The sequence below is a fragment of the Miniopterus natalensis genome, chromosome 14, assembly GCF_054644295.1.
Source record: "Miniopterus natalensis isolate mMinNat1 chromosome 14, mMinNat1.hap1, whole genome shotgun sequence".
In the NCBI taxonomy this organism is placed as follows: Eukaryota; Metazoa; Chordata; class Mammalia; order Chiroptera; family Miniopteridae; genus Miniopterus; species Miniopterus natalensis.
In genome coordinates this window covers 53,781,186-53,903,081 of record NC_142094.1, presented here as the reverse complement: position 1 = coordinate 53,903,081, position 121,896 = coordinate 53,781,186, and the positions used below count along the sequence as shown (strand labels likewise).

At 42.9% G+C, this 121,896-nt stretch overlaps 4 protein-coding genes and 1 pseudogene across 6 annotated transcripts; 3 read left to right on the top strand and 2 right to left on the bottom strand.

The window, feature by feature from the left end:
* Positions 1 to 313: 313 nt before the first annotated feature.
* On the top strand, positions 314 to 8,838 carry LOC107532069 (scavenger receptor cysteine-rich domain-containing protein SCART1-like). Its single transcript, XM_087824085.1, has 13 exons — positions 314 to 374; positions 757 to 1,080; positions 1,677 to 1,988; positions 2,569 to 2,883; positions 4,609 to 4,914; positions 5,057 to 5,374; positions 5,446 to 5,760; positions 5,835 to 6,149; positions 6,637 to 6,705; positions 6,897 to 7,211; positions 7,714 to 7,860; positions 8,283 to 8,423; positions 8,750 to 8,838. Exons 1-13 carry the CDS (start codon positions 314 to 316, stop codon positions 8,836 to 8,838), a joined length of 3,027 nt encoding a protein of 1,008 aa, XP_087680211.1.
* A 7,391-nt stretch (positions 8,839 to 16,229) lies between these two features.
* On the bottom strand, positions 16,230 to 23,887 carry SYCE1 (synaptonemal complex central element protein 1). The gene is made up of 13 exons (XM_087824186.1): positions 23,818 to 23,887; positions 21,312 to 21,374; positions 20,637 to 20,696; positions 20,200 to 20,274; positions 19,509 to 19,556; positions 19,227 to 19,281; positions 18,193 to 18,282; positions 17,944 to 18,007; positions 17,175 to 17,241; positions 16,972 to 17,095; positions 16,790 to 16,900; positions 16,556 to 16,643; positions 16,230 to 16,307 (listed from the first exon to the last, which is right to left on the bottom strand). The coding sequence occupies exons 1-13, from the start codon at positions 23,885 to 23,887 to the stop codon at positions 16,230 to 16,232; spliced, it is 993 nt and encodes a 330-aa protein (XP_087680312.1).
* A 9,758-nt stretch (positions 23,888 to 33,645) lies between these two features.
* MCMBP (minichromosome maintenance complex binding protein) lies at positions 33,646 to 56,437 on the top strand. 2 transcript variants are annotated; one of them, XM_087823991.1, is made up of 16 exons: positions 33,646 to 33,747; positions 38,823 to 38,908; positions 39,730 to 39,870; positions 39,994 to 40,035; positions 42,166 to 42,267; positions 43,495 to 43,639; positions 44,824 to 44,975; positions 46,335 to 46,435; positions 46,898 to 47,070; positions 47,435 to 47,558; positions 48,781 to 48,898; positions 50,115 to 50,280; positions 51,090 to 51,223; positions 52,128 to 52,292; positions 54,898 to 54,986; positions 55,552 to 56,437. In XM_087823991.1, exons 1-16 carry the CDS (start codon positions 33,690 to 33,692, stop codon positions 55,676 to 55,678), a joined length of 1,923 nt encoding a protein of 640 aa, XP_087680117.1. In that variant the 5' UTR covers positions 33,646 to 33,689; the 3' UTR covers positions 55,679 to 56,437. The 2 variants fall into 2 exon arrangements, with proteins under 2 accessions (XP_087680117.1, XP_087680116.1); XM_087823990.1 differs by having other exon boundaries at positions 46,898 to 47,076.
* Positions 55,973 to 115,184, bottom strand: INPP5F (inositol polyphosphate-5-phosphatase F). Of its 2 annotated transcripts, XM_087823988.1 has the most exons (20): positions 115,035 to 115,184; positions 95,926 to 96,006; positions 85,684 to 85,820; positions 82,538 to 82,666; positions 82,148 to 82,315; positions 81,973 to 82,029; positions 80,793 to 80,991; positions 80,088 to 80,267; positions 79,141 to 79,208; positions 76,119 to 76,243; positions 75,288 to 75,365; positions 74,255 to 74,375; positions 72,619 to 72,747; positions 70,197 to 70,314; positions 68,486 to 68,684; positions 64,144 to 64,215; positions 63,017 to 63,090; positions 62,462 to 62,590; positions 61,816 to 61,903; positions 55,973 to 60,231 (listed from the first exon to the last, which is right to left on the bottom strand). In XM_087823988.1, exons 1-20 carry the CDS (start codon positions 115,129 to 115,131, stop codon positions 59,076 to 59,078), a joined length of 3,405 nt encoding a protein of 1,134 aa, XP_087680114.1. In that variant the 5' UTR covers positions 115,132 to 115,184; the 3' UTR covers positions 55,973 to 59,075. The 2 variants fall into 2 exon arrangements, with proteins under 2 accessions (XP_087680114.1, XP_087680115.1); XM_087823989.1 differs by lacking the exon at positions 61,816 to 61,903 and having other exon boundaries at positions 60,057 to 60,231.
* A 2,867-nt stretch (positions 115,185 to 118,051) lies between these two features.
* On the top strand, positions 118,052 to 118,287 carry LOC107532068 (small nuclear ribonucleoprotein E pseudogene; annotated as a pseudogene).
* Positions 118,288 to 121,896: the final 3,609 nt, after the last annotated feature.

Here is a 121,896-nt window from a genome sequence, read left to right as displayed (position 1 = left end):
CTTCCTACGTGTCTTCCATCAAGAGCTTTTTCTTCTTCTGTTGGACATTAAGCTGCTGTTCTAGGACTCCACCCTCACAGAGAGGTGTTTGTGTCCTTTACTGTCGCTGGTCACAGGACATGCACGTTTCAATGGTTTTGATCTGAGCCTCTGCTCCACATGACAGACGACGACACTGATACACCGGGAGGTGGGTGGGGCCCGCCGGCTTCCTCCTCAGAACAGCTCATCACTGAGCTGGAGTCCACAGCCCGCGCCTGGGCTGAACACAGCCCCCTGTGCCTGGGCCGCACAGCAGCCGAGGAGACCGGGGATGGCATTGTCCCCTCTGAGGCTGTGGCCCCTCCTCCTGGCCTGTTGGACTCTCCCTGCAGGTGAGTGCTGCTGTCCTGAGGCTCTAAGGACGGTCAACCAAGGGAGGGGACAGCAAAACCCAGGGTGTGCATCTTGGGAGTCTCCGCAGAGGCCCCAGAGGGAAGGGCTGTCTCAGCCTTTCGCAGGCAAGTGACTAGGACCCATATATGGGGAGATTCCCCAGAAAACGGTCCTTAGGTATTTATTTTTGTTAACATTTTACTTCATAAATGTCATCAACACCATCAAAATAAGGTGTGAGGAAACTCGAGGAAATGGAAGTTAAGGGTACAAATTCGGATGGAAGGCGAAAATTAGGTTTAGAACTTTTGAAAATTCTGAACAAAAAGTTCTCGAGCACATCTTTGCCCTGAAGGACCTCCTTGTGTTCTTGCCCTGAAGGTCCCACAGCAGAGTCCGTGGCTCTGCTGAGAGGTGGGAACCGCTGCGAGGGCCTGGTGCGGGTTCAGCTCGGCGGGCAGCAGGGCCCTGTGTGCGGGGACCGCTGGGGCCTGCTCGAGGCGGCCGTCATCTGCAGGCAGCTGGGCTGCGGCGGCGCCCATGTTGCGCCCACGTACGTGGTGTGGCCCCAGGAGAGGCAGCAGTCCCTGCTGCAGGGCGTGCGGTGCCGGGGCACAGAGGCTTCGCTCTGGGACTGCGCCCCGGGGGCGTGGGAGCCGCTGCGGGCCTGCGGATGTGAATGCGTCAGCGCCGTCCACTGCACAGGTAGGCGGCCCTTGTGAGGAGGGGGTGTGTCTGAGGCAGCCCCCAGGGTGGAAGCCCATGGCTCCAGGACTGAGACCCTCAGCCCTCATCGCATTGTCATGGCCCCATGTGAGCAGGGATCGGGGTGACACAGGTGAGGAACACCTGTGCTTTCTCAACTGTGGGTTGCACACCCAGGGCAGCCCTTTCTGGGTTCAGCTGACTCCTCCCGTCAATGGTCAAGCCTCGGGTCCAAGCGTGACCACATGACCTTCTGGAGTAAAGGGACCCTGTCTCCCTCTCCCGCTTGGCCCCTCTGCTCTGGCGAGGGCTCCCAGTGCGCCAAAGCCCTAGAACTAGAGTGCTTGGAGCTCATTCCTGCCGTCCACTGTTGGAGGCCTTTGAGGACAGGGCAGCAGGGAGGGGTGCAGCTGCTCCCCCTCCCCTCCTGAGGGATCCTGCGTGGGAAGGAAGGGCCTCTCTGTAGACAGACCTTGGGCTCTGCTCCCTGAAGGCCAAACCCTCTGTCTGGGAGCCACTGTGTGCAGAGTGGGGTGCATGCCCCAGACCAGCAGGGCTCAGGTGAGCAGTAGGATCGGCTCCTGTGCTGTCTGCAGATGGAAGGCTGGCGAAGGTGGGACTCAGCGGAGGAGGCAGTCCCTGCGCGGGGACCTTTGAGATCAGATTGACCGAAAGCTCTGGTGTGAAGTGTGGTTTGGACTTGGAAGAGGCGAGTGTCTTGTGCAAGGGTCTGGGGTGTGGCCCAGCGCTCCAGGCATCCAGACCCCACTTCGTCAAGGGCTCTGAGGACTGGGGACCTAAGATCGTGACCTGCCAGGGAACAGAGTCCAACATCTTCAACTGCAGGTTCAATCTGAACTTTCAGCACCAGTGCAACCTTCTGACAAATGCCCAGGTTGTGTGTTCAGGTAAGAATGCACAGTCTTGGAGAGGGAGGCATCTTCTCATAGCTGTGCTCGGGGGACTGAAGGGGACGCCACTGACCCGAGGAGAGGCAGGGGGGTTTGTCCACCCCCTCCCTGTCCACCAGCCTGCATCCCTGCCCTGGGAGGGACTGCATGTACTGGGTGCGGCTAGGCGCTGGGGTTTGAAACTGACCAGGCTAGTCAAGTGCCAGCCAGACACACAGTCTGAAACTGGGGACAGGGCAATGACACAAATGTGGGAGCTCTGGGTTCTGTGGGTGCATGGCTGAGGGGGCTGTGCTCACTTACCCCCCACCCAGGCTTGGTGGAGCCTCAGGGAGCAGGAAATGAGTGTTCACTGTCAGAATCTGAGTGAGATGCCGAGGGACAGGTGGGCCCTCCCAGCTTGCAGGTCCCCAGGTATCCCAGTGCCCCTCAGGGCTGTGCCAGGCCAGGTGGTTCTGGTCCTCCTGTCCTTCCTCCCCGTGAGACTAGAGGGCTGGCAGGCTGGTCACTTCTCCAGAGGCCTGCAGATCTTCTCCCCTGTCCCTGAGAGGCTGTTCACTCCAGTGTCTGCCCCCAGGACACACTGAGGCCCGGCTGTCAGGCGGTGAGCACCCTTGTGCTGGGCGTCTGGAGGTGAGGCGTGGCTTGACCTGGGGCACCATCTGTGACGAAGACTTGGACCAGGCCACAGCCCACGTGGTGTGTCGGGAGCTGCAGTGCGGCACAGCCTTGTCCATTCTCCGAGGCGCTCACTTTGGCCCGGGCTCTGGGTTCGTGTGGACGGAGGCCTTCCGCTGTGTGGGCAATGAGTCCCTGCTGTTCCACTGCCCTCGGGGGCCCGGGCACCAGTGTGGGCATGGCCAGGATGCTGGGCTCAGGTGCTCAGGGGAAAGTAAGTTTTCATGTGATTGTAAAGGAAATTGTTCTCTTACTTTCCTTTGGGATTGTTTATTGCCAGTATATAGAAGAAATACAACAAATTTTTGTGTATTGATCCTGTACCCTCAACATTTCTGAATTTTTTATTAGCTTTAATAGTTCTATGTGGAGTCTGTAGGATTTTCTATATAGATCATGCCTCTGAATGCAGGTAGGTTTACTTCTTTCTTTGCAACCTGAATGCCTTTTATGTCCTTTCTTGCCTAATTGTTCTGGCTGGAACTTCATGACGATGTGGAACATATGTTGGTACCCTTGCGGTTGGGACACTTGCGGTTGGGACACTTGATGTTGGTACACTTGCGGTTGGTACACTTGAGGTGGTCCCATAGATTTTTGGGATCTATTAATTTTCTTTCTTTCTTTCTTTTTTTTTTCTGTGCCCCAGACCAGATAATCTTAGCTCACTTATTTTCAAGTTCATTGGTTCTTTCTTTTGCTTGTTCAAATCGTCTGTTGACGCATCTAGTGAATTTTTCAGTTCCATTATTGTTCTTTTAAGCTCAAGAAATCCTCTTTAGTTCCTTTTTAAATAATTTATATTTCTTTATTGAAATTCCCTATGTGATATCATTAAACTGGTTTTCTTTAGCTCTTTGAGCATATTTAAGACACTTAAGGTCTTTCTCTAGTTAAGTATAAGGTCTTAGCTTCCTCAGGGACAATTTCTGGTGGTGTTTTTTTATGTGAATGTGTCACACTTTCTTGATACTTTACGTGTATCTTACATTTTGCTGAGAACCAGACATTGTTAAATTGCTGTAATATGGCCACTTTGCAATCAGGTCCTCTCCTCACCCACAGTTGGTTGTTGCTAATTGTTATGGGTCATAGTTATTTGTTTAGTGACTTTTCTAAACTCTTTCTGTAAAGACTACTCTTTCTCGTGTGCGACCCCTGAGGTCTCTTTTTTTGTATCTTAGTGGTGATACAGCAGTTTGACAGAGATTTTCTTAAATGCTTGTAGCCAAAAACAAAGAAATAACACTTAAAACTCTTTTGGTCTTGGCAGATTAGCTTTGTTGGAGGCCACTTTTGAACTCTGCCTTAGCATTCACTTCTTGCCTGCCGGAGCCAAATTTGCCAATTTTTTGCTTCATTAAAGTGTTTCTCAGTTGTAAGTTTTTGATTAGATACTCGAGTTCCCAAAAAGTTGGTTAAGACAGTTTTACAAGCCTAAACATTATTTAGAGGAGAGATGGAGTTTGGGGGCTCCCTCCTCTGCCACGTGCCGGGCTCCCCTTCCCTGTTCCAGGGCGCGGGGTGCACTGAGGCCCATATTGGCTGGGGACTGGCGGGCGGGGCTGCTCCCTAGAGTCGGGGCTGGTCACGGGAAGCAGCAGCTCTGCCAGGGGCCGAGCTCTGCCCTGGGCTCACCCCCCGCAGGCCCGGAGGCCACGCTCCACACCTTCACTTCTCGTCAGGATTCCCGGGTTTGCCAACACTCCAGGTTACTGAAGAAGTTGAATTTGCCCGTTTTTCCCGGCTGAACCATTACTGTAGCGGAGGGGTACATTTTGGTGTTCTCTGTCATTTACAGCGACGTCACTCCTCAAAGCTTTTTACTTGCTCTCAGCTGTCCCTCCCAGGTGTGGGAGTGGGCTGAGTTTAACAAGCTTGCATTAAGGACAGGGTCTACAGGGCCAGGGAGCAGTGCTGACACCCCTTCCCCCCCCAGGGTTCCGGCTGGTCAACGGCAGCAGCAGCTGTGAGGGACGCGTGGAGCTCCAGGTTCAGGGGACCAGGGCACCTCTCTGTGCCCACCACTGGGACTTAACAGATGCCACTGTCCTCTGCCACCAACTCAACTGTGGCAATGCAGTGGCCACACCTCGAGGGGGCCATTTTGGGCACGGGGATGCTCCCATCTGGCCAGACAGGTTTCACTGTGTTGGGACAGAGCCCTATCTGTGGAATTGCCCAGTGAGCACCCTGGGGGCTCCCGCCTGTGCCCCAGGAAACTCGGCCTCCGTGGTCTGCTCAGGTGGGCCAGCAAGAGGGATGGACAGAGGGGCTGAGCGTGGACGGGGCTCCAAGGGAGGTGGTGGTCCCCTTCCCTTTCCAGGCTCAGGGTCCCTTCCCCTGACACCCTGGCAGCCCCTCCCAGGTCCCGCCTCTGCCCCCAGGTCTCCAGGATGCCGTGAGGCTGAGGGACGGACAGAGCCGCTGTGATGGCCGCGTGGAGGTGTCCCTGAATGGCGTGTGGGGCCGTGTCCTGGACGACGAGTGGGACCTGCAGGGAGCCAGTGTTGTGTGCAGGCAGCTGGGGTGTGGAGAGGCAGAGCGAGCCTACGATGCGCCTGGGCCAGAGCGCGGGGCCCGCAGGGTGGGGCTGAGCCGGGTGCGCTGTCTGGGCACCGAGACCCGCCTGACCCACTGCAACGTGTCTGCCTCCCTGCTGGTGGCAGCGGGGGCCTCGCGGGACGTGGGCGTCGTTTGCTCTGGTGAGTGAGGACCCTGGGCCCCAGCCCATCCACCTGGGGGCTCGGGTCTCCGACTCCTGTTTTGTCTGCAGGGAGCCGTCAGGTGCGTCTGGCCGCGGGGCCAGGCCGCTGTGCGGGGCGCGTGGAGGTGCTCCATAGGGGCACGTGGGGCACCGTGTGCGATGATGGCTGGGACCTGCGGGACGCACACGTGGTCTGCCGGCAGCTGGACTGTGGCCAAGCCATCAGTGCCCTGGGGGCCGCGCACTTTGGGGCCGGGGCCGGGCGCATCTGGATGGACGAGCTGGGCTGCGAGGGCAACGAGTCTGCGCTGTGGCAGTGCCCGTCGCAGGGTTGGGGCCAGCATGACTGTGGGCACAAGGAGGACGCCGGAGTCCTGTGCTCAGGTCAGTACCACCTGCCAGCCTGCCGGTCCACTCCGCTGAGAGTTGGTTCTCCCTGACAGCCTCTCCCTCTGCAGGGCTCACCGACCTGAGGCTGCAGGACAGCAGCCAGCCCTGCTCTGGGCGACTGGAAGTTCTGTACAATGGAACCTGGGGTGCCGTCTGCCAGACCCTGAGCCCTGTCTCTCTGGGAGTCCTGTGTGAGCAGCTGGGCTGTGGGTCCCAGGGGCACCTCCAGGCTGAGGCGGTGACCCAGAAGGCCTCTAGGGCCCTCTGGGTGACCTCCATTCAGTGCCGGGACAGGCATGATGCATCCCTGTGGCAGTGCCCATCAGCCCCCTGGGACCAGCATTCTTGCTCCAGTCAGGAGGAAGCCTGGGTGGTGTGTGCAGGTGAGGGGAGCTGTGTTTGTTGGCATCTGTAAGGGTCGTGTCCCAGGGCCGGCATGACACGGATTCACTGCAGAGGTCATGGCTCAGGCTCTTTTCTCTGAGGGATGAAACTGCCACCTTCACTTTACCTTATAATTAATTCTGAGGTGTGCTGGTCCAGCAAGGGGAGAGTCCTTGCCACGAGGGGCTGAGCTGGGGGTGGGGGTCATCTGGAGTCTTCAGAGCCCCCCGACTGCCCCGCAGTGGGGAAAGCAGGACCCCTGGCTCCACAGGCCTCCCGCAGGGAAACACCGGCTTGGAGAAGCCCGGGACAGTGCGTGGAAACCCTCCACCTGCGTGGGTGCCCCTGGCTAAATGGATAGACCTCTCCTCTTTTAGAAGCAGACATTCCTGGTGCTGGGCAGAGAAAAAGGAAAGGAAAAGTATTTCACATAATTTGAAGCTGCCAGCCTTGCTTATATCAGATGGCTTCGCATTTCCTACACAGAAAGGGCAGGAGGAACTTCTCAGGACCCCGGGGAGACCCGCGGCTGCTCGGCCACGCGGACCTGCCCAGGTGCGCGCCCCCTCCCCTCCCCCCTCCCCTCCCCCTCCCCCTCCCCCCTCGCCTCCCCTCCCCTCCCCTCCCCTCCCCCCTCGCCTCCCCTCCCCTCCCCCTCCCCCCTCGCCTCCCCTCCCCTCCCCCGACCCCCCCCCCATCCGCCCGGCTGACCCGCTGACCCGCGCATCTGTTCCGTCTGTTCGCAGAGGAGGGCGCGGTTCGCGTGCGCGGGGGCGAGGACCGCTGCGCGGGGCGCGTGGAGCTGTGGCGCGCCGGCTCCTGGGGCACCGTGTGCGACGATTCCTGGGACCTGGCGGACGCGGAGGTCGTGTGCCGCCAGCTGGGCTGCGGCGGGGCCATCAGCGCCCTGGCCGGGGCCGCCTTCGGGCCGGGCTCGGGGCCCGTGTGGCTGGACGAGGTGGGGTGCCGGGGCAGCGAGGCGACCCTGCGGAGCTGCCCCGCGGCGCCCTGGGGACGCGCCGACTGCGGGCACAAGGAGGACGCGGGCGTGCGCTGCTCGCGTGAGTGCGCCCGGGCGCGGTCCCGTGGCGGCGGGGGTTTCCCCTTGGCGCCGTCAGCCTCCTGGGAATGAGCTGGTTGGCTGTGGTCTCTGCTGAGGGTTTCGGGGCACTCTTGTTTTTTCCCCGCGGCCCATGTTCACCTCGGGTCAAGCCTTGCTGTGCCTGTGGGGGACATCCCAGCTCTGGGGCCTGAGCGCCAGCAGCTCCCTGCGCGCCCCAGGTCGCCTGGGGTGGCGCGCAGGAGCCTGTTTTGGACCCACCATAGTCACTGTTTTACTGAGGGTGGGACTGCCCCATAAAAGCAGAGACCAGCACACACCAGCCGATTGTAGGGTACTTAGCCCAGCAGGACCCAGCAGGTGCCCCCCACCCCACCCCAGTACTTCCGAAGTCACATGGTGGCCATGAGGGTGAGGGTGTGGGCCTTGGGGGCTGCCTTCTCCCGCTGGGGCTCGCTGAGGGCTCACCCTCCATGAACCGCTCATGGCATCTCCCTCGGCAGAGCCTGGCCCCGGCCCCCCGCCGAATCCAGAGCCCTGCCTGATGCTCAGGGCCGTCAGCACAGCCCTGGGAGCACTTCTTGGTCTTCTCCTCGTGGGCCTCCTGGGCCTCCTGATCCTGCTGCGAATCACACAAGCCAAGCAGAGAGGTCGGTACACCCACCAGGGTCCCCACGGCCAGCGTGGTAGAAACCAGTGGAAACTCAAAACTGGTGTTGGGGCCCCTGACACGGGGTTTCACTTTGAGTGGCCTTTTATTGGCCAAACACAGTGACTTAGAAATTACTCAGCCTCAGGCCCCTGGGACTCTGAGCTGCACCCTCGAGAGTCCCACCTAGAAACCACATTGAGACTCACTGGGCAGCAGCATCAGGCTCTGCGGATGACGGGATGGCGGCCAGGGTTGGGAGGGCACTGAGGGGCCTTGTCTCTGATCACTACAGCCTCCCAGGTCCTTCCTGCCCAGAGCATTCCGCCTTTCCTCTGCCCAAATGTCCCCACCTGGAAGCTCCCCCCCATGGACAGGCCCATACTGGGGGTCTGTGTGTGACCCTGCTCCACTCTGCCTCAGGTCTGGGAAGTTCTGAGGTGTCTCCTGGAGAGCCCACCTATGACGTCATCGGGGAACTGCCTGTCACGGTGCTGTACGAGGAAGTTGGGGAGGAGCCCCAGGGTGAGGAGCCCCAGGGTGTGGTCAGGGTGGCCCTGGCAGGTGTGTCTGTGCTCTCAGCTCAGGAGGCCAGGGGGGGTGGTCCCCCAGGTGGGAGCCTTGGTGGGGGGTGGGGCGTACTTGTGCTTCTGCTGGGCTGAAGCTCCACCCCTCACTGTCCTCACCTGGAGGTGAGCATGACTGAACCAGCCCTGTGCTGGGACAGAATGATTGAGGAGCCCCAGTATCCGGATGCTCTGAGACCCGTCCAGTGTGACATTGCTGTGCTTTCCCACCAAGAGGGATATCATCAGGCCAGGCCACTTGTGATGAGTCAGATACGGCCTCTGGGCCATACGGTGACATGGTGTCCCGGGTGCCTGTTTCAGAAGGGGCATCGAGTCTCACAGATGGACAGTCTGTGCCCGAGGAGGGTTACGACGAGGTCGCATTTCCTCTGGCGGAGATGACGCTGTAAAGACCCCGGAGACGATACACCGCCTGCCAGTGTTGCAAACACAGTCCTTCGTTCCCTTTGCAGTTGTGTTGAATTCAGAACACAGGAGCATTTCGGTGCCTGTCCTCAAGCCGCCAGGTGAAATCCACGTCTCGGCCCCGTCCCCTCATCCCCATAGCCTCTGGGAGACGCCCCTGCAGGCTTCCCATGCACCCATGACAAGCACAAATGCGTGTAGAAATCCATAGTGATGTTTCCCGTTCCTTTAAAAGCATATTCGGCGAGCCCTGGCCGTGTTTCCCACTGGTTAGAGCGTCGGGCCCACCCTGGGTTGCAGCCTCGATCCCGCCCGGTGGGGCGCACGCGGCAGGCAGCCCGTCGGTGTCTCTCTCACATCGGCGCTTCTCTCTCTCCCTCTCTCTAAAAAAAGAAAAATCAATGGAAAAATATCCTCAGGTGGTATTTTTGGCAACACCTTCACGAGTAACCTTGCGTCTGTGAGTAATGTCAGACTTACCCTTTCCTTTCCACCTTTAATCTCTTTTTTTGCACGTGCGCCTTTTTTCATGGGCCAGGCCTCCTGTCCCGTGGTGAGTGTGGCAACACAGTGACCGCGTGTCTCATGACCTTGGAGACGGAGCTCCTGGTTTCTTTTCACCATGAAATACAGTATTTTATTTTTGTAAATGCCGTTTATCAGATTAAGGGAAATCAGCCTGTTGCTCGTTTTCTAAGGGTTTTGGTTGTTTTCATGAAGTGTTGAGTTTAATCAAATGCTTCTTCAGCATCTGTTAAGACTGTACATGATTTCCTCCCCTTTGTGGTCCATGTGGTGAGCTGCATTGGTTGATTTTTCAAATGTTAAAGCAGCCTTGGGTTAAACAAACTAAACTTTGTCACAACATATTTATTATTCTTTTCATATATCACAAGAATCAGTTTTGCAATATGTGAGATCGATATTTAGAAGGGAGTCTGACGTGTAATTTTCCTGTTGCCTTTTTTGTAAAAGCTTCTGTTTCATTGGTTGGGATGAAGATTACTTAGGTCTCGTAAAAATGAGATTTCCGTCTTTTAAGAAATAATTGCAAAATTTTATGCAGCACTGGTTTTATTTCTTCCTTAAATGTTTGGAAGAATTTGACAGCGAAGCCATCTGGGCCTGCAGTTTTCTTTTTTGGGAATTTTGCTTTATCAGATTTAATTTTTTAAATTGTAGATAACTGAATTATTCAGGTTTTCTGTTTCTTCTTAGAAGTTGTTTGTTAAGTTCTTTGTTATCAATGAATTGACAATGTTATCTAAATTTCAAATTTATTGACATAAAGTTGATAATATCTTTATACTATTTTTTGATGTCTACAACATCTGTACTTAGGTGCATTTTTCAGCCCTGATACTGGTAATTTGTGACTGCTCTCTCTTATTCTTGATCAGTGTTGCTAGAGGCTTAATGATCAGCGTTGCTAGAGGCTTAATGATCAGCGTTGCTAGAGGCTTAATGATCAGCGTTGCTAGAGGCTTAATCATTTCATCAGCATTTTCAAGGGCATATGGAACATGTGCCTTTGACTTTCTTCATTTTTTAAATTGAATATCTGATTTCTATTTCACTTATTTCTGCTCTGATCTGTATAATCTTTTTCTTCTTACTTATTGTATCTTCTTGATAAGGATATTTAGGCCACTTATTTTCAGCATTTCTTCTTTTTAATGTATACATGTAAATTTATAACCTTTTCTTGTAGCATCACTTTAGTTACATACCAAGAGTTATAGGCTGTATTTTTTATTTACTTTTAACAGCTTTATCGAGGTTAAATTAGCATACAACAAACTTTAGGTATTTACAGTATGCATGGCAATGTCTTGACATATGTATACATGCAGGAAATAGTCACAGCAACCTTAAGAGTGGACTTGTCCATCACTCCCCAAAGACTTTTCATGTCCCTTTGTATGTCACAGCTAATCATTGTTCAACTTTTTGTCACTGTCAAGTAGTTTGCACTTTTGGAAACTTATATAAGGGGAATTATACAGTATGTACTCTGGGGTTGGGGAAGCAGCTGGCTTTTGTTCACTTAGCATAATTATTTTGTTTAGAAAATCTGCTTAGAAAATTTTGTTAATAAAGTTTGCAGCTAAATGTAGGAGAGGTACTGGTATTAAGTTGTCTCTTTATGTCTTTCTCTGGTTTAAAACAAGGTAACACTGACCTCACAGAATTGAGTTGGGCAGTACTCTTTCTTGTTGAATTTTATGGAAGAGTTCGTGTAGAATTGGTTCTATTTCTTTTTTAAATTTTGGGTAGATTTTACCAGTGAAGTCATGTAGGCCTGGAGTTTTGTTTGCAGGAATGTTTTTAAGTATAATTTCAATTTTTAGTGGATATAAGACTATTCATGTAATCTGTTTCTTTTTGCATGAGCTTCATTAGATTGTATCTGTCAAGGAATTTGTCCATTTTGTGTATGTTTTTGAGTTTCCTGGAAAAGCTGAGAAACTGCTGGCCAACAGGACCCTAAATGTCATGTGTCCTAGATGGAATCCTGAGGCAGAAAACGACTTTGGGTAAATCTAAAGCCATCTGAATAAACTATGGACTTTAGTTGATAATAATATATCAATATTCATTCATTAATGACAACAAATACACCATACTGATAGGTGTTAATGATAAGGGAAACTGGGTGTGAGCCTCATATGTACTCTCTGTATAGTTTCCTCCATTTGTATGTAAATCTAGAAACGTTCTAAAAAACAGTCTGTTGAAAATAAAATCCCATCTTTCCTGCAGGGATTGGTTGCACACGACTCTTGTCTGAGATATGTCCAGGGGAGGGACCCTTGGCAAACCAGTGGTCAGTCAGCTCAAGCTACCCTCTGAGGCCCCAGGTGCTCTGGCCCTGCTCTGTGCCCTCAGGGTGCTGGCTGTACTCAGCCTGGGAACTGTGCCCACAGGGCTCCCTGTTTACTTGTAGGTGGGAGTCACTGCTCCCAGCACCTCAGCATCCACCCCAAGGGGACAGACTGTGCTTAAAGGTCACCAGCAAATGAAGGAGTTGCCAACCTGGGGAAGGTGGTTCACACTACGTCTCATTTTTCACCAGAATAAGAATTTCCTGTGTATTTTCATGAAAATGTGAAAGTCTTATGTTTAGGAGGCAGTCTGGGGCCCCTACAATTCATTGTGAGTACCTTTCCCAGCCTTGCATTTTGGACAATCTTCCCTAATTTTCTTCTCGATGTTGCTGAAAAGACAAATTTGTTTTTGCCTTGATCTATTTTATTGTGGAAAAAAATGATACCAAATCGCTTTGCTATGTGTTTTACTTCAGTTTGAAATGGTAGAACGTCCAGGGACTTCCAGCGCATCTGCTTGTCTGCAGCTTATCTGTGCCGCAGATCAGTAGGAGGGAGAAACCCAGCGGTGTGGTTTGGTCTCTAAGTAGGTCATGCTCTTTAAGAGAAGCCTGGCCCAGCAGGGAGCCTGCACCGGAGCCAGGCCCCCGTCCTGCTCCCCGAGGCCCTGGGGGCTGAGATGAGTCTCAGGACAGGTGTACGAGGCAGTAGGGGGGCTGGTACGGGCCTGGGAGCTGGGTGGGGGTGTAGGCCAGGGTCATAGGACTGCACTGAGCTGAGTCTGTGCCCTTTTTCCCTGTACCCCTGCTCTTGGCCCAGCCTGATACTCACTGAGGGGACAAGCTTCCTGCCTAGCCCAGGAGCACAGGATGGGTTAGAACCAGGAACCAGGAAGACCCACGCTCCTCCTGACTCAGGGGAGTCTGACCTCCACGAGGGAACAGGCTGGAGTGGGCCAGGCAGGGTTGGGCAGCTGTGGTTCCCACTAATGGGCTGTGGCCAGGGATGACCTTCCCAAAAGAGCTGGAGGGAGAGGGAGAGAGAGAGAAACATCCATCAGCTGCTTCCTGCACGCCCCCTACTGGGGATCCTGAAACCCCTGCATGTGCCCTGACGGGGAACCAAACCTGTGACCTCTCAGCGCATGGGATGATGCTCTACCAACTGAGTCACACTGGCCAGGGCTAAAAGACTGGTAATTTTAGAGAGCCTAGTTATAAAAAAAAATCACAAATGCTGTGAAAAGATGGCCCAAAGAGTGGGGAAACATCATCACAACACGTACAACTTAAAAAGGACCATTAACCAATATGAAGTGTTCCCACGAACGCTGGGCGACAGAGACCTGGCGAAACGACTCGGCGCACGAGCAGGCACGTGACGGAAGAGGCTACAATTTCGACCAACAGGATGCAGAGGAGGTTCTGCACTTTACTCACAATCAGGGAACGCAAATCGGGGCCACAGTTAAATAGCATTTTATACTCACCAGATGTGCAAAAATGAAGAACTCTATTAGTATTAAATGTTGGAGAGGCTGTGAATCAACAGGACCACTGAGACACGCTGGCAAGGGCGTAAATGGGTTAAACACTTGAGAGACAGCGCGGGTCACGTGTCCCGCTGCCTGTGCCCACGGGGGCCTAGAGGGAGCCCTGCGAGGTGTCCCAGGGGACATGCGTGAGCTCAGGCAGGAGAGTGAGAAGCCAGGGAGACTCCTGGGCAAGCAGAAGGCGGGAAGCAGACAAAATTATTAAACAGGGCCAAACAGTTTAAGCAATTGACAGCCAGCTAATGAATCATGAGGTTTTATCTTCGCTAACCAAGGACACTTAGGAGCAAATTGTTTACACGTCCCAGACCATTTCAGGGCAGGCTGGCCTCAGTCCCGGTCCCTCTTGGATTAGTTCTTTAAAAGTGAAAATAACTAGAGACTAACCCAGACCCCCGTCCGCACACATTTTGATGAGTCAGCATATTAAAGGGCACACCTGCAAAACTAATGAATGTTCTGTCAAGACTCTCCCCCGGACCGTGCCTAGGATTCCTGTGGGCTAGAGAGAGATAAACCGTCTAAGACAAAGGACCCAGTGCACGCTGTCTCTGGAGCTCACCCACACCTTTCCCCCTTCGTTGTGTAGCTCTGCTCTCTTTCTCCTAAACTCTAAGGGTCCCCATGAGACTCACAACCAGGGAAGCAGTGGGCAGTGGCAGCTTGTCCCAGGCTTACCCCCTGAACCTGTCCCCAGGACCCCCTTTTTCACTTTCCAATGAGCTAACGGCAGCCCGCCTTGGCTCTCTTCTGTCACTGTGACTTTTACTTCTCAGTGAGTTCATGCAGCCCAGCGTGGCCTCTCCTTTCCTACAGCGTTTCTAGGGAGCCAATGCAGGCCCACCTAGGCTCTCTCCTGTTGCTTCTCCCATCCTTAGCCCTTCCTTGGTTTCTGTCCCCAGCTTTAATAAATGCATTCTCAAAATTACCTGGACCCAGGTTGTGAGGTCTCTCCTGCACTCATGTTGTGAGAGCTTTACTGCAGGAAGTTAAGAATCTACCCATCACTGGCCAACTTCCTGTAGGTTCAGGCCGGGTCCTGGTGTTCGAGGTGCGTGAAGGCTGGTCCTTGTGTCACTGACACTCTTATCCTGAAATCCATTCTGTGCTTCCCTTCAATGGGCAGAGGGCCCAGCCTGTGTTAGGATGCCAGCTGCCCCAGCCTCCTCCCACCTGGCTCTCACCCGTCCCATGCCTCCTGCTGTCCCTGCAGAGAGGCATGTGTGTGGAGGCAGCCTGGCTCGCATGGAGCTGTTTCTCTTCCTCGCCACTATTCTGCAGCGCTTTAGCTTGAGGTGTCTGGTTGACCCAAGGATACTGAGCCCAGCCCCACTGTGAGAGGGTTTGCCAGCATCCCACCGATTACAAACTGTCCTTTCCCGCCCGCGTGCGCTCTGGTGCGCTCTGCAGATGGTAAACAGGCGCGATGGAAGCTGCTCTCAGCTGTGAGGCGGAGCAGGCAGGGATGCAGAGCCTCCAGACAGTGCGCACCTCTCCCCCCAATAAACTATAGATTTCTCTGCATTGTTATTTTGGGTCCTGTGCCCTGATATCTACACATCAATTAGATTTTTAAAAATATTGACCTCTATTTAGCAAACATATATACATCTAGCTATTCTATAACTTATCTGTAGATTCACTTCTAAAATACATCGGCATAAATTCTCATGCCTTTTCTTTCCTCTTTCACTGTCTAGAACTTCCAGTAGGCAAACAGTATTTGAATATACTTGAAATGCTTTAAACACATCATGAATGAGTATAAAGAAAGTTACCTTCCATCTTTTTTTTTTTTTTTTTTTACATAAATAGGTATTGCATGTTGTCCATGGCCTTTTACTCATCAATTGAACTACTTATTTGTTTTTTGTTTTTTATTGTGAACTAAATCTACAAAATCTCCTGACTCCGAGGGGCTTTGGATTGGCCTGTGGGAGGTCGGGGTCTGAGATGGAAGTCTCCATGCATCCCTGTAGTTCTACTCATGGGCTGAGTCAAATTGCAGCTTTTAAAAGTGATGTTTCCATTTCCTTCAGGTGAATATGTTGTTTAACTTCCTGAGACGCACAATTGGACGGGGTACTGCCATTCCTGTGTAACATAGGTGTGATTGATCCATGTCAGCAGGAAAAACAAGTCTGGGTTTCAGGTTTGATGCCTCAGCTCTCCAACTGACTGGAGAACTTCCCACTGAGGCCTGTTCTTCCTCTCCCATGGACACAATGTTCTTCAGGCTGGGGGCCTGTGTGGGTCTCTCTCCAACCCCACCATTGGCTGTCCTACCTGGGTGTGGGAGCCTTTCAAGACAAGGAACCTCTTTGTACTTAATTCACTGTATTTTGACCCGGGAGCACAGACTTTGACCCCCAAGACTGCCCTTAACTGGGATGGTACATTTTGGTGAATTTGAAACATGCCTCAGAAGCACATAATAGTCCTGACTCCCAGCGCACTAAGGGTTTCTAACATTACGCTTTTGTAACAAGGGTCTCAGTTACATATTTTGTACCCATGAGAGCACAAACTGTACTTGACCTCTAATTACACTTCTTTTTCTCAATCAGTGGGGCTGTGGGCATGTCACAGACCGGCTGAGGTCTCCAGCATCCTGGTCCTCATTGTTGGGATTTCTGGGATTCTGTGTAGTCCAAACCTGAATAAGGAATGGAAGAAACAATCACAGGGTGGGTTCTAAGAACCCCTGGGCCTATTGTGGGAGGTCCCAGGCCTGCATCCCTCTGCCTGGGGACCCAGAGCAGTGGGTCCTGGAGATGAGCAGACCAGAACGTGTGAGGTGAGGGAAGTACTGAATGCCCGCTGAGGCCAAGAGGCAGAGTATGGCCAAGGCTTCACCTAGTTCCAGGAGCCAGGGTTCTTGGGCTGAACAACCCCATCCCCCTAGCATGGACTAAGCAGAGGCAGCTGTACAGAAATACTGCCTTTATTTCCTGCAGCACAGGCATAAGCTCCAGGGCAGGGTGGGACCTCCCGCCTAGGAGGGTATCAGGCCCTGCTCCGTGGGCAGCTCTGGGTCTTTCTCCTCATTGACTCCGAGGGGCTTTGGATTGGCCTGTGGGAGGTCAGGGTCTGAGATGGAATCCTCCATGCATCCCTGTACCCACACCTTCCCTGGGGCCTGCCCCTTCCCACCCCACTACTGCCGGCCTCTATACCTTTGCCTTGGCTGTGTCCCTGTGGGAATGCCCTTCCCTGAAGACTATCCTCTGAGGACTCCCCGGATCCCCTCCTTGCCCCCCCCCCCCCCCAGTTCCTTTCACAAGCTGTCTCTGCTTCCTGCCACTTGATTCCAGGGCTCACAGCTTCTCCTGGGTTGGCCCCATCCTCTTGTTTGTTCTGGGCTTGAGCAGTGACCTGCACTCCAAGCTTTTCCAGTTCCTCCTTCAGCCTGGATATAAAGGGATGGATAAGAGAGGGGAGGGGGAGGGGAAGAGGAGGGACAAGAGGGCGTGAAGAGACCAGGAGAGAGAGATGGGACAGAGACTTCCTCAGCCACCCTCCCCTTATGGACTCGGGGAGGGGCTCCATGCCCACTTCTGTCTCTTCTGCTGCAGCTGCTGGCACTCCTCCTGCAGCTGCTCATGGCGCTGGGCAGTATCCTCCAGGAGCTCCTGGGCGCTTCTGGTCTCCTCTTCAAACAGATGCCTAAAGGTGGGGCCATCAGTGCTGGTAGCTCCCTCCCTTTGTCCCATTCCCCCATCCTGTCCCTGTCTTACACTGCAGCTGCTGCCTCCTTGCTACGGAGAAAGAGCCCTTCAGTGATGGCAGAACAGCCCTTGGTCCCAAACTGGGAGCACAGACGATGCTTCACATCCTCCAGCTTTGCCTCCACCAGCTTCTCTGTAGCAGGAAGGGACAAATGGGCAGGGCAGGGCAGGGCAGGGTAGGGCAGGGCAGGGCAGGGCTTCCCCGTTCTCACCTTCCTTGAGCAATTGCTCCTTGCTGCTGTCCAGGGCGCCAATTTCCTGGGCCAGCTGCTCTGGCCTCTGAGTGGGTAGAAAGGAGGCCCATGCACATCTCCCACTTCCCGCCATTCACCTCAGAGAAGCCCACATGGATCTAGTCTTGACTCAGCATGCCTTGCTTGCTACTACTCTCCCTCCAAGCATGCCAGGCACAGTCCAGCCTCAGGGCTCTTGCACTGGCCATTGCCTCTGCCTAGAACTGTTTCTCCCAATACCTATGGTGCTGTGCTGGAGAGGCTCAGGAGGCTGTCCTCTGGAGACTTGGTTACCAGCCCACATTGTTGCTCCTCCTCTTCCCTCTGAGCGGACCCCTCACTGAGCCCTCCCGTCCTGACATTCTATTTTCTGGTTTGGAGGCTGGGATCTCTTGGTGGCAAACACTGACAGGCCCCCGCCCCCCATGCCTGTGACATCCCCAAACATAATCAGGATCTCCTTGATGAATGACCCCTCCTTGGTTTATCAGGATTCCTCCTGACCGCTGAAGGGCCCTAAGAAGGCAGCAGGAATGGATGGGCAGGACTAGCAAAGAGCATGGAATCGGGTAGCAGTGAGGGTAGTGAGGATCTGACTGAAGGTAATTTTGACGTGTGGCCAGGAGGGCTTGCTCAGGCACTGGGTGTGGGAGGTGAGAGGAAGGAAGCCTGGAGGATGACTGAATTTGGGGCCTGGTTCTGCAAAGGAAGATGGGGAAGGTGGGAGGAGTGACTTTGAGTGACTCACGTGGAATTCCCAGAGGTTCTTGTGCTGGCCCATCAGATCCTCCAACTGTTCCTCGAAATCCAACCTGGGGGTAGACCATACTGGATTGGGGGGGCTTGCCCATCTCTTTGCTCTGCTTGGAGCAACTTCACCACCTTGACCCTCAGAGACTTAGCTCAGCCAGTTCCTCTTTTAACCCCCATCCCTGTTATCACACCCACCTATAATCCATTCCAGCTCCATCCCCAGGCCAAAGGCACTGGGCTTTACCTCAGCTGCCTCTGTTTGCTCTTCTCTTCCTCAATCTGGAAGTTGAGGGCTGAAATTCGCTCCTTGCACTCCAGCAGCAGGGTTTGCTTCCTGGAAAGAGGCAAGGCAGCCCTTAGTCTTGCTCTCCAAATGTCTCCCCAGGAAGGGGCTGGGGTGGGGCTTCTGCCTTCTTCTCCTAAAGCCTGTTCTAGCCCTCTAGAGGGAGGTCCTTCTCTAAAACTTCATGGGGGGACATGCGCACATGCCCCCTGGAAATATCTTGGTGAAAATTAGGGAGATCAACATGGACATGGTCAAGTGCAAAAGCACACACACATTAATCTCATCTGAATTTCCCAAAAGTTCTAATCTTAGGATGCCAGGGCTTGGTGCCTCTGACCACAAAATGAGCTAAATAAGTTTTCTGGAGGAGGAGAAGTAGATGCACAAATAGTTAGGTGGATGGAAAGATAATGAATGGTTGGTGAGAGGCTGAGTGGACAGACAGTTGAAGGGACAGACGGGCAGGTGAGTGAATAGACAGCCACGAAGCCTATGGAAAGAGTAAGAGGCTGATGCCTGGCTGGTGCGGCTCAGCGGTTGAGCATCGACCTGTGATCCAGGAGATCGAGGTTCAATTCCTGATTCCCAGTCAGGGCACATGCCCAGGTTGCAGGCGTGATCCCCAGTCGGGGGGCATGCAGGAGGCGGCCGATCAATGACTCTCTCATCATTGATGTTGCTATCTATCTCTTTCCCTCTCCCTTTCTCTCTCTAAAATCAATAAAAATATATTTTTAAAAAAATAAAGAGTGAAAGGCTGAGAATAAAAAGCAGCTAAAAGAATTTAATTGGTATTCTAGCAAAAGAATGATTATCCCAGTGACTGAGAACACCTGTAACAGGACTGCCTACTGTGAGAGCTGATGTGAGAAGACACTCATTTGACTTTTCCATGTGACAGAGGGAGAAAAGGAGAGCTGCAGTATGCATTTCCCTCACTTTCTTACCAGAATGAAGGGCAGGGCAGAACAAGGCCCAGGCGGGGTGCTTACCTCTGTGCTTCACTCTCCTTTTCCTGGCAGTGGAGCCGGAGGATCCTCAGGGTCTCTGCAGGGAAAGGAACCGTCAAGGCATTAGGTTTGTGGAGAGGTAACAGGGTCATGTGTCATCTCGTGGACAAGTGATGGGACTTTGTCATTTACTGCAAGTCTGGTGGAAGCCACAGGAGGGATGCAAGCTGATTCAGGTTTCAAAAGGTGTCAGCTGGTCTGAAGAGAGTGAGCTTCTACAGGGTGGCAAAGGCAGAAGCCTGGGGATAGTGTAGTTGTAATTACCTTGCTTTTTGTTCAAGATCTCTTTCAGACGCACTTTCTCTCCACTCACTGGAAAACACAGTGACACGTTAAGGTATCAAGGACCACCTACTGTACCCTCAGGGTCTGGGCTTGCCAAGGGTTACCTGGGCAGTTTGGTTCAGCCCTACCCCAAAAAACAAATATGAACCCTTCAAGGCAAACCCCCCCTTTTGTGTCCACACACTCTGTGAGCACCAAAGGGCCCTGATGTTGATAAAGGGTGGCTGTGAGGACTCTGCAAAATGCAGGTGTGTTTACATGGAGAGGAGAGAAAAAATAAACACATCATATGAAGTGGGTAAAGAATGAGGAAACACATCAAGCAGCAAGGGGCATGTAATCAGATGGGGCAGGGTGCTGTCTTTAGATGGGGTGACTGGGGAGGGTCTCTCTGATAATGGAACATTTGAGCTGAGAGCTGAATGATGTAAAGCAACAGGAAACCTATATTATCTGGGGAAACAGCCTAGCAAAGGCCCTGAGGTAGAAGTATGCTTGGAGGATGTTTAGGGGACACTCCTATCCACAGTGGGCGAGGGCGAGTTTGGTAGTACTTGAGGCTGGAGACGGGGCAGGGGCTCTTGGCCACAGCAAGGATGCTGAGTGTCTGGAATACTGGGTTCAGGCAAGCATGACTTGGGGACATCTGAATGAACCTCGGCAGACTTACGTGAGTCCAGGTCCTTCTGCAGCGTCTCCCAAACAGTCCGGGCCTCTCCTAGCTCCTCGCTGGCCTTCTTTTTTGCTGTGCCAAAGAGAAGAACAGACATTGTGTCAGTGCAGCCTCCAGCTGCACCATTCCTTGCAAACTGTGACATTTCACATTTGTCTTCAAGCAAACCCAGAAGAGCCCAGATTTTACAGAACAAGAAAATGAGGCTTCCAGAGGTCTTCTTGCTGGGCTCTGTTGGCAGCAGGGCCAGGATAACAGACCTGGGGCTATAATAGCTGCATTTGGACTGACCCGTGCTTGGCTTAATGCTCTGCGGTTGCTGTTGTGAAATACTTAGTAATTTCTGAACAAAGGGTCCTGCATTTTCATTTTACACTGGGCCCTGCAAATCATATAGCTGCTCCTGGCTGACAAACTACAGTTCCTGAGCTCACCTTGCTGAACCTCATTAATCCGGTTAATAAGGACCTCAACCCTGGGCTCTAGGCTTCCAGCTGCAGGGAGGAAAGCAGGTTGAGTGAAGACGACAGGGCAGGCAGAGGTGGGATGGAGCCCCCCAGGGGCTCACATTCCTGGTAGGGGAGACAAGGAAGAGATAAACCGAGATACCTACTCAGGCCATCTTGACTGTAACTGCAGTCAAGAGAAATAGAGGGGCAAGGGATTAAAGATTGAAGGAGTGGGATATGTCTCTTTAGATATGGGAAGGCCTCTAGAGGGCTCTAAATCAAGTGAGGGGGCAGGCCCTGCCCTCCAAGTGGGAGGCAGTCAGTCAGAGGTCTACCCTGAAATGGCAACATGGCTGGGAGGAGCCAGATGAGCAAGCAGAGAGTAGCAGAGGTGAGGTGAAGGCAAAAATCTGGGTTTAACGTTAATCTCTTTTATGCAGTGAGTCAAGTGGGTGGTTAGTAAGGGGGTTGTTCTGAGCAAACGTTTTTGTCTGCTATCCTCTTATACTTTAATTTTGGATCATGGGTCTATAATTTTATTTCAAAGAATTAAGTTTTACAAGTAAGAGTGCATGAATTAATTTCCCAAGGTTGTGAACTGTGGGGCCTGGAATTGAATCCACTTCTGTCTGAGCCTCAGTTATAAAGGAGACATATGACCTTTCTGCAACTTCTTCACCATTTCCATCAAGCCTTCAATTTTCTGTGAGGACTTGGCCTGCCCTGTGGAGACAAAACGGAACATTTCAGAACCCTGCAGGAGTGAGAGGCTTGAGGAAGGATCCCACAATCTTGGGCTGGGACTGAGGTGGGCTGATGGCAGGTCACCAGCCAGAGCAGTGCCCCTGCTCCTTGTCTTGAGGTGGACACTGCACAGAGATAAATTGAGCCCCTTCATGATCAGCTTTTATGAAAGGGTAAAATGACACTGCAGATCTCCTCTTAATAAAACTCAGGGCACAGGAAGGCATGCACTCTCACTGCTGATACATTTCAAGGCTGGGTCAAGGTTGTGATTAATAATGAAAGAAAAGAAAGGAGGGATATAAGAAACTGGGAGTCAGAAATCACTGTTTCATTTAAGCATATATAAATACAAACAGCTTCCCTATATACAATCAATTGTTATTCTGAAGCCTCCCAGTAAAATATTTCATATTGACTTGCTTATAATCAATATAAGCACTTTTTTTACTCCCTAATTAAACAGACCTAGGCAACTATCATTAATCACATTAATATCACTATAAAGATAACGAACATTATGAGACACTTGAGTAAAAATACACTGTAAGATTCTTGACCAAAAATGACACATACTTATTAAGCTTCTCAACTTAAATACCAACTCAGAGGAAATACAGGGACAGAGGAACATGTTAAATGGCTCATGGGTATGAAACGAGCAATATTCAGATTGGGAAGCTCCACAGGAAGAGCAACCTAGCTTCTTTAACAAATTTTGAGGAAAAGGGAGAAAGGAGACTAAAAGGGATTACAGAGACATGGTAACCACTCTCAGTAAACAGACCACATTTGGATCTTGATTCAAACAAATGCACTTTAAAAAATATTGATGACACAATCAGGGAAATTTGAAAATTGGTCAGATAGTTGATGAAACAAAATAATTATTGCAGCTATTATTCATATGTCACAACGGTATTGTGTTTAGTTTTCTGAAAATAGTACTTATCCTTTCGGTAACTTTCAGGGATATACATAGAAGTATTTATGGATTATGTGCTTTGATGCCTGAGATACTGTGAAATGACAGAGTGGAGTGGGAGAGGAGAAAGGAACAAACCAGACTGCCAAACGCCGATCGTTAACGCTGACAGGTGGGTTCGTAGGGTAATTGTACTTTGCTCTCAACTTTGTACATGTTTAAATTTTTTCATAATAAAGTTTTCAAAAAAATCAACCAACCAACCAACTAATCAATCAATATAGAGAAGCTAAACAATCATTTCTACAGGACAGTAGAGAAAGGAAAAGAGTGGTTAATCAAAACTGACACCAATAGCCAATAAATACTTGAAAAGATGCACAACGTCGACCTTAAGAGATGGAAATAGCATATTGTGTCGGGCAGGTGGGTAAAGGTGGGGGAGCGTGAGGACACCAGGGTCTGCGGTCAGGATGCGGGTCTGCGGCGCTCCTGCGCACGGGCAGGCTGGAAACCGACGCGGCCTCCTGGAGGACAGTGTGGCTGCAGCAACACTTTGAAGACAATCCCACCTCTAGGAACTTACCCCGTCAGGTGTACTCAGTTAACTGCTCAAAAGCGTGTGAAGTGACACTGCAGCCCTAGCTTGACGTCAAAAGCGGGGAAGCGCCGTGAACACCCGCCAGTGAACTGGGGCCACCGCCGCCGGGCTCCGCGCGGACCTCAGCCCGGAGCGCGCCCCACGCGTCTCCAGAGCCTCCGGCGGGCGGCGCCGCGAGGGCAGGGAGGCTGCCTGCTGTTCAGCTCGCACCCTTCTGCATATGGTTATATTTTAAAAAGTTAATTTCCCCGGGACCCAAAACGACTTTTACACTGTTTCTTCGGGTCTTCTTCGTACTATGTCCACCCTCCAGGGCTCGCCGCAGGAAGGGCAGGATGGGAAGGCAGCGAGGATCTGTGGGAGGAGCCCACCAATCTCACAAAACAGCCTGTGTAGCGTGTCTCCTACTTTTGACTTTATTTTTAAATAATTCCAAATGTACTTCAAAGTGGCAAAAGCAGGACCCACAGCTCCTCCATGCCCTTGACCCGGCGCCCCATCTGCAGCCGCTGAGCTGCAGACACAGCACTTCGTTACCCAGCACACCCTGCGGGGGCCTCCGAGGTCACTCTCCCTGCAGTGACCCCTTGCGACGGGCATTAACATCTGACCCTCAACGACGGTTAAGAAATGCCCCCAAGTAGTAACTACGCAGTCCCTGTAGAAAAGTCAAGCAATAAGATGAAAAATGTCCCCTCACTTCTGCGTTCCCCTCAGACTCCAAACCCCTTCTTCGCAGTCACCAGTCGCACGTCCTTCTGTGCAGCCCGTACCCCCACGATTACAGCCCCCCTACCCCCACGCTCGGCCAGTGCCGGCCCCACCGGTGGATTCTGACAGGGAGGCGCCCGCGCTCCCGCCCGCTCCCGACGGAGGCCCGCGCAGCCCAGCACTACCTCCGGCCTTCCCAGCCTGGCCTGTTGTCCCCGTGGGCTCCGCCCTCGAAGGCCCCGGCCGCCCTGCCATTTCCTCTCAGCTCCGGGGCGCCCGCCCGGTTGGCGCCTCCGCTGGGATTGGTCGAAACCGGCGCGGGGGCGGGGCGCCTGTAGCACGCCTGCGCAAAGCCCTCCACACCGCCTTCACGCGAGAGCGGACAGCGCCGTCACGGTTTTGGGCCAACGCTTGTAGGGAGCGTGCTTACGGCCAGCGGCCGGAATCCGGGGTAGACGAGGGGAGGGCGGGTGTGCAGACCTCCGGGCTGCCCATTGGCCAGTGCGAGGAATCTGATCTGCGCCTGTGTAGAGGCCTCCCGAGCGGATGCCCCTGGACGTCGCTGGCCTTGCGACACGTGCTCCTGTGCGGTCCTTCCGGGAGCCGAGCTCCAGCCCCATCTGTCTGCCACGCGCCTCACTGCGCACCCATAGCTCCGCCGCGTCCCCGGCCACTCCACGCACGCGTTGTGGATCGAGGCCGCCCGCGCCGGCTCCACGGGACCAATCTGGGGCTGCTCCTCCCGGTTGGACACAGGGAGAGCGCGAGAGTGGAGCGTGACCCTCCCAGCCTGACCCGGTGGCTGGCCCTGCCTCCCTGTGGACGGAGGGGCCCAGACGGTGAACCGCGTCGGGGCCCGCAGGGAGGGCAGGGGGTGCGGGAACGCCTGACCTGCAGGTGACGAGGGCCCTGCCCCACGCTGCCGGCGGGCACCCGGGGCTGCGCGGGCGCAGGGCGGAGGTGGAGGCGGAGATGAGCCTTCAGACGGGCTGCCCCACACCTCGCCTCGCCAGTCTCGCTGCTGGGCCGAGTTCCCGTTTCTGGGGAGAGGCATGGCTGCGGGGCACGTGGGTGCAGGCAGTGCGGGGTAGTTTCCAGCCTGTTCACTGCACAGAGTGTGCTCTGAGACATGCCAACCATAAGGAGCCGTTTTAAGCACTCGTGTGCAAAGCCTGCTCCAAGAGCCAACTCAGTTTCCTTCGTCTGTAGACAGGGACTAGTAATAATAAACAAGAGGAAACATTGAATGGGCGCTTCCTAGGCCAGGGTTCCTATTCTCGTCATGGTACAGGATTATTTCACTCTTATTTACCCAGCCAGGCAACACCCAACCTGACCAGGCTCGCCCTCGTTCATTCTGCTGTAGCCACCAGCCGCCTTCTGGCCCATTTAGGCCTCAGTTATGTTAGAATCAGTCTTCAGCTTAAATACCTGTAAAATGGAGATAACAAATGTCCCTGCCTCACCTACCAAATGGGAGCAGTAGGTAAGATGAGCATGTGAGGGACTTAAAATAGGAATTATATCAAAGTGAGCTTATTACCAGGGGTCTGGATTCTCATTTTAACGCAGAGTGAGCAGAGCCCTTAAGGCAGGAAAATGATCTTTTCTGCCACCTAGTGGTCATCTTGGGAATAACACCTGAGTGAAGGTCAGCAGGAAAAGTTTTTCTCTGTTGCCATCTATTGTACATCTTGAAAATAACAGCTGAGTGCATGTAATCAGGAAATGCTATTGTTTGCGACCATCTCCTGTGCATCTTGGAAATAACACCTGAGTAGAGGTTACCAGGAAAAGCTCTTCTCTGCTAGCTCCTGTCCATGTTGAGAACACTTTAGAGGGGGTTACCAGAAAAAGCTAGGTTCCGAGGTGAGGCAGGGTTCCTAGACCCCAAGACTAGGCTTTGATGCTTGGCTAGGCTCCGAGGCTAGCATCAGGCTTTAATGATGTCGCATTGCACATTGACAAGTCACACACTTTGGTCCTGTGATTGGCAGTGGCAACTTACAATGAGTCTAAAGGTCTGAGAACCAGACTGGCCTGCAGGGAACAGACACTCATTCCATAACTCACCCCTCACCCCCATTCCTTCTGAATTCCCTCATGGGCCTTTAGAGATCAGATGAAAACCCTCAGGATGGAGGACCCAGCCCTCTTTCCCTCCCTCTCTGTCTCTCCTGAGCCTTTCTCTCTCTCCTTCCCCCCAGGCACCTATATCCTTACTTTCTTTCTCCTAAGTTCCAAGGGCCCTTCTTTTACCTCTGCAACTTGTTTCCTGAGCCCACACAGCCCGGCTGCCTCATTTTTTTCTACCTATATGACTTTCTAAATAAACTTCTGCTTGTATTTGAGTCTTGACTCTGAATTCCTTCTTAGCCAGAACTCAAGTACTGAGGTTGCTGAACCAAGGTCCAATTGCCAGTAACATTCTGGTGCCATTTTGCTGCCAAAAGATCAAGGCTAGATGATGTAGGGCCTTACAAGTTAAGGGGAAAAGGGAATCAAAGAAGGGTGTAAAGGAGGGTGGAGAAATAATAATATTGCTTTGTAGAAAGTCCACTCCAACTTCAGTGCAATAAAACAAATAAGGAAAGGGCAAGCCTGGGAGTAGGAGGAGCAGCTGGCAGGCTGCTGCAGTGGACCAGCTCAACAATGAGGGTGGCTAAAATTAGAGTGATTTCAGTGGGAATGAACAGAAATAGGAGTAATCCCCAGGAAAGATGTTAGATATTGAACAGCTATATCTTCATTTTCTTCCTCCTGAAACTGTTAAAAACACAAATGGGATTGTTTGTTTTTTAAGCCTAAGTCCATAAGGAGGAGAGTGGGAGAGGAGAGGCTGCTACAGCAACATTTTGGAAAGCATCAAGAAAATGGACAAGTACTAGATTGTTTAGAAAATCAGTAATGGGGAAAACACAAAGGCAATTTTATTGGCACCACATAATCACCAAAAGGTTTAGAGCCTGATTACCTCAGGCACCTCTGGAAGTGGCAGTGAAGGGGAAGAGAGAAGTCCTATAGTTAGGATTCGTTAAAACTGTTTAGGAAGCACTTAGGTGCCCTCCCCGACTTGAGTAACTGGAATACTAACCACCACCGCCACCACCGCCCACCTCTTGGAAAAAGTCTGTAAATTTTCCCTTCTGGAAAGGGTAAAACAAAAAGGAGATTAAGCAAAAATCATACATTCTGAATAATAAGATAATTTCTCCCCCATCCCCATCCCAATTTCTCTACTAAACTCCAAGAACGCTAGCTGCCAAGTCTTTATCCTCTAGGCAGGAGGATATTAGAAGAATCTTCTTTGGGTCATGGTGCTGGGGACAGAAATATTAATCATGCCCTGTTAACCATGATGTTAACTATAGTTATAAGAAATATTGACCATGCTCTGTTGACCGTGATTGTCCTGTTCTGATTAGAGAAAGCACATTCTAACCTGGCTGAGCATTGTACACCCCGGGACGTGGGAGTTAACTGTGGAATGCGGCCCATACTCCTTTTATCGACAAGGGAGGATTAACAGCCTGTTCCCGAAACAGTGGAACCCCAGAGGCGCCCACCCTTTGCTATCCCTGCCCCCGCATAGCCTATAATCTGGTCCCACAGGAGCCCACCCAGGGGTCCTGGAGGCACTCACCGTTCAACCGCACCAGGCCGCATTGCTTGTAACCAGTTAGCATCATACCTTGCCTACTTCCCCATGCCCGTGATTCCTACTTTCCCAGGTAATCTTTGTCCTACCCAACAGAAGCAGCTGGATTACTGATGGTGGGGGGGCAGTAGAGCAGATTTTCGTGGATGACCCTTATTGCTCTCCCATATTGCTGGCAATATTGGAATAAATGCTCATATATATGATTCAACCCTGTCTCTGCTTAATTGGCTCAAATAGTGACAGGTAGCCCGGATCCATTACTGCCCAGGTTCAATGGGAACAAAAGAACTAGAGATACTGAAATCAGGGTTTCCCAATAAGATGGCCCAGCCAGGTCACCCCATAGTTAAGCTCACAACAAGCCCCAGAACATACCTTCCACTAGCCCAAGTACGGCTTCACCACTTGCTTTGGACCTCCAGTCTCACCTCGGCTCGAAATAAACCCCAACAATTTGTGCTGGGTGGTTCCTGTACTTGCATTTGCACTGCTCTTGCAAATGCAAAGGGTACAAATGCACCTCCTGCAAAAAAAGCCGCTGTTCCTGCTGCTCCATGTGTTGTACCAAGTGCACCCAGGGCTGTGTCTGCAAAAGGGCATCAGACAAGTGCAGCTGCTGAGCCTGATGTTGGGAAAGCCAGTTCCCACATGTAAATAGAGCAACATGTAAAAACCCATATTTTAAAATTGTTCTTTATTGCCCTGACCTCGCTTGATATGCTTCTGTTTCTCTGAAATATTTCTCCAACAATAAACTCATATAGACTAAACAAAAAACAACAAAACTCAACCAAGGCCTATTTATGCTCTGAGCTCCCAAACACCTTTTAGTCCCCACTTTAAATATGATCTCCACTTAGTTGAAAATATCCTTTAACATGAAAAAGAGCAAAACAAGACACAAAGAGGAAGAGGAAAAGTCAACTTAGAAGAAGCAGCCCACACAGGAAGGCAGAACATTAAAATATCTATGAATAGTATCTTTGGGAGGGTAAGAGGATCAGCAACCAAGAACTGCATCGGGTACATTTAAAAAGAAATTTGGGAAACAAAAAATAAAGTCAACACCCCCTGGAGTGAAGAGAGGCCCCACTTTTGAGTGTTGTATGTTAATAATGGTGTTGTGTCACCGGTGGTCATATTGATTAGTTGAAGAGAATAAAGGAAATGTGATTTTAAAAAGAAAGAAAAGAAAAAAGAAAGCCAGTAGAAGAAAAATAAATACAAGAAAATTCACAAAAAGTAAAGCCAAAGGACAAACATGGAAGCTGAGAGACAAACCTAAGAAAGTTAGAGTGCTAGGCAAAGAAATCTCATATTTGAATATTAAGAGTTGTGCTAAGAATAGAGACAGAGAAAATGCAGAAGAGGGAATTATCAAAGGGAAAAAATGTTTTATTCCCAGAAATGAAGGATACAAGTTTTCAGGTTAAAAGGGTGGAGTACCCAGCACAGTAGGTGAAAATAGACATAGGCAAGAGCATGGAAGCACGATCCCTAAAGGTTCCAAAACGATAAAAACAGGTCAAATGGAATGGAATTCAGCTTCCAAACTATTTACCTCCCAAGCATACTTTCTAAGAAAGCATATAGAGAAGATGATCCACCCAAATAAAGGAATAAGCTGAGAGAGTCTTCCTTTGTGGAATACAAAAAAACATGGTATTGTTAAAGAAAAAGAAACAGGCCCAAGGTGGAGTCTCTCACCCCTAGAACAGCAAACCAAAACTTAATTGCAGTTTCAGCTCCTCCCAGGAATGTAACCTTAAACCAATCAGTCTGGAATTTCCTGATCAACACTAGGGAGGTAATCTGCTTGATAAGATCGTGCAGCCCTTTCCCAAAAGGTAGGTGACCTTGTCTGAAACAATTCTTTTTTTTTTTTTCTGAAACAATTCTTTTTTCTTTTGCTAATAACTTCCTTGTCCCATCTTCCTGCATATAAAAGCTCCTTGAAACACCTATTCACTAAATAAGATACTGCCCAATTAATGAATTATTCAACCAAGCCAATTAGATCTTCAAAATTTACTCAGTTGAATTTTTGTTCTTTTAACAGATTTGGTGGCAGCAGTGGGATTTGAAGCAAACGTCTGAAGGCATTTGGGGACAACAAGAAACACAGGCATGGGACCCCACAAACCCTTTGAGTTCAATATCTTTCTAGCCCTTTTGGAGGGCAATGGATAAGATCCTCAAAGTTCTGAGCTTGGCTCTCTTTGTGTCGAGCTCCCAGTCTAATTGGCTTTTTGGTTCAGGGCTTATCAGATGACCTTGAGCTGGCAGACAGTTTCATCCAGAACCTAAGTCCTTAGTCTTTGGTTCAGTCTGCAATTCTCCAGTTGTTTGGAATCAGATAGATGACCTTGAGCTGGCAGACAGTTTCATCCAGAACCTAAGTCCTTAGTCTTTGGTTCAGTCTGCAATTCTCCAGTTGTTTGGAATCAGTTAGATGACCTTGAGCTGGCAGACAGTTTCATCCAGAACCTAAGTCCTTAGTCTTTGGTTCAGTCTGCAATTCTCCAGTTGTTTGGAATCAGTTTCCTCAGTTCCAGTCCGAATCTATACAAGTATTTTGCTTTCCTAGTCTTGAGGCTTGGAACACTTTCCCATCACTTTTCACCTAGCTCTCATTTATCGTTTCAGTCCTAGTGTAAATGTCATATTTTCAGGAAAACCCTGAAGCATCCTATCCCTTCCCTGACAATCCTACCTCCGGAGAGTAGATAAAGCAGTTCATCCCTCTGACAGAACTTCACCTTTTCTTGCCTGGCACCTATTATAATTGTAAATGAATAATTATTTAGTTATAAGTCTCTCACTGGATTGTACATTCTATGAGGGCAAGGATGGTCTCTTCTTTTTTCACTCCAGTATTTCCAATGTCTTCAGTAATTACTATAGACAGAGTTACTTAATGCCTGCCTTAAAAAAAATGCAGACTTGGAGTGGAGACAGAAGTATGATTACTGGTGGTGAGAAAAAAAATCTTGCCATCAAGGTGTACTCTCATGGACCTTCCCTGGCCTTTTAAGTTCTCATAACTACTTATTGGTAATATCAAAACATCTTGCCCCAGAAAAATTAGAGGGTGAAATTATTCACATTATAAAATAATTATATTTTATAAGGATCACAGTGTCTCTTTAAGTAAAATCTGATCAATTATTTATTTAATTTATTGGGGTGACATAGGTTAATAAAACCAAACAGATTTCAGGTATAAAACTCTATAAGCAATTATTTATTAATCACTAAATATTCTACAGAGGGAGAAACTCAACAATGAACTGTTCCTAGCCACTGCTGAGTTGGTATCCAGCTGCAATTTCATATAAAGTAAATCTGAAATTATGATTTAAAAGCAGACATTTTCATGTTGACACTTGAATAGGGGGATTAGAGGTGCTGACTCCCACACAGTTGAAAATCTGCACATAATTTTTTAAAATCTTCACCTGAGAATATGCTTATTGATTTTAGAGAGGGTAAGGGAGAGAGACATAGAGAGGGAGAGAAATATCTGTATGAAAGAGAACATTGATCGGTTGCCTTCCATATGTACACTGACCAGGAATCAAATCCACAACCTTTCAGTATATGGAACTATGCTTCAATCAACTGAACCACACTGACCAGGGCTGTGTATAACTTTTGATTCCCTTAAAACTTTAGCCATCCCAGGGTATTAATGGGGAATTGGTTCCAGGATCCTGTCCACCCCATACTATAATCCACAGGTGCTCAAGTCCCTTATATAAAATGGGCATAGGGCTACCTGTTCAGGACCCCTCTTGATGCAGCAGGAGCTTTTGTCTGTCCTTCAAAAAACTTTTGCTTTCCTTTAAATAAATAAAATAAAATGGCATAGAACAATGCATACAGTTGGCTCTCTGCATTGTGGATTTCCAACCAGACTGAAAATACTGTTGTTGGCAGTGAAATGGCACCAAATTGTTACCAGACCTCTTGGTACTCGAGTTCAGCAAAGAAAGAATTCAGAGCCAAGGAACTCAAAGTATAAGAGAAAGTTTATTTAGAAAGTCACAGAGGCTAAAAAAAGGTGAGTCAGCTGGGCTGTGTGGGCTCAGAAAACGAGTTACAAAAGCAAAAAAGAAGGGCCCTTGTTGCTTAGGATAAAGAAAGGCAGAGAGAACAAGCCTGGGGGAAGGAGAAGGGGAAAGGCAAGGTCCTGTTCAGGAGAGAAAGATCGCAGGCTGGGTCCTCAGTCCTAAGGCTTTTTATTTCCTCTCTAAAGGCGGGGATCTTAAGGGAGGACCCAGGGGAAGATCTCCATAGAATATTCACTAGCTTTTCCAGGTGTGTTCTTTCAGGGTGTAGTCTCTACTGATTGGTCAGCACTAGGGGAGGGAGTCATTAGTCACTGCATCTGGTCCTGATATCAGCCATGGTGTCACTCCATCTGGTTTTGCTGCTTTTCTGGGCCTAGAGCTGGAAACACGACTGAGGCCTAAATGTCATCTCTAGTTTGACCAAAACTCTGACTCTGTGCTCAACAGACCTAAGGCTTTGTTCTTAAGACTACTTGGTGTGGGTGAGAACTCACTGTCCTGAGGACTTAATGCTTAAGGCAGTGGTTGTGCAAGGGTTTGTATGGGAGTCCTATGAGGCTTTTCTCCGGTTCCCTTATTCCTCCTCTGAGGGCATCTACTACAGGACAAGTGACATGCCAGGAGCGAAAGGTCAGGGGAGGGTCCTAACCACAAGACCAGCAATAAGAAAGGGCAGGGGGTCTAAACCACATGACCAGCAACATGCTAGGGGAGGAAAGGTCACCCTGGAGGCGAGGTCCCAGCCTAGTTTTGCCCAATGCTAGGTACCTGGGCCTTTCCGCACTGGTGACATTCCGTACCTAGCCCATAGTTCCTGCTCTTCTCACGCCTACCTAACTGCCTACTCTATCCGCTCCATCCACAGTCGGCTGAACCTGAGGATGCAAACCTGGGGATGCGGAGGGCCGACTGTATATTTATTGAAAAAAAATCCGAGTACAAGCAGTTCAAACCCATATTGTCCAAAAGTTGACTGTGATTTGCATATTACTGGGCATGAAGCTAAAATATGAGACTTCTCCATTTAATACCAGGCACCTGGCAACCCTCTCTGCTAAACGAATGAGAAAAATGGTGGCAATGCTCTGGATTTGCAACTGTTTTCTCAACTCACCTAAAGCCAGGTGTGTAACCCAGCATGCCAATTAACTAGTTCATACTGAGCGGTGCAAATGACCCGCCTGTGCCCTAAGGAGGGCTTGAGATCCGAGCTCAGTTCTTTCCCCTGCTCCCTACTTTCTAGACTCTGTTCAGATCCTCCTCCTGCTCACATGCCCTATTTTCAGCTGGTGAGACTGGAGTTTTCCTCAGGCACATTCCAGGCGTAAGGAAAACACATTGAACTTACGGATTTTCCAAATTTCCTCATGAAAAGGTTACCACAGATTTGACCTTGTGCGTGTGCCGATGCCACCATCTTCCCTCCGCGGGCACCTCCCCGAAGCCCCCCGTCTCCGGCTTCCGGGCGGGCGCTTGGCAGCGAGGAGCTCGCCTCTCCGTGAGGCAGCAGCGCCCTGGCCGCAGGGCCCGGGACGACGGCAAAGGGAGCCCGGGCAGGTCAAGGTCGCCCTCATCCAAATGCAGGCCTCCCTCAGGGGGGCCAGACTCCCCGGGCGGAGGGGAAGCTGCTAGGTAGGGTTTGCGGCACAATGTCAGAGGAGAAAAAAGTTGCCATTAAGGGGAAAAAAAGAGATGGGCGGGCACCAAGGCTGCGGCACCCGTGCATTTTCCCGGAGATGCCTCGGAGGCCTCCCTGGAGTTGTGCTTTGGGGCTGTTGTGGCCTCCAACCTGCGCCTGGCCCGCACCAGGAATGAAGAAATCGGACTTGGGTGTTTTCCTCTTCACTCTTCCACAGGGTGTCAACGAGCGACACGCCAGCGCGGCCTGGGACGCCCGGTCCCCCGCGCTCCAGCCTCCCCGAGGCCCACGTGCCCGTCCCTTTGCCCGTTTCCAAGATGGCGGCGCGCTGCCGCCGCCCGCCCCGCCCCCCGGCCAGTCGGCCCGCCCCTCCTCCTCCTCCCCCCTCCCCCTCGCCCGCGGGGCCGCGCAGCGCGCTCCCGCAGCCCCTCCCGCGCGAGCTCCACCCAGGTCGCAAGCGGCGCGGTCGGCGGCGCCTATTTCCCGCCATTGTGCGAAGTGGAGGTTAGGGGCCCGGACGCGCAGCCTTCCCGTCGCCTGCAGCGCCTGGGCCGCCGCTGTCGCGGCCGCCGTTCCCCGAGGCCCGGCGGCCGGCGCCGCCAGTGTCGCCCTGCGTGGGAGGGCGCGGGCGAGGAGCGGCCGAGCCCCGAGGAGGAGCCGCGGCGCGGGACGCCGGTCGGCGAGATGCCGTGTGGGGAGGACTGGCTCAGCCACCCGCTCGGGATCGTGCAGGGCTTCTTCGGTGAGTGGCGGCGCCGGGGGCGGGTCGGGCGGGCGGCCGAGTTGGCCGAGCCGGGGGCCGGGCCCCACGCGGGGCTGCCTCGGGGGCTCGTGCGGCCCAGGCGGACCGCCGGGCCTGCGCCGCCGGCGTCGAGACGGCCCCTTCGGAGCCGGGCCGCAGGTGCCTCCCACCTGCCGGATTCGGGAGCCGCGAGCGGCCGAGGTGACGCCGCGAGGGGCGGGCGGCCGGCCGTGATTGCCGGCGGCGCTCCCCTGCCTGGCGGCGCCGGGGCCCGAGCCCGCGGGCGGCCGGGCTCGGAGAGGTGCCCGAGCCTTCGGGAGGACCCGCCGCGACGGGGCGAAGGAGCAGCACTTTGCCTTTGGGGAGCCTGCAGGATATTTCAAAACTTCCGGTGCGCCGGAGCGCCGGCTCGCTCGCGGCAGAAGTTGGCACTAACTCCTCGTACACACATCCTCCCTTTTCCAGATAAGATTGAGTGTAACCGCTTAGTTCTTCTGTTGGGGTGACTCTAAAGGCTGCCGGACACACACCTCGTCTGTGCCAGACCGACCCAGAAATGCCGAGAACAAATGAATTCCGACCTAGAGAGAGCTTAGAATGCTGCAGACAAGCTCAGTGCATTTTAGTTGCAATTGTTGTTGTTAATGCTACTTTTCTGCCAAGGGTACAGGCAGGAAGATACAGGCTTGTTTACGGTCACCTGGGCATTTGACGCCTCCCTTAGTTAGGAGCGGAGGCGAACTCAACCAGAAATCACCGCGTTGGACCCGCAGACCTGACTGGTCTGGAAGGAACTTTGAGCCGTAGAGTGGCCTTCGCTCATTTAAAGCAGATTGGTGAGAGCTAAGCCCACTAAGAAGCTAAATAGTCCCCAGGAGCCAAAACTGATGGTGTGAAGTGTATGTATTCCTTGTGGGGAGGGATTCAGCAACTCTATAATTTTCCCTGTAGTTTGAACTAGTTTAGTTATGTGGTTTCCCAGGCTGAAACTAGAAGCAGCAAATTAGAAGAAATCTCGGCTAGACATGCCGGTGGTAGCCAGTGAACACGGACAGCCTGGTGAAGAAGAAATGAAAAACTATGTGTGTGTGTGTATATATATTTAAAACCAGCCCCCTCCCAAATCATTATATATCCATCAGGGGTACTTTGAGGAAGGGGCACATATCCCTCCACTGAATCCTAGTAATTGATGTTCCTAGTGAGTACTGGACCCATAATTGATGTCCAAAATAATAGCCCCCAAATGTGGAGTGAAGGCTAAATTGCACAGTTGGTTTATCAAGGTGCAGACTCATACTTTGTAGAAAAAATCCTTCAAAAGTATAAACTTTTGGTGCTTAATGGGTGAAGTTCCAGTTACTGATCTTTAGAAAATTTATTTATGAGGAGTACCCAATACCCTAGTTGTGTTGGAAAAATGAGATGATTTTATATTTGATAGAGATTTGAATGTATTTGTGTCAGATTTTGTCTCCTAAGTGTATGAGCCTAAGGGGCATATCTCACCATGGTACCGAAAAGGTATAATGGATATAAAATACAGGCTTTACAGTAGTTTGAAAATTTTGTGAATTGTGGGGACCTAGACCTTGATGTGTTGCATCCCTTCCCCGAATGTCTTGTTCCCATATAGGTTGTGTCTTACAGAGAAGAAACTAATACTGTCTTGTAGTCATGATTTTTTTGTAGAAGCTGTTCTGAAGTATAGTATATATTTTTTGCTGTATTTTCCTGTCACTGAATATATTGAATACCTTTATAATAACAGCATTAGGGTTTGTTTGTGTGAGAAGTATGTCAGGTGTAAAACTTCTAGACTCTTTCTGGTTTAGTAGGAAATTGTTTTAAATTGGTTTTCCCCCCAGATAGAAAAGTAATACATGTCTGTTGTAGTTTATGAGGCCTTTCTTGGTTGCACCCCTGCCTAGCTCTCAGACCGTTTCACGACATCACCCCTCATATTGAACCCTCTTTCAGTTCTTTCACTTTGAACCTTGCCTCTAGGCCTTCTGCATTAGCTGCTTCCTTTGCCTGTTCCCCCCTTCCCATCCCACTTCTGTTTTTCTGACTAAATCTTACTCTTCCTTTGGGAACCTAAGGTCAGTATTCCTGCTACGGATTACTCTAGGATCCTATGTGTCCTGGAAATTACCATGTAAAGTTCGTTGTTGAAATTTTTACTTGTTTCTTGGGTTCCTTTGCTGGATTTTGACTCTGAAGAGTCTTGGCCTCTATCTGCCTTATTCACCAGTATATCCTCATTGCCTAGAAATAAACCTTGTGCTTGGTAACATTTATTGAACAGAGGCAGTGGGGAAAGACTGGTTAACCAATCAGAAATGATATAAATCGGTATGGTTTCTGGACCACAAATCTCAAACTTAGGATAGTCCTGGCAGACCTTATATTCAGAGAATTTGTGAGCATCCTAATTATTCTTGGCTCAGATAAGAAACTTTGAAATTCTGTGAATTTTATCTGCCATGTTACAATTGTTCATATGTAGAGTTTTTTCTGCAGGCCTTCATAAAATGCCTTTAATGTTTCAGTTCCAGTTTCTAAAAGATTTTATATACAGGACATTTTGAGGTCCAAGGCTTAAATTAAGATTTAGGAATGCTTTAGTTCAGCAGATTTCTGTTGGGCTCTATTATATGCATAATGCTAATGAGTCAGTCCCCCAGTGATTGTTCATTTCAGGCCCCATACCAAATTGCTTTCCTTAAGCAGAGGCAGGAATCTTAAATTTTAAAAGTTTTGTACACTTCTTTTTCTTTTAATAATTTTTTATTTAAAAGAAATTTTCTTTACTTGAATTGATTAAAAATTTGAATTAATAAATGCTTTTTTATTGTCACCATGAATGATTCTAAACAGACAATTCACCCTCTTTTGTCTGTTCCCGTCTTGTTTTTCTCCTACCATCCCACCCTTGGTAGGCCACTGAAAAAGAGTAATTTGTTACAAGGCTGTAGAATCCAAAGGCAGGGAGGGTGGCTTGGTATCCAGAGAGACTGCTGCGTGGATCAGGAACTGGAAAGCTAGCAGGCATCCAAGCAACTTTATCTCTACTGCACACAGCTCCCAAATTCACTTGTTCTTAATTTCAACCTATACTAACTAGTTAGCACCTTCCGTTTAATCCCAAATTCCAGGGTTGGAGAAACTGATTGGCCCAGCGTGGAGTCAAGTTCCCCCCACACTAGTCATCTGTGGCCAGAACCCCGTTCTGTTATGTAGGCAGCCGTGTTTACTGAGGCCCACGCCTCCCCACCGGGCAAAGTTCTCAGCGAACAGTGGCTTGGGCAGCTGTCGCCAAAGGCATAAAGGTGTATATATGCATTTTAACTCATTAAATAATGACTTGCACTTGATTACAAAAAAACATAATGGTATTAAATGAAGAGTAAAAGTATGCTCTTCCCGTACCGAGGTACCCACTTGTAGTTTTTTTTGCTTTCAGTTCTTTTTTTCTTTGCAAATTTTTTCATTGAGATGTAATTTATAATCACCATTTTAAAATGTAAATGCGTTGGTTTTTAATATATTCACAATGGTGTGCAACCATCATCACTATCATTTAGATCACCCCAAAAGAAACCTTATACCATGAGACCAGGGTTTCACAGTGAGTTCTTACACATACACCAAAGACACAATGCATACAAAAACTTGATAAGTTGGGCGTCATCAAAATTAAAAACTTTTGTTCTGCCAAAGATATTTTTTAGGAGAATGAAGAGACAAACTATAAACTGGGAGAGCATTTTTTGAAAATCATATATCTCATAAAGAACTTGTATCCAGTTATATTAAAACCCCCCACAATGATCATTAAACAACCCAATTTTAAAAAGGAGCAAAAGATTTAAATAGAGACTTTACCAGTTCAGTATTGTTTTCCACTAGGGAAATGCAGATTTAAACCATGATGAGCTATTATGCACCTATTAGAACAACTACAATTTAAAAAAAAAGTGACAATACCAATATCCTCGTACTGGCAAGGATACAAACAGCTGGATTCTTATACCTTGCTGGTGGGAATGCAAAATGGTACAGCTACTCTGGAAAACAGAATCATCATCACACATTTACCATGCACTCAACTGTCCTAGTGTTAGGTTTTTACCTAGAGAAATGAAGGCTTATGTTCACACAGAAACCTATATGCACATATTTGTAGTTGTTTTGTTCATAGTTATCAAAACCTGGTGACAATCTAAATGTCCTTCAATAGGTGATTGGAGAAAATTATGGTTCAACTTTACAGTGGTATACTATTTAGCAGTCAAAATAAGTGAACTATTGATATGCCCCTGGCCTTAGAGAGTCACTAGGACTTGTGTGATTCAGTGTATAGTTGTACACATGGCTAAGATTTGTTACAGCGGCATAGTGAGGATACATAGCTGGGAAAAGACACAGATGGAGTCTGGAAGAATCCCTCATGGGAGAGTTCATAGATTGGAAGACTCAGTATTGTTAAGATATCAGTTCTCCTTAAGTTAAGCTGTAGACTCAGTGTAACTCTAATGAGAATTTCAGCAGGCCTTGCATAGAAGTTAACAAATTGGTTCTCAAAGTTACGTAGAAATGTTGAGTGTTAGAATAAGACAGCTTGAAGAACTTAGCTACCTGATTTTAAGACTTACTGTCAAACTGTAGTGATCAAGACAGCATGGTATTCCTATAAGGACAGACAAATGGACCAGGTGTTCTTTGGGCTAGTCATGTGACTTTTTGGAAAATTGATTCCAAAACTTAAAAATACAACAACCCCTGCTCTTCATTTCAGTTTGTAAAGAAATATTTTCAGAGAGCATTGTGCTGTGTTTACAAAGGATACTTGAGGTGCTGCTTTGTCTGGGTGCCCCCTTCATTCTGTGGGTGTTCTCAGGACAGAATGGCTTCGGAGGAACTGCAGGAGGTTGGCATGCCCTGGTGCGTCGCAGCCAGCTTGCGGGGTGGGGTGGAGGAGGGCGGTTTCTTGTCTTGAATGTGTCACTCACCGCAGCAGTCTATTATTGTATAGTGTACCTTGACCTTTGAAAAGTATATTTGTCTTTCAGCCCAAAATGGAGTTAATCCTGACTGGGAGAAGAAAGTAGTTGAATATTTTAAGGAAAAGCTGAAGGAAAATAGTGCTCCTAAATGGGTAAGTTTATTGCTCTTTGTGGGAGGAGGGGGTTGGGTTGACTTCCAGTTTCTCTCAGTAGAATTGTAATCCACATATAATTAAAAAAATATATAAACTAATGTGTACTGCCTTCTGTCTTAAGTGCTGTAAGTGCATATGTATTAAAAGATTTTGGTCTCTTTTACAACTGAAATTTAAATTCAAGCAATTAAATGTTTCTGTATTGGGGCCTCTAGGTGGCAGTAACTGACTGTTACTTTCTAAGACAAAAAAATTGGTAGTTGTGAGAGCTTTATTACATAAGAATGGGCATGTACTAGTCTTTTTTTTTTTTTTAATTAATTTTATTGATATTTAAAGAGGGAGGGGGGAGAGACAGACAGAGGGAGAGAAACATCGATCAGTTGCCTCCTGCATGCACCCTAACTGGGACTCAAACTGGCAACCTGGGTATGTGTCCTGACCAGGAATCTAACCTGAAACCAGTTGGTGTACAGGATGATGGTGCTCCAACCGAGCCGCACCGGCCAGGGTGGCATGTACAAGTCTTAAAAGAAGAAAGAGCTCAATAAAGTAGATGCCTTTCTGCTACTTGAAAAGTGTTCAGAACGAAAAGCATTATTTTAATTATAGTCAAATGTCATTATACAAACTGGGAAAAACTCAGAAGTACTTTTGTCCTGCAGTTCTGTTATATTAACTACTGAGAGCATTGGCTGCCTGAGGGGCTGATTTTTGTGCCTGTGTTGTGGTTTGGGTCTAGAGATAGAGTCTGTGTGTAGATGAGCTTAATGTTTTGTAGACACGCTACCTGATTGACATGTTCGTTTTCCTTTGAGGTACCATCATTAAATGAGGTTCCCCTTCATTATTTGAAACCTAACAGTTTTGTGAAGTTTCGCTGCATGATTCAGGATATGTTTGACCCTGAGTTTTACATGGGAGTTTATGAAACGGTGAACCGAAACACAAAAGCACGTGTATGTATGGCTTTTTATCATGGAACTTTCCGTTTATAATTAGTGTTTTTTATGGTGGTTTTGAATTAAGGTTTTGAATTAAATTTACTGCTATAATACTGTTTTCCTTTGTTTGGGTCATAGGTTCTTCATTTTGGAAAATACAGAGATGTAGCAGAATGTGGGGTATGTATTTTTTTAAGATCTATAAAACATTTTTAATAAGGATTTTTTCCTAAGCAGAGAATTTATTACTTTCTTTTGGTTGATCTTAAATTTATCTTGTTTATAAATAAGTTCTAAGAAGTCATGTGAAATGCTTTTGTCCTTATGTTATTCTCTGTTATATTTTTGGTTTTCTAAAAATCTCTTAGAAGGTGGAATGTTATAAATGATAAAACTAATTTATTTCTTTTCCCAGTAACTATGTACTTGGTTAAAAAATTACAGGCTATGATAAATTTTTTAAGAAGTGGAAGTGGAAGATTAACTTGGGGCTCAGCACTTGCTTAATTAAACTTGATCAAGTTCTGTCCCTTTTTCCTGGGAGGAAGAAGGTTTTTAATAAACTTACCCTCTCTGGTAAAGGAAGCAGTAGGTGCTTTCTTACATGTCAGTAATGGGAGAGGCAAGAAGGCAGAGTACTGGGTATGATTACAGTTGTGAAAGGGACAGTCTTGAGGTAGAAGCTTACCACAAGAGTGAACACAGTAGGTCTGCATTTTTAAAAAATGCGTTTCTGCTCATGAACAACATGCAAAATTTAACTGCCCTCAGAAACCTATTCGACATACCTGGCATTGTAACTGGGGGAAGTTGACAATTTATTTCTAGTTTAATAATTAAAAAAATCAGCGTGTCAAAATAAGCATATTAATCAAAAAGTCTCCCATATTCTGCTCTTTCTGTGTTTTTCATCTGGTCCTATTGAAGCACAGACAGTAACTGTCAATTTTTGGAAAGAAAACAAGAGTCACAGGTGGGGATTGAGTAGGCAGGTGTGCTTAGGCAGGGCCTCAGAAAGGTGGGACCTCAGTCTGGGTCTAATTCTGTGCTTTGCAGATCCATGCTTTTAGTTGAATCAGGTTTTCTAGGGCTTTTTTCATCTGGGAGTCTGACTGCTATTTACTCAAACCTCAGGAAATTGGTTTATAGAGTCTGATCCTAGCCCATTCAATCACAGTTGTTGTTCCTCATTGAATAAAGTGTTCTAGTTGAGTGACCCAACGTGGACAAAAGGACAACCCTAATTTGGAAGGTGGCCGAAAAGATTTTGTTAAGCAAAAATGTAACTTCCTACAATTTAGAGAAATGGACTCATGAAAAATGAATTTGTTTCATCTTACACATGATGACCTTTAGATGTATTGCCAAGTCTGACGAATCAACTTTTAAATGCTTGCCACATCCCTTTGTTTAAGGAGCCCTAAGTCTCATATTAGGCTAATATTTGAATATTTTATGTACCATTTTTTCTGGTACATAGTAATACAGTATCACTGTAGCACAGTCATCTCAGCATCTGGAAATAGGAAAATAAAATAGGTGTGACTGTCCATCTGTGAGACCACCTAAGGCAAACACAGTTTGTGTCATGTGGCTAAAGAGTCATTCATAGAAGTACCATACCAGGAAAGAGGACTTCAGGCCTGGAAAGAAAGAAGACAGAAAACCCAGCTTACACATATTATCTCAGGCTCAAACCTGATGTCTTTTGAGTCATCTCTTTTCCCCTACAATATGGAGTATACATCTTTCTTACTTTTAAGAGGCTCTTTTTGTACTATAAAATAATGTATTAACGTAATTTTTGAATGTTACAGTCCTTTACCTCTTAGCACTTTTCTAAGCATACATGAAACACAGAATGTGCTTTTTTGAGGAATAATAGCTGAGTCTTGGATATCATCTCAGAGCTACCTCATAATGAGTATTTCACTAAATTCCTTTTTATAGGCTGATTCTGATACATTTCCTATGAAAGATGTGGGGTTACCAGGTGCTTTGTCTTTGAAAGAAATAAAGCACCGTGTTTGTTTATTAAAAGGATTTAATTTTGTAAGGTAGGGTGCTGTGCATTATGGATTTGAGGGAAGGTAGTACATTTATTATTGCATGTGAAATGATTTTATGTCCGTTTTGTTTTTAAAAATGATAGTTTAGATTTAGTAGCTGCTTGTTAATTCAGTTAACTCAATGTGAAATATGTACGCTGGTTTTATAAATAACATGAAAATGTAGTTGCTAATTTTTTTAAAATTATGCTTTTCTTAATAAAATTTTAAAAATACTTTTTTTGTGTATATGTCATCACAGCCTCAACAAGAAGTTGATTTAAACTCTCCACGAACTACCACTTTGGAAAGACAGACTTTCTATTGTGTTCCAGTGCCTGGGGAATCTGTGTGGGTGAAAGAAATATCCTTTATCTGAACTTACTTATGTATTAAGTGGTCCCTGATTATTTTAATTGAAAAGACCATAATTTAGGTAGCTTGGGAAAAAACACGGCTATAAAACAGTCTAAGTGTTCATCACTGAGAAATGATAAAATTGTGGTACATTCCTATAGTGAAGTACTGTTAAAAAGGTTAAGGTAGACTTAAGTATATTGAAAAGGAGATTACAATGATAAGTAAAATTTTAAATTACAACTAATTCTAATTTTTTAAGGCGATTGTGGAAACATCCTCATCTTTTATTTTCTTATTTAATTTTTTTAGTAATATTTTTTAGGCATAGTTGACATATGCTGAAATGCATAGATTTAATGTAAGAGTATACGTCAGTGTTTTTATACCCCAGTCAAAGTGAAGAACTTGTGCCAGAAAGTTCCCGTGTACCTTTTTCTAGTCCCCACTCCCCTCCCTTGCGGCCGCTGTCCTGATTTTTCGCCATAGCTTCATTTTACCTATTCTTGAATGTCGAGGCCTGGCTTTGGGATTTGTGAAGGTGGGTTTGGAGCGGCCCTTGCTGTATGGGACATAGTTCTCACTTATGGGATGTGCTATTTCTGGGTCTCACCTCAGTGCCCAGGATGTTCAGTGGGGTCCAGTTCTAAGTGTTGTACAACTTCCAGAACCTCCATTTAGCTCCTGACCAACCAGCACCTGTTCTCCGCTAGGCCTCAAAGAATCTTGCCTTGTGCATCCACCATTTTATATTCGGCCAAAGACCCCAATGGAACCTGCACAGATTTCTGGGTCCTGCAGGGGAACTCCTTCCCCTCTAGTACCGGTCTGCAGATTCTAGTTGCTTCAGCAGCCCTGAACTATGTGCTGTGTTTTCTCTCCCTTCTCTTTTGTTGTAATTTAGAAAATGCCCCCAAGAGGGAGTTGGGGATAAAGTGGAGTTTACCCGGTATATCACTCCTCATTCAAGGGTCATAACCTTCTGCTCCCTGTTGTCTGATTGAAAATAGCTGCTTGAAAATAGCTGCTTCGTGTCTTTGCAGCAGCTGTAAGGGGCATAGATCAAGCTATTAGCCTCTTGTGACCAGAACTGGAAGTCTAGGCTTTTTTAAAAAAAATACAATTTTGTTTTAAGCAAATTGACAAATGCTTACTCTTTTATTAGTCATATAATTAGCATTACTTAGGATAGTCCTCAGTACATAGTGGTTTTTTTCTTAACCTTTTGTTTAACGCCTATGTTAATGCAAACCAAGCTCGAGTCAGCCCTTCAACATCTTACACTCCCAGCCGTCACAAGAGGAGCTACGAAGATGATGAAGACACGGACCTGCAGCCCAGTAAGCAGAAGGACCAGCATGCAGGTGCCAGACCAGCAGGTAGTGTGCGCTTGCAGGCTTTCTGTAGGCTTCTCGCTCACTCACTTTGTTTTCAGAGTGAATTGGTATCTAATACAGCTCTAGATTAGGAGTGGGCAATGATTTACAACCTTGCTTTCACGGTTATCAGATCTGTAGACAGTTTTGAGTTTTTACAGTGCTCTGGTCAGACTGCAGTTAGGCATCACGTAGTGCGAAGTGGCTGCTCTGCTCTCAGTTTTTAAGGGCCTCAAGTGATTAGCTGAAAAAAGGTCTTTTTCTTTATATTCATTTTTATCTCTGCTCAAGTAATATGGAAACATAGTGGTTTATCTTTAAAGTAATTTATTTATATCCGAAAACATTATTAGTTTCTTTCAGAATAGTGGTGCTTTTGTTTAATTTAGTAAGACTGAAAATGTCAGGAAATTGTGATGAATGCACACCTCTCTCCTGCCTCTGCTCCCTCTCCCCCAAGTCATTAACCCCTGGTAACCACTAATCTGTTCTCCTTCTCTGTAATTTTGTCATTTCAAGAATGTTCTATAAATGGAATCTTACAGTATGTAAACTCTGTGGATTGACATTTTTCATTCAGCAAAATTCCCTTGAGATCCATCCAAGTTGTTTTGCATGTCAGCAGTTCATTTCTTTTTATTGCCAAGCAATGTCCTTTGGTATGGCAGGTGACATATTGATTCTAATTAGTTAGGATCCCTAAACTGATTTCACGGCTGGAGGCTCTTTTAATCATCTTTGTATCCCCAACCACTAGTCTAATTCCTGGTACATGGTGGATATTAATAAATATTTGGTAAGTGAATTTAGTGCTATGTGGTTTTATTCTGCTTATAAGTAGAAACTGTGTGTTCTACTAGGGTGGTTCTGTTGCCAGTAGACCATGTACTCTTTAGGTCAGAGATGTCAGAGAAACCATGTTAAATAGTAACTTTTAAAAGTACACTGGAAATTTGATGGAATATTTTGCCATTTTATTGTAGGAGAAACAGTGATTACGTTTTCCACGTCATAATAATCTTTGCTCTCTTTATAAGTCAGACAAGGGCCTTGCCTAGTATGTTATTTCCTTAAAAATGGTAAGAAGTTTGTAAGCTTAGGAGCATCATTTATATCAAACTTGAAAGGCTCTTGATCTGCAGAAGGCCTTAGAAATGACTGAGTACAGTGTTCTCTTTTGAATTTAGGGAGTGTTGGTGGTCTTCAGTGGTGTGGCGAGCCAAAACGTCTAGAAACTGAAGCTTCTACTGGACAACAACTGAACTCCCTGAACCTCTCTTCTCCTTTTGACCTGAACTTCCCACTGCCAGGAGAGAAGGGCCCTGCATGCCTTGTGAAGGTAAACCTTTCACAGACCTGACATTGATATAGACGTGGTCTGTCTCAGAAGTTAAAATGGAAATCTCTTAGCATTTGTGTTAGTTTCTTGTTGCTTTTGTAACAGATCACCACCAACTTGGTGGCTTAAAAGAACAAAAATGTATTTTCAGGCGTTAGGTGGGAACTTAACAGACTTGACATGGGTCTTCCTGGGGTAAAATCAAGGTGTCAGCGGGGCTGCATTCCTTTCTCAAGGCTCTAGGGGAGACTTTTTTTTTTTTGGTTGGTTGGTTTTTGCCTTTTACTATTTCTAGAGGTCACATCTCCCTCTGACCATAGTAGGAAAGATTCTCCAACTTTAAGGGCTTATGTGATCAGATTAAGTCCACCCAGATAATCCAGGGTAATTTTCATCTCATCGTCCTTAATTTATGCAGGTCACTTTTGCTTATAAAATACCATCTTTGCAGGTCAGGGATTAGGATGTGGACATCTTTGGGAGGTCCATTTTTCCATCTACCATAGCATTTTAAAGAATACTTCAGTCACAGAAATTCATGTCTATTTCCTTTCTATATTATGTCTAACTTTCTAATATCTACTTTATTTTCACCACTCTTCCTTTTCTTACCCAAATCCATTTCTCACTTGTATTTAAAATAGAAGAAAAATACATTAATAGTTCTTTTATTTTGCTTATCTTCCTTTTTCAGTCCTGATAGGTTAACAAGTGATACACGTTTCAGAAATGATCGTTTGAGAATTTCCATGTTTGTTTGTTTTGGTTTTTTAACTTTTAACTTTAATGACACTTTACTTACGTCACACAAGGACCAGAATTCCAGTATTTTTCCTGCCATACTTATATTGGGTCTCACCAGTAGGAGGCTTGACAGTTATTAAAGGCCATCATGATACACAGCTTTGAGAGCTTGTTTTTTCTAGTGAAAAACCTCCTGGCCAGTCTGCTTTTGTTCATCCTCTTAACATTGCACGGTTTGCAGATAAGTCCAAAGCTAAAAACCCTGTTTCCCTCCTTTAGGTGTGGTGATAGGCTTTGAGATGATGCGTGTTTCTGGTTGTGGTTGTCCACCATCCTTTGGGGAAAGCCCTTCCTTTGTAATGTGCTGCAGTGACAACAGGCAGGCTGGGATTCGGGGTCCTGCGTTAGCTGTTAACTTCCTTGCTACTAGAAGAATGCCTTCAGGCGAGCACTTCACTGCTCTTGGTCTCAATTTATGAAGTAAAGGAGTTGCTTTATGGTTCATGTCCTGATCTACAGGACTCTACGATGTTATTACTTTCCTTAAGACTAATATCTTACGCTTTTTGGTGTTATTTAGTCCTAATAACATGATGTCATGTGGTCTCTTATTAGGTCTATGAGGACTGGGATTGTTTCAAAGTTAATGATGTTCTTGAGTTATATGGCATACTCTCCGTGGATCCTGTGCTAAGTATACTGAATAATGATGAAAGGTGAGTCTTTTTGTTCCTTTTTTTTAAAATAATTAACAATTAGCAGGATAGAGATGAATGGATTTTCCACATGCTTGAATAATGGGTACCTGATGGCTTTTGAGAAAAAGACTCATGTTTTTGAGACCTTCTGGGACATTTGATGTTCCAGCTGATAGCTCAAGAAAGAGTATCTGTTTTGAAATAATCTAATGAGTAGACTTACTGTATCCCATGTAGTACAGTGACGCACACTGAGTACAGACATTACTTTTCTTGAATGGAATAAATACGTTATAGCACCGTGTCATCCATCCAGCCTGAGCTCTGTGAGGTCACCAGTGAGGAGCCATTTTCTGTTCTTTAAGATGTACAGGTAGAACTGTTCTTGGCTTGAATTCTCATTTTTTTCAGAGATGTACATTATTTTTGCATCTCTGTTCCTGTTGTGCCTATGAATTCAAGCGCTGTCCCTCTCCGCAGGGATGCCTCTTCGCTCCTGGACCCGATGGAGTGCGCAGACACAGCCGAAGAACAGAGAGTGCACAGCCCTCCTGCATCATTAGTGCCAAGAATTCATGTGGTTTTAGCCCAGAAGCTGCAGCACATCAATCCGTTATTGCCAGCTTGCCTTAATAAAGAGGAGAGCAAAACCTGTAAGTGTAAGTGCTAAAGCCTCGTGACTCAGAGACTGTTGTCCCCAATGTGTGTCAGGAGTTGCCTGTGACGTGTGCTCACGGTGGAAGTCAGTCAGGTCCTCACTCATCAGAATAATCACTGTTTCTTTGCCCTGTTATCTTTTAGGTTAATTTGCTTCGTTAAAATGGGGGGGGGGGGCGGGGGTTAAAAGTACACAAGCTGTCTTATTTTGGGGATTGGCACCACTTACTGACCGATCTTGACAAGTCGTTGCTAGTCGTCTGCTGGCTTTAGGGCTTTTTCCCACAGAGTTATCTCTCTAACCTGACCCTAGAGGAGCCGGTGTGTTTACTCTGAGTCTGCTCTTCCTCCCTCCTCTAGGTGTTTCAGCCTTCATGTCCGAATTGTCTCCCGTCAGAGCAGAGCTGCTTGGGTTCCTCACTCATGCCCTTTTGGGAGATAGCTTGGCTGCTGAATACCTTATATTACATCTCATCTCCACAGTGTAAGTGCTGTGTTCCTGGTGGGATAAGGCCACTGGTGCTTTGTTGAAGGGGGAAGAGCAGGAAGGATTCTGAGGTTGCCATCAAGTGGTATGTGTGTGTTCAGTGTAACAAGTGTTAGACCAAATCAAAGACCAGGTCCTTTTCCCACCTTTTCTCAGTTTCACATTGAGCATTTTGATGGCCTCTTTAAATTTAGGGGCCAGAATCAGATAAAGGACCTGGCTGTTGAGTAAAATGAACTGTGTTATCCTCTTTGCATTCTGAATTCTCTGCTTATACATCCCAAGGCTCTTTGCCTAACAGCGAGGTCTGCTGTGTGCACATGTAATTTATGTGTGGACATGAGCACTCCTTTCTTTCCTTTCACTCTAGTTCTATGTTCTCTGATTTTAAAAGTAATGTGTGGCTTCAACAAGTTCCAAGAACATAAAGAAGAAAATAGAGATCATCTGTGATCTCACCACTTAAAGATCATCTCAGCTAACACATTTTGGTGCATGTTCGTGTCATTTAGTTTACATATATATATACATTTCTACAGATCTCAGTTATAGTCTAAACTCAGATCCATACCTTGCTCTTACCATTTAATATCTAGTAAACTGTCTTTTTTTCCTTTCTGTGTGTGGTGTTCTCTTTTTGAGTTAATTGGATACCACCGTCAGGTTATGTGTGTTCAGTCACAGCCATTAATTATTTCTTGATGAACTTTTTAATGACTGTACAGTATTTCATTATAGACAGTTGTACTGTTTCCCTAAATGTTACCTTTTCCTACCTTTTCTCTGTTCTGAACCACACTGCAGTAGATATCTTTGTACCGTAGGTCTTTGTTCGACTAGGATTTGACAGTAATAGAGAATGGCTGCGAGCAGACTCTGGAACCAACCACCTGTGCTCAAAACCTAACTCTCCTACTCCCTGGAGACTTTGTGAGCTCAGCCCTGTCACCTAAAAGATACTAGTACCTGTAAAACAAAGATACTAGTACCTACCTCAGAGTGTTTGGGGATTAGATGAGAAAGCTTTCAAGCACTCAGAACAGGGCCTTGCATGGTCAGCACTCATAGAAGTATTAGCTGTTAGTTTTATTGCCATTCTGATAAATAAAACAACTTCAGAGTAACCTATTTTTAGCGATACTATTAGCTCATTTTCCCATGTTTGCTTTTTGATGGAAATCACCTGAGTATCTTATTGGTTGATATCTGTTTTTTCTAGATATACAAGAAGAGACGTTCTTCCACTAGGAAAATTTACAGTTAACTTGAGTGGTTGCCCGCGGAATAGTACCTTCACAGAGCACTTATATCGAATTATTCAGCATCTCGTTCCAGCAGTAAGAGCAATATAAATTTATGTATTACAAATCTGAGCACACTTGAAAAATCCATCTAAATGTCTTTCATTCAGCCCAGATGTTTAACTTTGAGATTCTAGTAGATGTCTTTATAAGGAAACAAAGCCTGCCAACCTCCATAATTTAAAATATACTTGCCCCTAAACATTTCACTTTTGTTGCCTTAGCAGAAATTCTGTAAATGTTAATAGTGAACCCAATTACAGCTACTCTCAAAATTATACTCTTAGTTGATACAAGCCTACTTGTGTAATTTGGTATCCTTTGTGTGCATCTGAACACTTGCCTCTTTAGTATCTTGTGTAGTTTTCACAATAGATTGAGTATGAGTAACCTGCTTATGTGGAGCTGGACCCTGCTCATAGCCATCTTTTGTTTCCACAGACTCTGCTTCTTTACAGGTGGTTTGCTTGTGTCTGTAATGTGGCCTCCCTCTCCCATTTTCTTTTATTTCAACAAAGCCAAAGTACGAAAGTCCTCTCCATTTTGAAAATGATACCTTACCTCTTTCTTGACACCCTTCTCCCGCACGCCAGCTTTCACCGCCACCACCGTACTGCCGTTTAGGCTAGAGAGGGAGAAGAGCAGAGTGGAGTGCACAGCAGGGTGCGGGGGGTTGGGAGTGGTGGGCTTGGGGAGCTGGGAGGAGGTGCGGATGGTTTTGACATATTTTACTGTTAAGACTGGCTGAGGAGGCGGCATGCAGCCCGGTGGAACGAGTAATGAGACCTGCAGTGCCTGGCTGTAGCTCAGTGTGCTCTGCTTCTTGGTTTTTCTTGAAACGGTTCGTTCAAGAATCTGCAGTGGTCTATGAATGACTGTGACTTAAATTCAGGGAGCATGGAGGAAAGTTAGGCTTTTCTCTCCCCATCTTGATTAGTAAATAAACATTTTCTGTTTTGTTACCCTGTGGTAGGTTAAAGAACTTAAGCTTCTGGATATTTGTTTCTGGTTCACTGGGAAAATAAATTTATCTTCAAGAATATTGAACAAGACAGTTGAGAATCAAGCAGCTCATAATGAAAGTCTCATTTAGGAAATAGATACTGTTTTTGCTTAAAAGAGCTCAAGAAACCATGAGACTACTCTCTCGGGAATTGACAAGTTCTTCCATATAAAACATATAACCCCAAGTATGTGTTTTCTTAAGACAGGAAACTTAGTTCCTTGCTCACTGAAGAATTTCTCTTTGTAGTCTTTCCGTCTACAGATGACTATAGAGAACATGAACCATTTGAAATTCATTCCCCACAAAGACTATACAGCCAATCGCTTGGTCAGTGGGCTGCTCCAGCTGCCCAGCAACACTTCTCTCGTAATCGATGAAACTCTCCTGGAGCAAGGCCAGCTCGACACTGCAGGTATGTACGTGGATGTTTCCCCAGCATTTCTAACCCGTTAAAGCCAGAGCTGGTAGTGACTTCTAAGGAGTAACTAAGCAGAGAGAGATTCGCATTTCAGAAATATTTAAGGTAAGGGCTTGCCATCTGAATTTAATTAAGACACATAGTATAAATTGTGTATATCAGTTGTGTTTTGTACAATTTTATGAAAGTAGTGCAATGATAGAACAAGTAGTGAAAACAAGGCTGAAAAGAAGTTTCGTCTTTAGTTATGTTACCTAAAAAAAAAAGTGTAGAAAAGATGTAATAAAACTTTTACTGCCCAGTATGAAATTTAAAATTTCATTTCACAGAATCTCTGGGGGAAAAAGTTTAGTAGATCAGATGGTTTGAACTAACCTCTTTATGGAACATTGTAAGATCAGAAGAAAGTAGATAGCTTTAGCTGTGCTCAAATGAGAATTAAGACACTGCTAGTGATAAGTTCAAGAGGAAAAGGTGGAATTAAAAGCAATGTAGAAGTGCGTAGGAAATCAAAACCATATCCCTGTGGGTAGCAGTTCTACCATGTTGTTTTAGCCCTCTTGAACATACCGCATAGAAAGTAATACTTAATTGGGAACCTATTTTTTGCCTAATTGCTTACCAGATGCTAGGTATTAGATACGGTGTGGGAAATATTACCTAATGAACACTTAGCTTAGTAAATTGGACATATACTGTTTTAAAGCAGTAGGAACCTCATGTCTTATACTCAGTGTCAGCAAAACTATTTGTTTAGGTGATTAAAATCAAAGGACTAAAAAATTATTTTCTTGCTTTTCTAGGTGTTCATAATGTGACAGCCCTGAGCAACCTAATAACTTGGCAGAAAGTGGATTATGATTTCAGTTACCACCAGATGGAATTCCCCTGCAATATTAATGTTTTGATTACTTCGGAGGGAAGATCACTCCTACCGGTATGAGGAGTCATTTTTTAATGGAGGGAGGTTATATTGGAAAGATATATTTTTGTTTTGTCTCTCAGCTACTGCTAATTACTAAGTTAAACTTGTTTCAGAATTGCAGCTGCTGATTATTAATGAGGGAATTATTTTATTCCTGCCTTGGGATGAAAACTTTAAATCTATGAAGAATCGGGTATCAGCAAATCACAAGACAGGCAGAGAGCTGTTGGCGGCAGTAACTCCCACATCTAGGCATAGAAAGTAGAAACTATCAGTAACTTGCCTGATTAATTTCCACACCTTTGTTCTTATTGCCTCTGTCCCATTGTTTTCTGCCAGTTTTATGTGAGAAATATTTCAGAGTTCCTTTTAAAGTGTCCCTAGTCCACCTGATAATTATTTTTATGCTTTATGGTGAAATGCCCTGGTAAGTCATCAGTGACTGACAGAGCTGGCAGAACTCTTAATGATGAGAAATATGCTGTCAGAAGGCATCCGGTTTCTCTGTTAATAGTGTTCAGTTGCGACTTAGGAGAAAACTTCCTGTGAGTGAGGAGGAAAGCCCGTTGGTAAGTTATCTGGGGGAAATGTGATTAAAATGTAGACTACAATTTCCATGATTAAGGAAACATCTAAGCATTTTAATTAGCTGCTTTTTAGAGGCTGGCTACCTTATTATATGTTTGTTGATACTGTTGGGGAAACATAAGTAACCAAGAAAAGGCTAACTTTTGTAAGTATTATCGAGGTACTATAATATAGTGTGAATAAATTAATGTTAAAAAATGACCTCCCCCCAATAATAAATGGTATTTTTAATTCCCTTAGGGGCTGGTGGAGATAATGCATCCATCCTCCTGAAATTTTAGATTAATTTCAGAACTTGGAAAGTACTATGTACTATTTCTCTTTTCAGGCAGACTGCCAGATCCACTTACAACCACAGCTAATTCCACCGAACATGGAGGAGTACATGAACAGCCTTCTCTCAGCAGTGCTGCCTTCTGTGCTAAATAAATTCCGCATTTATCTGACCCTTTTGAGATTCCTGGATTATAGCATATCTGATGAAATAACCAAGGTATGTTTGGGTTAAAATAAAGGATCTCCCTGTGTTGAATTGGAGTATTTAATCAATTTACATTTATTGTAATTACTGATAAGGTAATCTTGCCATTTTTCTATATGTCATGTCTTTTTTGTTCCTCTATTCCTTTGTTATTGTCTTTTGTTTGTAATAGATATTTCTAGTTTACAATTTTAATTTCCATGTCTTTTACAAGTTGTTTTTTTTCTTAGTAGTTGCCCTGGGGGCTACAGTTGACTACAAAAACTTTGCTCCTTTCCAATTTCATTCTTTTTTCTTTTGTGCTTTATTGTCATACAGATTACATCTTTATACATTGTATGTCCATCAACATTTATAATAATTGCTTTATACAGTTATCTTTAAATCAGAGGGAAAAAAGTTACAAAGAAAAAGACATTTATACTGCTTTTTATGTTTACCCATGTGGTTCCCTTTACCAGTAATCTTAATGTGGATTCGAGCTACTTTGCAGTGTTCTTTTGTTTCAGCTTGAAGAACTCTTGTAGGGCAGATTGACATGTGACAAATTCATTAACATTTGGCTTATCTGGAAATGTCTTGATTTCTCCTTCATTTTTTAAGACTAGTTTTTGCTGGACACAGAATTCTTGATTTTGTGGGCTTTTTCTCGACACTTTTGAGTTATTTACAAAGCACTGTGTTCTCCAAGAATGTCCTCCAATGTCTTCTGGCCTCTGTGGTTTCTGATGAGATGATTCTTTGTACACGAGTAATTTTTCTCTTGTTCTTTCAAGATTCTCTCTTTGGCTTTTGACAGTTTAACTGATTTATCTAGGTGGGGATCACTTTTGAGTTTTCCCACGTAGAGTTCAGCTTCTTAGATGTGCAGATTAATGCACATTTTGGGGAAGTTTTCAAGAAATTTGATAAATTTGGAGACTGTTTAACTTTTTTTTCTGCCCCTTTTCTGTCTTTCCCTCTGGCATTCTTTTATATGTATGTTGACACTCTTAATGGTGTTCCACAAGTCTTTGAGGCTCTGTTCATATTTCCTCATGAAGCTTTCTGTTCCAAAGACTGGATAATCTCAGTTGCCCTAACTGCAAGTTTGCCGATTCTTCTGCTTGTTCAAATCTGCTGTTGTGCCTTTCTAGTGAAATTTTAATTTGTTATATTTTTCAACTTCAGAATTTCTGTTTGCTTTAAAGTAATTTCTATCGATATTTTCTATTTGGCAAGATATCATTCTCATGTTTTCTTTGTTATTTTATACGTGGTTTCCTGTATTTTGAATATATTTTAAATGGCTGATTTAAAGTCTTTGTCTAGTAGGTCCAGTGTTTCGGTTTCTTCAAGGACAGTTTCTATTGACTTCTTTTTGTCCAATGAATGGGGTTACACATTCTTGTTTCTTTGTATGTCTAATTTTTGTGTTGAAAAGCAGGTATTTTAAATAATATGATGTGGCAACTCTGCCAACAGATTCCCCCATCCCCTAGGGTTTGTTGTTGTATAATTTTCTGAATTTTAGTTCAAGTTCATGTTCTTGTGGGCACTGAAGTCTCTGCTCTCTTAGCTTAGTAGTCACTCAGTGATTGGATAGAATGTCTCCCAGTCTAGGCCAAGGGGCCATGTATCCATGTTGGGGCAAGCCTTCAACACTCAGCCATGCAGTTTACAGCTCTACCCTAGTCTTCCTTCACTTTCTGCCTGTACAGAGCTTCAAGGTTACTCAGAGGTGAGAGCTTAGGTCCTGCTCAGATCTGAGTATGCACACAGGTCTGTGCATGTATGTGGCCTTCTAAATTCCTAGGAATTTATTTATATAGACACATCACACACACAGGGACATCTCATTCCCTATTTTTCCTTTTAAGGGTACCAGTTAGCCAGTTCCTCAGGCAGCTAAGCTGGTCCATAATTGCTCCTCATGGTTTTTTTAAATAAATGACCTGGGGAAGATGCAGTTCACACTGGGCAAGCTCCAAGTCAGATTAAAGACAGTTTTGCAAATGGGTTCTTCCAGGGAACCACCAGATAGTCAAATAATGACAATTCTCTTTCAATGGTGCTTTGAAAGCTCTACCCCACTATCCTCTCTCAGTGGTTGCCAGGCTGTCCAGTTCCAGGGCAGCTTGGGAGGTGGGGTGGGGTGGGGAACGGGGCGAGTTAAGATTCCTCAAAGCTGTGTTCTTACCGCATTTCCTGAGTACGTGCTTCTCAGGTGGTTGCAAGCATCTGGTGAATTTCCAGTTCTTATGATGCTGACTCGGATCCTTTTTTCTAGTGTTCTTACTCCCGCTAATGGACAGACTTTTCAGAGCCCTTACTCTGCCATTTCACTGACATCACGCTTCCGTGTGTGACGGCAGCGGGTTTGCTGTGCACGTTGCTCACGTTTGCCTGGTCCTCCCTCGTTTCGTTGCTTTGGGACGCCCTCAGTAGCAGCACTGCGCGCATTAAGTTTGGTTCTCAACCCTTTTACCCACGTTGCCTCATTTGTCTAAGAAGCAGGGCTGACTTTTTCATTTTTACATCGGCCAAGGGACCGTGTTACTTTCCTTTTCCCTATTAAATGCAAATGTCACTTCCTCCTAAGGAATGGTTTTAAAGTCCGTTTACTCTTTTGATAAAGGCAGTGGAAGACGACTTTGTGGAAATGCGTAAGAATGACCCTCAGAGCATCACTGCTGATGATCTCCACCAGTTGCTCGTTGTGGCTCGGTGAGTAGTGCGTGTCTGTAATTGCTTAAAGGGAGCCATGAATAAGGCCCCCTACTTAGTAATAACTGGTGCAGATTTTTAAAAATAGAAATGAACTTTTCCCATTTTCTTGTTTAAATATCATTATTGATTTCAGAGAGAGGAAGGGAGAGAAACATCAGTATTGTGTCATTGATCGGCTGCCTCCTGCATGCCCCCGACTGGGGACTGAGCCCGCAACTGGGGCATGTGCCCCCACTGGGAATAGAACTGTAACCTCCTGGATCCTAGGCCAACGCTCAACTGCTGAGCTACACCATCCGGGCGAACTTTTTCCTTTTAAACCACCTTGTGAAGTGGCTCATTGAAGTGAACTTGTTTGGCCACGATCACGTCAGTGGAACTGGGCATGCGTGCTTCCCGTGCTCTAAGCCTCAAAGTGAGCTGACCTCCAGCTTTGCCCAAAGGGTTCCTTTGTAGAAACCTGACTTGGCTCTTGACTTCTTTGTGGGCCTACTGCAGGTCTTGTCTCCTAAACCAGCATTCCCAGGTCTAGACTTAAGTTTGTTTCTATTTCTCAAACTAGGTTTCTGTCTCTCAGTGCTGGTCAGACAACACTGTCGAGGGAGCGATGGCTCAGAGCCAAGCAGCTAGAGTCTTTGAGAAGAACCAGGCTTCAACAGCAGAAATGCGTGAACGGAAATGAACTGTAAACACCGGATATCTATGAAAGAGTAATGGGCAGATCACAGCCACGTTATTGTAAAATTCAAATATCATTTATACCACATTGTTTTGTAGATAATTTGTATCAAAAACCAATGACTTTTCCTGAAATCAAGCCTGGTAACATCTGAAGTTTATATAATATTCAGTAAGGGCTTTTACCTTACTGATTTTATGGAGCTTTTGGAGTTTGTTTTATAATTATATAAATTAGTAACAATGTACAAAAATGTATTTGATATTAAAAGTTTAATATTAAGATAATGTTGCTGCTTATACCATTTCCTTAGCTTCAGCTAAGTTATAGGCCAGACTCTGTTGAAATGCTAGCATCAACTTCATTTGAAGAAAACTGTTGCAATTCCAAAGTCAGGAATTCTTCACTTGAGACTTTTATGTCTTTCCAATTAACAGTGGGTCTGAATGTGTCTAGTGGTCAGATGTTTGGAAAATACTACTACAGAATTTCATATGATTTTTCAAACATTTGACCACAGAGGCTTTTTTCTATTTAACAGTTGTTAACCTGCAAAACTAGTCTTTAATGTGGCAGTGGTTCCCATACTTTTGGAGTTCATGGACCAGTAATATTTCCCAAAATTTTGGGTTGGACAAGGTTGCCAATTTATTTTGCCAAGTTATTGGAAGGAAATCACTGTATTATCACCGTTATTTTTTTCATAAGAGGACACTCTCAGAACAAGATAGTCCTTTAAGTGGAATAAATGTAGCTTTTTGAAAAAATACTCCATTGTCCTTATTTTCTCATTTCACCCCAGCTGCATTTGGGAACCACTGTTTCTTGGCATTCACTTAAGGACATCCTGATGTATGAAGCTGTTTTGCCCAAATATGAAGAGAGCAAAATAATTAACTTTTAAAAAATGACTTCTTTAGAATAAAGGTTTTTAATTCTTTTACTAATGTCATTTAGTTGCTTTGATGATTATATTAGATTTTGAACTTTATTAGATCAACTAAACTATTAGATCAATTATCTGCTAATTCAGAGCACCCTGATAAAACTGGAAGTAGGTTTCCCCCCAGACCAATTAGTTTTAACAAGTTTTTAAGTGAACAAAAGTATCATTATTCCTAGCTAGAAAACAAGTTAATGCAGTATAGGATAATTGTGGCACCCAGAATGTTTGGAAAAGTTAGAACGTTACTTAAGCTATCAGTGGTTGTATATAAAAATGAGTTTCTTTCAGTTGGTAACTTACCTAGTTGGAAACAGAGCTCAGTTAAGTGATTCCTTAAATTCCACCCCGCAGGCCTAAACTGACATTGCTAACCAAGCAAACAGGGTCAGCCTTGAAAATCAAGGAATTTATTATGCCTAGCAAACTGAAGTGAAAATTACTAGTTTTAACTTTTCCTAAACGCAAATGTTTTTATAAACTAATGTAAATAATCTGTTTATATTTAGTATTCTAACTAGTTCTCATTTTTATAACTAACTGGTAGCCTAGACCTTTCTTAAACTTTTAGAAATGAAACTGCAACTGGATTTGTGGGAATAAAATTCAGCAGAGTAGAGTAGTTACTGTGTGTTTATTGTGCCAGTGGGAATCGTAATTTACAAGTGGCTTGGTGTTGCAGAGTAGTTCCCTTGAAAAGAAAACCCTCTTTCAAACTAAAACTCATCCCATGTGACCTGTGTGGAAGAGATGCTTTGACCTCTTAGTGGAAAACCATATAAGCAGGTGGTGCAGCATGGTGTCCTCAAACTCCAGGCCCACTTGAGTACGTAGGAAGAGAGCACTCTGGGCGTCAGAAACCCTTTTCTCGCTTGCTACACACATGGACATTCAAGTTGTCACCTAACATGGTGTTAATCCTATTTGAATCACCAGGAAACTGAACAAACATTACCCAAATTGGAACTATTTTTAGTTTTCAAAAATATTTTTGTAAATAATTTCTGTGGACCTTAAAACACATTTGATCACGTGACTTTGCTTATATTTTCTCGTGTTGTGGGACAGTTAATATTTTCAAGAAAAGTTGGTAAAGAAAAGGCTAAAACATTCATTTTCAATGTTTGGGTTTTAAATTTTGATGGTCTGCAATCCATTGCATCATTTTTAAAGTTAAAAGTCATGAAAACACTTCAGAAAAGTAAAATATTTGGAAAGGCTGGGACCAAGTGTTCAGTTATAGGAAACTTACCTTATGAATTCTTTCATCCAATTCAGAAACCAAACCCTCATCTTTAAAATGTTACTCAAGGAGTTCTCAGACATTATCACTTTGTTACAATGGTATTTTATTTTTAAACAGTCACAAGATTTGACACTTCACACACACGCACACACACACACACACACACAAAGATACCACTAATAAATAACAAGTGGAAATACTTATCAGAGTTACAGCAGACATCATGTTTAGCTGAGAATCACTTCAACAGAGTAAGGCTCTAAAGATACCAGACAAACGAATACTTGTTTGGAGTAAAGTGTGCAACTTTCTTAATGTATGGGCTTGAAGAGGCTGTTTCCTTGTCAGGGTTACGGTCATAAAACCAATTTCAGCACAACTGTGCTTCAGACTAAGTTTCAATCGTCGTAACCGTCTACACAAGATGTTAAGGAGTGCCCCCTACAAAAAGTTAAAACTTGAAGACTTCTTTCAAGAAGTAATATCCAGTAAATGTACAATCTTACCTGAAAATGGCAAAATTAATAGGTGCTGGTATTCACATCTGATGTCTCAGGTTTTACGACTGACATGTCTTAATGCTCCTAGACTTGCGTGTACAGGGTGGCAGAAAATTTTAAATTTGTTTAGATTATGGGGGGAAGTAGGATCAAATGGCCATACATTTCTCAACTATGCCAGTAACCCTCAATTCTTCATAGGGAATGGTTAAGACATCAAAATGAAGTTTTTTATATTCAAATACTTCATATTAGCAACAGTTTTAAAGTCACTAAAAACTAAATTTGTTTACCTTGTAGAGGTAATATACAGAAATGTACTGAACAAATTATAAAAAAATGCTAACCCCCTAAATGTATCCATGACCATCCTTTATGTGTCTACTTCATACACTCAACCACTCCCCCCACCCACCACCCACTCTAAAAAGGTTCAGGTTATTAGATCCCAAAGTAATCTATTCCTGAATTACGTTCAGAGAGATAAACAGCTCTGTAGTGTATAAGCTACTTAGGTCTACACATTCTAGAATGATGCACTTCTCTTGTCCTGACTCAAATTTGGAAATCTGCTCAAGTTCATACTCCTTTTAAAGCCTTTCCCAATATTAGAATTTATGATCCCTAAATTCAAAGTCAGTACAGGTTAAAATCGCCTAATATGTGAAACCTTTTTTTTGGATTAAGTAAAAGCCACAGGGTTCTTTGTGGCTAAAAACTAAATCTGAATTATTCGTGTCTGGCATTGTGTAAACATATTTTTAAGTTCGTTTTGCTGGACTTCATTAACCACTTCAGGTTCTGCAGGGCTCTTCTGAACCTTTGCCACGGCAAAGTTTATCCCCTGGGTTAACCCGGCTTGGGTTATATTAGCAACCTGGACCATGGAACTCCGAATCTTTGCGAAGGGGGAGACTGCTCTGCTGCTGCTCTCTGAAGGAGAAGGAGTTACATGAAGCCCTGTCTCAAGTTCAAGCGTGCTGGACCCAGAGCCGGGGGTCTTTTGAGATACAACCAAATGCACCGGTTCAACAGACAAAAGTGGTGGGCCCGTTGCAGAAAAAGACACATCTAATTGAGACGGTCGCGAAGGTGTCTGTTCCGTTGATTCAGATTGGGTTTCTTCATTAGAAACTTGATTGGTTGGCTGATTTCCTTCCTCACTAGCCTGCTGAGAAACAGATCTGGTTTCTGACAGTTGGGTCATTTTGTTTTGTGCATCTTGTACAAATCTGTGGCAGTAAATATCCACAGGCTTGGCAAAGCCAGTCAATATGTGTATATTATCAGCAGAAGGACTTTTTTTTAAAGGAGACTCACAGCCTTTTCCAAGCTCACTTCCATGAGCAGCAATAGTAACATCTGAAGGAGCACGAATGCTAATATCAGTGCTGCTAATAGACTGGGATCGACTGCCTAATCGAGGAGCTGAAGCAATAATACCACAACTAGGAAGAACATAGTCTACTGGCCCTACATTCTCTAAAGAACCAGCCAGCTGCCTGTCGTCATCAGACTTGGAATTTGTAAGGAATTCGTCGGAGGGGTATGAGTCATTATCTGAAGACATTTCACCATCAGACTCTGCCTGGACTTGATTATCCATCACACCTGTGTTTTCCATGGTTTCAAGACTACTATCTGATTTCCAAAGATTTACTTTTAAGTTTGGTTTTAGAAAATTAACTTTCATTTCAGGTTTTGCAAAGTTTCCTAGCCTTCGTAGATTGCCAATATTTACACTGGATTTGGTCTGTTTCACTTTTTGATTTAGAGATGAAAATTTGCTCATTAAAAAATTTTTTCCCTGGGCCAGAGAGCCTTGGTTTTGAGATCTGATGCCAATGATGTCTTCATGAGGTTTACTGCTCTTCCTACAGAGTAGAAGAGAAAAAAGTTAATTGCTCATGGAATTCAACATACCAGTTCCAATTATTAAAGTGGAAGTTCTGTTATTTAAGTTGGCCCCCATTTCTTGAAAATAGTGCACTGCTAATTGAAAACTAAAGTAATCCCTTGGAGTTGACTCTAGAACAGGATTGTCCAATAGCAACATGTGAGTTGAAGATGTAATTGAAAATAGCCATATTAAAAAGGTGAAATTAATTTTAACAGTATTTTACTTAACCCAATATATACAAAATATTGCAATTTCAGCATGTAATCAGTATTAAAAGATAATTAATGAGGTATATCTTATTCTTTTTCATAATCAACAGGTAGTATTTTACAAGAGGGCAGCAGAAGCCTTTGTAAATGACAGTGGTGAGTTGTTCCTAGGCAGAATGGGAATGAGAGGCTTGGCTGTGTGACTTTAACCCCAGTTCAGCAAGCAGGCCACCAGGTGCAAGAGCCACCCTGTGGAAACGCTACTACATCTGCAGTATCTTAATCGCGCTCAGTGAAGCTCTCTGGTAACTGGATTCATTATGTTGAGTTCTTTTGGACCAAGCCTTTTGCCTTGAGCGTTGACCACTGTTTGCTACTGCACATTTCCTTCAACTGTATCCTAGACATTCAGAGAGGAGCAGACGGGAGGGAGGGAAGCCTCCCAACAGCTGCCTCAGCCCATGTTTTTGTGTATTCTGAGAATAAATTTTTCTCAACAACAAACAAAATCAAAACAAAACCACACCCAAAATTCAGACTAATCACATTTCAAAGGCTCTACATCCACAATCTAAATGACTGGCAAAGGCAACACTGACTATAAATGGGAACCTGCAGCACCAAAACTAGAGCTGTCTACACACACTCCAATTTAGCTGAATTCAGGTAGAAGGTGGAGGGGGAAGAATTTTTTTTCCTTATGTTAAACGATTTACAACATTTAACATAACTAAACTTAGTGGTTTCTCCTTTGGCATCCCTCACGATGGCTATAAATAAGAAAAAAAAAGTTGTGCTCTTTGCCACACGTGTCTCAAATGTTTGACTTTTGTTGGTCATGCAGGATCACTGGCCATGAGACTTTCATAAAAATTACAACATTAAAGACTACGAAAACAGTTCTCTCTACTAACAAAAGACTGAACAATTTTTCTCTAGACACCAAATGGCTCTCTTTTCTAACAGAATGTGGACCATGAAACCTGCTCATTAGATGGAAAATCTGCAAATTTAAATGTAAAATAATCTGTTTATAGGCATTCTTTTCCCAAATTCAAAAACCTAGTGTTTAAAACATAGTGGCTATTTTCTCTATAAAGTTATTTAAATTTGAATGCTCCCCTTTTGAGTATATTTTAAGAGTTTAAAAATGTATCACTTATAGCCATAATTTTAACAAAACACTTTATCTTCTGATCCATAGGAATCTGATACTTTCCTCTCTACGTACCAACTCATTACCATAATGCAACACCCTCCCTACACACACATCTGTGCAAATACTTTTAAAGACGACTTTGGCTAATAATGTCTTTATTCTTGAGAGAAAATCAAAGTAGTATACTCACCTCTCAAGTTTTTTCTCAATTATAGGCACATCTAATCCCATGGCTTGCTTGGTGATCTGCAGCATCTCTGCAATGCACTGAAGGGTATCTGAAATCCAAATATAACTGCTTGCCACTTTCTCAGAAAACATACTAAAAAAATAGTTCTAACTCAGAACTCTAAATGAAATTTGTGGTCTTACAGTTAAATACAATTTTACTTGCTTCAATTTGCAGAAAATTGCTACTTATTCATTACTCCCCCCACTAATTCAGTGTTCTAAAACCAATTTTAACAGAAGAGTAAATAAAGAGCAAAAGAACCAAATCAACTGGAATTAAAGTGCTAGCTGCCGAGGTAATAGCTGTGAACAAAACAGACATGGTCCCTGACTACTACCCACACGAGGCATATGTGATGGGAAAAGCCCAGCATCCATATGGCCACACACACAATTCCCATTATAGATTCCCTTGCCCTAAACTACACCATCAGTTCAAATAATCTTTCTGTGTTGCTGAGAACAAAGTTGCTATTTCAAGGTCTCAAATCACAAAGCTATTTCCCTGGATCATTTAGTTGGTAATGGTATGCACTGCCCTCAATTCCATTTGCGCTTATAAAAGCAGATAAAAAGTTATCAATAATTTCCTCTCTCTTCAATACCTTTCCCATCCTCTTCTGGATTGCGCATTACAGCTCTCAGTGTGTGGAAATAGCCACTTGCTTCTTTATATCTATAGTGCAGTCGCATGCAGGAGAACTTTGGCTTTCCAAAAAGAGTGGGCTCAGGACCTAAAGACGAAATGAATACGTGTGAATCTTTCTTCTATATTTACACATTTACTTTTTTCTATATCTTCAAAAGACCAACACATTCATCAATTAGATATTTAGCACATTTTTCTTCATAATCTAAAAAGCACACAAAATATAAGCTTGTGACAATTTGGTTTGATGATACTATATAAATAAAAACTTCAGTCTCAAATATTTAAACTTTCTTGATCCCTGAGTTAATCTTCACAAGATAAGTAATAAAAGTTATTAGATTATATCCATCACTAATCTTTAAAGAACAGAAGGGAATCCTAAAAAACTACTGGGAATACCCCTTTCTGGTTCTAATAAGATGTTACACTGGTTACATAAATAACTTGACCTACTCTTAGAAGAAACAGTATTTGCTTTGTATGACTTGGTTAGTATTTTAAAATTTACCTATTTCTATTTTTTCCAGGTCCTCTAGACTTAGTCGTTGATACTGGTTTACTTTGTCAACTTCATCATCATAACTAGATAAAGGAAATGGGATTAAAGGATTAAAATCAAAGGCATATTTGTCTCGTCAGCGGAAGTATAACAGCAACTACTATGCAGTTAAAACCTCCCATAGCACAAATGCACAGTGCTAAACAAATATTTTTAACATTAGGTGAAATGAGATTAACATACACAGTTCAATAGTTAAAGGAAGATCAGCTTATAGATCTCACAGTAAGAGAAATAAACTCACAGCAAAATAATTTCAGTTTTATAAAAATGTTTATAAAACAAAACTCAAGAAACCTAAACCTTAATCTAAAAGGAAGGCAAAAAATACAGACACATATATTGAAGCTATGTATTTGTGAATAATACAGCAGATAAATGATATGCAAATCAATAAGGAAAAACCCATGTGATCAATGCCAATAGGCGCTGGGGCCAATGACTGCAAAAATGACAGTTCACACAAGGCTAAAAAGAAATTAAGTATTAGGAATAACAACCCTCGACTCTGGCAAGGCTGTGAGGAAGTACTGTATTTTTGTGAGTAGCATTGCTAACTGGCAGTCTTTCTAGAGATCAATCTGGCAATAAACCACAAAAGTCATGCAATTAATGATGTAACCAAAAAGGATATAACCTTGTAATCAAAGAGAAGTGCATGTGTGCACACACGCAAAATTATCTGCACCAAGACAGCTGTATCATTCTCAACAGCAAAGCAAAACAAAACAGGAATTATTTTAATGCCTAACAATGGGGAGACATTTAACTATGGCATAGTAATAAAAACAATGACACGTGGTCATAACAATAAAAATATGTGGAATACATCAAAACCAGGGAGATATATAGGAAATACTAAATGCTAAAAGAATATTACATAAACACACTGATTATAACAAAAAATCATTTTCATATCAATAAAAGGAAATCTGAGTGACGTAACAGTTATTTAAGGTAAAGGGGTTCAATGACATTTCTTAAAATATATAACAAAACCAGACTCTTAATTTCCTACAATGGAAATTTACTCAGACTTAAAAACAAAATTAAAAGCTTTAAATCAAGCAACTTACTAGGCAACGTAGTAGGCAGAGTTAGAAAGCAGTAACAGCACATCCACATCTCTGTGAGTAGCATCAATGAGGCTAAACAAACATGACACAAGCAATTAAACATTTTTATTTTCATCTACATACTTGCCCAGCTTATTTTTTACAGAATATCCACTTATGATAAAAGATTGGGGGATGGGGTCAAATAATCAATGGATGGGGGTGGGGTTGGACAACAGTAAAGGAAGGAAATGGAAAGAAAGAAATATGTGAGGTTGAGAAGGAAGAAAAGAAATAGTCTAGATGATGAACTCACATGGCCTAACCCTTAAAATGACACTGCAGTTAAGGTTATTTTTGCACATGTAGAATGCATCCTTTGAAAGAATTTACATGAATATAACATGCAAAAATGGAACCAAGCCCAAGCTACTATGCATTTTCCTTATTTAGATTAATTTACTTGGCTTTTAAGGAACAAGCAAACATTTCCTCATTCTAAGTCCATTCTGCCATATTTATCTCTACTTTAAAGGTTTAACTCTAGACGAGTGTTGATGAACCACTATACCAAAAACTACAGTAGAATGCACATGTTTGTAAGATTACAAGTAAAACGGTCAACATATAAAATCTACAAAATCAACAGATAACACAGGGACACTCTGAACTCATAACTTTTAATCTAATATTCACCTAATATTAATAACAGCCTTTCCAAACAAAAGGTGGAAATTAATCTAGATTCTATTAGTCTCAAAATTGCACTGAAAGAGTGGAAAATTCTGCCTTAGAACTCCACACGTATTTGCCAAGACTTATCAAAACGCTACTGAAAAACAAATGGAAAACAGCAGGGGAAAAAATCATTTGCAGATGTAATTTGAGTCCCATTTAATCTGCGTCAGAATGAGGTCACTGTTAAACCAGGACTGCAGAGAAAATTCTACCAAAAGCTTAAACTGCAGTATTTTACATCAGCAACACCCTGTTGCAGCGTATCTAGTCTTAATCTAAAATAACAAATTCTCAATTCTCACCTATTGAAATACAGCCAAAAATACAATGAATGAGTTAAGATACCAGGGCCCACTAATACACCAATGGATCAAAAATGAGCACTAGCTAATCAATCAGTGGAGAAAAGCCCCATAAACCAACGGCCCGCAGCTTCCGGGCCGCGGGCCGCGCGGGGCTCAGGCCCGCCCACCGATACTCCTGTGCGTCCTGAAAATCGTTGCGTGAGCCAAGTCATTAAAATTACGTCACAACGTATTTTAATATGAAAAAAATCTATTAATTAGCGTCACCTAACCCTCCTTTCCTATTTTGGCATTAATATTTACATCAGTCAGGCGTGATCCTCAGTCAAAAACATTATGTCTTTAAAAAAAAAAAGCACTTGGCACGTAACAGGCACTCGAGAAAATGTCGCCCCCGCACTTTACCTCGGTCAGCAGCGGGCACGCCGGCGCTCCGTCCCCACGCGCCCGCCCTCCCCGCGGAGCGGCCGGGGCTCGTGCCCGCCCCGCCGCCGAGAGCCCCGGCGCCCGCCGGCCGCGGGGAAGGCGCCCTAGTCGCGCTTGGCTCCCCGCGCGCCGGGCAGACCCTCCTTCCACACGACGAACACGAAGACGGACAGGACTGCGTGCAGCCCGACCACTGCGACAATGGTGGCGTAAAAGCCACTGTCATCTGGGGACATGAGCAGGAGACTTTGGAAAAGGAGTAATTTACAAGAAAAATATAGCCCCACAGGAACTTTAACCATAAGTCCTGCAAAAAGGAGAAAAATCTTGAAAGTTGTGGCCAGGCTGCCGCCCTCAGGCTTGGGGTCGGCGGCGTTGCCCGCGGTGCTGGCTGACCGCTGGGCGGTGGGCGGAGGCCTGTGGGAGCGCGGCATCTCGTCTGTCCGTCGGTCCGTCGAGGAGTCCAAGCTGGCAGGGCCACCCGCGCCCGCCCTCACGCCCGCGGCGACTGCGGCAACGGCGGCGACTGCGGCAACCGCAGAGCGGCCGCGCCAAGCCCCGCCCAGAAAGACGTCTCGCTTTCGGCCGCCCACTTCCGCCGCGGCACGCGCCCAGAGCGCATGCGCGGCAGGTCTGCCCAGGGGACCCTCCAGGAGAGCCGGGACCCCAGCCCCGCGGGGAGGGGCGCCGGGGGGCCGCTGGCCTTGGCAGAGCTCGCAGAGGCCTTCGCGAAGGGGTTGGAGGGGCCTGGCAGGTGGACTGGCACCGCGACGGAGCGCGTGCCCTGCCCTGTCACAGGCTAAGCCGGGGCTGCCTCGCCGCTCCACTACCGGTAGAGGGAGGGGCCGGCTACTCGGCGCCGAAGCTGCGGTGGCGGAAATACCCGGCGGGCTTGCGGAGATGCGGAGGGCGCCTGGGCAGTGCGCCGCTCTCCTTTCCCACTTCAGAGGAAGGGGAAGGACACGCCCAGGCTGGAGAGGTCCGATCTGTACGCGCCAGAGGCTGTCCACGGGGGAACGAACTGAGCTGAGCTCGGTGTTTGGAGAGAAAAAGGCCTGGGGCCGGGGGTGGGCATTAGGTGCGCCCCAGGGAGGGCAGAAACCAGGCCAGCAGCCAGGCTGTGCTGGACAGTTCCCGCTGGGGCGCGGGCGGTGATGAAAAAGGTAACGCAGCCATTCCTGCTGCCCAGCCTACGGCTATTTGTAAACTGCTTGCCATAACTGTTTCTGCCAAACATTTAAATAGGGTCGTGACTGCAGAGAGCCTAGTGAGGCAGTGGTCTCTGGTGCAATATTTAAGGGGGTGGAAAAAACCTCAGCCATCAGGATAATTTTTAGTGCAGTATTTTTAAAAATAAAAATTAATGCAAAAATATCATGATGAACAAAACATTAACATTTTCTAAAAAGACAGGATCTGAGCCTATACATGTACAACCCTGTCTCACTTGCCTCACCCTAATCCTGGCCCTGGTCCCTGTAAAACTTTATTTACACAAACATGACCCAACTCAACAAAAGGACACAACCCAATTTTTTAAATGGGCAAAGGACTTAAATAGACATTTTTCTAAGAAAGATAAACAAATGCCAAAAGTCACAAGAAAAAAATCCTCATTATTTGTCATTAGGAAACTGCAAACCAAAACCACAATGAGATAGCACTTCACATCCACTAGAATGACAGTTAAAAATGGAAAATGGTAAGTGTTGGTGAGGATACAGAAAAATTGAAATCCTCATATATATGCTAGTGGTTATGTAAAATGGTGCAGCCATTGTGGAAAATAGTTTGGTGGTTTCTCAAAAGTTACAGAATTATGCATGACTTGGCAATTTCCACTCCTAGGTCTACCCAAAAGAAAAACAGGTGTTCAAACAAAACTTATTCACAGCATCACTAATTACAACGGCCAGAGGTGAAAACAACCCAAATGCCCAAGCAGCTAACACCCCAACCGTTGTCAGACACAACCACTTCTGGTGTGGTCAGCCTTAGAGGGGGATCCTTCCAAAACCAGAGTGAATCTCAAACCTGAGCAGTCAGTCCCTGACATGGAAAAGCCCACAGAAATTCCTCAAGTCCAAGGCCTCCCTGGCCTCAATACGTCATTCCCTCAGACAATCCTTTTGTTCTAGTAAGCAGTGGAGCGCCCTGCCCATCTCTCCTTAGATCCAAGTCACTGTCTGTACCGAAGACTTGACACAGAACCATTCTCCATCAGACACTGGCTTACATGTTATGCACCCACAAGACAGGGAAGACAGCACCTCGGCCAATGAGACCTGGGCTGATAGGACAACCTACAGAATCTTTGACTCTAACTCTGACAGGCCTATTTTGCCCACCAGTGACCACAAGAAAGAAGGTAAGGATGCGGACAACAGTGGTGAATGTGCTTTGGCAAGTAAATGAGGCGGTGAGATGCTCTCACACTCAAACGTAGCAACAGATCATCTAAGAAAGAATTAGAAAACATAAACATCTTACAGTGACAAAAATCTAAATGGAGCCTTTTATTCTCGGAGCTTGGTCTAGAATTTCCTGAAATGTCTCTAACTCATAATCATGAAGATTATAATTAGATGGTTTTGTTAATAAACCTAGATTCTGAGGGGGTAAAACCCACGCAGCCAGCTGAACCATAGTTTTAAAACTTTTTAATATCAAATACTGCATTAAATATTTCTCACTGAATTTTTTAGTGCCTCCTTAATTATGCACTGAAGGCGAGTGCCTCAGTCAGCTTGCCTTAGCACCAGCCCTGTATTTGAACACTGCCATGCACCATGCATCCATGCCCACAGCTTTATGGACAAGTCCTAGCATTAATTACGAAAACTGAGCATCAGAAATGTAAGCACGTTAGTTACCAGGACACCACTCCAACTCACCTGGGGTCACAGTCAATGAGGGCCCAGCCCCCATGGAACTTTTCATTATCAGGCAGCAGTAGCTTCATGTAACTCTGTAAGAGCTGGCTAATGAGTTCCTGGTGACTTCTCTGATTTTCCTTATGCAAAGCTTCATGCTCTTTCTCCTTGTTAAATATGGAATAAAGATCTTCTGTCACTGGAATGCCTTGCATCAAATCTAGAGTAGAAAGCGTTAATATCTATCATCACCTTAGTTTACTAATACATTTTTTAAAAAACAAAAGAAAATGAAGATCTAAACCATAAACTAAGTCTTATAAGAAAACAGGAGTAAATATTTGATACCTTTGATTAGACATGTTTTTTGGGGGGGCGGCAGGGAGATAGGACACTAAAATCACTAACAAAAAACAGATAAACTGAACATCATTAAAACTTAAAACTTTTGTGTTCCAAAGAGAAATAACATGACAGTGAACAGACAATCCACAGAATGGGAAAGAATATTTATAAATCACCTGATAAGGGACTTGTATCCAGAATATATAAAGAATTCCTACAACGCAATAAAAAGACAAGCCCATTTTAAAATGGGCAAAGGATCTGAAGAGATGAGCTAAATTCTTCCTGGTGTGGCATGTGGCTCAAACTTTAACAAACCACTATAATCCCATTCCCTATAGTTGTTTGGGACAATGAGACTGGAGGAGGCTTCTGGGAGAGATAGGACACCACCAGCCCTACAAGGGAAAGCAATAGCCCAGACTGCCTCTGGTCTTTCTGTCTCAACTTTGGAGAGGTCCAGCTTGAGGATTAGGATGAAGGTGATGCTATGGATGGTCAAACTGAGAGACGGACAGAATCCGAGTCCTCAAGGACATACTTGAGTCACTAGATTAACCAACAGGAGGAAGGTATCTTATTTTTCCTTTAATAAACTGCTAAAATCCTGTTTTCCAGTCAGCACACACCCTATCTATGGCAAACAAACCGAACTTCTTTACACTATACTTCTCAAATTCCTGACTGACTTGTGTCTAGGCCCTGCTATTTCATGATAAATATCAAGTTAAAAACAGGATTTAAAAAATATTCTCAAAGACCATAAGGTGTCACATTTGGTTCTATTCCAGAACACTCTACATTTACTTAAATCCTATCAGGTAATATTTTAATGAAAATTAAATTTAAAACATGCCAAAGCATGAATACCACTGGGCAATCTACCCTCCATTTGCTCTTCTAAGAAACGACTAAGAATGGTTAGAATAAACTCTTAATCTGATATGCTAATATCCTATTAAATCACATCTATGGAGAGAAAGGAGTATTTGTCCACAGCAAGAACACATGATAAATGTCATGGAGAGAAAGAAAATTCTCTCTTTCCATCTCTCAGCCTTAATGGAAAAACAAACAGAACATGGAGCTGATGAGGTTTTAGGGTGCCTTATGCCATACTCCAGGAGCCTCAACCCTGCCTTCTCTTAAATGGACAGTAAACTGACAAATACGTATGTAAATAAGTGGTTTCTTGTGTTGCTACAGCCTAAAAAATGCGTCAAATTCTAATCTTCTAAAATTTTGAATTTGATTCACTGGGTAAGATGCTCAATATAGAAGCACAAGTATATTATAAAACATACGAACTATGTTAATAACATTGGTTTCTGTAAAACAGTCACAGAAGGAATATCAGATTTTAAAGAAAGGCTTTTACGTTCCTTACCTATGACAGCTTGCCTATAAGCATCCTTAAATCGATTCAGGTAATACCTATTTGCTGAGTTAACACCATCTTTCATAACTCCTGCTAACTTCCTTTCCCCTGTCCTCGTAAAGTCACCCTGTCAAAGAAAAAGTCATTTGACAATTCATTTAAACATAAGAATGTCCCCAAAGTCAATGTGGCTTTCAAGACTGGAATTCTTTAGGCTTTTATAATTTCCAAATAATTAGTTAAATTAAAATATCTATTACTATTTGACTCTGACCCAAGCATGTCAAATAAGCATGCTATTTGTAGCAACAAGTCTTCAGTTAGAGATTGTGCTTTAAGGTAAAGCCATTCTTGGCAATCTAAAGAATTTTGAGAATTTACAGGTCAAAACTTATTACATAACAAACAACAAAACCAAACCAAAAAGGTTTTCAAGCCTCAACTTGGTATGATATTGAAAAACCACAAATTACAATGAGATCTGACCTGTGTATGTGGATGTGTGTATATATAGAGAGCAGGTTTCTGTACCTCACTGTACATCACAATCCCTGTAGAATAAGCCAATGAGGATTTAAATTGTTTTGTTTCTCTTGCTTTGACAACAAAAGTGTCAGAACAAGTCCCTAGAGAGGTAGTGACTTAAACTTAAGGCAAAGAAAGCATAGTCCCTTTTTCCCCCATCCCAATCCCATTATTTCCACCCAAGGCAACCTCAGAAACAGACCTTGTCCTAACACTGACAACTTTGGAAGAAGACACTGCCAACTAGTTAAGTAATTCACAGGAAACAGTAATTAAATAAGAATCTATTACAGAAGAGAGAGACATGAATGCTGAGTCCAAAGAAGTTTAATATCAAAGGAAAAAATATTTCTCTTTCTTCCCTAGCTTTATTGAGATATAACTGAGAAGTAGACTAGCATAAATTTAAGGTTGAACACCACATGATCACTTGATATATGTATGTGTGTGTTTGTGTGTAGTGAACTGATTATATTAAGGTTAACACACTTATCACCTCACACAATTTTCGTGTGTGTGTGTGTGGTGAGAGTAAGATCTAGTTTCTTAGCAAATTTCAGTTATACATTATTAACTATAATTACCATGCTGTACATTAGACCCTCAAAACTTACTTTGCATCTATTAGATTCTATGATTTTTATCTTTCATGCCACTAATACAGGATGCCACATGTATTGATTTGCATGTGTTGAACCATCCTTGCATCCCAGAGATAACTCCCATGTGATCATGGTGTGTGACAGTGTTAAATTTGGTTTGTTAGTCTCTGTTAAGAATTTTTGCACCCATATTCATCGGGATGCTGGCCTGCAGTTTTATTTCCTCGTAGTGTTCATATCTAGCTTTGGTATCAGGGCCTCATCACACGAGTTTGGGAGTGTTCCCTCCTCTTCTGTGTTTTGGAAGAATTTGAGAAGCATTGGCGTTAATTTTTTAAATGTTTGGTAGAATTCACTAGTGAAACCATCTGGTCCTGGGCTTCTCTTTGTTGAGAGGTTTTTGCTTAATGATTCAATCTTCTTACTCACCGGTCTGCTCAGATTTGCTGGTTCTTCATAATTCAGTCTTAGTAGGTTGTACTTTCTAAAAATTTACCTATTTCTTCTAAATTGTCCAATTTGTTCTCATATAATTGTTCAATATAGTCTCATGATCCTATGTAATTCTGTGGTATCCTTTGATTGTCCAGGAGTGTTAATTTCTACATATTTGTGAATTTTCAAACTTTCCTCCTGTTATTAATTTCTAATTTCATACCACTATTGTAATAAAAACAAAACAACAGACAAACAAACACCTGATATAATTTTTGTGTTCTTAAACTTGTTGAGACTTGTTTTGTGGCCTAACATATGATCTGTCCTGGAAAATGTTCCATGTGTGCTCCTGAAGAATGTTGAGAGAGAGGTTAAGTGACTTGCCTAAGGTAACAGAGCTAGTAAGAGGCAGGGTGGGGATACAAATTTAGGAGGCAAATTATCATACTAGGGATCAAATTCCATCAACAGACATGTTTTGTTTTGTCTATATAAAGTTTTTAAAACCAAATATATCACACAATTCGAGATTTCCAAACTCTCTTGAAAAACTGGAGGATCTAGCAACACTGGGCCTCCATCCCTGTAAGGAAGTAGCAGAACAGCACCCTCCTGAGACAACATAGGCTCTTCCCTAGGTCTACACAGCCCGTCTCTCCCTTTAATCTAACGGGTGGCCTGCTTGAGTCACATTACCTGGCCCCAGCAAAAATATGAATGTGTGACCCCTGCCTTAGTGAAACATTCTAGAAAGGAGTCAGCTACTACCTGTAGCCCACATACCTTTGTTTCAAAAACAAAGATAGTCTTAAACTACATTCTGTGTCCCACAGAATGATTCAAAAATGCTTGCTACAGATATTTACCTTCAGAGCAGCTGTCCCAGCATACTGTCTGCTAATGGAGTCACCGTTGTTGGCCCACATTATCTGATAGATCCGATTGCATTTCACTGGTAGTGGCTGCTCCGGGGGCATCACACCTAATTTTTTCAGCTAAAATAAACACATTGGTGGATTAATTACATATAAACCAGGACACCATAGCATAAAATGTATACTGCAAAAAAAGGTATTATGTTCATATACAATTTAGTATGCTTAAATGAAAGAAACGGTGTTTTCTAACTTTTTCAAAATAAACCACCACTTGAAAGATAATTTTATGAATTGCTACAGGTGAAAAAATAGAATGAAATATTTATGGTATTTGGTGTAATTTTTAATGTGCATGCTATTATATTCTGTATTTGTTTTATGCTTCCCTGTGAAGTGAAACTATCAAAACAGTACATTGAAACAACAGTATTAATAGTAGCAGAGCACTAATTGCCCAATAAATATTATCTCTGTGCTTGGGCTAGGGTTCCAAGAGCTTATTTTATTTTATTTTACTTTAATTTTTTAAGAAATCCTCACCGAAGAACATGTTTTTATTGATTTTAAAGAGACAGGAAGGGAGAAGGGCAGAGAAAAACATTGACGTGAGAGAAACATTGGAGCAGTTGCCTCCTGCATGCACCCCAACTGGGATGAACCCACAACCTGGGTATGTGCCCTGACCGGGAATCAAACCTGTGACCTTTCGGTGCATGGGACAATGGTCCAACCAACAGAACCACATCAGCCAGGGCCCAAGAGCTTGTTAAAATAATTATCTCATTTACTCCTCATAACAACCCTATGCAATCAATATCCTTACTATTCCATTTTAAAGATGAGGAGACAGAAGTTTGAAGAGGTTAAGTTCTTTGCATGGGGTCGACACCTAGTATGTGGAAGAGCCAGGGCTTGGACTCAAAAGCCTGACTGCTTCAATGAGACATTAGAAGGAACAGACTCACATCCTCAAAGGACAGTCACTGGATTCTATTAAAAAAAACACACAAAACACCCTAGAAATCATGCTAGAAATTTCCACCTTTGAATAACTCAGGTGTTAGAGAGTAAAAAGCTCTAAAAGGGGACATGGGTAATAGACATAATGCCTACAGGAAGCAGCTGCCACCAACTGGGGCATAAAGGCAAGTGGCGGTTCTGTGGTGCCAAAGGAACCAATGCCCGTGATGGCACTGCTGACAGGAATAGAACACAGGTGGGGAAGCTGGTCCCTTTTTCTCCTCCAGCCTCAGGGTCCTCTGTTAGGGCCCACTATTGGCAGAGCCTGACGTGAAGCCAGCCGGCCGAGCAGAAATGAAATGTACAGACTCCCAGCTCCGAATACAGAAGGGAGGGTTTAGAGATGGGAGGAAAAGGTAAGTGACCTTTTTTTAAGTGCCACCCAATAAATTTTAAAATGTTGGGCCTCACATTTTTGAAATGAGTACTTAAGAAAATGCCACTTGATTCAAGTTATTTCTAGTGGAGGTTATGCTTTCCAGGTTTTAATGCAACAAGGACGTTTGTATGCCATTAATGTTCTAAAGAACAAAGATTTTAGTTATTTGTTTATGCTTGAAAAAATTAAAAATGAATATTTACAATCTAACAGACTCCAAATTACCTGCTGCTCCATGACCACTCGTGCAATGGCAGCTTGAACCACGTTGGTGCGATCCAGGCAGTCCATGCAATTAACTCGAAAAATCCCTTCTTGTTTACATATTACCCCGGCTTGATCAACCCTTGTCAAAAACAGTATGGGATTATTTCACATGAAATACTTTAATATGTTTTTCAAAAACCACAATTCTTTAAAGCCTAACAATAAGAAAAGCAGCATTGGTTATCCTTTTGCTTGGGTAATCATGATGTGGCAGGCATTCCGGAGTCCTCTGTAGACACTGTTAACTTATGCAATAACTCAACAAGGAAGGTATTACTACCCTATTTTGAAAAGAAAAAAACAGGTGCAGTCACCTGCCCCAAGTCACACAACTACTAGGCAGAGCTGACACAACCCTGAGTTATGCTTTTCTGCACACTTAAAACCAAAAGGCACTTTAAAACACCATCCTGTCCCTCCTTTTTGACTCCAAGAAGAAATGCATCTGAATCAGCTTGAACACACTCATTCCCTTTACCACCTAGTGAGGAGTCGTGCAGCATGCCTCGCTCATCTCATTTCTCTGGCCACTGGTGGCCTTAAAGTCCAATTGACAGTTCTGTTCTGTCCTTTAAGCCAATTTCTTCTTCATGCATCTCCCTCCTGTAGGCTGAGAACCATCATCCTTCTCTGATAACTTTAAAAGCCTGGAAACTGAGACCAAGTACCTCTAAGCCTCCCTTCCCCATCAGGGATGACAAGAAAGAGAACACTGGGCTATGAAGCGTGAGAAGGGATGCAAGAATAGTCAAGGGCATTTCACTCCACTTTGCCCAACCACCTGACCCTCTCCCTGTTCAAAGCTAACAATGCCGAACAACTAACCCTCTCTTTAAAAGGAGAACAGGACTTGGGAAGCAAAACAAGAAAACCAGAAGTGCTTGCTCAGCTCGCTGCTATTATTTTAATGCTTAGTGGTGCTAAACAAATACACAATTTCACAGAGCAAGAGTTTGTCAAGCTGACTTCTCATGAAATAAGAAATACGTACCAACACCACTTCATGTCCAGAATAATGTCATAAATGGCGTCCGTTAGCGTTTGAACATTCTCAAACTTCATTCCTCGGCTGAAACACAAGCCCAAAGAGAGAAAATCTTAAACTGAAGACATGATATTTAAGGTAGTTTGGAAAAATTAAGGAAAGTTATTACTTTAAGTACATGAGGTTAACACTATTATAATTTATATAGGCAATTACATAAATGTTTATAGCTAATCTGCATTGTGGAAGAAAATATACTTAAGAATATACCGGAACATAAAGATATCAAAAGCTTCTCTCCCCACCAAATTTTCAACACTTAGGTAAATGAACCCACGTTAGAGCCAGGGTCATGACAAAAGAACCTTGCTTTCAGAATATACACAAGTTAAAGTTATCATCAAATGGTTCACTAATTGTTGATTTTCCAGAGCGAATTCTAGCGAGGTTTACCCACAGAGAAAGAAGTGTGACTAATGAGCCAGGAGGATGATTTTTATTAAGTAAGGGGCCTTTATTACTTCTGCTGGGCTCAGGCTCAAATACAAAGGTAAAGCACCAGAAATTCTTTAATTGAATGATAAAAGGAAAAATGGAACTCTAAGTCTCCAAGTTATTTTGGAACAGAAAGACTATAAATATTTCAGGATTAAGTTAAATTTTTAGCCAAAATAAAATCCATATGAAAATTAAAACAAAGTAGACAAATAATACTCCTTCCCTTTCCAACACTGAAAAGAAATTTTCCTTCCCAATAAAGAGAAACTTAGGTCCCTGTGGCAGCATCTACCACAACCATTGGAACTGATCAAGTCTCATCTTAGGAAGCCATCTTACCAGTGCTCATGGAAGTCAAATGAAACATAAGTGAGGTGTGAGTTGTTAAAAAGCAACACCTGCTTTAGGTAAGCGTCCCCGATAATTTTCTCTCTTCCTGTCTGGTCTACTAAGTTAATAATAACCTGTGAGAGTAAGGGGGAAAAATTCAGTTTAATTAGATGTTAGAATCATAATGTGATTTATTTTGAATTATGTTTTAGAAATATTTTATAGCTATGCTTAGAGATTAATCCACTCAAGCATCAATCTTTTCCTATAAAATTAGATTTTCATTTGTTACATTTACGTTTATGAGAACTGCTTACATCAACGGCATTAATATCTTTTTAATACTTTATACATTTGCAATAATCAACTAGAATACATAATGGAAACAAGGTCCTTTATAATAGCAAGTCTTGAAAATATTTAGAATACTTTTAAAGGAAATATACAAGACCTACATATTGGACAGTATATAACTTTGCTGAAATACATAAAACAAAACCTGAATAAATGAAGAGACATACCATGGTGCTAGATGGCAATACTGTAAAGATGTCAGGTCTCCCCAGATTAATCTATATACTCAAAAACCCCAATCAAAAATCGATTGGGGATCTTTCTATGGACTTGACAAGTTAATTCTAAAGTTCATCTGGAAGAGTAAATATGTGGAAAAATTTGAAAGCTAATAATAATAAAGGAGGATTTTGTCCCATTGAAGGGCAAAACACACTCTAAATTTATAGCAATTAAAACTGTGGTACTAGTACAGAAATGAATGACTCCATTTAGAACAAGACAGGTGGCCTAGAAACAAGCTTATGTATATTGAGAAATCTAAGACATAATAATGATATCATTCTGGGGAAAATGTAGTCTATTCTATAAATGGTATTGGTATAATTATCTATCTATAGGGAGGAAAAACTTACTTTAGCTCCCTACATCTCATTATATACAAAATAAGTTCTAGATGTATTAAGGATCTAAATATTTTTCTTCAAGTTATAAAAAAGCTAGAACATTTGGGATGATGTCTCCATAACTGTAAGATGAGACACAACTTTCTAAGCATAACATTAAAAACAGGGCATAAAGAAAAAGATAGACAGATGCGGCAACATAAAAATGTAAAACCTTTGTATACCAAATGACAATATATACAAAGATAAAAAACAAATGAGCAAACAAAAAGAACTACCTAGGGAAATATACCTGCAACACAAAAACCAATAATATAAATTCAATAAGAAAAACTTAGGTAAAGGATACAGAGGATATTCACAAGAAATAATATATAAATAGCCAATAAACATGAGACTACAACTTTGTTAATAATCAGAGAAATACAAATTTTAAAACAGAAAACTAGTTTCACCTATATGCAGGCAAAAGTTGAATGCTAAATATAGACAGCACTGGTGAATATAGGGGAAATAAGCACTGGCTCCCATTTTGCTGAGTGGACACTGGTGTGATCTTCTGGGGAGCAACAAAGTGGTGGATATCAACTTTACATACAGACTGTTTGACCCAGCCATTTCACTTCTAGAATTTATTCTATAAAGCATACAGTATAAAAGATGTCTTCTGGGTAATTTTTATAAGAGCAAAAACTATACCCTAAAGGTCTACCAATGGAGAAATGGTTAGTCATGAGATACTAAGTGAAAACAGTTGCAGAACAGTGTATATGGTATAGCCCTCTTTTGACTTAAATTTTGAATGTGTATATATGCATGTCAAGATGTGTTTTACTGCAAATGACAAACCACTGACTCAAATCTCAGAAGTCTGAAAGTTGAATGGTTCCAAAATTGCTTAATTCAGTGGTTACTGATACCAGTTCTTTCCATCTTTTTGTTCCACCACCCTCAGCATATTGGTCAATCCTCAGGCTGGTTCATTTATGGTCTTGATATAACTATAGCAGCACCATACCAAATCCAGACACAGCAGCCACAGAGGGACTGTTGGTTCCTGTGTCTCTTTTTATTAGAGCAGGAAATCTTTCCCAGAAGGCTCCCAGCAGACTTGCCCTCACATCAGACCTCACTGGCCAAACTGCCAGTAGACAGACACAGGTCCATGCCTAATCACTGGCAAACGCAACAGTGGTGCCACCGTGAGTCAGTCAGACCCACTGTGGGCCCACCACCCAGAGAACAATTACCCAGGGGACTTTCTTTGGGATTGCACAAAATTTATATATTAATTTTGGAAGAACAGAAATCTATTGAAGAATATTGAGTCGTTCCTTCTAAGAATATGGTATTTTCTCTCCATTATTCAGATTTTCTTTTGTGTTCTTCAGAAATTCTCCCCTCTCCCCACCCAACCACCACCACCATGGTATCTTTTTTGTATGTTTATTAGATTTTAGGTTATTTCTTCATATTTTATTTTTGTTGCTGTTAGAAAAATGCATCCCATGGCATTACACATTCAGACTGGTCATTGCTAATGGATTCAGAGAGTTACTGACTGCTCTAGTTCAATCCTGTATCTGAAATCTGGTCATCTTATTGAACTTGTATTTCATCTAACAGTTTTTATCACATTTTGGTTTATATGATCACATTCCTACATGAGTGTGTGAATACATAAGAAAGGTGGGCAGAGAAAAAAGATACTGAAAGATACATATCAAATTGTTATTTCCAGGAGGTAGACTATATGGGTGATACTGAGAGGTGTCTTTCATTTCTTACTCTAGATACTTCTTAAATCATAATAATTGATAGCAGACTAATCTCTTATCTGAAAATGGTCTAGTCAACTATAATTGAAAAATACAAATGATTTTAAAAAGTAAAAATTAAAAGTAAAAAATAAAAATGGTCTAAAGTAGCTGACAACAATATTTCTTAAAAATATTAATACTCTTAGCTTATAAATATTCTTTAACTTCATGAGAAATGCCATTTTGCTTAATTATGAATAGTACATTGCTATTTTTATAAAATTTAAAGAAACAGATACACAATCATTTCTAAATATGAAGGAACATTTACTACTACAGATCAAAGCCCACCTGTTTTTTGTAAATTTTCAGTTGTTCTTCGAAGTGGGCACAGAAATAGGCAACAGTTTCCTTTTCACCTACAAAGAAGTGATACAAAATCTATTTTTCCTCCCCGGATTAAAACAGAAATTAGTGTCTATTCCATCTTTACTCTTACTTTTAAAAAATTTATTGAAAGCCCAAATGTAACTAAGATTTTCTAGAATCAATGTTTTAAAATGAAATGCTAAGCCAAAGATCTCTGACTTCTTTTTCCCCCAATTAGACTAAATGGAAACAAAGTACAAACTGAAGTTATAATATTGATTATTTGTATATCGAGCCTACTTGTCAGAAAAGGTTTCATGTTTTTATTTTTTTTAAAATAAAAACCTCTCTAAATCAAGGACATTAAAAGCTGAAGTTTTACCAAATTCTCAGAAATATAAATTGTTTTGAGAGAAAATATTCTGTAAACAATTTAAAAAATCAACCTCATTCAGTAATCTAATTAGATTGATATGATTTACCTATTCCAGTACTAGAGTTAAAATACTGAAATAAATTACTCAATAACTGAAACAACAATAACAGACATTTCCCAATGAGGCATCTGAACAAAGGCATCATATCTTGTAGATGCCATCTTAAGATAGTTCCTCCTTCTACAAATATTGGCTTCATTTGCCCTTTTCCAAAACTGAACATCCAATAACGTATTCTTCAAAAAACCAAGAATTTAAAATTAGAAATAAGCTGTTTTGCTCTATTGTTGGGGGATTTTTTATTGTTAAATTAAACTGTCAACAACCATTATTACTCTTGTGTTTATATCACTTTCTACTAAATTTTACTGTATGTGTTATTGTTTTTGAATGAAATATCTGGCAAAGCAAATCCAAATTTATATAGTATCTAATATTTTAAGAAATATTCTGTTTGATATCATTTGCAAACCAAATAATTGACATGCTTACTCTTGTCCAGCCGAGGTCTTGGATTATATCGGTAGCCAACCTGGCTCCAAAAGACAGGCACAGAGCCTCGTGTTTGAATAAATGACAAGGTATGATTATGAACATGAATTAGCTGCTCAGTCTCCACATAATTTGCAACATTTCCATTTTTATCTACCCCTCTTCGTTTATAGCGCATTCCTAAAAAAATAATTAAAACAGAAAACAGCAACATTTTTAAAAGATTTAGCCTGACTAGAGTATGCTTCTTAACCAAATCTCTCTCTTTCAGGACAGCCTTGGGGATCTAATGTGTAACTGCCAGGCAGAACTGGATCAACTTACCCCAAATCATAACTGTATGCATCACTGTTTTGTACAAGTTGAAGCTAAGCTAGCTCCTGCACACTGAAAGAGAAGGGTTTTCCCAAAGGTGCTAGCACTCAGGAAGGATTTCTTACTGCAATGCAGCCCGTCAGTGGGACAGTGGTATTTTAGAAGCACGATCTTTCTTCTCTCTCTCTACCTCCCTTCTTTCTCCCTTCATTAACTCTCCCCAACTCACCTCTCTCCAATAACTGGTCCCCAATCACATCACAGAGTGACTGAGCACTTTGAAACCAACTGTGCTTCCAAGTCCATATTGTCATCAGCATGTCAACACCCCCGCAGGTTTCCCATTCTCGCCCGGATTTGATTTGCATGGTATTACAGCCCTCCGCTCACCTGCTCTGTGCCGACTGCGACGTGAAATGAGCGCCACTAGAAATCGTGGGTGAATGTCATCTACACAGGTAGACTCCTGAGGCGGGGTCTCTGGGCTGCTTTTCTCATCATCAGATGATTCACTATAATTAACCACAAGTTCTTCAATCTGCACGAAACCTTGGATAATGGGGATAATCCAGAAGTCCACATCTGGTGTCTGAAACAATAGGAGCATCGCTTCGTTTCTATGCTGTACAGCACCGCTGCTTTCTTAACCCAAACAGTAGCCGGCACCGACACGTCAGCTTATTAGGAGCAGAAACCTTCCACTCTTGAGCTGTATTCTCTGCTTACTGGAGAACACGAAGGAGTGGAGAGAGGGAGGGATGGAGGGGAGCAGAGTTTTCCATTTTCTGTATAACAATCATTCAAAAAAGAGCCGCCTGAGAGCTGCCATGGCACAGCAGCCACAGCTCCACCGGCGTGTGCCCTGACCGGGAACTGAGCCCGAGTTTTCTGTGTCAGGGATGATGCTCCAGCCAACTGAGACACACTGGCCAGGGCAGAGGTTTGAAATGTTTTGAAAGGTTAAGGAAAAGATAATATATGACCCTAATCAACTATTTGCCCACTTTGTGTCCAAAACAGTAACTGACACATAGCAGGCCTTCCACAAATATTTGTTGATTGACTGAATAAATGAATTAATCGACCTTGGACAGTCCTAATTCTCCAACACATGTGACAGAGTAAAAGAAGAAAGTAATCACCAAATCTCAGTACCCTCATCACACTCCCTATCTTCCCTGACTCAAATTCTGGCAGTACTGGAATGTCCCTGGAGATCTGTCTACTACAATTCCCAGATGGGGAAACAGGAAAGTTAAATAACGTGGTATCATTCAAGGACAGCTGGGCTTCATTTCCAATGGGTAAACAAACTACCTCTTTTATAGGAACTCTGAGGACATCAGTTCCCCAGCCTTAAATTACTACAGTCCTACGGGAACCTGCTAAAATGTAGGCCTGTGGCTAAGCAGTGGAATTCTGAGCTACCTTAAAATACCAAATGCCTTGGTTTTCCCTAGCTAAACAACTCCCATTCTATAGGGGGAAATATGATAGCGAGCTTTTAAACAATTTAAAAATATTTGCTTAACTATAACTATCTTAGAATATTTAAGAAACAACTACTCACACCAATCTCAGTAAGATCGCGTATCATATATTTATTCCAAAAAAATCGGTCATCAACCTGGAAAAGGTAGAGAATAAACGGTTCAGAAACCTGTTGCTTCAGTTTTCCTGTAAAAGCCAAATGAGCCCACAAATCATTCTGGAGGGCAAACTCTGCTCTGAACCGTGAGAAGTACCTTCTGCCAGAGGGGCCGGGGATCCCTCTCCCCAGTGCTTTGCCTCTGCACTGAATTGGTCAAGTCGTAGGTCAAGCTATAGTAAAAGGATTCCGAGTCCATGAACATCTTCAGTAACTCCTCAAGTAACCTTCTCTCCAACTTCTCCTTTTCTTTACTTTCCTTAACCTGTGAAGAATGAAATCTACTATCACTGCAGGAATGAAATGTAACGCATCATGAGGCTAATACACAGCTGCCTAGGAAAGAAGTGAGTAATCCTAAGGACATGCAGGAACAGTGCTGGAATATTACAAGTGGTTTGAAAATAAGTTCACTGGCAGGAAAACTACCCCTTGATTTAAAACTAATCAAAAATGAATTCCAAGCCCGTATCAATTAAACTCTTACTTTCTTTTTATTAGGAGCAGACACATTGGACTTAATATTCGTAAAGGTCTTCAGAAGAAACTTTGAGTCATCAGGAGATGGTATAATCTTCTCTGGTTTGTTAATTCCAAAATGATGCTTCTTACAGAGCTAAATAATTAGGGGGAGAGAGAGAATTCATTATTATTAATATCTGCTTGTAAAATGTTCAAGTGTAAGTACAGAAGTGATGCTACTGCTCATGCACTGTGGGTAAAAGTAAAACTCAAAGAGTTAGAAAAATGACCCAGCAGACAACTGATATTCAGAAACACAGCTGCACTTTCAATGTTTAGAAGGCTATGACAGAAGATAGGTGAAGAATGCAGGATAGGATATCCTTAGGATTTAGGGGTGGAAAATTCAGGTTAGGATTATAATTATAGTTAATATAACTGAAGAATAAAATGCTCCAGTTGAGGTTAATTAATGCTTTTAAAAATTGGCAACTAAAATTTAAAATATTGCAAAATACACATTTTCTATGCTTCAGGGGCATTATTTGACAGCTATCTGTGCTAAATACTCATTCATGGTAGTTAACTAGGTGTTCTGGTTTAGAAAATGTCAAGAGTCTGCTCTACTGGGAATCTTAAGAGCTGGACATGTCAACCACTCCCTCACCTCCTATCCTCACATACTGACAAAATCAACAAAAAACATACTCTTTGGGTGCAGAGATTAAATCTGTAGAAACAGTAAGCAAAGGCTTCAGGAAATGTTCGGGTCAACTGACAAAGGTGAGAAAAAGGACAGGATGTGTTAAGACCAGAGAAGGGCACAGAGGTTCTAAAGACAACCACCTGGTTAAAGTCAAGCGTTTTACATATAATTTCATGTGTCTCGACATACAAAGCAAATAGTCAGAAAGGTACACAAGAATTCTGTTAACTACGTGCAGACTAATTCCATTTTTTAACACACTAGTTTTATTCCTACACCAAGTGGTAGGCTCCTATTATGAGCTAATAGTTACAAATGCTTATTATTAGTGTCTCACAAAATAACTGTTACTAGACACACAGGATGAAAAAAAGCATAATGAGAACAAAAGCTAGTTCAAGCTTTGATTATAATTTTTTTTAGAGGGGGGACCATCCCTGTTGTATCAAATTTGGAAATGAACAATTTTATTTGTCAATTATACCTCAATAAAGCTGGAAGAAAAACTGGAAGTGGAGACTGATAGCAGGACCAAGTTTTCAGATGTAATGGAATCTTGCAAATTTTATGCATCTTCAAAATTAAAGCTATAAAAAACTCTATTCACATGGGTTTCATAACATGATTACAACTTTACAGTACTCCTGACTACAGTTAGAGACGAGGGAACTAAGGATGAGGTTGAAAAGATTTGTAGTCCTACTGCCAACACTGAGCTAATTGAACTTCCCTTCCAATAAGCAAAACAAGATCTTCGGGAGGGAGGGAGGGAGAGAGGGAGGGAGGCAGGGAGGGAGGGAGAAACATCAATGTGAGAGAGACACATTGACTTGGTCACCTCCCGCACGCCCCCAGGGGGAGCAAACCTCTAACTCAGGTACATGCCCTTGACTGGAAATTGAACCCATGGTCCTCTGGTGTGCAGGCCGATGCTCTAACCATGGAGCCACCGGCCAGGGTTCTTTTCCTTTTTTTAATCTGTCCTCTTTCTGGGCTTGGACCCAATAACCCCTCAACCTCCTTCCTTATCAACAACTCCAAAATCCAAAAAATTCTGAAACCCAGAAGTTTATTTTTTAAGTTTGGCATATTTACAATATGCCAAAATGTACCCTAAACTGATGTGAGGTTACTGATGTCATCGTTTACCTCCCTCAGTATGAACATTCTATTGATTCATGATTCTTTAAGAAATATTAATGTGTTGTATTGTGGAGTAACGCCCCAGACCACAGGGCATGTATAAAATACATGGAATAACCTTTTCCATAACCCCCCCAAAAACCTGAATTCTAAAGCACAAACTTGTATAGCAAAGCGCAAACTCACTACACTTCTCCAGAAGTCTATTTCTACCTCTTAAAACTGATTCTTCGAAATAGAAATTTAAAATTACTCTGAACATAAACATTTTCAATAAATACTTTAGAATCTTCCATACAGTTACCTTTAGGGGGAAAAAAGTGTAGACCACTATCTTTTTAAGTCCTACCACAAAACATGGATAGAGAAAATGACTTCTTGGGATCCTTCCCAGTCCTAAAATGCTTTGTTTAGACAGAGTTCTCGGGATTACAACACATTGTGCCGACGGTGGGATCCCTTTTCCCTTTTCCCTTTTCCAGGGGCCCGGCCAATTCTGTGCAGCATGTGCTTAGGCCCTTATCTCACTGATACACATGACCTCAAAAAGAAAACCACCAAAGCCCCATGGCGCTTTTCTGTTACTCTAGCAACTTAGATTTCATAATCAAGATTAAGAGGTGATATGGCTGCTGCTGTTTAAGAAAATAAAAATAAATGATTTTACTTTAAAAGTCGGTATCTATCTAAGTCCATCTGGAGCTAAAATTTTAAACAGATGTCTAATGGGAAACTAATATGGAAAATGATGCAGTTATCTATTAAGGCAATGAGATACAGCAAATACGATATGCAGACATGGAACATTAGCCTATAAAAATTTTAAAGGATAGGTTTTTTTACCCCCTAAAGAAAGAACATCTATGTTCTCATTTATTTGAACCCCACAGATTTTTCATACCTTTGTATAGATTTTTTTTTTTAACAGCATACTGCTTTGAAAAACAGTCTGGCAGTTCCTCAAAAGGTTAAACAGAGTTACCATATGACCCAGTAATTCTATCCCTAGGTATATACCCAAGAGAAAATAAATGTCCACCAAAAATTTGTACACTAATGTTCACAGCAGATCCCCACTCCCTCATCGCCACCTCAACCAAAGCAGCTCTGCTTTTATGTGTCTCATATACTGGATTTCACAGATTTTGAAACAAAGGTTCCACTACTAAAATGAAGTTTGAAAACCACAAGATTAAATTATTTTAAAGATATTATCCATCTCTAACACTGTATGATTCTGGCCTACTAAACCAAATCCTATACAATAATTACTATTATATTTATGTCACGTTTTCATAAAATTTCCTGAGATGGCACCTTACCTCTAGCTCAAGATCTTGAGGTTCCATTTCAGAAAGTGATAGCACAGCAATTTTGGTGACCTTACAGACTTCATGGTCTCCTGGAAGTTTGCCCACCAGTGCTTTCTGCCGAATTAATATAAGCCACCATGGAAAATCTGAAACAGGAAAGTTGTATTAATGTCTAGTATCTATGAAGTACTACTGTCCTGGAAAGCTGAAGGTGAAAAACCCAACAACCAACGTGCATTAGATATAAGCCTTTAAAGTAAAGCACACAACAAAATAGAAAAATGGCCCTTAAACATGTGAAAAGATGTTCAATCTCACACATAATTAGAGTAATAATCATTCTCACCCCCCAGACTAGGGAAAATAGAAGGTATGACAGCACATTTGCTGGCAAGGCAGTGGGGAAACAGGCACTCTCATACACTGCTGGTGGGACCACACACAGATTCAGCTTTTCTGGAGAGAAATTTAGTGACACCCAACAATAAAACATGTGCACTTACCTTTTAACCTAACAATGGCACTCTTGTGAATCTACCCTGAAGATACACAAGAACACACAAGTATATAGACTCAAGTCTATTCATTGCAGCAGTTTGTAATTACAAGATATTGGAAACACCTTGAATGCCCAGACACAGAATGGCTGAATAAATTAAGGCACATATACTCAATGGAATATTAGGCAGCCATGAAAAAGAATTAGAAGTGCTCTATGACTGATAAGGAGTGATTCCTGGATATATTAAGTGGGTAAACTGGATATATTATTAAGTCAAAGTATAAAAGAGTATCTACAGCGTTCCGCCCTTTATTTAAGAAAGAAGAAGATATTCATAAGTCTATTCATTTGTCCAAAAGACAAGAGGCAAGATAAATTAGAAATTAATGAGACTGGTTACCTACAGGGGTAGGCGGAAATGGAGTAGAAGAAGAGAGAAATGGGAATAGTAAAAGGGAGTAACAGTCCTCCAAGTATACCCTTTTGATAGGCATGGTAATGTTTCATGTCTCCTCAAAAATAAAGAAATAGTTCAAAAAAATCAGAATGTGGGGGAAACCCAAAACGAAATGCAAATAATATCCCAACTCAGCTACAAATGGAAAATGTAACCACACTGTAGAAGATAGGAGGGAAAAAACTAATCTAAATAACTTTGGAAAAGAGTTTTTTGTAAGGATAAAGACAAAAACAACTGAGCAGAATATTACATTCTGGTTAGTTTGTTTTTCAGAAGGGTATGGATTAGCAATTCCAAAACTACGTTATGTGTACACTAGGACTGAGCCAATTAGTAAATATACTGAGGGGAAGAAGGGAAAGGGAGAAAGATGGTAAAACAAATAAACCTTTAACAAATATAAGCAAGAAAGAAGAAAATACCCAGAGGCCCAAGAGTTATCTTTCCAATCCAAGTTTTTATTTCTCACAAAAGATATTTAATTAAATGAGAAATAGTCTATGAAAGACCACACATAAAAGCAATTTTTCAGTTTATGATGTTATACCCTGAAGAAAAATATTGTACTACCTAATTAACATCAAGAAAGATTAAATCTGAGAAAATAGAACATAAATAATCTCAACAGAGAAAGAATTTTGTAAATAGGAGCCTTCCCTTTCCAAGGCGGCTTCAATGCTCTGGGCCTTTGAGGTGAGAACTCAGACTCGAATCTTAGCTCCATCACTTGTTTCCGTGTACTTGGCAGCACAATACTTAACTGCACCAATCCCTTGTTTTCTCATCTGTGAAATGGATAAAACTGCCTACTTCAGAGAGTAGCTATGTGGATTAAATAATTTCTATAATCCATATTGTTATCACTAAGAGCTAATGTTTACCAGTATGAGCCGATACTATCGAGCTAAGGTAAATAAAGCGCCATGGCGCTCGCACAGCAAGGGGCAGGAGAGCGTCCGAGCAGACGAAGAGGACAGACACAGACCAGGTGAATACGGGCACCCAGCGAAGGGGCGGGAAAGGACGGCGCATCAGTGAGTGTTGCGGGATCCACATTGCAGTATCTGTGGGTAAATACGCTAGTCATCTGCTTTCAAATAATTTAGCAGCCGGGGGTGTGGGGACCATGAATAAAAAATGTCTTGCCCGGCGGTGTGGCTCAGCAGTTGAGCATCCACCTAGGATCCAGGAGATCACAGTTTGATTCCCAGTCGGGGCACATGCCCAGGTTGCGGGCTCAATCCCCAGTCCGGGGTGTGCGGGAGGCAGCTGATTGATGACTCTCTCATCACTGATGTTTCTCTCTCTCTCCCTCTCCTTTTCTCTCTCTGACATCAATAAAGATATATATTTTTTAAAATGTCTTTTTATTCTTGACTTCCAATCAGATCTACAAATTGCATTGGGCTAGTATGTCTCTTAAGTCTTTTAATCTGTAGTTTTCCATCTTACTGTTTTCAGTCTCATACATTGATCAAAAAGAAAATTCTGAAGCATGAAGCAATGGTATAGGCTGAAGGGGGCAAAAAAAGGAGATAAGGGCCATTCAGAACGTAGGTTTTAGGGAGAGAGGAAAGGAAAAGAAGGGAAGCAAAAAGGAGCGACGAGAAAATGCCAAAGAAAGTAACCTCTCACACCACTTAGCTGCCTGTTTCCAAGACCCAAAGCCATCAATAGAATAGGTCTGCTAAACTACAATTAAATGATCTTTTAAGGGTTAACCATAAACCTAGTCACCAATGAAAATCTTACCTCCAAAACAAACAATTCTGAGATTCTCATGAATAACAAAATGCATATGAAATGACTGTATCTGAATTACATTTTAAATCATTCCTATTTTGGTAGATATGTCATGTCACGAATAATGCTATTTCTTTAGAACACTTCCCTCAAAGTAACTTTAGTACATAAAAAAAATCATCCATCAATTACCAAAAGATAGATGTATTTCATTTTTTTAAACTAAGATAAAATCAGAAATAATGACAACAGGCTACAACAAAGGCTATCTTATGACTTAAATGTATTTAATGGCTTCACATACTATATATCATAATGGCTTCATATACCAGAAAATTCACCCACTGCAAGTATAAAACTCAATGATTTTAGTAAATGTGGAGTTGTACAACCATCATTACAATCTTTACATGTTTTTAATAATGGGAGTTGTCAGTAAACAATAAAACATTCTATTGCTCTCAAAATGCAACTATACGGACAATGGAACATATTTAAATAGAAGCAATAGCTAAAGGCATGTCCCAAGAACCAGGTCTCCAGCAGAGGCTGAGAGCTCTGCAGGGGCCCTACCAGGCTCCTCTTCCCCTTTCTCCAGTGCCCTTAAGGAGTGGGGTTTTCTAATGACTTTTTAGGAAAGTATAAAGCAATGTTGGTGACACTCCATTCATCACTGAAATATATAAAATATTTCACATCCTTAGTGTTATAGCAAGAAAGTCTCCATAGTCAGCAGGGGACTAAAATTATACTTCAAATCCCATGCATAATACATTTTACCATTTTAATGACTGAGATATCTTCACCACTTCAAAAGTAGAGAAACAGGCAGATGGTGAGTACTATTTTAATGAATGAGAGCTACTTGAGTGAATTGTGTCTGTGGCTGTTCAACCCTACTTGTAGTAATTCTCTTAATTACTAAAATCAAGAGCCTCCATTGCCAAATTAATCAAGATTCTTGACAATTTTAAAACTGTTTCTGAATCTATCATGCAATATATACTTTTGCTTTTTATATTCAGATATTTCTTACCCCAAAAGAGCTTATCCTTGTCTCAATCTTCAAAATAGATTTCAGTTTTAAAGAGCTTTTGTGATCCGTTTAAAGTCTCCAGCCTAAAGCAATCTTTTCATGAATAGCTGTGTGAAGATACACTATCTCCCCAACATTACACAAAAAATAGAAAGGAAACACATCAATCACGTGGGCCTTTTGCACAGCTACTTACTCTGCCAAGAACCATGTCTCCTCTCACTCCCTGCCCCTCACCCTGGCTGTCCAGATGGTCTTACTCACGTTGGGGCCTCAAAGCAGACATCCCTCCCTCAGGGATGCCTTCCACGCAGGACCCCCGGCCCACCAGTCAGGCCTCTCTGTCATGTGCTTCACAACCACCCACATTTTTCTTCAGAAGCTTAAGTCTAATGATAAAACTGTGCAGTCGGGTAATTAATGTTTATCCCTTGCATTCAAGTCTGTGCTTCTGAAAGCTTTGAGTTTTGTCCCTCCTACAGCCCCCAGTTCTGAGTGCAGGCCTTGGCACATACTAGGCACTCCATAAATACTTGTTAAATTAATATTTGCTGAACATTTTTCGATAGCCTCTGTATAGTGGGAGACAGCAGTGAGCAAAATAGACACAGCTCCTGTCTTGAAGCTTATCCTCCAGAAAGGAGGCAGACAAAAAAGAAACAAAAAATAAATATGTAACTACAACTGTGATAAAAATTTGACTATCATTCTTACTTCCTCCTGGACACCACAGGAATAAAAAATGTTGATTTTTTCACAAAGCTTTATTTTTCTTTCATCTATTTAGCATAATACATGTCCCTTCTACTTTATGTCCCTCATATTAATACATCCTAACTGATCAAACCAAAGTCAGACACATTCGAGTTGTCCAAGATAGTATACATCAAACCCTGGCTGAAAGTCCACTTGCCTGCAAATGTCTGGGGAAGAGGCCTTCTAAACCGAAGAAAGGTTAGCGGTTTTAAATAGATTTTCTAGACACCAAGGTTAACAGAACAATTTTTTTGGCAAAGCTTGCTGAAAGGAAGGGCATTCTCAGCAAAGGATCCCACAACCAAATACTACTTTAAAATTATTTCACCTCACATTTTTTTCAAAAAGGGCACATGGATTATGAACTATAACCCTCACTAATTCACTAACATTTTACTATTAAAAACATTACTTTCTATAATCTCCACTATGTACTCTTTGAGTGAAATATTAAAATCATTATAGTTTCAGCAAATATTAACATTGGGGGAAAAGTGCAATTTAAAAATTTGTTCAAAACTGTACAGCTAGAACTTAAGCTGTTCTCTAGTAAACTATCTGACACTTATAAGTTACCTTTAACACTAATGAAAAAATTTTAGCCCACATCTATTGAATCCTTGCTATTACCGGGAACCATGCTAAGCACTTCATATGAGTTTGATTAAATCTTACTTACAATCACTGTGACAAGGAGGTGTTATCATCTTTGTCTTATAATCAGCAACAGAGCTGAGATGAAGTCAACTGACCCAAGGCAATGATGTGATCTTCAGGGTTAGTCCACCTCTGGGACAAGTCCCTAGTTAATAACGTTTGGGGAATGGCCTACCTCACTGTGAAACAAAGGGTAAGAAGCAATAGTAGGAATTCTTTTTGACAAGCTTTTGTAACAAGCATTCTAGTGGACATTAGGTTCCTGTTATGAGCTGAACTATGTCCCCTCAAAATTCATATGTTGGAGTCCTAATCCCCAGTATTTCAGAATGTGACCCTACTTTAAAGAAATAAGGCCTTGGAGAGCTCTCTCTCTGTCCGTCTCTCTCTCTGTCTCTCTCCCTCTGTAACTTGTTTCCTGAGCCCACGCAGCCCAGCTGGCTCTTTTTCTACCTGTGACTTTCTAAATAAACTTTTGCTTGTATTTGAGGAAAAAAAGGTCTTTAATGAGGTAATTAAGTTAAAATGAGAATATTAGGGAGGACCCTAATCCAATATGACTGGTGTCCCCTTAAGAGGAAATTTGGACACAGGCACAGAGAGAGAGAAGATAATGTGAAGACACAGGGAGAAGATGGGCATCCCAAGCCAAGGAGAGGCCTCAGTAGAAACCAACCCTGATGACAGCTGGGTCTCTTTAAGACTTCGGAATTGTGAGAAAATGAATTTCTGTTGTTTTAGCCACCCACTATCTCCACTGCAGAACTTTGTGATGGCAGTCCTAGCAAACTAATACAGTTCCTAAGTCACACCTGCTTACATTTCCAGAGCTCAGAGTTCAGTGACAGTCACGAACAGCAGCATGGCTCATCCACGCCCTTTTAAGACTGTCAATGACATCTGTTCAAATAAATTTATGTTCCCATCTCACCACGCAAGAACAAAAATTTATGCATTAATATGTAGAAAGTAAGTAGGAGGGTGAAAAAGTCTGAGTACATATGTTTTATTCCCCTAATCCTCTCCCTTAGAAGGTAAGATGCAACCATGGGAAAATATGCCTTCAGTGATTATCTAGGTTCCAATGCACTACAGGAGCACACCTCCCATCACCCAGGCTAATGGTGTGTGGGGCCAGAGTAAGAGACTTAACAGGGTGTGGGAAAGGGAGGAGGCATCCCCAGGACAGAGAATGAAGACTACGATGAATGCTCAAAGGGCGAGGAGCTGGGGGTGGAATGACACATACAGGGAGGGGCTGGGGGCCCAGAAAAGGTTTTCCTTTGTTTCCTCCCCACTCCCTTTGTTAACAGCCAAACCTTAAACATGATGTGACAAGGGAAAAAACACACAAGGTAGAGATTAGGAAAGTAAAAAACTGAGACACTTTCTCTGTCCATCTTTCCTTTTTAAAAATATTTTCTTTCTCCAGTTCACTCTATTCCCCACCTCTCCCTCTTCCAAAATATCCCCCCCCCCCAGCCTACCAACCACTTAGTTTTAGTCCAAAAAAGGCAAGTGGTGCAAGAAGGGGAAGTACATGTAAATAGGGGCTGACCACAGGAGATGACCATATCTCACCACCTCCTAAACACTGTACTTTCACAGCACCATAAACTCATCAACCAGTAACATATTTGTACACTTCTTGTAAGAGATAACTTTGGGGCTGTCTGCCAAGTACAAACTCTACTGCTCTGACTGCCTAAAGGTCACTTTGTGACCATGGAAGGCCCTTGGCCCAGTGGGCCAAAAAGAGTTTCTGTCCTAGGAGTCTAAACTAGAGTCACTACTCAATCCTTGATAGCTTAGTCAGTCTCCAGTGGTTTTAAGAAATATCAGATGTTGGTTGGCTTGAGGGCTGAGATTGGTTTGAGTACCATAAGAACAAAAATTTTGTCTTACATACACAGAAACAGAGAAAGCCAAAAGAAGAGAAGGAAGGAGAGGTATAGGGAGGAGTGGTGGTCAGAGACCAACTAAACCAGAAAAAGTAACCTCAGATCCTATACAACATCCACTTCTTGGTTTTGGTCCCTTAGGTTCCTTAGAAAAATTTGGTTGTTTCTGTTTTGTTTGCATTAGCTGATAGGTTTGTATGTGCAACCAAAAGAGTTTTGATAAAACAGTAATTTATAATTTATTAAGTACCTTCAGGTATACTATCTCACTGGAGAGTGATAATACTCTAGGAAAAAAAGAGAGCAGTTATTTTTACTCTTGTTTTACTGCTTATGAAGTAGAGGCTCAGGGACATTGTGGCCCCAATGAACCAGCCTCCTGGGATGCAGGCCCTTGTGATGTCCCCTCTCACATTGACTCTGGGCTTGGCTATGTGACTTCCTTTGGCCAATGGGACATTAGTAAACTCAGTGAATCAAAGAGATGCTTGATAAGCCCTTGCACATTGGGATTTGCCTTCTAGCCACCACCCTAAAAGGATAGGTATCCAGGAGAGAGAAGACCCAATGAGAGGCCGTGTGAGATATGTGGAAGGAGATGCCACCTGAAGGAAAACAGATACCCCAGGCAAGCTCCCAGCTCAAGGCTGCCAGAGTAATGACCCGGCCAACAGAATACAAGAACAGGAGAGCCTCTTGGCCAACTCATAGACTCATGAGATACTATACAATGTTATTTTAAGGAATTAATTTTTGGGCTGGCTTGTTACACAGCAATAGGTAAATGAAAAGGATGTTAAGTAACTTCCCTTATATCTCAAAGCTAATAAATAAAGCTTGAATCCAGGTCTTCTGGTTGAGTTCAATGATTTATTCACTGCTCCAAGATGTGACTCAAATTGAAGAAAAGTAACTCAAAAGTTTCACACACTTCACTTAAACAACAGAAAATGAATTTTAGTTCAGGACACTTAGATGTGAAATTATCTTGTCAGCATATAAATGAATTAAAAACATATGTATGTAAATGTGAACAGGTAGAAGAGTGTTACTACAATACTTAGTATGGTTACACAATGTCTAAATGCTTTTCTCTTCTGTACTGAAAAATTTTTTAAACTACCAAAGGCAGAATATACAAAAAACGTTTATAGCAATCTTATTTCTAATAGTAAAAAAAATACACCAATTACCCGGTGATAGGAAAAAGGACAAATTATGATATATTCAAACAACAGTATAAACAAGGAGCTAAAGTTTCATACATCAACATGGATAAATCTAAAAAATATAAAACTGAGTAGGGAAAAAGTAAAAGAACATAAACAGCTTATTATCATTTATTTAAAAATCCCCCGCCCGGCCGGTGGGGCTCAGCAGTTGAGCATCAGCCTAGGATCCAGGCGATCGGGGTTCGATTCCCGGTCAGGGCACAGGCTGGGGCTACGGGCTCGATCCCCAGTCGGAGGCGTGCAGGAGGCGGCCGATCAATACTCTCTCAGCATTGATGTTTCTATCTCTCTCTCCTTCTCTTTTCCCCTCTCTAAAATCAATAAAGATATATATTTTTAAAAAATCCCCCAAATACAATCTTTCCTTAGCAATATATTGTTTAGGAATACATATGTAATAAAAGCAATAATAAAAGTCAAGAAAGTAAATACAAAATTCAAAATGGCAGGTTCTCTTGAAAGGAAAGAAGCAGGATATACTTGGAGAAAGGAACAGTGAGGGCTCCAAAGACATTGGTCACGTTTCATTTATTAAGCTGGGTGGCAGATAATTATGTCTGTTTTATAATAACCTATACTATAAATCAACAATAAACAGCTTTTGTATCTAAAATATATTTTATAATGAAAACAGATTTTTAAAACCAAAAAAGCTAACAAAGAAAAATTAGATTGTCTCCAGCAGTATGTGCTTTATAATAGCCAGAAGTCAATTTAGCTCGCAAATACTCAATTTTATTTTGTGATAAAAAGGGGCACACTTCTATTAAATTCTTGTATTATTTATTAATTACTGTACTATTTTCCATACAAACAGCTTTAAACTTACTTTGCCTCACCTCTTATTATTTTGTATTAGTTCCAGGTGTACAGCATTGTGGTTAGACAATCATATACTTTACAAAGTTTTCCTCCCAATATTTCAAGTACCCAGCTGGCATTCATTGTGCATGGTTACGGCAATATTATTGTCTATATTCCCTTTGCTGTAGTTCATATCCTTATGGAGCACACTTCAATTGGTTGCCTTCTGTACAAATCCCAACTGGGGATAATCGAGGATCAAACCTACAACCTGGCATGTGCCCTGACCAGGAATCGAACCTGCAACCTTTTGGTGCACAGGACAACACTCCATCAACTAAGTCACATCGGCCAGGGTAAAGGCACACTTTTTTACTCCCATTTACACAGCAATAATGGTAACGCCTCCAATAGCTCAAAACTCATTAAAATTGATACCAAAGGAAAAATAGATATTTAAATTTAATTCTTAAACTATTTCATTTAGTCTTTTTCAGAACTTTTTGGGATCCACATCTATTTTCTCACAAACAAAATTCCCTCTGAACCCAGGACACAGGTGCGTGTCCTTCTAAGAGAGGGCCTAGTGAATGACCTAGCTTTTCCATCAATTGTCTACCCTGGACAGGGTTCCCGGAAAGGACCACACTCCACACTGAGAGACCCATATTCTTCCCTGGCCAGAGTTAATTGTATCAGGAATGGACAACTGACCCAAAGCCAACAACAGTCAGGGTCTGCCACCTGCCTACCTCTCCAGCCTTATTCCTACTGTCCTCTCCCTTGAAATCAGTGCGGTTGGGGTATCTTTCCATCAGAGCACCTACCACCATTATCAAATAAGCTCCATGACAGTGGGAATAGGTCAGTTTTTTCTCACTATTGTGTTCTACCAACTAGCCCAATTCCTGACACATGGTAGGCATTTGATAAGTTGTTTTTTTAAGAGGAATAAAGGACTGTAATATTATGCCTCCTTTTCTCTCAAGTTGTATTTTTATTTCATGAAATTCATAGGGAAATTTACCCACTTTGGGCAAACACAAAATTAAGTCAAAGGAATCAAAGTCATAACAGGATCTACATTTACCCTCAAAGAAGAAAACATCATAGAATGCCACATTCAATTTGCCAAGCTTAAAGAATTTAGAGAAACATACCTGAATGAAGCTGAATTTTCCCAATAACACCTTCTACCAAACCCAAACAAATGGGATTCCAGGCAAGAAGTAGATCAGTAGCTGAAATAAAATAAGAAGCAGTCATGAGAAAATATTCATCAGAAAACAAATTAAAACAGTGTATTAAAAGCAGTATATTAAAAAATTATCAATGTCCAACAAGAACAGTTATGAACACCCAGAACTGAATAAATTATTATAAAGCAATTTTTGAAAAAGCATTAAGCCCAAGCCTGAGTAAGATTTCTGTCAGGACAGTGATGGGGAGAGAACTGACATTCTGAAACTCTGCTCAGGCTGGAGGCAGTACTCTGGCGCCCTGCAGTGGAAGAAAGAGGCCGGTGCACTACAAGACAGCAAAGAGACGGTGCTCATAGTCCTATAGCCACAGCCAGCCCCTAATCCAAAGCCAAGGCTGTGAAATTGCCATACAGAGCTGTCCACTTACTGGATCACAGTCTGGAAAATACCTTTTCCCAAGAAGCTTACACCAAGCAAAGAAATCCAGAAAGCCAGTGCTCTTTTATGGGACATCTAGGGCAAAAATAATAGGAACTGCTTCCATTTACTGAGTGCCTATTGCGTGGTAGGCATCCCAATCAGGGTTCCTCATCAGACAATGATGTGGGCGACTACTTTCTCATTTCTCTGAAATTCATACCAATCTGTAATTCAGGGGTAATTACAGACTTAGTTTAGGCTCCAAATTCTTTTGAGTTTTGACTATTGTATCTTGAATATCTTTGTTGTTAATGATATATTTAATGGGATGCAAAAAGGTTGACTTCTCTTTGTTTTTACTGCAAGAATTAAAGTAAAATAAGAAATTAATTTTTTAAAGGCTGTTATAGACATTATCATTTCTAATCCTGGTAACTCTGTGAGTTAAGTACTAGGAGTCCCATTTTACAGATGAGGAAATGGAGCCTTAGAAAAGTCACATGGCCATATCATACAATGGATCAAGGGCAGAGCTGCAATTCAAAATCAGCTCTGCATGACTCAGGGCCTATGCTCTTAACCATCCCACTACAGTGCCTCCCTCAGAACCTATACATGGAACTAATCAATAAGACAATACTTACATTTTAAATAACATTCATTCTTATTATAAAAGTAATACTGTATAAAATTAGAAAAAATATTTTATCACTCCCATCCTGCACCCAGAGATAACATTATTTTACTACATTTCAGGTCATATGTTTGTGTGTACACCCAACTGCAATACTGCAAATACAGCATTATATGCTAATTTTTTTCTTATAACATTTCATGAATATTTTCTCATGTCTTTAAAATATTCTTCAAAATTATAACTTCACGGCTGCATAATTTTCCACTTAAGGAAGCACTTCCCCTTCTTTGGGGCATTTAAGTAATTTCCAGTTTTTCCCTATTATAAAAAAATACTGTGATAAATTATGAATGTTATGCAAATATTTTACTTGCCTCCCTAACTAACAGCTTTAGGACAGATTCCAAGGAATAAAATTAGTAGGTGAAACATAAAAATTAAAAGCTTTCAAATATTACGAAATTGCTTTGTACAAAGACTGAACCAAGTTAGACTTCTGCCAGAAGAATATGAAAATGCTTGTTTTAAAGTACTCCTGCTTTTATTTAGAATTTCTTTTTTAATTTTGCTAATTTGATGGCATCCATTGCCTAACATGATATTTATTTTCTTTTCATTGCTGGTAAGATTAAACATATAAGGCCCTGGCTGGGTAGAGCATCGTCCCGATAAGCCAAGATTACAGGTTCAAGCTCCAGTCAGGGCACATACAAGAATCGACCAATAAATGCATAAATAAGTGGAACAGCAAGTCAATGTTTCTCTCTCTTTCTCCCTCTCTCTCTCTAAAAATCAATTTTTAAAAGATTAAACATTTAGTTATAAAACTGGCTGCTTATGCTTCTTCTATGATTTTCTTGTTCAGATCTTCAACAATTTTTCTTTATATCCCTTATTGACTTATGAGTTCTTTCTCTAAGGACAGCCATTCTTTGACATTTGCTAATATTTTCAGTTTTTAATTTTTATACAAATCTATTATCTTTTCATGATCTTTATGCTTAAAAGTTGTTCCTTACCAAATCTATTAAATATTAATTTTATCTATTAATTTTAAAAAATCTAACTCCACTGGAATTCATGTAAGTATACAGGCTAAAAATACTCTGATTTTTTTTCAAGTAGTGAGTCAGAATCCCTGTACCATGTAGACCGTATCTGTTAACACAGGTGCCCCTACTAAGGAAAGAGCACCAGCTACCCATAACCCTACACTGACCTCAGATGAACAGATTACAGTTGTAAGACTTTACCCCTTGGGTACCAAATGAGCTCTAGGACTATGGAGGAGGAAGAAAAGTTAAGAGCTAACGCAGTCAGGGACAGTTGCACAGAAGTGGCACTTCAAGCGTAAGGAAAGCAGCAACAAAAATAACAGAGGAAACAAAGTGCAAGCTTTGTTCTAGAACTTGTCCCTTCGTTAGGGAACCACTTATCAAGTACTTGCCAGGAGCTAGCCACTGTATCAGGCTAAGAAGATATAAAAATAAAGGAGGAGCCCTGCTCCCTGTGGCTCAGAGGGCAGATCATCGTCAGCCTGTGCACTGAAGGGTCTCGGGTTCAATTCCCGGTCAAGGGCACATACCTTGGTTGTAGGTTCGAAAGCCGGCCGGTTCGCGGCACGTGCAGAAGGCAATCATATTGATGTCTGTCTCTTTCTCCCTACCCTCCTCCCTCCCTCCCTTCCTCTCCTCCCTTTCCCTCCCCCTCTCTCTAAAAATCAATGGAAAAAATATCCTCAGGGGAGAATTAACAAAATACAAATAAATAAATATAAATAAATGAGTAAACAATCTAGAACAGAAGATTAATGGGTATGGTGGAGATTTGAATCAATAAGACGGGAAAAAGTAAACTGAGGCCAATTGTAGAGAGACTTGAATAAAAGACTAATGAACCTGCGCTTCCTGGAGACCAAGGCAGGCAGATAATGACCTGCATAAAACAAGACTGCCACCAGGGCCCAGCCGACAGCACTGAAAGGAGGTGGAGACTGAGCGCAGGAAAAGGAGCTAGAAGGTTAGTCCAAGAGTCTTGGCATGAAAGGGCACAGAGTTGCCCTAGCCTGGGGCGTGGGACGGGCAGGAGTCCATGAGGAATGCAAACAAGGTCAGCAGAAACGCCTCCAGGGAAGCGGAGCAAAGGACAGACAGAGAGGAAGTCAGAGACAACCTTGAAACATTCTCTCCTGGGAGGAGGAGATGAGGACTTGGACCAGAAGAGTCAAGGAGTAAGGCAGAAAGAACAGGGTATACTGGGGGGAGAAAAGGTGGGGGAGAACCTCCGAACTCAAGACCCTTTTGCACTTTTGGCATTTTGAACCATGTGAACACATCAGCCATTGAAGAAAATAAAATTTAACTTAAAAAAAAACCTAGAAAAAACTAAAATGATAACCAAGTTCTGTGGTATAAAAACTAAAAATAATAGTTACTGATAACCTTTGAGGTCCTGAAAGAGAACCGGTTAAACCCATTAAGACTGAGGTAATGGTGGGATGATCAAGGAGAAGTGTTCAGACGTAAGGACCAGAGATATTACAGGCAGAAAAGAAAACAGAAGGCAATGACATTGAAAGTCTAGATGTAAGAATTAACCTGTGAAAAGGAAGGATGCCACTAGTTTCTGTCTGGAAGCAAAGATGAAAGGCTAAATATAGAAATGGAGAAGAGAAGCAGATGATGTATTGGATGGCCTTGACTCAGTAAAAATAGGAGTCTAAGTCATCTTTGCTTTAGCAGGAGGAAGGACAGAGAGGGACAGAGGGGCAGCAGAGGCTTGGTGTGGTGAGGGGACTCCAGAAAGTCAATTTGTAAATGTTCTATGTGTACTTTTTCAAAAGTATGTATATTTTTAACTTAGTGTTTTCAAGAAAAAAAGGTATCAATCCATTGGTGGATCATGAAATCAATTTTGTATAATAAGATTAGTATTAACAGCAATAAAACAGAATAGAACAGAAAACAGAAAAATTGCACCATGTAAGGAGAAACATTTCATGAAACTTTTGTTTCTGGTACACACTGTGTTCACCAGGTCACAACTTTTAAAGTTTTTATTACAGACCTCAAACATTTGAACACAATATTTAACTTCAGGGCTCGGGCTCATTATATCAACTCTGTTGATTATTTTGTTCAACTCCTCTTGTATTTGCTAATTTTTTTTACTGCTTAATCTAATAGGTTTTGAGAGCAGGCTTAATTTTTTTTTAGCTCTCATGCCTTGTGTTTTTTCCATCTTTCCTTAATTTTTAAAAAATATATCTTTATTGATTTCAGAGAGAGGAAGGGAGAGGGAAAGAGACAGAGAAACATCAATGATGAGAGAGTCATTGATCAGCTGCCTCCTGCATGCCCCCTACCGGGGATCGAGCCTGCAACCGGGGCATGTGCCCTGACCTGGAATGGAACGCGATCTACTGGATCATGTATGGGTGAACGCTCAACCGCTGAGCCATGCTGCTCAGGCTTCCTTCTTAATTTTTGCTTTACATTTTGGGACTATGTTGTCAGGCATATATAAATTCAGGACTATTATATTTTCCTGGTGAATTGCTCTGTTTATCAGGATGTAATAACTGTCTTTATTTCAAATAACGTTTTTTGCCCCAAAGTCTAGCTTGTCTACCATTAATATCGTGAAGGAAATACATCAGGCATAAAAAGGGATAAATATGAACATTACTAATCCAATCGTATTACTTCTCCTATTCCCCACAGCTTTAGAAACTATGTCCGAATTCCTTGGAAAAGCTTGTAAGGCCCTGCATGGGCTGGTCCTGTCCACCCTCCTGCCTCCCCACTCCCAGCATCCTGGCCTTCCTGCAGTCATCCAGAAGTATGCACAGGCTTGGCATGGAATGCTGCTCCCCACCCACTTCTGCCTGCTTTTCATTCCAGACTCAGAACAGGGGTCACTGACACATTCCCCCTTCCACCCACCAAGTAGAACCTGAGCAGGACTACCCTGAATCTTGCTCATATTTCCATCATAGCACCTTATTTTGGTTTAATGCACCTAATTACTAACTTGCCTGTCTCGCTGACTGAGCAGGAAGCTCATCAAGAATAGGAAGCTCATTAAGACCTACTCTAATCTAGCTTTATATCCCAGTGCACAGTACAGAGCAGGCTCCAAAATGCTGAGTGAACAAATGAACATATGATACAGAATGGAGTGGCAAGTTGAAGTCAGATAATTTGCTGTGATTCATGGTAGAAGGGTTCACTATTAAAGTGGCAAAGTTAAAGTCGTCTGGTCTATTTCAGATAAAGGCTTCCAGGCTGGCACAGGTAAAGTGACTGTCCAATACTACACGGCTTGTCAAAATCAAAACACCATTTCCCACTCTCCTGGCTCTTACTAACATACATCTAACACCATAAGTTTCCCTGCCAAATGTTCTCAGGTATAATATTCTCATTTTATTTTTATATGGGACTTTCGGCTCACCATCATCATTCCAGCTGCACAAGCTGAATCTGGGTAACATCCAAAATGCTTTTCTTCCTTACCGAGTCCTAATGATTCTATCCCCTCAATATATGACGAATGCTTCACTTCTCTCCATCCCAATGCCACTATCCTTGCCCAGGGTCTAGACTTCCCCAATCTGGATCATTAAAAAGCTCTTGTCAGCTCCAAGAGCTTGCTTAACACATAAAAGGCATTCAAATATGTATTGAATGCAAAGAGGACTCCAGACAGTTTGGTTCTGCAGGACTCTAAGGTAAAAGGCAGGGAGCTGCAAGAACTAGGCTGAAGAACTACAGGAGAACCAACTCGGGAGGACAGCAGACAGTGAACTCAGGAGCTGTTTCCTCCAGACAGGGCAGATTTGCATTTGAGACTGAACATCAGGGCCAGTGTGTAGAGGACCAGCATGATAGGTCAGGCCTGAAGCCAGAGATCCAGATAAGCGTGTGTACAAGGGCAGCCTGCAGCTGACTCTGGAACTGGAAGCCTGGGCAGAGTCTAGAGATATAGGCATGATGTGGGCAGAGCCAGAGTTCGGTGTCCCAGGTAAAGAGTCCTAGCTCCACTACAGTCTCTGAAGCCCTCTCAGCTTCCGTTTCCTCTCTTGTAAGTGGGTATCTCATCTAACTAATAGGGTTTTTATGAGGATTAAATGAGAGAATTATGTGGAAGTGCCCAGCACAATGTCTGGCACATAAATGTTCAATAACTTTTGGCTAACACTGGGAAATGTATACACATTTAAAATTCTAGGTTCTTACCACTCAGTAAATCTCTCCATAGATTTTTATTTCAAGGATCTACATATAGCTTAAAAAAAAACCCAAAACTTCAATGTTTTTTACTTATTAAATCTTATGGTAAGGCCATAATTCCTGAAATCCTCCTCAGAGTAATAAATGTTTTATGAAAATCTCAGTATCTAGATATGTCCCCCAAATTTTTTCCTCTAATGTGAAGCACAGATGTACAGCTCTGATGCAGCTCAAAACTAGGCATCCAGTTCCAGTCCCAGCAACCCAGTTCAGATCCAAATGGCAAATCAAGCATGACTGCCAGCTTCCTCCCCTCCTTTAAACCTCCCACAAGGGGTAGGGGCGGGGATCTAGTAGAGCCTAAAGGGAGGTAAAATTATGTTTGGGAAAAAGACATGGATATTGGTAAATTTTAGTTATGTATGTGAAAATAAGTACTGGGTTTTAAGTCTTGAGAAACCATGGAAGAATATAAATAGAATATGTAACTTTGAATCAGTAACAGAAAGGCACCTAACAAAAATTCAAGATATCCAATGGAAGACAGGAAAAGGTGACAGGAAAAAGGAAAAAAAAAGAAAAAAAGCACAATAAATGGAAAACAAGAATAAAAGATAGAAATAACTCCTAATATGCTAATAATTATAATAAATGTAAAGTTTCAACTAACCAATTAAAAAGACAATGAAGTCTCAGCCCCTCTCTCAGTTTATTTAATTCTATGCCTACTTTGTTTACCACTGTATACCTGTTGCCTAGCACAGTGTTTGACGCACAGCAGTCATTCATTCAATAGTTATTGAATCAATAAATGAGTAAAAATAAGCATGAAAGAACGAATCAGGAAATGGACTTCTATCAATTGCTTATTTTCATTAACTTTTAATAGGACTAACATCTTAAATTGTTATTGTTTTTAAAGGAAGTCCTAAAACACCAGTCTTTGTTATGCAAGCACTTTTAATAACAGCATTTATCTTTTGATAAATATAATAAATGATGAACATGTGATTTCTCACAATGAAAGACTTACCTAAAAATTCAGGGAAATGATCTTAAAATCCCCAACTGGTGCCCATGGTTTCTCATACCAATATAGAGACAAGAGACACAAGACAGTAGAGGAAGGTCTGAAGCAGGCAATGTAACCAGCACAAGAAAAGAAGCTCAGTGTGTCTTTTTGAACTGATATGGTTTTGTTGCCATATCAGAACAGTGACTGGCGCAAAATAGATACTTCAAAATATATATGTATGCGTGTGTGTGTGTGTGTGTGTGTGTGTTTTAATCCTCCAAGGATATGTTTACTGATTTCAGAGAGAGAGAAAGAAAGATCGATATGAGAGAGAAACATTGATCGGTTGCCTCCCCATGTGCCCTGACCAGAGATCGAACCTGCAACCTAGGTATGTGCCCTGGCTGGGAATTGAACCCACAACAACCTTATTATGGTGAACCGGATGACACTTGAACCAACTGGACCATCCGGCCAGGGCTGTGTGCAATTTTGTTTTGTTTTCGATCTGTTACTCCTTAAGGAGATAGAAAAGTTGGCATAAGTAGATTCTGTACAGAGAAGATACGTGATATTTAGTCTAAGCAAGTACATGTAGCAAGTACACTCAGTAATGCACAATGTCACCAATATTAATGGCTACTCTGGGGGCAGAAGGCACTGGAATGACAAAGAAAAGGCCAGTGGGCTTATACTATCCTTCCACAAAGAACAACCATGTAATTGATCTGCTCCAACAAGCATATTGCTATCTAATCTTTTCTTCAAAAAGTATATTCCAATGTGGCATACAGATTCAAAAGAGAAATGTTTGAAGTTTGCAAGTAGGTTTTAAAATTGAGGATTATCAAAGTTATCTAGTAAAAAGTAGAGTTGCTTACAAATCACAAAAGTATAGCATTTTACACATAATGCCAATTTTTAATTAGTGAAATAATTAAAGCAACATATACCAAAAGGCATAAATATTTCATCATAAGCTCAATTGTTTCACCAATTTGGTCAACATTTCCAGGGTCATTTGGCAGTACATGGCTTCTATTTTCATATGCCCTCCTCTTCCTGGTACACAGAAAACAAGTGATTAAATACTGTGTGCCTGCAGAGAGTATGAGTCATTCATTCCAAGAGCCCACACTGACGGCACTCCCTCAGCCCAAGAACAACCCTGGGTTTTTTGAAGCTGCTGAAGTTTATGGGCAGTTTCACTTGTCTTAGGAAAGAAAAAGGTGCCAGGGTATGCATAAATAATCAGACCCAAGTTTCATTTCCTGCTAAAGACAATGGATATTATTGGTCTGAAAAGATAATCACTAAAGTCAAACAGAGGAGTAAAAGGGTTCTAAATTGAGGAACTGAAAGTTCCAACTGTTAGCTCCTTCGTGCTTCAGCTCTCAGAATTTAATGTGGCCAGGAAAACAGATAAAGAAATAATTTCATTCAGGTGCCATCTTAAAAATGCAAAATTTGATAAATTTCTTTGATCTCTCTAATGGTGATGATTCTCCGGCATTCAGCAAGTTAAAAAGCTAATCTAATTTATAAGTTCTAGCAGCTGGTGATTTCCCAGTGCGAACTCCATCTCAATGGTAGCTCATTCTAGCTATTCAAGATCATAATTGTTTATAATATACTGATGCCTCCTGGGCCCCACCCCTCAGGGAGTCTGACTCAATTGGTTGGGGTGGGGCCCTAACATAGGTATTTTGTAAAGCTACTCCAGGTAATTCTAATGTACAGCCAAGATGAGAATTACAGCAGTCTCCCCGTAACCGCAGATAGTACAGAATCCTATATTTACTATATTTTTTCTATACATACCTATGATAAAGTTTAATTTACAAATTAGGCAATTTCATTGACAAAAGATTCATTCTTATCATAGATCTTAGCAACCTCAGCATACGATTTTTTCGTTCCGTATTAAGTGGAGAATTTTCACCTTTTCACTTAAAGGAAGCAATTTACAGTTTCTTTGGCATATCTGAATTGTCCACAACACGACTCCTATGCTTTGTGGCCATTATTAAGTAAAAATAAGGGTTCTTTGCAAGACCTCGACAGTCCATCTGATAACCAACACGGCTACTAGGTGACTAAAGGGCAGGGACAGTATGAGATTTCATCACACCACTAACAGTGTGCAATTTAAAACTTATAAATTATTTCTGGAATTTTCTATTTAATATTTTCAGATCTCAGCTGACTGGGAGTAAACAAAACTGAGGAAAGGGAAATGTTGGATAAGGGGGGATCTACTGTATGGATCTAAGTGATCATAAGTTACTAGGTGAAACTTGCATGAGTAAGTTTAGTTTTATTATTTTTTTAAATATGTCTTTATTGGTTTCAGAGAGAGGAAGGGAGAGGGAGAGAGAGATAGAAACATCAATGATGAGAGAGTCATTGATCAGCTGCTTCCTTCACACCTCCGACTGGGGACCGAACCCAGGTATGTGCCCTGACTGGGAAACCTCGATCTCCTGGGTCATAGGTTGATGCTCAACTGCTGAGCCACGTTGGCTGGGCAAGTAAGTTTGGTTTTATCCTATCAGTCTGATTCAAAGATGATACCTGTGCCCGGACAGGCGTGGCTCAGTGGCTGAGCATCAACCTAGGATCCAGGAGATCGCGGTTTGATTCCCGGTCAGGGCACATGCCCGGGTTGTGGGCTCAATCCCCAGTCAGGGGTGTGCAGGAGGCAGCTGATCAATGACTCTCTCATCATTGATGTTTCTATCTCTCTCTCCCTCTCCCTTCCTCTCTCTGAAATCAATAAAGAATATTATAAAAAAAACCCAAAAAGCAAAAAACAAAGATGATACCTGTGCCATGTACAACCTTAAACTCTTTCATGAAATAAAGTACCATAAAATACATACAGATCTCATAATATAGTGAGCTGGCATAGAAGCTGGTCTAAACTAGTATAAAGAAATATATTTCAAAAATAACCCTAAGAATACTTAAAAGATGAGATATACTATCTAGGAAGGGGACCTTAAGAATATCTAGACTTTTCTATTAAAACAGGCATCTAACTATAGTGCAGCAAAGGGCCACAAAGTTTGGTCATGATCATGAAGGATATTAGAAATTGGTTTTTAAACTCTACACTATCTACACTAAAAATTGTTGATTCTTTATCTGAAGCATAAAGTCCTAATAATCACATTTCAAGAAAGACCCAACGCAACTCAAAAAAGAACAGAGGATAACTAAAGAAAGGTCAAAACGTAATTAGGCCCTGGGAAAACCTAATGGATAAATATATAATATTATGAGCGATTATAGTACATTTAGAGTAACAGTATAGCAGATGCATGTTTACAAGACATGGTTTGGGAATAAATGAAGGGAAGTACAGTTTAAATCACAATTTTCCAAACTCATTACCTAAAGGAGACTGAAATATAACCAGTTCAAACAGGGATTAGATAAATCTTTGGATAATAAATTCATAATGCATCACCCAAGAAACATAACAGTGTGTTTAAATATATCTTTCAACTTCTGCTCTCCCAAAAAACTGTCCTTTGATATAGCTTTCAGAAATAGGATTCCGAGAGCTAAGTCAAAGCACAGCCGAACAATTGGTATTTTCCTTTCCTCATTTTAGCGCTCTTAAAACAAGATGCATAAAATTAGCACTTCCATCATTAAATAAGTGCAGCCTTTCTCCCAGCTGGTGCTTAAATAATTTCCTGGCTTTCCCTGAAAACTTTGTCCAAAACTAACTTACTCTCTTCTATCTAGGATTATCTGCATAGTGGTTCTGCCACCACAGGTCCTCACCAACAAAAAGCTCTGCCTTCAAACCCACCATGAGATCAAATGAAGAACTCTACTAGATCAAACAATCACCACTAAAGAGTGGAAGAACCTGCACTATTTCAGTCTGGCCAGTTAGGCACTAGTCATCCTCATAAACTTCTGTTTTGTTTTGTTGTTTTGAGTACCCAATTAGAATGAAGGCATTGAGCATACAAAGAGTTGTTTCTGGCAAGACAAAAAAAAAGTCCATGAAATCCATACATGCACAGAGTCTGTTTCTTCCCGGGCTTTCAACTCTTACAGAGAGAAACTACCACAGACTACTTACAGCTGCAAGAAACTTCACAGAATCAAGTAAAAGAACACCTTTCTTCCCATTTTCATTATTAGAAAAAAATATCTTTACCATCTTGGAAAAACAAAAACACAATGAGACCTCGAACTTCAAGACCCGGCTCAAATCTTCCACAGAACTCTGTCTCACATAGCTCTATCCCAATATCCGTCACTCTAGAATCCTGTGTATGTCTCTCCCCTATTGGACCACATCCTCGGCTAGGGTAGACAGTATTTATGACCATCTTTTCACTTTGACACAATGCCCAGCAGACAGGTCTTCAATAAATGTTTGTTGAAAAAATAAATAAATTACTTCACAGAAATTCAGCCTTAATATATTTGGAAGGAGAAAGAAACAGAATACTAAGTTAGTTAGAAGGGGGAGGTGGGGCTGCTTCTTTGAGATGAGGGAATTTTTGAAAGGTACAAAGGAGAATAAATGCAATAGCTACTAGAAAAGGAGAGACAAATCCTGTAAGTCAAGAAGCACAACTGCCCAGAAGGGAGGCTGGCAAACTGTAACTCTGCCATCACAGCTACACCCCGGAGGGGAGAAAAACATTTATATCTGTCATAAAAGCAATATACAATGATACTGTGAAGCATCAGTATTATACATGTGAACTACTAAAATTAAAAGCATATGGCATGTTTAAAATTTCCTAACATTTCAGTATGATGTTATGATTGCTTCAAATTGTATATATTGACCATTGTGGAGCTGTGGAATTTGAAGTTCAGTGTAAATGAAAGCTGATTCAAAGGATAAGATTTAGGAAGAAAGTTAATGTATTTTTAAGTAACCCACTGTCAAGTTGAAGACACGCAAAGTTAAACTTGAAAAAACCTGAAATCAAAATAAAGTAACTTAAAAGAAAAACACCAAAGAACACTGACCTAAAATCAACCTGTATTTAATTCAGCCAGTCTTACCAAAGAAAGCAGGCAGGAGTGGATGCTTTTTCTGAATGAGCAGTTCCTTTAAGGGTCTCACAGCAACCAGAAAGTGAGTCATTCTAACACAGCATGGGATTTAATTAATATACTACCAGTATGTGCTGTGATAGTGCTACAATGCTAAATGTTCAGTGTTTATCTTCACTTTTAAAATACTATTTATACATTATTACGTAAGATTACCAACAACTACTGATAATAAAATAAAAATCTCTATTTTGTTAAACATACTCTAATTCAAATGTTCTTTTCAGTTCAATTATGGTCATCTGACACATAATGATTATGACTTAGACCAGCTAACAGGTAATTATTTATTAAAGGTTCTACGACATTGCTACTACTTCTCAGACTTGTCTTTGCAAGGCTAGATTTTAAAAGGTGATATTTTAAAACATATTTGAATAGGAATAGATTAACAAAAACAGCATCTGCACAGAGAGATATTAATACAGCTTATAAAGATCTAATATTTAAATCCCCATAAAACCACACTAAGGTTAGACTATGGCTTTGAGAATTCACGGAACCAATAGATAGCACAGCCAAACTAGTTTGATTTTTCCAATAGTATCTATCTGCAAATACAACAGCTCATTTTGTCGTAAGTCACAAGGACCAAAATCATTAACAAAAAACTTTTTTTTAGTATAAGAAAAATAAGAATGTCTTTGGGTCCCATTTATTTTCATTCAAAAAGAGAACAAATTTACTGAACCCCAGACTTAAAAGTTAGATACCCCCCTTTACCGAATAAAATGAGAAATGAGCACGTTTTTTTAGTTGGTAAGAGAGGCAGTGCTCTAGCCTTCTATTCTTACGTTTTCCATTTAATCCTCCCAACAATCTCTTTGCTGATCAAGGAACAGTGGTTGACCAGGGACTAGAATTATTTCAATTCGTTCAACACAGTGTTTACAGAAGACCTGTTGTGGGCCAGGTGCTAGGGATATGGTGACAAACCTACATCTCCTCCTCCTGGCTTGGAATGAGACAGGCTGGGCAGGTAGGACAAGGGGAAGCCATGTTGTTGGGCATCCTGGAGCAGCACCAGAGCAGCCAGGTTGCCGAAAGACCAAGCTGTCAGGACACCTGGATGCTCTACCCTAAAAGGCCTTTCTACCTCCTCTCCTCTGAAGCTAGCCTTTGCCAAGTTGTGGTCTCTGCTGGCTATGGTCTGGTCAGAGCACAGCATCTAGGAGCCAGTGACTTCCCCTCTTTGAAGGTAGTTTTCCTAAAGACTTTTTCTCAACCATTCCTGCTCTGCTTCATACACTGTGAAAAGATGCCTGTGAAATTGGATCTAGGACTCTTGCAAAGCTAGACTGAGAAAGGCGTCAGGTTGCTCATCACAGGCTGAAATAGTTCCCATCCAGTACATATCAATGTTTCTGCACAAAGATCTACCCTATATCTATTCCCTTCCCAAACTGCAGGTGTTCTAAAAACTTAAGAAGAGAAACCTGATAAACTGACCGTAACTGGAAAAACAACTAGTCAATCTATTACATAACAACATTCCCTGTAACTATAGAAATTAATTTTGCAAGGAGTCAAAGAACCAACTGGTAGTCCCAATATCAACCTTTTCCTTCTGTACAGATCCTCCCTCAGTGTATGTGCTTTGACATGAGAGGCTATTTGATTCTCTATTTAGGCTATACTATAATGATTATGACAGCTACAGATACACTTCAGATATTATCCATAAAAATATAAACCCTGTAACTTTGTAGTCAAGAAGGCAGAAAGGTTTAGAAAACATTTTTTGTCAGTATTGAGGGATATCTGGCTTTGGAGTCACATACTGAGTTAGAAGCCCATCTCTCTCCCTCTTAACTCAGTGAACTTGGACAAATTACCTCTCTGTGCCTCAGTCTCCTCATCTGTGAAATAAGGGTAATGATAAAATCCTCTTCCTGAGGTTTGTGGGGATGAGATGCAACAACAGTACATATAATGAGCTCAGAGCAATATCTGGTTTCAAAAAATGCTCAATAAATAAAAGCTGTTGTTGTTAGCTACTACTATTAATCTCAGTTTACAAGGCAGACAACAAAATATGTTCAAAAACTACCCTCAATCTGTAAAACCTAATTCCAAAAATTGTCATCTGCCCCCTTAGAAAGACCCTGTCTTTCTTTTTTTCAGCCCAAGAAGGGAGAGAAAAACTTCGGAAAGATGAGTCTTTTCTATCTTGCATGCATAAAAATAAATGTTCATAAAAATAAACATACAGACATGTTCAATCCAACCATTAGACTATTAGAAACATAAAATATGGGGTAAAAAGTAGTTCAGGTTATAAAAACTGGTAAGCTATTTGAAAGAAACTGCAGGATAAAGACACTAGAAAAAACCTGGTTATTCAACAATGACAAAAAAAAGATTTTTACAATATATTTAATAATTATTTTTTTAGTTGAAATGTGTGATTATATTCAGTGGTGGTAGTCTGTGATTATTTAGCAAATGTGGATTTTTTTAAAGTTCAAAGTCTCTTTTTTACTCAATACCAAATGACACAAAACTCTAAAAACTGAGTAGTTTCATAAACTATGATCCTGAAAAGATAAAAAGTTTTATGTGGATTTCAATTCCATAACTATAATTTCTCATTCAAAAAAAGTTAACTTCATATGACACACTAAAAATAATTTAACTATCCAAAAAATAACTCTAAGAAGAAGAGAAACACTTTTTTTACATTTCTATTAATTCTGATAGCTAGTATCCCCAAAATACTCACTGGTATTCATCAGAGTACCACCTCTCTCTCCAGTTTACAGGTCTATGAATATTATGTGTATAACAGATGCTTTAACATCTTTTTGTGGTCACTCAGTCTCAAATAGTATGAAGCATTAGGCAGCAGTAAATTATATAACACCATCATACAGACAAAGACACAAGGACTAGTAGAAGCAATTTGAAGACTGAAGAGGTAAGACCAAATCACCCTTCCCCGACAGTGGACTGTATTATATTCCTTTTAAAGTTTACAATCCTTACTCTCAGATAGTAAAACTCCACTCTCAGGAAGAATGTTTACACAGGGCTTTATCATTTTCCCTGGTAGAAAATAAAACAACCTAAATATTTTTCTCTAGTGGTCACCTTCCAACAGACATAAGCATCCACCAAAAAGCAATGCTACAGGCCACTCACTACCCTTAAAAAAAATGAAAACCTCAGCCCTGGCTGGGAGACTCAGTTGGTTGGAACATCAAAAGGTTGCAGGTTGAACTCCCAGTCAGGGAACATACCTAGGTTAAGAGTTCAATTCCCGATCAGAGTGCATACGGGAGGCAATGATCACACTGATTCTAAGAATCAATAAAAACATATCCTCCAGTGAGGATTTAAGAAGAAGAAAACATCAGAAAAAATAACAATAGTCTCAAGTGTTTAACTAGAAGAAAAAAAATTGAAAAAAATTAATGTTAAAGAAAATAAGGAATACAAAGGTTTTTTTTAAAGGTGATGCTAAATCAGATAGAAAAAAAACCACAAGTGGAAATGTACCTTGCCTCATATTTATTTCCTGACCCAGCTAGAGATTTTCCATCCCAATTAGAAGATATTCAAATGAGTAATAAGCATAAGAGAACATCCTATTTTTATGGCAATGGTATTACTAAGAGAAAACGTGGACTTAAATTTAATTCAGCTCTACTCAACCTAAAATGCTTTCTGGGTCCTCAGCACTCTAGAGCCCAGAGATACCAAGATGAGTCAAGTATGGCCCTTGCCTTGGGAAACGCACTGTCCCCTGAGGTAAAATTAAGGAAACTACTCTTACACGATGCAGTAAGGGCTATAATCAAAGTGTGTACTGTGTATAAAGCACCTGGAAACACAATAATGAGTTTATTGTGACCACAATTCTGCCCCAGGAATTCGGGCTCGGGTGAGCACATGTCTGAGCTAGGTCTTACAGAATAAACTAGGCAGGAAAAGAGGCTGAGAGTAACAAACATTCCAGGATAAGGAGATGGTCATTTTAACCTTAAATAGCAAAGCTGACTCTTCTGATGTCTCTAAGAAAAAGCAAAGTCCTCATTCAGGTTGTTCAATAGCCATAAACATAAAAACCACAATGCCCTCTGGAAAAGATAAGGACTTGGTCAGTAATCTATTCAGCTGAATAATCAATTGGAAATAATCACAGATTATAAATGCTTTCATTAGAAACAAGAGCAAACCTGGCCATAAAAGCAGAGGGAAAAGGTCTAATAAAATGGAGAGAATTTTAAATGATTCTATAGAAAAAGCACTTATCCAATTAAAATACAATTATTAATAGCCATTCTTTAAAAAGGATCTTAAGTACTGGATGGGACAAACTATTTGGTAAAGTGCATGGGATTCTTTATTCACTGGCTATACTTGAACACCTGAAGATCAAAACAGAGGCGGTTACTTCTGAAGTATAATGGCCTCTTCCTTTCTCTAGAGTTTCGGTCTACTTCAGTCTGTGGCTGCCTGCATCCTAAGAAGTGAGATAAATGTAACTGCAAAGGCTACAGCCATTTTATGTAGAAAAAAAAAGTTTTTAATTTGCCTTCTGAAGTGGACTTTGGATATTTAAACAGTAACTCAAACCACATGGCTTAATCCAAAATCTAGGCCCAGGTTACCCTGTGGATAGTCCTTAAAGGCTCAAACCTGTGGCTCATTTGAGCTTCTTTAGCTCAGAAGTAGGGGTTTAAGTATGTTTCCACAGAAAGGTAAGGCACTAGCCAGCATCCTAGAAGAGACTGACTTCACTTGAGGGGAGTAACTTATCCCCAAGCAACCATTAGGATAGGAGAGCGTCCCAGGTATAAGAACTGAACACAAACCAAACACAGTGACAAATAATTCACCTACTGAGAGGACTCTTGTGACTGTACCTTGTTCTATGTAATTCCACCAGCTTGGTTCACCTCTGTCAATCTTAGGGGCTAAGAGAAGGGTGGCCCTAGAAATGGAGACAGCCCAGTCCACCCCATTTATATATGCCTCAATTCATTGCCCAAACATACAGATGACTACCTAGGGATTTCCTGAATGTTTTTCATGAAACACATGATGTCAATTCCTGTCCTCCAAGACGTACACTGAACAAACTGCATTGTTTTAAAAAATTTTTTTCATTATGTACAACAACTAAAAAGCCCAACCCTCATTTTATAGTTGAAAGAAATGAGGCATGGAAAAGTGTTGTCCCATGAGTTGGAGATGATCTCAATTTCCATCCAGCTGTAAATAATCTAAAAGGTCGGCTCTTTGACCGCTTGGGGAGTTCTGCAATCTACTTTTCTTCAAGCTAAACTTGGAGCCTTACCCAAACTTTGGGGGTGGGGTTAAGGGGTCCGGGGAGAGAGCCAGGCAAATGGTCAAATCGGGGGAAAACAGAGAAAAGAGAATGAATGGAGACTGGCCAAAATTAGCCTATCGACAACAACGTCTGTCCCAAGATCATCAAGAACCTTATCTGGGTGCAGTAGTTTCTCCTCCATTCTGAATAGAGGAAATAGTACGTAACAGTAAGAAAATACGCCCAGAGTCTGGGAAAAAATAAGTTATCCACCGCTCTAGCAAATCAACTAGCAGGCCTTCAAAAGAAAGCGGCGACACCAGCCAGAAAGTGTTCTGGGGCCAGCTCCACTCTCTGTGACCTCAGGCCAGTGACTCAACCTTTCACACCTGCGTCCTCACCTGCTCCGTCCTCACCTGCTCCGTAAGGTTGTTGGGAGATCAAGGACCACGTCCTGGGAAACCATCCTGTAAATGGTAGCTGCTGTGATCTGAAAAGCTCATTTGGATCTTTTATGCTTTTCGATTCACACCATGTTTAATTCCTTTGTCGAGGTTACAGACGAGAATTACAAGTAAATTTGACATGCCCTATTTCTTTACTCTATTCTTTCACTTCTAAAGTGAAAGATGTCTGAAGTGATTAGGAAAAAACCTGACAACCTCAGAGGGGGAGGCGTTGCCCGGCCGGCTGCACTGTCATCCCTCCTGGGCAGGGGCCGCCGGCTAACTCAGGGCTGTGAACTAGTTCTCCCAACGCAAACCGACCCTGTGGACTCCGGCATTTCCTGACAGCTTCTCTGACGCCCAAACGTGGGCCCACAATACATTCTGTATCGCACAGGACTGAATCACACAAAAATATTAGAAGCTCAACATTACAACAGTTTGTGATACTACAAAGAAAAGGTGCTTTAAAATCGGGTGCCTATGGGGTAACCAGAATGAATCACGCCTCTAAAAAGGGACCAAAAACGTGTTAACGGGGAGAGAAGCTCCGACAGCACGTCCCACCGAACTGGGATCACGTCTGGCCTGAGACCGGGATTCGAACCCAGAACCTGTCGCAAGGCCGTGTCAGGGCCTTTAAGGCCGGGGAGGGGGGGTGCTTGCTCGAACTTCCCGCTGGGAGCCGGCGCGGTCTGCTCTCCCGGGGATGCGGAGCGGGCCCGACCGGAGGCGCCCGCGAGGGACGAGGGTCGCCGGCCCTTTGTCCCCGCAGAGGGGCAGGGGCGAGGCGAGCGCTCCCGTCAGGAAATTATGACAGCTCGCGGCTCGCCCGCCCGCCGCCGAGGCCGCAGGCGGAGGGGCCCGGCCGCGCCCTCCCGCGCCCCCCGCCCCGCCCCGCCCGGTCCCCGGGCCCGGGGTGACCCCGCGCCGCCGGACTCACCGGGTCGGAGCTGGAGGCCGCCATCGCGGCGGCTGCACCACAGCGCGCGTTCGCCCTGCTGCAGGATGTAGTGGTCCTTGGCTTGGAAGAGCTCCATGCCGCCCGGGCGCCGAGGGCGGCGGCCCGCGGGCCGCGCGGAGCGTCCTCGTCAGCCGGGGCCGCCAGAGCCCGCGCCCCGCCGAGCCGCGGCCGAGGGAGCGCCGCCGCAGCCCGACCCGCGGGAGAACGCGCCCCGGAGGCGGCGCCGGCGGCTGGGGCCGGGAGGCCGCTCCCCGGCTCCGCCCCTCCCCGGCCCCGCCCCTCCGGCCCCGCCCCGGCTCCGCTCAGGCTCCTCCCCCGGCTCCTGCCCCGGCTCTTTCCCCGCGGGCTTCCCCGTCCGCCCTTTCCCGCCGCTCGGGTCTCCTCCAGCTTCTCGCGGGTTTCCTCCCGGGCTCCTGCCCCCCCGCCGCCCCGGGCTCCCCCAGCCCCCGCTTCGGCCTCCCCGCCTCCCCTCCCCTCCCCTCCCGCCTTCCCGCCCGCGGCGGACGCGGGCCCCGCGGGGGTGGCTGAGCCCGGCGGGCCGTCTTCCTCCCCCGGGCCCTCCGCCCCTTGCTGGCGGGTTATCCGTTCCTTCCGGAGCCCAGAGGAAAGCCGGGCCGGCCTCCCAGATGCCGCTCGGAAGCCCCCGCTTCCCGGAGGCCCGGGCGCCGCGCCTCGCGAGTGGAGCCCAGGGGCCGGGCTGGGGCGGGAGGGGAGGGGAGGGGAGGGGAGGGGAGGCGGCCCCCGGGCTCGGCCCCCGCAGGGCTGCCTTGTTTGGGCGCTTCCCCCTAGAACCCTAGACGCTTGAGCGCAGCAGGCATCCCCGTAAGTGCACACCCAGGGGGAGCCTGTAACAGCAGCAAATACACAGGTGTCAGTAGCCCAGGGCTCTGACCGGCGGGGAGGAAGGAGCAAAGCTCAGGCGCTATTGTGTCCCGAATTGGGCAGGGTGGATCCTAGAAGAGACTTGAGAAAAGAAGTCAGTTAATGAAGTGGAAGGGGTCTAGTTTGGCGAGGGTAAGACAGTGGAGAACCTCAGGAAGGAGGAAGCCCTGAGTGCCTTTGAGCTGCTCCCTTAGGAGGCCAGGCTGCTTCTTGAACAGAATTGCGCTGGAGGCAGGCCCCGGGGGGGGGGGGGGTCCAAGCCCAGCTCCAGGTGTAGTCTACCTGGATGATTTGGGGAAGGTCTTTTGGTCTCAGGTGGTGGTTGAACCAGACGACCTTTAATTACACTCCCAGCTTCACAGATCAGGGAGCCTTTCTACTCCTATCTCCTGCCTTTTCTAATAGCTAGATGCACACTGCTCTCTCCCTCCAAGTACATGCTTGACTGGCGCAGGTAGAGCCCTGGCCCTGCTGTGCAGAATCAGTGAAAGAGTAGATATTCTGTCCTTGGCAGATACCATGTCTCCAGCCGACTGCTTCAGCTGCTTGCCTGCCAGGTGTTCCTAACCTTGAAGCTTCTCCGCTCCCTGGCTGCCTCCCGGGCCTCCTCGCTCTCTTCCAGCTCCCTAATTCAAGGCCACCCTGCCCTGGAATGGTGTCGCCCAGGTTATGGTGGAAAGCTCGTGAAGCTGTTCTGTTTTTTAGACATGAATGACCATCATACATATTATACATCTTTTCCATGTATGGTATATTTATACTAATTTAAGTATGCTCAGTAGAGTGTTAGGTTTATTATTTGTCTCTGAGATTTGGGGGTTCTGATTAGACTCTAGTATCCTCTGGTGCAACTTGACTTCTGACATCATCTCCTATCACACTTGACCACAGTCTTGTATGTTGTTTGTCTATAAGAACTTTCTTCAGTCTTGTTCGTATATGAGAAGTCTCCCAAAGGAGAGATTTTAAAAAATGTATGTATTCTGCCTGCCAGGAGGCTGCTGGTTTCTTAGGTCAGCAGTCAGTGCAGTTAAGGTGCCCAAGGCACTCACAAGCCAAATTTTTACATTTGGCCGGTCATCAGCCAATTTCTCATGGATTTTTCTGCCAGTAAACTTGTGCCGTCTCCTATAACTTCATCAGGGACAACTGGAGATTGTAATTACAACTTTGGAGCACTTAGGAATATATAAAATTATATGAAATTATCTGAGAAACTACCGTAGAACAAAAAGAGGAAAGTCCCTCAGAGACCATCATGTTGGTCTAAAAGAGATCCCTTTGTTCAATGGAGAAGGCCATCTCTCCTTCATTCTGTACTTTGGGGGTTAAAAAATACTGGATTTTTCGTTGTATGTCCTGATAATGTTGTCAAGGACCCAAGTTATTGTTTAAACCAGATATAATAAATCTTTCGTGTATGTGTGAGAGAGAGGAAAAATGAAATGTGTTTTCTGAATCTAATCTCCTTCCCGAGGGAAGATAAATTAGCCCTTTACAATGATAATTTCATATTTGTCTAAAGCCAGCAGTTTCTCCTTCCTTTCTGTTATGCACATATTTGTCAGTTTAAAAAAGACAAGATAGTTAAGAAACTAGATCTAAATAAGCTAATTTGAAAAAAATGTCCAAGGTATACCGTTAAATAAAAGAAGTTCAAATTGCAGAATAGTATTTTTAAGTATTCCAGTTGCATTTTTTTAAAAAAACTAAATTTATTGCTTAATAAAATTACGTTTCAGGGGTACAATTCTACAATACTTCAGCTGTACATTATATTGTGTGTTCACCATCCCAAGTCCCATCTGCATTTTTTAAAAGGAGAGGGTGGGAGAGACTGTTTTTATATGCCCAGAACATTATGAAACAAAACACTGGGAAGTGTGGTCACCTCTGAGGAATGCAAATGGAGAGATGTGGCAGCTGGAGGCGATCAGGAATGCAGGGAGAGTAGAACCTTTTCCTTTCCATTTTATATTCCTATATACCGTTTTGATTTTTATAACCAGGTACTTTTTAATACTTTAAACTTTTTCTAAAGGTGCAGGTTAGTGTGGTCTTTGTCAGCTTCCACCATAGTGTACCGTGGCCAGGGCCAAAAAGTGCAGAAGGGAATGGTGGAGCCCGTCAAACTCACCTTCAGACACTTACAGAACAGATCTAGGATTCGGGTGTGGCTTTATGAGCAAGCGAACATGGGACAGAGGGCTGTATCATTGGTTTTGGTGAGGATATGAACCGCGTAGTAGATGATGCAGAAGAGGTTCATTTTAGAACAAAGTCAAGAAAACAACTGGGTCAGATTATGCTAAAAGGAGATATTACTCTGCTCCAAAGTGTCTCCAACTAGAAATGACTAATGAAGTGAGAAACTGTTGAGAAGGCAATACAGGTTGTATTTTTTTAGGTGTCATTAGTTGGGAGCAGTTTCTATACATTTTTTCATATAGCTTTGTATCACTAGATGATGATAAATACTGTGGGGTTGCTTTTATTAAATAAATATATATACTAGCTTTGTGTGTGTGTGTGTGTGTGTGTGTGTGTGTGTGTGTAAAACTCATTCTTTCACCACAACCAAAAACATATGTTTAGGTTACTTATTACCTAAGGATCTAGAACCTTTTGCCTTGACAAGCCAGGAGTCCCAGGCCTGGCTGTTTTTATTCTTCATACGCTGCTTAATATTTTTGAGATTTTCTAACACCTTCAGTGCTCTCAAAGTGAGGCAGAGTTAAGCACATAAGCCATCTTTCTGCTCTGTAGACTCTTTAAAATGGAGTGTCAGAAACAGAGCTGTTGTTTTTCTTTAGCACCTTTCTAAACCACAGGGGTGGCTGTGGCCTGTTCTTTCTCTCTGCCATTTGCAGTACTCAGGCTCATGGCCTGCTGGGGTCTGTACCATCACAAATCAATAACAGTGGCCAAAATGCCTTGTGTTAGATAATCACCTTAGAGATTTTTCAAAGAATGCTTTGTACTGCATCAGAAAACAACAGGTGGAATTACTCCTGTAGAAACTTGGTACATTCTTGGAAAAATTGCCCAGATCTTAAGCCCATTGTTTCTTCTCCTGATTAAAGAAAAATATTATCTCAGTGTTTCACCATTTTGTAAGAGCAACCCTTAGTTTCAAGGAAATATAGGGTTTGAGTTTTCCTAACACTGCTCCATCCTTTCTCTCAATTTTACAGCAATTCTTCAGTGAGCCAGAGGAAGCACCTTGAAGGGTGTGTGGTGGGGAAAGGGTGTTTGGATGAGCAAAGGGAGTGGGGGGAACGTGGGGAGGGGGGGTGAAGAGTGGAATGTGATTTGCAGTCTCCAAGAAGGTGTTTTTAACAAGGCCCATGGTGTGCAACCAGAGACCAGCTGCAAAGGTGGCAAATATATTTTTAAAATTTGGCCCTGGCTCTAATTTTAGGATTAGACTGCTCTTGCTGCCTCTTGAATATGATGAGATACTAACAGTTAAATTGCCTGCAAATTATGCATCATTTCTCATACTTTTTCTCATTGATATTCTATGATTTAATCAAGTCAGGTTCTAGGTTGTAGGGATGATGCTTATAAAGCTACAATGCAAAGGGTTTGGTCCAGGGCAGAATTGAAATTTTTAAAAGATCATTCCATACAATTAAAAATAATTTGAGAAAACACAAGTCCTTTGTGTGTGTTTCCCCATAAGATTTCTTTTAAAAAAAATCTTATTTCTTGCCTGGCCGGGCGTGGCTCAGCAGTTGAGCTTCGACCTAGAATCCAGGTGATCGGGGTTCGATTCCCGATCAGAGTACATGCCCAGGTTGCAGGCTTAGCCCCCAGTGGGGGCGTGCAGGAGGCAGCTGATCCATGACTCCCTCATCATTGATGTTTCTATCTCCCTCTCCCTCTCCCTTCTTCTCTCTGAAATCAATAAAGATATATATATATATTTTTAAAAATCTTATTTCTTTTCTCCTCACCATTGCCCTCACACAGCACAGATGCTCCCATACATCTCCTGGCCAAACTGCTCTCTAGACTCCTTCCTTTCTTTCAGCTCTTTGCTGTGAAACCTGATCTCTTGGGGCTCTTTCCCCAGGAGAGGCCTGGCCCTCCTTGGAAGCAGGAGGCCAAGGCACGAAGCTCTCCAGCTGGGGGGGAAGGGGACCCGTCTATCCCACCACTCCAGCAGGAGCCAGATCCTCCCTTGGAATTCAGTAAAGCTATTTTCATTTTGAATGGGGGGCAAAATGTCGCTGGTGAACAATTTTACTTTAGGCCCTTACATTTAAAGGCCCCAGACTAGTATCTGGACTTTTCTTCCCTTATGATTTCCTGATTTGAACTTGAGCACGTGGCTCAGAGGACAGAGGCAAGCTTGGGGACAGGTAACCACCTGCAGAGACAGACTGCTCTGGATCTGTAGGCATTCCCCGAAGTGTCACAGTCCCCTGTTTTCTGCTCACCAGCCAGCCCTATTTGGAGCAAATTACTTACTATTCTGCCTGTCAGGCTTAGAGCTAAGCAATCCAAGGGGATGGAGAGAGACAGGTAGGAAGGATCAATGTCAAGAGACAGGCAGTTTAGATGAACGCTTTGTCTAGTTTACCCTACCCCACCCCGTCCCACCCCCTGGTAAGGAGACGTGTTTGCCAACAGTGTGTGCCCCCTGCCAACCCTGGCAAGAGTCAAACCCTGGGTCCCGCCCACTTCCTGAATTAACCTGAGCCTTATGTACTTGGGCAAACCTCCCACCTCTCCAGTTAGTTTCCCTTGTGTGAAATGGGGATAAAATATAAAATTCCTTCACAAGGTTCTTATCAGGATTAAATGAAGTAATGAATTTGAAAGGGTATCCTAAACTATAAAGTGTTATAGAAATGTTATTTTATAACTTTAAAGATCTATTTTATTTGTAAAGATTTCCCCTCTAGATCCCAGATGATTTGACAGATTTCTAACATTATCTATAATTATAGATGCCTAACATTATAGAGTATATATATTTTAAGTCCCTAACATATTATATAGAGGATTCAAATGTTTTTAGCTGGAACCACATCATGAGGAACTGGAGTAACAGATATTAGTCATATAAATAGGAGAATTTGGTCTAGATCCCCAACCAGAGATGGAGCATTTGCCCTGCGGCTCATGAAGCTTATGCGTCAGGACTGTGATTTCATCCAAAGCCCTGTACTTAATTTTGTATTCATTATTTTCTATTCTTCTTTCTAAAGAGGACCCTCCATATTTTGAAAAGGTTTGCTCTAGCCGGTGTCTCAGTTGGTTGGAGCATCGTCCGGTACACTGAAATGTTGTGGGTTCAGTCCCCAGTCAGGGCACATACCTAGGTTGCAGATTTGATCCCCAGGCTGGGCAAGTACAGGAGGCAACTGATCGATGTTTTTTTCTCTCTCTTCCTCTCTCCCTCCCTCAAATCAATAAAAACATATCCTCAGGTAGGGATTACCAAAAGCTTCAGGTGCCACAAACTTTGCTCCCAACACTAGCGTAAAAGAACGTTCTGTGCTTCTACACTCCAGGAGAATCTGGGGCCTCCTCTTTGTCTTCTCTTGATGTGTCCTTCCTTCTTTGATCATCTCTTGTATCATTTTAGTGCCTTCCCTCTTTCTAAACTCAGATGTACTTTCTGCTTCTCTCTAATTCTCATTAACAGTCATGTAGCTTGGTGAACACACACAGACACACACACACACACTCACACTCACTCCTAGCAAGAGATAAATTTAGAAATCGGAAACAGCGTGTTCAAGGATAGCACCATTCATCCCAAATGACTCAGAGAGAGCTATTCCCAGTCAGGGTGGAGCCCTTAGAGTGAAAATAGAGCTAGGAAGAATTGTTTGATTCAATAATGCTAGGGTTATAGGTTTTCCAGGCGTACAATCAAAAGCACTATTAAGAAGAAGAGAGTGTTTTCATCATGTGGTATTAGACTAGGGAGAAATGGAACACT

Coding starts and splice junctions, on each gene's coding strand:
- LOC107532069 (XM_087824085.1), top strand. CDS start 314: ATGGCATTGTCCCCTCTGAGGCTGTGGCCCCTCCTCCTGGCCTGTTGG. Junction 6,150..6,636: donor AGCCTGGGTGGTGTGTGCAG/GTGAGGGGAGCT, acceptor TTTCCTACACAG/AAAGGGCAGGAGGAACTTCT. Junction 6,706..6,896: donor GGCCACGCGGACCTGCCCAG/GTGCGCGCCCCC, acceptor GTCTGTTCGCAG/AGGAGGGCGCGGTTCGCGTG.
- SYCE1 (XM_087824186.1), bottom strand. CDS start 23,887: ATGGCAGGGCGGCCGGGGCCTTCGAGGGCGGAGCCCACGGGGACAACA. Junction 20,697..21,311: donor GGTGAAGAAGTTGCAGAAAG/GTCATATGTCTC, acceptor TCCTCCCTGCAG/CTGGAAGCCTAGAGCCCAGG. Junction 20,275..20,636: donor GATTAATGAGGTTCAGCAAG/GTGAGCTCAGGA, acceptor TCTTTGGCACAG/CAAAAAAGAAGGCCAGCGAG.
- MCMBP (XM_087823990.1), top strand. CDS start 33,690: ATGCCGTGTGGGGAGGACTGGCTCAGCCACCCGCTCGGGATCGTGCAG. Junction 46,436..46,897: donor ATACTGAATAATGATGAAAG/GTGAGTCTTTTT, acceptor CCCTCTCCGCAG/GGATGCCTCTTCGCTCCTGG. Junction 51,224..52,127: donor AGGGAAGATCACTCCTACCG/GTATGAGGAGTC, acceptor TTCTCTTTTCAG/GCAGACTGCCAGATCCACTT.
- INPP5F (XM_087823988.1), bottom strand. CDS start 115,131: ATGGAGCTCTTCCAAGCCAAGGACCACTACATCCTGCAGCAGGGCGAA. Junction 80,268..80,792: donor TCGCAGTCGGCACAGAGCAG/GTGAGCGGAGGG, acceptor TTATTTTTTTAG/GAATGCGCTATAAACGAAGA. Junction 61,904..62,461: donor TCCAGAAGAGGATGGGAAAG/GTATTGAAGAGA, acceptor TTTGGATTTCAG/ATACCCTTCAGTGCATTGCA.